Genomic DNA, 144,179 nt, shown 5'->3' on the forward strand with positions numbered 1-144,179 from the left:
CCAAGAAACTCAGAGTAAAATTTAGTGGTCAAAGACAGTAATTTATCATAATGCTGTCTTAACTTTCTAGTTCTGTTTCCTATAAACTTTTATTCTGTTTTCAATTTGAATTAATCTGTTCTTATATGTTCTTAAAACTTGAAAACTGCTTACGTCTATTTTAAGGAGGCATGTTAGTGAATCATAGACCCAAATACTCTCAGAGTGGGAAGAGATCTTAAAGATCATTTATAGCAACCCCCCATACAATCCTAGAAACAGCACCTACTTTCTCCCTATCACACAGTCATTCAGCCTCTATTTGAATACCCCTCATAACAGAGAACTATTTCTGATGCCCAAACATTCATTTTTACACTGCTCTGATTTCTAGAAAATTCTTCCTTATGTTGACCTTATGTCTCTAGCTTTTGTCATTTGATACAGATTCTATCTCCTGAGACCTCATAAAGCAAAGTGAAACTTTGCTCTCCATCGTATCCTTTCACATATATCAAGAGAATGACTGCACTTTGCTGGAGCAGCCGTGAAGAGATACCCCACGTCCAAGGTAAGAGAAACCCAAGTAAGACAGTAGGTGTTGCAAGAGTGCATCAGAGGGCAGACACACTGAAACCATACTCACAGAAAACTAGCCAATCTAATCACACTAAGACCACAGCCTTGTCTAACTCAGTGAAACTAAGCCATGCCCATGGGGCCACCCAAGACAGGTGGGTCATGGTGGAAAGGTCTGACAGAATGTGGTCCACTGGAGAAGGGAATGGCAAACCACTTCAGTATTCTTGCCTTGAGAACCCCATGAACAGTATGAAAAGGCAAAATGATAGGATACTGGAAGAGGAACTCCCCAGGTCAGTAGGTGCCCAATATGCTACTGGAGATCAGTGGAGAAATAACTTCAGAAAGAATGAAGGGACGGAGCCAAAGCAAAAACAATACCCAGTTGTGGATGTGACTGATGATAGAAGCAAGGTCTGATATTGTAAAGAGCAATATTGCATAGGAACCTGGAATGTCAGGTCCATGAATCAAGGCAAATTGGAAGTGGTCAAACAAGAGATGGCAAGAGTGAACATTGACATTCTAGGAATCAGCGAACTAAAATGGACTGGAATGGGTGGATTTAACTCAGATGACCATAATATCTACTACTGAGGGCAGGAATCCCTCAGAAGAAATGGAGTAGCCACCATGGTCAACAAAAGAGTCCGAAATGCAGTACTTGGATGCAATCTCAAAAACGACAGAATGATCTCTGTTCATTTCCAAGGCAAACCATTCAGTATCACAGTAATCCAAGTCTATGACCCAATAAGTAATGCTGAAGAAGCTGAAGTTGAATGGTTCTATGAAGACCTACAAGACCTTTTAGAACTAACACCCAAAAAAGATGTCCTTTTCATTACAGGGGAATGGAATGCAAAAGTAGGAAGTCAAGAAACACCTGGAGTAACAGGCAAATCTGGCCTTGGAATATGGAATGAAACAGGGCAAAGACTAATAGAGTTTTGCCAAGTATATGCACTGGTCATAGCAAACATCCTCTTCCAACAACACAAGAGAAGACTCTACACATGGACATCGCCAGATGGTCAACACCGAAATCAGATTGATTATATTCTTTGCAGCCAAAGATGGAGAAGCTCTATACAGTCAACAAAAACAAGACCAGGAGCTGACTGTGGCTCAGATCATGAACTCCTTATTGCCAAATTCAGACTTAAATTGAAGAAAGGAGGGAAAACCACTAGACCATTCAGGTATGACCTAAATCAAATCCCTTATGATTATACAGTGGAAGAGAGAAATAGATTTAAGGGCCTGGATCTGATAGATAGAGTGCCTGATGAACTATGGAATGAGGTTCGTGACATTGTACAGGAGACAGGGATCAAGACCATCCCCATGGAAAAGAAATGCAAAAAAGCAAAATGGCTGTCTGGGGAGGCCTTACAAATATCTGTGAAAAAGAAGAGAAGTGAAAAGCAAAGCAGAAAAGGAAAGATATAAGCATCTGAATGCAGAGTTCCAAAGAACAGCAAGAAGAGATAAGAAAGCCTTCCTCAGCGATCAATGCAAAGAAACAGAGGAAAACAACAGAATGGGAAAGACTAGAGATCTCCTCAAGAAAATTACAGATACCAAGGGAACATTTCATGCAAAGATGGGCTCGATAAAGGACAGAAATGGTATGGAACTAACAAGCAGAAGATATTAAGCAGAGGTGGCAAGAATACACAGAGAACTGTACAAAAAAGATCTTCACAACCAAGACAATCATGATGGTGTGATCACTGACCTAGAGCCAGACATCCTGGAATGCGAAGTCAAGTGGGCCTTAGAAAGCATCACTACGAACAAAGCTAGTGGAGGTGATGGAATTCCAGTTGAGCTATTTCAAATCCTGAAAGATGATGCTGTGAAAGTGCTGCACTCAATATGCCAGCAAATTTGGAAAACTCATCAGTGGCCACAGGACTGGAAAAGGTCAGTTTTCATTCCAATCCCAAAGAAAGGCAATGCCAAAGAATGCTCAAACTACTGCACAATTGCACTCATCTCACACGCTAGTAAAGTAATGCTCAAAATTCTCCAAGCCAAGCTTCAGCAATATGTGAACCGTGAACTTCCTGATGTTCAAGCTGGTTTTAGAAAAGGCAGAGGAACCAGAGATCAAATTGCCAAGATCTGCTGGATCATCAAAAAAGCAAGAGAGTTCCAGAAAAACATCTATTTCTGCTTTATTGACTATGCCAAAGCCTTTGACTGTGTGGATCACAATAAACTGTGGAAAATTCTGAAAGAGATGGGAACACCAGACCACCTGACCTGCCTCTTGAGAAGCCTGTATGCAAGTCAGGAAGCAACAGTTAGAACTGGACATGGAACAACAGACTGGTTCCAAATAGGAAAAGGAGTATGTCAAGGCTGTATATTGTCACCCTGCTTATTTAACTTCTATGCAGAGTACATCATGAGAAACACTGGGCTGGAAGAAGCCCAAGCTGGAATCAAGATTGCTGGGAGAAATATCAATAACCTCAGATATGCAGATCACACTGCCCTTATGGCAGAAAGTGAAGAGGAACTAAAAAGCCTCTTGAAGAAAGTGAAAGTGGAGAGTGAAAAAGTTGGCTTAAAGCTCAACATTCAGAAAACGAAGATCATGGCATCCGGTCCCATCACTTCATGGGAAATAGATGGGGAAACAGTGGAAACAGTGTCAGACTTTATTTTTCTGGGCTCCAAAATCACGGCAGATGGTGACTGCAGTCATGAAATTAAAAGACGCTTACTCCTTGGAAGGAAAGTTCTGACCAACCTAGATAGCATATTCAAAAGCAGAGACATTACTTTGCCAACACAGGTCCGTCTTGTCAAGGCTATGGTTTTTCCAGTGGTCATGTATGGATGTGAGAGTTGGACTGTGAAGAAGGCTGAGCACCAAAGAATTGATGCCTTTGAACTGTGGTGTTGGAGAAGACTCTTGAGAGTCCCTTGGACTGCAAGGAGATCCAACCAGTCCATTCTGAAGAAGATCAGCCCTGGGATTTCTTTGGAAGGAATGATGCTAAAGCTGAAACTCCAGTAATGTGGCCACCTCATGTGAAGAGTTGACTCATTGGAAAAGACTCTGATGCTGGGAGGGATTGGGGGCAGGAGGAGAAGGGGACGATAGAGGATGAGATGGCTGGATGGCATCACTGATTCGATGGACATGAGTCTGAGTGAACTCTGGGAGTTGGTGATGGACAGGGAGGCCTGGCGTGCTGTGATTCATGAGGTCTTAAAGAGTCGGACACGACTGAGTGACTGAACTGAACTGAGCTGATCATGACCCCCATTTATTCTTTAGTCTTCTTGGCTAAGTATTATAATTCCTAAAACTGGCCCTTCTCAGTGCCTTAAGAGAAAACTGTAGTAAACAATAATTAGATTATTTTCAATGCATGAATGGGAAACAGTTTCGCTATCAAAGGTCAGTGGCCATCAAGAAAAAAAATGTTAACCAACAATGGCATAATGAAAATGTGGCTTAATTTATCTCCTGGAAATTTTATGACGGGAATATGAAAACACTACTACTTTTTAAATGAAAAGCAAGGTATTTAACCTTAACTTAATAAACACAACAAATACAAAATACATCTTGCTTTTTTATAATGGTTAATTAAATTATACATATATATATATTTATATAGAGATACAGAGAGAGAAGTGTGGTAGGAGACAGAAAGATGGATGGGAATACCAGAAAAACATTAAATAAAAAAAGAAAAGAGATGAAAATGCATAGAGGGAAGATACACAGAGAGGCATAGAAACATTCATTTATTCATACAACCAATATTTATTGAGTGCCTTTTATATATGTCAAGCAGTGTGCAGAGTACAAAGATGAATTGAACATGGTTCCTGTCATCAAGAAGCTTGTAACATTTATTTTTTTCTCTTGAGATCCAAGTAAAGACAATAAGTATACAAATAGCTATAAAACAAGTTACTATTATATAGCCATTAAAGAAGTACAGGTAAAATTATTACAGGAATTGAGAAATAGGGACATATCACTATTGGGAACAGGCAAGGCTTTTTGGAGGAAGTGATATTTGACTAGACGTTGAAGGATTGGCCTCCTGTGGTGGTAGAAGGCCAGAGGAAATTTCAGGTAGAGGAAAAATTATGAATAAAGTCAAGGAATCAGAAAAGTTCAGGGGAAAGAGCAAGCAATAGGTTTGGGCTAGAGCATAAAATGGTAGAAGGAAGTTAAAGAAAATTATAAGATCTAAACTTTAATCCCAGAAAAGTACACTGAAATTTAGATGGAGATATACACAGAGAGGGAAAAAATTTACTTCTCTAGAGTAACATGACCATCATATGATACCCTTTTGGAATACTGTCACAACAAACCATCAGTTTTGCACTTTACGGACATAAATAAAGATATTTCATGTTAACGTTTGTCCTTTGGGGTCAGTGACCAAGTCAACTCAAATCTGATCAATGAGACAGATTCTGCAGACTCACAACCATCCCAATGAATTTAATCTGACCCTAGATTGCTCCTGGACCAAGGGATACCCAAAAGAACAAGCAGGTCTTGCTTCTTAATCATACCAAATATGTCCCAGTCAAGTTAATATACTGCCATTTATAAAGAACCTACCTCCATCAGCTAGTTCCCTAGAGGATTCTAAGCAATTGCTCAGGGCAATTGCTTTTCCTTTGATCTCTCGTTCCAGAAAAGCATGATCATGAGAAATTTACCTGGGACTACTGCCCATGATGGGGTCAATCTCCCTGAAGCAGCTGGAGCCAGTAAGTGCAGGGTCAAAGTCCCTCCCTGGCCAGTCTATTCTCACTGGGTACAGAATTGTACCCACAACGCAGATTTCACGACTCTGGAGGAGAAAGGTGGTGTCGACAGTAGTAATCAGAATTGAATCTTATCTTGCTTTGAAGTTTGCAGGCTTGGTTCTCCTCTGACTTCCCTCATTATATACTGGAGCTCTTAGTTGGATGATCGGCACAGTGAAAATGTCCCTAAGATGTCCTCTGAAGTCATGCCTCTTCTCAGGTATTTCTGAGACTTTAATTATATAAATAGAACTAAGACCATATGCTATCAACTACAAATAAATCCATGAGGCTGGACAGAATTGGAGGTTTGTCTTCTATCTACTCAGACCAAATCAACTTAGGAACATGTATGGCTCTGGATGAGATCCTATCTGTGTGATACAGGTGATTTAGTGACCAAGGAATCTGCTATTCTCTCTGTCTGAACTTTGATGTCAATACAGTCAACTAGCTCAAAAACACCCCAAACCAAAGTATTACTACCAAGCTTATGCTCATTTATACAGTTAAGGGTCTTACCCCAGGAATTCTAAGAGGTGTTCCTAAGGGTCAGGGGTTGTCCTTGATAACTCAGATCTCTTTTTGATTTTCTAAGAATAGCCCCTCTTTTCCTAACTAGATGGAGAATTTAGGAAGATGGCTTCTCCTCTCTGGACCCTAATACACTCTTCCACATTTCAACAGGGTTGATGGTCTCCAAGGCCCACCAGCTCTATAACTCTATGTGCACATTCATTTGTTTGGAATTAGGTCACCTTTGAAAAATCTTTAGTGGCATCTAATTTGCAGTGATCCAAAGTCAGAATATAGATTAATGGTCACCTCTGCTCTCAGTGCCTCTTTGAAAGAGATTCACTATTGCTTGGCCAGCTGCAAATCCAAACTGGAAAAGAGGTAAAATAGCAGGGTTTTTACAAACCACTCCAAAGAAACCCAAACAACTCACAAATAACAGATCTATGTTGTTAAAAGTTACCTTGTATCTATGTCTGTGATCTACCTATCAATCATCTTGACCTGAGAAGATGACATGGACCAGAGAAAGGGTAGGAGAGAATCATATTGCAGATTTCATTATTTTAATGGGCTAAAAATAACCAGCCAGGTGGGAAATGTGCTTGGTTAGGTCAGCCAGCTTTGGCTATAGAGGAGGCTAAAATAAAAGGACAAATCCATTGTGGCCTTTTGTATAATTAACGCTTACCGAGTTTTCAAGTTACATTCAATTGCTTGATGTCACATAGATGTGACCGCCCAGTGTACGAAGTATTACCATTTGGCTGTTTGCCACCTCCCACTCCTTGCAAGTAGATTCCACTTGGATTAAGGACAAGAATGTGATGAGATGAGTAGCCGGGTAATAAAATCATTTATACTAAGACAATGTAGGCAGAATGGGAGTCCTTGGGACAACACTTTTTGGTTGAGTAGCTTTGTGTAGTAAACCGAGTTACAGATAAGGTAGATAGCCATCTGCTATCTCCTCCTGCTTAGCTACACCATGTGAAATAAGAAACAAGTGGATCACTGAAAGCTGCCCACAATCTAAACAGATTCACTTCTACTGTCGAAAATAAGAGTAACACTGCTAGCAATAAAAGTAAAATGGACTAATTTGAGAATCAGACTGACTTCAGGTGTTCTTTGGATGGATGAATGTTATAATAACATGCAATAATCTATTAAGTGAGCCCACACAGGAATGATAAAATAGAATAAAGGATCTAAAGGGATTTTAAACAATTTTAATTTCCTTTGTGCCTTTCTGTGTTTTCTAAATTTTCTACAATGAACACATATTGCTGTTGAGATCAGTAAGGAAAAGAAAAAAACCTGAATGGATTTAAATAATCCCCATGGGATGACCATTTTGTTACGTTACATTTGTAGAGTACAGTAAAACCTCAAGTAAGCAGAGCCCAACTTGTAGTTCATCAGCATTTGGCTTTCTTTTTCAAATAATCCATCTTGAGAAGAAGCAAATCATAAGAAAGCAAGCAGATATAGGAGATGTGATAAAAAACTAATTTAAATATCTATTTTAAAACCTTGTCTAAATTGTTTTCCAAGTTGTTTTGTACAAATGAATATAGGTTACTTAGAAAAACATCATTTTGAAAAAAATCATTTTGGTCCCTCTTAACCACCAACTCAACCTTCTGTGTTATTAGCAACAGACGAATAGAGAAATAATTGGTTGTCTACAAGAATCAGGCTATACTCCACTAAATAAATCAAATGGTACCTGAAAGTAGAATGTTTTTCTTCTCCATGAATAATTAAAAACACTAAGGCAAATTGAAGAAAGCTTAGTTTTGGTCAATGCAGAAGGCTTTAATGAAAAAGAATCCAAGAAAGGAGGGAGTGATTTTAGATAGAGGTTCATGATAGAATCAAGCAAAGGAAGATGTGATCACGACCAAGACAGGACTAGCAGGCTAGACAAGGTAGGCTTGGCTGGTATGCTGGACTACAGAAATACCAAGGAGGGAACTAAAGGGTAGATAGGATTAGATCCAGAGCTAGCAACCACACTCTTAATCTTATGGCTCAGTAAACACCATGGCTGGTCAGTCCTCACTTTACATGTTCAGCCCAGGGACTAGACAGTTCCTAGGGTTAAAGCACTAGACTATGTCTAGGAGAATCCTGATCCATAGTGCCTACAGGTGCAGTCTCATTGCCCCTCCCTTGCCCCCCCAATCTTTCCATATTCATAGAAGAGGGCAGTTGCACCTCCTCTAGAAGTCAAGTCATGTTTTGAGTTGATACTTTTCTTTGAAACTTCCCTTAGGCTCTGCCTCTTTCTAGAAGCCTTAAAAGTTCAGTTTTGGACTGACGCTTTTCATAGGTAGAGGATGATATGTCATGTCTCCTCCTCCTCTGCCATGTCTAGAAAAGGGGATTAGAAACTCAGTTCAAGGAGACTGAAAGGCAACTTGAGCCTCTTCTGCATCCTCTTGAAGACCTTTAGCATAGTAAATAGACCACCCCGAGGCTGGGAGAAGTGAGCTTCTGTGAAGAGAGAAATAGTCCAAGGGTGCTTTGACTGAAGACTAAGGGAAATCTGCTGGGAAGAGCTTTTGACTCTAACCTCAGATTTAGGGTGAGTTGATAATGGAAAAATTAAATATTAGTGAGAAAGGTATCAAATTATACCTTAGGCATTTCTTTCTTTAAAAAGGCTTGTTCTAAAAGAATTAACTGCTTTACTAGCTGATATGTTTGGGTTCAGCTTTTTAATAAAGAGATTATTTTTTATAATAAAAGAGAGGAAAAGCTTGCTTAACTATTTTAAACATGCCTGTGACTTAAGCCTTATTGCTTCAATCCATGTGACTGTGGCAAGCCACTGCCAACAACCCCTTGAAAGTAGACTCTGGAAAACTAAAAGCAGAAAGTAAAAACAAATGTTCAGAGGGATTTATTTTAAGGGCAGGGTGGGCTTGAAAGGCAGGGTGGGCAGGAAAAGGGAAGGAAAGTACCACACTTTAAGGGAATTGCTTGAGTCAGTCTATGACTTCTATATCTTTTACCCTGACAGTATCTCTTGCATCTCTCTGCTCTGTCAATGTTCAGAATGTGACCATGAGACCCAGTGAGCTACTTATCTAGCAAGGACAATTCAATTATGTTACCTAAATTCTCCTTACTTAGACAAGAAAAGAGACCATGACAGTTTTGGAAAGATTTTGAGTAATAAAGGATCAGAAAACAAAGGAACTTCTTTTTAGCCTCAGTTATCCAAACAACACAATTAACCAGATCCTTCTCTCCCCTCCTCCTGCCTATGCATTCCAGCCAACTGAGGTCACAGTGCACTGGGATTCAGATGTATGTTTGCTGGAAGATTTTTTTTTCCTGGCACTAATCTCATAGTATCTGAGTTATAAATTATGCTCATTAAATACTTTCTAGAGATTCAAATGAAATGAAAAAGAAAACAAAGTGCCTCCTACTTTTTTCTGTGAAAATAGAGACCTTCTTATCTTAGTCCAAGTAGGGCCTGCTATTCTGGAATAACTAAACTTGGAGGTGGTTCTCTGCCCTTCTTTAAGGTTCACATTCACTGTAGTATACATTCAAATGGCCTTTTGGGAATAGATGTATAGTGAGCAAAGCTTATTAAGGTTATTTCCCAGGGGCCCCCTTTCAGTAGAATTAGGCTTGAATAACCCTAGAGATTGGTCATCCTCAGAGGTAACATTGCTCACTAATTTCTTGCCCAGGCAGATCAGTTTGTTGAACTGGAGCAAGCTTTTCCATTGCCTCACCAAGAGAAGATTCCAATCATGGAGCCCTTCACTCCTGGGTGGGACAGAGAGGAAAGAGTAAGTATACCTTCCCCATCCTAGGCCTTTCATAGGATTTCAATATGAATGTTTCCAACCCTGCAATACCATGCTACTCCACCAGCAGCTTGCAAATTGCTGAACTTGCCTGGATCGTTGAACAAATAAACATCATTACATTTGTCAGGACTGCATAATTACAGTTGCATAATGTTGCTATTAACAAGGTTGTTTTGTTTTGTTTTTACCAATTTTAACACAAAAGAGGAGGCATATTAATGTATAGGTAATTCTTAATTAACTAATGAGATGTGTCCTAAACATTTATAAGTCAATGATTTAGAGTTTGGAATGCCTTGCTGCATGGAAGCTGTTACATATGTGGTGGTCAGGTTTCTAGGCCAGTCCACAAAGGCTGATTTAACCCACATGAAGCAGAGTTGTATTAGCTCTCTGGCGGAGGTCCTAGGTCTTGAGAGCAGAAGGAAAAGCATGCTTTCTTTCCATTCTTTGGGTCCAAGGAAAACCCAAAGCATAAGTTTTGAAAGTAGGGGAATCTAAACAGACTTTCCCACCCTCATACTTGTTTTCACCCTTCTTCCATCTCCTAGGGATTCACTGCTTTTGTCTCGTCGCAAGACCTCAACTGTGATCCTTCATTCTTCAAAACTGCCAACTTCTTCATTTCTCCTAGTCCACATGAAAATGAAAGTTCCCAGTCCTCCTGAGCATGAGACTCAGTTCAACTTCACTATAATATTAGATGAATTGCCCCTTCCTCTCCAAAAGGCATGTCTATGGTTTATCTGGGCTTCCCTGGTGGCTCAGATGGTAAAGAATCTGCCAGCAATGCAGGAGACCTGGGTTTGATCCCTGGGTTGGGAAGATCCCCTGGAGGAGAGACTGGCTCCCCACCGTAGTATTTTTGCCTGGAGAATCCCAAGGACAGAGCAGCCTGGCAGGCTGCAGTCCGTGGGGTTGCAAAGAGTTGGACAAGAATGAGCAACACTTAACTAATGGTATATCTAAGAGGAGGCTTGTCAATCCCACATGAACCACAGTTGATGAAATTTAAGGGAAAGTAAACAGATAAAGTAATAACCTCAAGGAAGTTTTAGGAAATGGTAGATATTGGAGGACAAGAGGAAGGAGCTATAGTAGAGAGCAGGGCACAGACTGAAAGGCAAGTCCTGTAGTCAGTTCACCAAAGTTATACCCCCTTTCTCAGGATCTTTCCTCCCACAGTGTCTGACACCACAGTGCTCTCTAAAGGTTTTCAAGTTTCTCCTCAATGGCTCCCATGGTCTTGCAGGTCTTTAATAAGTTGGGTCTATCTCACTAAGGGTCAACCTGAAAAGTCATAAAAAGTTAGAAACATTCTGGAATAAGTGGTGTTACTGGGTGATAGCAACATAGAACATTTAATGAGAGGTAAGTGAAATGTCTGGGAACCCTGGGATTTAGGTCAAGCCTTCTAAAATTTATTGGGGCTGCTCTTTTTGAGGATTTTGTGATTTGCACAACCTGACAAGGCCATTGTGGTCAATTAACATGCTAATTAAAGCCCAAGTGCTAATGAGTGTGTGCCTGCTCAGTCACTAAGTCGTGTCCGACTCTTTGCAACCCTGTGGACTGTATCCCACCAGGCTCCTCTGTTCATGGGATTCTCCAGGCAAGAATACTGGAGTGGGTAGACATACCCTTCTCCAGGGGATCTTCCCAACCCAGGGATCAAACTCGTATCTCCTGTATTGCAGGCAGATTCTTTACCACCGAGCCACCAGGGAAGCCCATGCTAATGAGGCCAGTAGTCAAATTCACTTTTGAGCCAACTGGCTTCAATCTGTCCCATAGACTCACAGCCCACAGCATCTTCCCCTCTAGCAAGGGGACCCAGATGAGTGAGTGTAAATGACCTCAGTCACACCCAGCTGCAATGCTGGGAAAGCACTACCCAGCACACAGCCAATGATGGTAAGCCTGCTGCAGTGTTTTCTGCTGCCAACTCCAACACATTCTTAGGAAGGCATAGGTTCTTGTACAGTACCTCCAATGCCCATGCCACCCTACCAAAGGGAAAAAAAACCCTTCAAGAGCTTCCAAACCCTTTTCTGCTGTGAGAGAGAGTCAGAGAGACAAAGACCAGTTGCTTATCTGCTTGTACTGGTCATCAGAAAAGAACAGAGCCCAGGTCCAGGTAGCAGGGTGGCAGAGGGTGGTGCAGGCTACAGGGCAGCCATGTGCTCAGTATAGAAGATTTCTGAAGCATAAACGTTATAACTCAGAGAGGGTACCTGTGATCATCACAGAAATGAGGATACCTTGGCTTTCTTAGGAGAAAAGCAGTTATCAATGGCGGACAAAGTCAACAGAGGCCACTGGGAATAGAGGAAGTGTATGGCCTTTGGTCGTTGTATAGCAGCTAGAATTGTGATTATTCTGGAACACGTTTAAAAAGATAAGGAAACAGGAGTGTGTGGAGACACTGTAACATTTACTTCAGAATCTTGTGATTTCCAAGGCTATGTGGAGGGAGCGATGGTCTGAGGGTCAGTGTCTCCATGAAAGAGGGAATAAGAAAGCAAGATAAGAGAAGAGACACTGACAGGAGCCCAATAAGGCACTGGAGTCCTCCGAGAGAGATACATGAGGGAGAATCCTTGATAATTGGTCTGTTGTTTTTTGCTTGGGAATGATACCCTTCTTGTCAGGGAGAAGAGATGAAGGAAATTGTCCTGAATTCAAGCCAGGCAGTTAAGAAGTTGCCAGTCTTATTTTGGTTGGCAAGACCAACCTCAGAAGCAATCGGGCAGGGCGCCAGAGGAAAGGACATAAGCGTCTTGCTGTGTGGCTTAGATAGAAGAGTATCTCTAAAGGCCTGAGGTGGCTCACCACGTGGCCCAGGTGCTGGACAATGAGAGAGATGGGTGCACCTGCCTGAGAACTGGATAACAAGGCCAGCCTTGTTAACATTCAAACACTGTATCAGCGCAGGAGGCGAGGATATCTCTCAGGCTGGGGCAGCCAACCTCCCTCTGAGGCAGCTCGCTCTGCAACAGGCCTCCTCACAAGGTTTTTGCACAACTCAGGGGAGCTTGGAATTTCGCCAGCTCCATCACACTCTGCCCACAGAGTGTAAGCTGACACTGGCACCCATGCCAAAGGGAGCCCCAGCTTTGAAAGTCTGGCCAGCTTCTGGGCTCTGTTTCCCTGCTGGCCATTACCTTATGGCTTGTTTCTCACCAGCTGCTTTTCTGCTTTTCTTCTTTGGAAGGCTGCAATCTCTACTGATTGAAGGCCATGGCCCACTTGCCTATGGAGCAGGAGCAACACAAAAATAGTTAGCGAAGAGGATGTGGCAGAGAGGGGCATGGAAAGATGCTAATTAAGTGTGATCTCCACTTACCCATCTTTGCCCACTGGTGGGGGCACAGGAAGGGGCTTCGTGAAGCCCTTTTTCCCAACCAGCCAGAAGGTCTCTTCTGTGCCTTTGCCCTTATTAGAGAAAAGATGGAAAATCTTAAAGGTACTATAACCAATTTTTCTAAAGAAGTCTTTCTGGTCAATAGGAATGGAATGTCTACAAACATTCCATTTGGCTCAGAAACTGCCTCTGTTTTCCCCTTGTCCCCACTCCCTGGCATCTTCCTTCCAATACGGCTTCTTTGTCATATATACCCAAGGCTCAGACATGGAAATGGCAACCCAGTGTTCTTGCCTGGAGAATCCCATGGACGGGGGGGGGGGGGGTTGGAGAGCTGGTGGGCTGTGGTCTATGAGGTTGCAAAGAGTTGGACATGACTGAGCAACTAACACACACACACACACACAGACAAGCTCCATAAGCTGCCACCGCAGCTAGATGAAAAGCAAACAGCATTTCAAGTTGTCATCCAGATGTTTGCCTACCCGCCGCCACACAGCTCCATCTTTGGGAATATGTGGCTGTTTTGCTTCACAGCTACCAAAGAACTGTATGTTCAATCGAAGATTTTGTCTGTCATTTTTGCCCTGATCTTTTGGCATGAGTCAACCCGTTGTCTTTTGTATCCAGAGTACATACATTCAGAGTCCACCTCCCCCCAACCCTCCACCATCCAATGGCTCTCACAAAAACCAAAAAGGGAATAAAAATGGAAAGCACACCATGCAACTTGGTTCTTAAGCCCAGGGCATCCTGGCTGCTTTGAGAAGTCTGCATTCTGCAGTGTTTCTTTTCTTCCTGCCAAGGGAGTCTTACAGTTAGAGAGAGACCCCAGGGAGGCCTCCACCTACAGCCCCACTAGTCGATTGTCAAGAACCACAGGTCTGAGAAGAGAAAGCAAATGTAAACTCAAGTTCATTGCCCCAGAGCCTGAGTGATGACTTCAAAAGAGCCACATTTTCTGCCCCTGCCCTACCATCCCTTCTTCTTCAATCAGTCCTCCTCAACAACATGGTTCTCTCTCCTCCTTTCAATTCTGTTTTGTCTGTCCTCCCAATTCCCCCAATCCATAAGGGGAAAATGTGTTTACTAAGACTGAGAAAAGTATGGGATGTGTTTCCAACTCATTAATCTGAAATATGGTCTCACTCTCAGCAGATCTTATTTGGAATAGTTCTAAATTGCTTAACTTAGAAATTCCAATTAGGTTTGCCCCTTTAAATATCAAATCCATTATTCTCTATTTTGTATCACATGTATTCATCCCTTAACAATCATAACAACAACCATAATAATTATTAGCATATTTAATTGGAGAATCTCAAAACTTTTCACAAATATTTGGTTCAAGACTGAGCGAGCCCTCTATGAGGAAGAGAACACCACAACAGCCCAAACTCCCTGAACAGACAGCCAACCCACCCTAAGCTCACATAATTGAACTATTTGGGACCAGAAGAAGTGAGCAACTTGAAAATATGCTCATATCACTCATTCTTAAATTTATTTCACCCTCATAGTGCCTGGGCTGAAAATACAGAGATGGATCTGTCCTCAAGGAGCTCACAGTATAGTTAAATAAAAACAACTATCAGGCCACGTCTTGGGCCCTAAACAGAAGCCCAACTCTTCTGCCTTTTAAGCAGTTTCTTTTCCTCACAGAATCTAGCTCAGCATCTCATATAGAATAGGTGCTCAATAAACAGAGACTATTCCATTCGCTGGCACTCTAATCCCTTGGGTATTTGGAATACTCATGGTGTCATTGGACCTCGCTTTGGTAAAACATACTCTCAAAACTTGACCCCAAGCCCCAGCCGTAGTCTACTGTTTTTCTTGAGCTCTAGAAGCTATCAGGACAGCATGCCAATACCCAAGGGAACTTTTGCAGATGCCAGGACTGTGCAGATATTTGGGTGAGTCCTGGGACATGCTGGGATGCCAAAACTAATGGTTGCAAAATAGAATGGGAGTGTTATGGACTCAGGCAAGCTTCCAAATCAAAGAATATGCTGGGGAGTTCCAAGGGTGCTCTGAGGTTTTGGAGGCCATCCAGGAGAATTCTTAGAATCCTAGCTCTCTGTTTACCCACCCTACTCCAAAATCCTGCTGAAAGGAGAGAGAGAGACTGGGGAAACAAGTAAGCAACAACTAAAGCCTAAAGCGAACTCTTTGACTCAGCATCAATCCCTAGGCAGTCCCAGAGATCTCCCAAATAATAGCACCTTCCTTTGGCCCGACACTTTAAAGACATCTCCTGTCTTATTTAATCCTCATAAAAACTCGGAAAACAGGTTTATTATTAACTTCATTCTGCAAATGGGGCCCTTGTTTATGATTATAAAATGACTTGGCATAGGTGGGACTTTGATCCCAACTCTGCTAGACTATAAACTTTATTTATTTTTTACTATGATTTTCTATATTTTATTGAGGTGGAATTAACACATAACATAGTGAAGAACAGGGAAGCCAAGTTTGCTGCAGTCCATGGGGTCACAAAGAGCGACTGAGCGACTGAACAACAAACAATTATGTTAGTTTCAGGATCACAACATAAGTCTAGTTAACACGTAGACTCCAAAGTTTAAATGTTCTTCCCTCTCCACTGTATAGCTTTTCCCACACACTGGAGTCAAGGGGCAGGTCTAGCGACCAAAAAGCAACTGTTGGTAATTTTAAAGCTTGTGATTAATGAGCTTCCTGATAACCACAGGTCAGAAGAGGCCTCTATGTTGAGAAATGGAAGCACAGGGAAGATGAAGTTACTTGTTCAATGTCACACACTGAGTCATCGATGGGACAAGAATTACAGACCAGACCTTCTGACCATCATGACTCTGTCAGTGCAACTTCATTACTTCTTAGCTCAATTGCTGGTGTGTAAATGTCCACCTCTGGCAAAGACAACAGAAACCACCTGAGAACAACCATTTGGGAAAATCTTTTTAGAATGTAAATCTACCTGAGACACCCTGGCAAAAGCATGTGATAAGCCTAGACATATACAAAGTCTCAGCAAGGAGCTTCAAACTTGTCAGAAAAATGATAAGTGAAGCAGAACTCATTCATGTAAGAGAAGAGGTAATAAGATGATTTATCACCAGGCTACTTGGAGAAAAATACTGCAAAAAAACAGAAATAGCCAGTTAAGCACTGATGATTTTTGTGCCAGTGTGGTAGCTCAGCTGGTAAAGAATCTGCCTGCAATGCAGGAGACCCTGGTTTGATTCCTGGGTCAGAAATATCCCCTGGAGAAGTGATAGGCTACCCACTCCAGTATTCCTAGGCTTCCCTGGTGGCTCAGACAATTAAGAATCTGCCTGCAATGCGGGAGACCTGGGTTCGATCTCTGAGTTGGGAGGATCCCCTGGAGGAGGGCATGGCAACCCACTCCAGTATTCTTGCCTGGAGAATCCCCATGGACAGAGGATCCTGGTAGGCTACAGTTCATGGGGTCGCAAAGAGTTGGACACGACTGAGCAACTAAGCACAATACAAGAGGGGGTTGGAGTGGACAGTGGGACAACTTCCTAGACAGCATGAGCTTCTCATCTCTCAATGTGTCTTCTAAGCTTCCTTATTTTGGTGTCTCTCTTTGTACCCCTCACCCACCCAATTACTCAACTGCTCTGTGTTTTCTTCTCTCAGCCAATCCAACCCACATCTTTGATCCCACTAAGAGAAACAACGTAAAGCGTCATCACTCCAATGGAGAGGGGATGGGGTTGGCGGGGGAGAGTGTTGTTGATGATGGATCCAAGCCTTGAGCTTAAGAGAAGAGGCTCTGATGGAGGAATTTTAAGCATCAGCCAGCTGGAAGGAGAGGATGTTTTTGGCCATCAACTTTGAAATCATACCTGGCTCCCCATCAAATGTGGTCCTTCTGAGCCATGTACTAGAGCAATTCATGCTTTCCAGCAGCACAGAGTGGATGAGGGGTGGAAATGTTGAAACAGAGTTTCTGAAGTATGCTGAAATATATTGCATATCCTCAAGGGACAAGGAATCCTCTGTCCCCCAGTCCCTACTAGGTGATAGTCAATATCTTTCCCTGGTGGGGAGGTGGAGGCTCAGAGACAGAAAATATCTCCCCTCTTCTTCCTTCCTTCCTTTGGGTCTTACTTCCCATCCTTATCTTTCTTCTCACTGGCCCTTCCTTTCCCCTGGGGCACTCTCACTTCTTCTCTCTCAGTATCTCCCTCTCAATCTCTCTTCCTCAGGAAGCCCCTGATAACCCAATAACCAAGGCCTGATGTGGCTGGCCTTAGGGGGCAGCCTCTCGCTGCCTCTTCCTCCACATTCCCTGGGATAGGGGAAACTATGAAGTTGCAAAGGGCCCTTTTGAAGTAGTCCTGCTTTTGTCTATGAACCACCCAAAGTTGTGATTACTCCTAACCAGTATGGGGGGAGGCGATAAAAATTGGCGGGGGGGAGGCGGTGAAGGCATATTTTTCCTTTTCAGTTGCATAAAGTGGCACCTCTTCAGTCCTTAAGTTCTCTCTTAAATGAGGGAATTTGTGTCTAGTAACATAGGGAGGCAAGCACTTCAGGGAAACCAAGCCACCTTTGTCCTCCTCTGCCGAGAAATGACCAAATATATAGAGGGATCACAAAAGCCTTGGGTGACTTGATTAATTTCCCATGTAATATTGCCACCCCATCATATCTTTGTGTTCTCTGCAGAGGTGGGAAAGAAACCTCTGTCCCCTAATAAGTGATCCATTCCCCCTGCTAGAAGACATTAAGGAAGGGACAATCTAGGATTAGCCATAGAAGGAACTAACTGATCAACTATAATCAGGCCTTTCAATCTTTGACTTCTGAAATTCCTTTATATGTAAATTGCAACTATCTAGGGAAGGCATACCACTGACAGAAACAAATTACGCATCACTCAGTGCCCAGATTTTGCTTTGCCGGAGATTTGGGCTTCCTTGATGGCTCAGACAGTAAAGAATCTGCCTGCAATGAGGGAGACCTGGGTTCGATCCCTGGGTTGGGAAGATCCCCTGGGAGGAAGGAATGGCAACCCACTCCAGTATTCTTGCCTGGAGAATCCCCATGGACAGAGGAGCCTGGTAGGCTATAGTCCCTGGGGTCACAAAGAGTCAGACATGACTGAGCAACTAAACACAGAGAATAATCACTGAGAAAACAATTTTCATGCACAATGGTAACATAGAAAGACTACTAGGGCTTCCCTGGTAGCTCAGTGGAAAAGAATTTGCCTGCCAGTGCAGGAGACATGGGTTCGATCTCTGGTCTGGGAAGATCCCACAAGCAGAAGGGCAACTAAGGCCATGTACCACAACTATTGAGCCTGTGTTCTAGAGCTGGGGAGCCTCAACTACTGACCCCACATGCCCTAGACCCCATGCTACACAAGAGGAGCCACTGAAATGAAAAGCCCACATGCTGCAATGAAGAGTAGCCCCAACTCGCCACAACTAGAGAAAGTGACAAAGACCTAGCACAGACAAAAATAAATAAATAAACATTGTTATTAATGAAGGAGAAGTCAGGCTTCCTGGGTTATGGCTTGACTCTGCCTATCAATTGACTATGTAACCCTGATCAAATTATTTTACCATTTTGGGCCTTGGCTCTTCATCTGAAATTTGAAGGAGTTAAATGATCAAATCTCTAGAGTCTCTTACAGTTGGGACCACCTGGGGCCCTAGGGCCATCCAGAGGAAGATGAAAAGAATCCAGTGGAAATGGTGAAAAAGAAAAAGAGATATTAGTCTAATCCTGAATCCTAGATCAAGTGATAGTCCTCACAAAGAAAAGGTGCTGTTTGTCTTTCATCAGAACTGGCTTCATTCTTCTTGGTCCTTGGGGAAATAGATAAAGCTTCTCTGTACACAGGGGATCAATGTTGTGGATGAAAAATGCAAAAGGAGGGCCACCAAGCCAATGGACAGAAAATCCAAAATCTCCAGTAGTGTAGTTTATTGAACAACACCTGGCACTGCCAGATATTAAATGAGATGGAAGTTAGACAATGTAAATAATACTGCAAAATTCTGGGCAATTTTTTAAGAGAGAAAAATGCAACTCACAGTCTGAAAAATGCAGAGGGAATTTTAACGATACTTCTCACTGCAGCCATATTTTAAAGAGATGAAAACTGAGGCAAAGGGAATGATCTTTGCAGAACCACACATGGAATTGAGAATTCTGCCTGAATTACAGCTCTGACACCCAGATAAACTCTTTCAGCAGACCATGACCTCTCCAGAAGCAGGTGTGTCCAAGTGGTTTGACTCAGAAAACAAAAGGACATTATACCTTGAGCTCTGTTCTTCCTCGAAGCTCCACTTCATAGCCTTCACCCAGGGTTCGAAGAATTGTCACTGTGCTATGACTGACATGAATGCGATAAGCTGTAAAAGCAAGAGAGGCATGACTTTGGGTCCTTTCAGGTAAAATCAGTGAGAGGATATTAATGTCATAAATGCTCCCACTTCTAAATGGACGAGACCCTAAGCAAATTCCCTGAGAGAGAGAGTACGCTTTAGTTAGGGTTTCACAGGAGGAGGTAAGGGGAAGGAATGGTCTTCCTCACCAGGCCCAAATAAAGCATTAGCTATAGCACCTATCAGCCTCCTAGACACTATCTCAGATTAAAGACCATGCAATAGAAATGATTGAGATGAAGAAAACAGCAACCACTACTTGCCCTCAGCTGAAACGTTACCTCCTCTGAGGGGAGTTACAGTCTCACAGGCTGCTGCTGGGGCTGAACCCTCAAGGTTGGCATATCATACTTAAGAGACAAAAGGGTATCTTTTCCACACACATCCATCCAACTACCTTTCAACACTGCTGTACTTAAAATGAGACATCAATGAGAAATGTCCCAAGACCTCTGCCAGCATTGTGTGGTGACTACATCCATAGCTGTCTTTTTGGCAGATGCCTCTAGCTGTGTACACACATGAATGAATGATTTTCCAACTAATACCAACTTAGGATAAGAGACTGGGGAACTATGACTACAACGTCTGTTCAGAAATTAAGTGTAATTCTTTGGTGAAGAGCAATCATTTAACTGAGGTAGGATCCTTAACTGTCCTGAAAACTGTCTTCCCATGAAGTAAGATCTTGTTCAGGCTGAGTAGTCAATAAAAGTCCAAGACAGTTCAACACACACCTGAGACAAGTATTGAGGCTGGCCAAAAAGTTCGTTCAGGTCTTTGCATAAGATCTAGTGGAAAACTTATCGGCTAACTTAATAATTCTTTTTCTTTCATTTATTATTTTTTGTTGGAATATAATTGATTTACAATGTTCCCAATAATTCCTTTATAATCTGAGTACAATCCGAGTAGCATGGCATGAGTGAAAAGAACCGCGAGAAATTTCTGCTGTCTTCTTCAATGACTTTCCTTCTCTTGACAGCTCAGTATTGTCATTTGTGTCTTCATCACTACTTCATGGCCATCCCCAAACCTCCACTCCAAATGGTTCTTAAAAGTCACCTAGTGTGTCCCTAGCTAGCACTATGTGTGACATTCCACTAGCATCTAGTCATGAGGGAATATCTCAATAGAATAATCCTACTGATGGGGAACACACAGTTCAACACAGAAAGATAGCTGATTCCAACCACCATCCAGTCATGTGGCAAGGAAGATCACTCCAGGGCTGGGTCACTACTCACTTCCATTTCAGAATCAGTAGATTCAACTGAGCATAAAAGAGGTGTTGATGAAACTGATTTTTTTTTTAAATAGACCTATGATGCGTCCTAATCTCATATCCAACACGAACTTAGAAGCTACCTCTTTACAGGTCTTCAGTCAGGAGTAGCACTTAATGTCATGTTTCAGTCACAGTCATTAGCTTCCAGAAAAGCACTCTAACCAGTTTCTGTAGTACAGGGACTACATATGTATACTTCTCTATACCCCTCACAATGCCTTCCTTACAGAGTCAGTGCTTCATATACATCTGCTGTGCATGATTCATTCCATTTTCTACTTCCCATCTGATCACTGGACAAGGTGCTGACTGAATCTGAAAATCTACTTTCCACTCTCAATTCTGTATTTCCAACATGAAATGTGTGGAGCTTCCCTAGTGCAGACCAGAATATGACTTCACTGTTCTACAGGCTTACATCAGTCCAGCGTACTGTGCCAGTTTCACTTCCTCCTGGGTTGCACTTCCAGAGCAAAGTTACATGCATGCAGCAGTTCCTGGATGACTACTCCCATGGCCTCTGCCATGTCTGCGACATTTGAAGACTTTGCCAGATGTCAGAAAATTTATTCTGACAACAGCTTCTAAGTTCCGTGCTGCCTCCTTTATCATGGCTGCACGGGCTAGATTGACTAAGACTGGACCTATTGTACAAGTCTGTTTCGGCACATGAGTGATGAGACGTGGGGTCAGACAGGGCACCACCCACTGTGATATAGGCTACCGTATCATCAGGGACTAGGTTGCATACACTGCTGAAGTTTGAGAAGAGCTTGTCTTGCTTAGTAGCTGTCAGAGCCAGGGCTGCTAAGGGCTTAAGTGATTTTTTCTAATATGTAATCCATGAAAACTGTATATAAAATCTATTGTTGTCTCTGTTTTTTTATACTAGCTTGAATAAATCACTTTGTCTAACTATGATATAGGTAAAGCACATTGTGATTCTGACATTGCCTTAGGAGTGATAGGAAATAAACAAGAAAGTGTTGCCAGCCACAGACAAATAGCATAATGGTTTGTATAGTTTTCTTCTCAAAGCAATGGGGGAGAAATGGCATCTTTGATACCATACCTGGTTTGATAGAAGCTAAGAGTTTTATATACAGGCAAGTTGAAATTATTTCAGAATTCTAAGCTCCTCAGATTTAAGCATTATTGCTAGCTAAATTGAGGCTGCTTTGATGAAGCCAGAACTCCTGGGGTCCTAACTAGTTCAAAAGAGGACTAAAGCAGGAAACATCAGCTGGTTGGGAGGTAGTTGACTCTGGGTGTGTCTCTACAAACTAGTTGAAAAAACAATGTTGATGTATGGCAAAACCAATACAATATTGTAAAGTAATTAGCCTCCAATTAAAATAAATAAATTTAAATTAAAAAATAAAAAAAAACTCAACATTCAGAAAAAAAAAAAAAAAAAATGTCAATGCCTTTCCTGTTTCTTTTTTCAATATGATGCCCACAAACCCACCAGGCTGACCAATTTTTTCCTTTACCCAAAGGATTTTGTTGTTGTTGTTTTGATCAAATTTCTGGCTGTTTCAGTGTCACCTAGCTACAGCTTAATTTCTAAAACAAGAAAGGTACATGCTCAGTCCAACATCACCCCCTACTGGTTTGCCATTAGAGACAAAAACCTGTGTGTTACATCCCCTTAAGATTCTCAAATTACCTTTTAATAATTCTTTGAAACATTCAAACATCTCTCTGCTTTGTTTCCCCTCTCTTGAGGAAGAATCACTTTCCCAGTAGCAGGAGATTACCATCCCATTCATCCCTCTAGAGGTACTCACGTAACCCTGTTGATTCCATCCGAGAAGCTGTGTTCACAGTATCTCCAAACAAGCAGTATCTGGGCATAGTGAGGCCCACCACTCCAGCAACAACCGGCCCTATAGAGGAACACAGGTAATCAGGATTATAGTCAACAGGTATGACTCCAATGCTAATAGAGGGACACTGCCAAGGGAATGAATGTAGCTACATGAAAGAATAAAGTTGCCAGTAAATAGCTCTGGGACTCTGAAGGAAGTCTTTTGGTGAGTAATGCATTCTTTGCCCTACAAGAAAACAAATTTATGACAATGCAGAAATGATTACCCTTCTGATTGATGCCTTTGTTCCAAGTAACAGTTACACCCAAGATGCTTATATCTGTCAGTAGGGACAACCAAGCATTAAACCCAATCAGGAAAGCCTGGGCAGGGATTCAGGATCCAAGCATGTTTGTTTCAAGGGAAAAATGTGAGTCTTTATTGTGCCTTAGGGTTGGAAGGAGGTATCCAGGGGGCTATCTGTCTCCCAAATTGTGTCTATAAAGAGAATTATTGCTAAGACAGTTGGAAAATCTGAAAAGAAGTATAGTTGACATTCAATCATTTGTGTTAGGAGCATGGAAAGTGAAAAGTGAAGTCACTCAGTCGTGTCCGACTCTGTGACCCCGTGGACTGTAGCCTACCAAGCTCCTCCATCCATGGGATTCTTCAGGCAAGAATACTGGAGTGGGTTGCCATTTCCTTCTCCAGAAGGGTAGTATATACAGACAATCTGAGAATATTTTCTATTTGCCCTAAGAATGGTTTTTGCTTTTACATTTTAATACAACCATGCTAAGTGTTCAGAGAATGAACATTACTTGAAAGAAATTTCAGCAACCATACTGAAAATCTAGTTCAAAAAGATCTAGAAATGTCTCCAACTTCACCTTTCTGTTCTCTGTTCTAAGTGAAAATTGTTCAGCATTATCTTTTTGCTGTTTCCTGAGTTAGAGAAGGCTTCCCTGGTCGCTCAGATGGTAAAGAATCTGCCTGCAATTCGAGAGACCTGGGTTGGGAAGATCCCCTGGAGGAGGGCATGGCAACTCACTCCAGTATTCTTGCCTGGAGAATCCACATGGACAGAGGAGCCTGGCGGGCTAAGTCCATGGGGTCCCATAGAGTCGGACACAACTGAGCAACTAAGCATGCACACACAAAATAATTATTTTTGCTCTAAAAAATTCCTTCTGAACATTCATTTGTAAGAATAAAAGTTAAAAAGAAAACTACAAAAGTTATGTTTTGTATTATAATTCATGTCTCACCCATTAAGAAGCATTCACTGAGCACCGAACTAGGCACCAAGGGGAATAAAAAAGAAATGTATCATATAGCCTCAGTTCTGTAGGAATTTAGAGCTTAATTGAAGAGAGGAGACTACCAAACCAGAAGCAATTAAGCAACAATCCAAGACAATATATGGTTGAGGCAAGATAAATGGTACAGGCAGAAGTGCTCTAATAGTTTAGAAAATAGGAGAGGGGTTGCTTATTATGGCTTGGTTCAGTCCAAAAAGATCCAATGGAGAAGGTAGGATTTGATTTAGATCTTGATGAGTGAGTTGGATTTGAGTAGGAGAAAAGGGACAAAAATCAAAGGTTTGTGGTTGGGCTCGAGTTTGGAATTTTGGGAAGCTCTTATAGAAAGCAGTCTGCTTAGTTCAGGTGCCTGGGGAGAAACTAGAGACAAGATTGGCTATTGGGTTGTACAAGATGGTGGACCTTGAACCACTAGAGAATTTTGAGCAGGGAATTACATAATGAAATTTCTTTTTCTTTTTTTCTCGCATCAGTGTATAGAATGCACTGAAAGGGGAGAAAGTAAAACCAGGGAAAACAGTTAAGTGACTATTACAGTAACTCAAGCACAAAGTTGTAAGTACTGGAAAGGAGGTGATGATAGAGGGCAAAAAGGAGTAATAAAAGAGAGACATTAGGGAAGGAGAACCAACAGACATGTTGACTGGCTGATTGACAACCATGAGAAAATTAGCATGTGGGCCTGGGAACTTATGCTGGTTTGTGGGAAAAGATGACTTGAAGTTTTAGAAATGCAAGATTTGAAGTAATGGTAAATCATCCAAGAAGAGTTGTGCCAAGGGGAGTTGTTGATGTGAAACTGAAGCAGCAATGAGAGACGAAGGCTCCTGTTTAAAAGAAAAGTAATGAAAATCACCTATATGCTAAGCATTTGGGATATAAACATGAGTAAGATCTGGTGCCTGCCATCAAGGAGCTTATAGTATAATAAGCTAGCAAGCAAAGACAGATTGTGATGATAACTATGAAAAGGATGGACAGAAAGAAGCAAGAGTGGAAGCAAGAAGATACTATGGCAGTGATCCAGGCAAGAGATGCTGGTGGCCTAGACTTGAGTAGTGAGAGACAAGAAGAGACAAGACAGAATCAAGAAATATTGAAAAGGTAAAATGGAAATATTGAATGTAAATATTGAAAAGGTAAGACTTAGTAATTGGCTAAATGGTGAAGATCAGGGTGAGGGCAGAGTCAAGGAGGATGACTCTCAAGACGAACTGGAATAACTAGGTGAATGGTAGTGACACCAACTTAAATAGAAAATAAATACAGGAAGAAGAGATCATTTATATGGGTAGAAATCACTCTGTTTTGGATGTGTTGGTCTGATGTCTGTGTGGAACATTCAAATGGAAATGTCAGCAGTAAGTCTGATATACAGGGCTGAAGCTTAAGGAAGAAGACAGGTGTTGAAGTTGTAGAGTTGAAAGTCATCAGTACACAAGTGGTAGTTAAACCACAGATATGGATGAGATCACCCAGAAGAGCACAGTAGGGGAGAGAAACAGTGGATGAAGGACAGAACCCTGGAGCATATCAATATAGACAAAGACAGAAGGCTTCCCAGGTGGCACAGTGGTAAAGAATCTGCCTGCCAATGCAGAAGTACAAAGGATGCAGGTTGGATCCCTGGATGCAGAAGATCCTGGAGAAGGAAATGGCAACCCAGTCCAGTATTCTTGTCTGGAATATTCCATGGACAGAGGAGCCTGGCGGGCTACAGTCCCTGGGGTTGCAAAGAGTCGGACACAACTGAGCATGCACACAGACAAAGACAGATGAGATTATCAGACAATGGTAGAAAATGAAAGCCAGTTTGGAGTGAGTTGAGAAATGAATTTGAGGTTAGGACATACAGAGAGCAAGGAGATCACAGCTCGGAGCTTTGCAGAAAATGTGGGAGCAGTTAGAGAGCAGGGATTGCTAAGGGAGCCAGTAAATGAAATGGACAAGAAGCATTCAGAGAGTGAAGAGCAGGTCATAAAAGCCAATTGTGGGGGGGGGGGTGCTGAATTGTCAAGAATACCAAGTGCTGCAGAGATAGGGGCAGACTAGGACTGGGAAAAGTGATGAGGGCTGAAGCCAGATGGCAAAGGGGCTAAAGAGGGAGTGGACAGTGAAGAAATGGTGTGATAAACGTCAATCATCCTTCTACAAAATTTGGTAGGAAAGGGATGAAAATGATGGGAGAAGAAAAGGGGGCTAGAAGAGCAAAGATAAACAGGAGGTGAGTAGAAGCTAGTAGATGAGAGACCTGAGTAGATACCTGGGAATGTATAAAGACAGATGGAAAGGGTACAATGAGGGGCATCCTGAAGATGTTCAAGCAAGTGAGGAGGAAGGTGGGAGAATAAATACTCCAGGAGTTGAGACTTCAACGAATTAAAGGAACGATCCTTTAAATACTACATACGCAGGCTGGTCTTGTATCATAAACACAGAGATGTTGGCTCTAACAAGAAAGGTGGACTGGAAAGGTTTGGTACTTAGAACAAGAGCTGCTGCCCACTGGGGTAGGGCAGGTGCTGGAAGGAGAGGAAATGGGGAGACGAAAAGGAATGATGCAGCACTAGACACCTGGATAATCCAGCTGCCAATAATCAGGGAAGAGCTACCCTCTTCCTTCTGTTTCCAACCTTCCCTTGAAGTGCATAATGTTTTCTCCCACTTTAGCTGCTGGTTGTTACCTGAGTGCAGGCCTATTCGAATCCGGACCGGCACCTCTGGCATGTGCCGCATCTTGAAGGTACCCACAGAGCTGAGGATGTCTAGGGACATGTTTGCAATCTCAGCTGCATGCCTCATACCATTCCTCTTTGGGAGGCCTGAGGCCACCATGTAAGCATCTCCAATAGTCTCTACCTGGAAATCAGGGGAAATAGAATTAGCAAGTAAATAATGTGTGTGTCTGTGTGTGTGTGTGTGTGTGAGCATGCATATATGAGTGCACGTGTGACCTTTCATACAGTTAAAGGGTATGATGGACGCTAAGTGTTCTTCTTGTAAAGTGAGGAAGTCAGAAAGAGACTCTCAGTGTTTCACAGGCCTGGCTGCACAGTAGAATCACTTAAGAAACTTCATTTTAAAACATACTGATGTTTAAGTCTTACACCCATAGATTCTACAGTTACTTCTCAGGTTCCTGTCTGGCCCTAGTGAACTATCTGGCTCCAAATAATTCCTGGGGCAAGGGAAAGGGGAAATTTATGGGACTGTCCATGGATATTCACTGGGGAGCACCCTTGGAGAAGGTGCTTTCCCAGAAAGCATTTCTCTAGACCATTTGGGGTCAAAGAGCTAGGGTAGCTTTAAGGCAAATATAGGGAAAAGGAAAGGAAGGAAGTGAAACAGTCTGTTCCTTCTGCTTTACTTTGCTAATATGACAGTTTTGCAGCTTCCTTGGGTGTGAGAACTGTCTTCTCCCACCAGCTCCCTGTCCTAGCACTACCTCTCTAAGGAGCAGCAGTACTAGCCCTCCACTGCTTTGCAGGTGGCAGTTAGAGCTGGACACCCGTGAATAAAGGTGACTCTGTGATCCTCATCTTCCCCACAGAAGTGTATCCACTCTTTCTAGTGACTAGTGAGGTGAAGCTTTGCAAGTAAATCCAAAAGATAAGTAAGCTGAAGGGACGTCTATGAAATGTGCCAGTCAGACTCTGCTAGTATAAGTTTCCATTCAGTTAAAACTTTATATTCTCCTAGATTCCCTTAAAAACTAGGAATAAAACTACCATATGACCCAGCAATCCCACTACTAAGCATATACCCTGAGGAAAACAAAACTGAAAAAGACACATGTACCCCAGTGTTCACTGCAGCACTATTTACAATAGCTAGAACATGGAAGCAACCTAGATGCCCATCGACAGATGAGTGGATAAAGAAGCTGTGGTACACATATACAATGGACTATTACTCAGTCATAAAAAGGAACACATTTAAGTCAGTTCTAGTAAGGCAGATCAACCTAGAGCCTATTGCACAGAGTGAAGTAAGTCAGAAAGAAAAACAAATATCATATCTTGACATATATATCTATGGAATCTAGAAAGAAGGCACTGATGAGCCTACTTGCAGGGCAGCAATGGAGACGCAGGCATAGAGAACAGACTTGTGGACACACTGCGGGCAGGAGAGGGTGGGGCAAATGGAGAGAGCAACATGGAAACATACACACTAACATATGGCAAATAGATAGCCAATGGGAATTTGCTGTATGACTCAGGGAACTTAACCCAGGGTTCTTTAACAACCTAGAGGGGTGGGATGGGGTGGGAGGTGGGAGGGAGGTTCAAGAGGGAGGGGACATAAGTATACTTATGGCTGATTCATGTTGATGTGTGGCAGAAACCAACACAATGTTGTAAAGCAATTATCCTTTAATTAAAATGAATAATTTTTCTTAAATGGCCCCAAAAATCTATGTTCTCCTAAATAACTGCACTCACAGGGCGCCATGGTTAAGAGCATGAAATTCTGAAGTCACACAGCCTTGTTTAGAATCCCAGATGCACATTTTACAAACTGTGTGGCCGTAGTCACATAACTTTTCCACTCTGTGCTTTAGTATCCTTATCTGTAAAACAGGGATAATGAGAGCACCCACCTCATAGAGTGTTTTAAGGACAAAATAACTTAATAAATGTCAAAGCAATTAAAACCTGCCTGGGGGATGATAAGTGCCAGCCATTACCATCATCATCATCACCATCATCATCATCATAGCCAAACTGACATGTCTTGAAATAAACCATAGGACTGTGCCTATGACTCAGTTCCAGATAAAATTTAGTACTTGGCAATAGGCTCCACATTATGACTTTCTATAGTGATCTTTTGCACCTATGGGGCTTTGTACCTCAGGATACTTCCATTCAGGGCCTCTCTTACCTGATACAATTTGAGAAAAGGATTCCTGCACTCAGATAAATAAGCATGCCTGTTCACACAGAAGAAGGCAATGGTACAATGCAAATACTATATGTACGGGAGGGAGAAACTCACTGGCTGGCTATTATCATTGACTGGTGGTTGATCCTTCAGCTTTACCGAGTCAGTCACCCAGGAGACCCCACGGATATGGATGAGAAAATTAGAAGGACAGGGAACATGGGTGCTTCTTGGCCTTGGTGTGACACTGATGTGGGGAATATGGGTTGCATAAACCAGAATAAGGACACAGAAAGGGTAGATGAGGCATAGAAAAGGTCTGGTTAAGATGGGGTGGTAGTAGGAACTGAAACTGAGAACAAATCACCAACTTCATGATTTTGCAGCAGCCTTCTCATTCCACTTCAGATTATCAAGTGCCAGGGGAGGTGATTCCAATTTTATAGGTAAAGAAAATGAAAACACAAACGGATTTGGTGATTTGCCACTGGTTCAATTTTTATTTCCTCTGTACTGTGTTGTTTTTATTAAAAAGGACTGAATACTTAGATGTAATTTTTGGATTCATATAGCCCTACTCTGTCCTGAAAACAGCCTGCTACCTTCCTATTGCAGCCATGAAGTATCAAAATACCTAACAGCCTCATTCCCAAGACCCCCAACAATTGTCTGAACAATATCAGCTGGATTGATTAAACTCGTGGCTGTGTTACTGCCCACACTGAATCATCTTTGATTTTAATTTCAACTGAATTAGCTTTCAGTGATTTGTTTTTCTCTTCAGGCTGCTTGAATTCAACAAGACGGGTAGTCTGATTCCATGGATTTTTCCTGCACCATGGTTTCCATGTGTGCTTCTTGATTAGTTTGCAGCTTCTGCTGATTGACAGGCATGATGCCTGTTTCTGAGCCCTATTTAGGCAGCTTGGCCTAGCCCTGAGGCTCTCTACTTAACCTGAAAGAGCCCTGTCTAATCTGAGATAGACACACTGCCCTGTGTGTGATTTGAGAATTGGAACCTTTCAGGCTACTGTGAAGGATCCAATGAATGGAGCTACTCATTCTCCAGCTTCAGCTGGTTTCCTGGGACAGAGGAGCTGTCTAAAGTGTGGGATGCCTGGGGCATCTTTTTCCATCACTAAAACAAATTTCGATGTTGCAGACAACATGGACATGTTCCTACACTGCTATGAGATTTTTAGTCATTTTTCTGCCCAGAGACAGGGCAACACATACAATCAAGGGGAAAGAAGCATGGCACCGAAATGAGTGAATATAGTCATCTGTTCTCCACTCATCTTCTGCCACCTTTGATAGAAAGAGTGGAAAGTGACATGCTGGAGGGATCAGGGCAAGTGGGAGCAGCAGGTTGCTGCTGCTGATAAATCGCTTCAGTCGTGTCCAACTCTGTGTGACCCCAGAGACGGCAGCCCACCAGGCTCCACCGTCCCTGGGATTCTCCAGGCAAGAACACTGGAGTGGGTTGCCATTTCCTTCTCCAATGCATGAAAGTGAAAAGTGAAAGGGAAGTCTTTCAGTCTTGTCCGACTCTTAGCGACCTCATGGACTGTAGCCCACCAGGCTCCTCCTTCCATGGGATTTTCTAGGCAAGAGTACTGGAGTGGGGTGCCATTGCCTTCTCTGGGGAGCAGCAGGTTACAACCTCACAATTAGTCACTTCTTGAGACCTCAGACCACTAGGTGGGCTTTAGGTTACTCTGTAGCAATCCCAGAGAGCCTCAGGTCCAAAGTCGAGTTTCCTCCTGTATAAAAACAGTACCTAAAGGAGGGAACCAAATTTTAACACCATGTATTATATACACACAAATTTTCCCAAGATGAACTTAGTCATCAACTATGGGCCAAACACTATCACTTCTGTATGCCCTTCCGTGCCTGCCCTGTGGGTACTTGGAAACTGAAGAACAATAATACTTTTTGGTCTCAACCTCTTCTTAGTCCCAGTTCTAGAAAACAGCTCAAGAGAAATCTGACCAGCAATCTCTTGCCATGTTGAGCTTGTTATTTTGAAAAATGTGACATTATATGAATTTTATTTGGCCTTCGTTTTCAAAGGGAGACCAATGGAAGTGGTATACTATTTAAATTTTAATTCCTAAATAACAGCATTTGATACAATTGCATCCTTCCTTCAATTTTGGAGTACACACAGGTGGGCCTCATATCAAAATTGCTCTCTGGAACATATTGTCTTGCTAAGTGACGTACCTTGTAGACATCATGACTGCCAATGATGGCATCAAAGAGGGTGTACAGGTCATTGAGAAGATCCACCACCTCAATGGGCTCACTCATGGCTGAGATGGTAGTGAAGCCCACAATGTCGCTGAAGTACAAGGTGACCAAGTCAAAGCCCTCCGGTTCGACTGTGCAGCCCTTTTTGAGAGATTCAGCAACTGATCTGAAAAGCAGACACAGACATTCCTCAGAGGACACAGGCTTCCCTCCAGGCCACATCTGCTAGAACACAATTTCTCCAAAATTCACTGCCATGTAGGTAAGAAGGAAGAAAATGTCACTGGGATGCAAACACTCATTCTTTTGTTTATTTTACAAACAGATATTGAGTGCTTACAATGTGCCAGGCAATGTGCCAGGTGCTGGAATACATCATTGAGCAGAGTCCTGGTTTGTTCCTTTGTGGACTTTTTCCAACTCTCTATCCTTCTTTCTCTGCTTCCCCCGACCCACCCACTCCACCCTACCTGGGGGCACAAAATGTTCCCAGGAGGTTGCCTTTGCAGGAAACTAACTTCCCTGATTATCTCCTAGCAGATCATGATAAGGGGACTTGAAAAATTTGGAAACGGTAGCAACACATAAGGCTCTCACTCTAAGGAAGGAAAAGCCTAGAAAAACAACCCAGCTACTTCCCTCTAGGAGCTCAAAAAATTGTCTCCTTTTAATTGGTCAACTTCCAGGCAAAGTCATGAAGTGACAAATAGAAAAACCAAGGCATCAAAAATGTAAATGACTAGCATGATCCACAAGAAGTGGAAAATTAGGAAGTGTGCTCTGCTCCCTGGGTTTTCCAATTCTTTGATTTGAAGGTGTGACTCAAACCTACTGGGAGTAGAGAGGGTACAGGACACAGGGAGGGAGCAGTTAGCTGATGAGCACTTTTTTTTTCTATTTTTAATAGAACACAGTTACAAGCATTCACACTCCTCAGGTGTTCACACATACGGTGGGAGCATCTGTGTTAGGAGCTTTTCCGTTTTCTGTTTTTCAATTTCCAGCTCTTCAGTTCGCTCCTGGATCAAATCTTCCAAGTTGCTAGAATATTGCTCCAGCATCCGAAGCATAGAGTCAATAATATTAGTCTTCTTCCCTTTATTGAAAGTTTTAAACTGGAAGTAAAGCAGAAAGAGAGCCAGAGAATCCTTACTCCTTAAGCTTAGAGGTGGTGGAGCAAGACCCTTTATCACCCTTCCTCTAAAACGCCAGGGCAAGAGAGGTAAAGCCAGGTATAAATAGGAAAAGTCACTTCTCACTCTTTTGTCACCCTGGCCCATTCACAAGGCTCTTTTTCCCTGAGTAGTTCTTCCGCTACCCTTCTGGTTCTTTCAAGTCTAAGCAAAGGTGCTCTCTGGTCAGTATCCTTCAGTTCTGAGATGCTAACACTTTGAAGCAGTAGCCACTTCAAAGGCAAGAGGATTTGGTCTGGAGCTCAGGCTAGTCGTGAAGTGGGATAAGAGAAAAAGGAGGGCTCTTTTACTCTTCTAGATCATCAACCTACAAAACTATACTTGTCTTCTAATGCCACCATGTTACCAGTTCTTGGTCAGCTGGAGGTTCCTTGACCTCTTAAATGTGACCCAAGATATACATTTTTTTTTCTATATTTGTTAGTCGCCCAGTCATGTTTGACTCTTTGTGATCCCATGGATTGTAGCCCTGCAGGCTCCTCTGTCTATGGAATTCTCCAGGCAAGAAGGCTGGAGTGGGTTGCCATTTCCTTCTCGAGGGGATCTTCCCGACCCAGGGATCGATCCCAGGGCTCCTGCATTGCAGGCAGATTCCTTACCATCTGAGCCACCAGGAAAGCCTGGTAAGATCTACATGGTAAGATCTATCCTTATTTCTTACCATGGGGCCCAAGAATAACGGTGTCTCCTAACACTTGGCCTTCATGTCCGGGTCATGTAGAAATTCAACTGGTCTTGCCCCTGATCCTTTAGAGGTGGCTGCATGCCACAGATCTGCAATATGCCCTCCCTGGACCCTGTTCATCTACAGGGACAAGGAGCTTGTCATAACATTGGTTCAGTTCAGTCACTCAATCGTGTCTGACTCTTTGCAATCCCATGGACTGCAGCACATCAGGCTTCCCTGTCCATCACCAACTCCTGGAGCTTGCTCAAATTCACATCCATTGAGTGGGTGAAGCCATCCAACCATCTCATCCTCTGTCATCCCCTTCTCCTCCTGCCTTCAATCTTCATGAAGGGTAGCCCCTTCTTACTGCTATAAAAGCAGGCAAAAGGCTGGGTTGACACCAAGAGAAGACTGGTGGTAATTCTGCTCAACAAATACCTAGGAATCTGTCCCAATGAACCCTTTTATACACATAAGGGTTCACACGTGTTCTACGTAGCACTCAATGCCCCAAGGCTAACACTATGAGCTTCCTTCTGAGCCTGGTCTGCATCTACCTGTCCACCGAGGTCCTGTTGGTAATCACAGGAGCCAACTCAGATGCTTTGGTGCTCAGATGCTCAGTAGTGTCTGACTCCATGTGACCCCATGGACTGTAGTGCGCCAGGCTCCTCTGTCCATGGGATTCTCCAGGCAGGAAGACTGGAGTGGGTTGCTGTGCCCCCTACAGGGGATCTTTCCAATTCCCCTATTGCCTAACCCAGGGAGCCTCCTCCTCTTCCCATTTCAGTTGGTTTAGCTGCAGGGATTGGGGAGGCATTTCAGTGAGGGCAGCCCCAAGCCATCCTGTTTGAAAGTCATATGATGTGCACTCCTTCTATCTATCATCGGCCTTTCTGCTGCCTTCTGAAATAACATCTCTAGCATCAACACCAGGGTGAATGCTTTTCTTCCTGCCTCATGGTAAGTTTTCAGAAATTTGACCTCCATAGTTCTGTGCCTTTTCCCTACTACTATTGAACACCTGTTTGAGTGTCCTCAAGAGACTCAGTCAGGCTAATGGAGGCATTCTGAGACGGGGACATGGATGACTTAATATTCAGAGCCCCCCAGGCTTTCAATCCAAGTCTTTCTGTTTTCCACCTCAGATACCTGCCACTCACTGAGCATCTCAGTGCGGTACACCACCCAGGTTCAAAAGCCTCTCCGCCGCTGCTGACACAGCACTCCCTCAGTTTCGGTATCCTTTCATTTGAACAAAGCCCTCAAGTGCATGCTCTGACATAGGAACCGCACCCTAGCAGGGCTCCCTTAGCAGGGCTCTCTCTCCGCTCCTCATTTTCCCTGTTGAATCCTGAATGCTAGGGAGTCAAGCTCTTTAGAAACTCAGTATCTTAAGGAGGGAACTTATCACTTTTCATGTACTTTATTGCCTCAAGTAGGGCTTCCCAGGTGGCTAAATGGTAAAGAATTCGCCTGCCAATGCAGGAGACACAGGCTTGATCCCTGCATAGGTCCCCTGGAGAAGCAAATGGCAACCCACTCCAGTATTCTTGACTGGGAAGTTCCATGGACAGAGGAGCCTGGCAGGTGACAGTCCATGGGGTCGCAAAGAGTCAGACATGACTGAGCACACAGGGCTTATTGCCTCAAGTAGTTCCCTAGGAACCAAAGGAATCTCCTGCTTTTGTACTCCATATTTGCACTTCCTTCCATCTTGAAAACCCTTTCAAACTCCTCATATTTTTCCATACCCTCCAAAAACAATCTGGCTTCACTTAAACGAGATACACATCAGAGTTCTCTGGAGTTTCCAAAGCAAACAGGGCTCTATGAGGGTCCCCATTTATTCCAGGATCCACCTACTCCTTCTACTAATGGTCTCAATGACATTGCCTTGCAAATGCTTAGTGGTTCAAGTTCATCTTTGAAAGGTCAGTTAGGTCAGATTGTGGATGGTATGGAGCAGAGGTTCAGATATAGGAGAGACCAAAACGAATCCTAATTCTCTTGGGGGATGTACTGGAGATGATCCAGCACCAAAGGGCCTTCAAATAGCCAGTTCCGTGCTTCATCCCCATGACGAATGCCTTCTTCTCTTGCAAGAGGGTCCTTCCACAGTATAATGAGAACCCAAGAAGTTCGTTTTGGTAGGCTGGCTTCAGGATGGCTTCTGGGCAGTGCTAAGCTTCACAGAGTCCTTACCTGGTTAAATATTTCATCAAATGTTGGTCGTTGTTCTGCAGCCTCAGCCCAGCACTGCTTCATCAGCTGGAGACATTCTGGGGGTGCATGCTCAGGAGGAACCACTGGTCTGTACACTGGAGGAGGCTTCTTAATTCTTTCTATGATTTCTGTTAGGAAGCAAAAAAAAATGGTCTACAAATTGGGAAAGTACCGAGATTTGGTAAAGATAATTGAGTTTTAAACAAGAATGACGTTGGGCAAGAGAAACCACAAAAAGGCCATCTATTTCACTTTCTCCTTAGGTGGCCTGAATATAAATTATATCTGAGCAAAGGCTATATCAATCAGTTGAGAAAGGGAGTGAGAAACTATTAATAATTAACTGAGGTATTTGGTATCATTTAAGCAGGCTTCCCTGGTGGCTCAGTGATAAAGAATCTGCCTGCCAATGCAGGAGATGCAGGTTTGATCCCTGGGTCGGGAAGATCCCTTGGAGGAGGAAATGGCAACTCATTCCAGTATTTTTGCCTGGGATAGCCCATGGACATAGGGCCCTGGTGGCCTACATTCCATGGGGTCGCAAAGACATGACTTAATGACTAAACAACAACAAAAATCATTTAAGCACAGCTTTGTTCTGCTTCTGCTATATATTATTTATGTTTTTATTGAGATATACTTGATTTACAATGTTGTGTTAATTTCTGGTATATATCATAATTATATATGAAAGTGTTAGTCCCTCAGTTGTCTGACTCTTTGTGACCCCATGGACTGTAGCCCACCAGACTCCTCTGTCCATGGAATTCTTCAGGCAAGATATTGGAGTGAGTTGCCATTCCCTTCTCCAGGGTATCTTCCTGACACAGGGATCAAATCCACAGAGATCAAATCTCCTGCACTGGCAGGCAGATTCTTTACCACTGAGCCACCAGGGAAGCCTGTGCTATACAGTAGGACCTTGTTATTTATCCATTGCTTCAATGATCTGGCTCCTTTCACCCACCCCCAAATATCTAAGCCTTTCAATCCCCACAGTAGACCCAATGAGCCCCCACTGAAGGCCCAGGTTATGGGCCCTGCCTGGTCTCTAGGGGAAGGGAATTAAGATCACCATTAAATCATTCAGGGCCTCATTGGGATCCTCCTGGCTGCTAGCACTTGACTTCCACTCTGAGTGGAACATTTACTATGTATCAGACTTTGCATGGTCTCTCTGCTTCCAGCCTAGCCTTCTCCAAACCATTCTGAAAACATGAATTTGGCCATGTCGTTTTTTTGCTTGAAATCTCTTTATGGATTTTTATTACCCACAGAATAAAATCCAAGCCCTGACTATCTCTTCAGCTCATTTCTTATCCCTAGTCCCCTCTTCACACCCTTGACTCTCACATCCTCATCATGAACCAAACCTTGCTGGCACCACCAGCGTGTCTTTCCTACCTTTGCCTTGGCTAAAACCCTCCAGCAGTATGGCTTTATACTACATAAGAAGTATCACCTAGCCTTCATGAAAGAATTTCAGTTGTTGCCTCTGCTCCTTGTAACATGACACCTTCTGCTCTGCTAACTCAGGCTGGCCCATATGGTGATGGTTTCTCCTTCATATCTCTCACCCTGGCCCCAGTGCAATAAATTCCATGGAAATTGACCCTATGAAGTACAACTTCCCCACCCAACTCACTAGTACAGGGAGTCTCTTTCTCAGAATACCATCAAGTTCCCTTGTCCCTGTGTCAGAATACTGACAAGTGAACTAGGTCACCTCTGTCCTTAGGCCCAGCATGGTTCATGTCCTTGAGGAGCTCACAGTTCAATTGGAAAGATAAACAAGGACCAGTGATATAAGTGCTCTAGCAGGCATACGTACAGGAGAGCACAGAAGGGACATCCATCCCACACTTAAAAGGTCAGAGAAGGTTTCCCAATGAAGGTGACATGAGTTGAATGAGACAAGGTGGGGAGAAGGCACAGGCAACACATGTGGAGGCACCAAGGTGGGAGAGATGGTGGTGATTTCAAGGCACTGCCAGTCACATAGCTTAGCTGGAGTATGAAGAATGATAGAAGATAAGCCTAGAGACGCAGCTAGGGACCAGATTGTGCGTCTTATGTGAGGAGACTGGGCTTCATTTAACTTGTGATGAGGAACTGTTGGGGAGGGGGTTTAAGTAGAAATAAAGCTTTGAGTGGGGCAAAACACTACTAAGTATTTTAGGTTTGGTTTGATTTTGCATTTTTAAAATCTTGTATTTTGAAATACATTTAGACTTCCAGAAAATTTGTAAAAAACTAAAAGTACAATAATTGCCTATATCTCCTTTACTCAGCTTCCCCCTAATGTTAGCAACTTATAAAATCACAGTACAGAGGAAGTTAATATCAGTACAATGCTTATTACTAATCTAGAGTCTTTATTTGAATTTCATTATTTTCCCCCTAATATCCTTTTTTTGGTTTCACAACCCAATTCAACATCCATATCATATTTCATTGTTCTGTCTCAGTCTCCTCCAGTTTGTGATGGTTCCCCATTCTTTCCTTGTCTTTCATGACTTTGATACTTCTGATGAGTACTGGCCAGTCAGAATGCCTCTCAGTTGGGCTATGTCTGATGTTTTCTCATGGTAAGACTGAGGTTATGCATTTGGGGGCAAGAAGACCACAAGGGTGGTACTGTGCCCTTCTCAGTGCATTATGGCAGGGGAGACATGATGTTGATATTCCTTGATCACTTGGTTAAAGCAGTGTCAGCAGGGTCCTCCACTAATAAACTTACTATTTTTCCATTCCTAATTACTTAATATCTCGTCAGTTCATACTTTTAGAATATGTCAGCATCCTGTTTCCCCTCAAACTTTTGCCTGGTAGCCAAAGATTCTGATGGGAGATAAGGATGAAAGACTATTGCAGGTCACAAGGAAACGGGAGGATTCTGACATCCAGGAGCATCATGGAGGGGGCACTGAAATCTCTGGCAGGGGGTATCTGAAAGGAATGGTAGGGGGCTGCTAAAAAAAAAAAAAAAGCTAACATAGAAGTCCTGTGGGCTCTTGGCTTATGTCATAGTTCAGAAAAGGACCAGCTTCTCGGGTGGGGGGAATTCCTTCCAAATGCCTAAAGCGTTCTGGCTCCAAGTGCCACCTGCGCACAGCACAGGCTGCTTGCAGACCAGCAGGCAGTTAGCACAGACACAGGATTGTGTTCACTCTTTTGGCAAATCACAACAGCCTAGGTTGGCCTGACGACCTGGATCATGGTGGGGTCCTGGTACCTTTTTCACATCTCCTGCTTACCTTTGGCAGGCAGATCCATCATGCAGAATGGGGTGCCCCGGACCATCACTTCCTGCATGATGATGGCAAAGCTATAGACGTCTCCTGCAAAAGAACGTAACCTGCTGCCCCTCGGGGCTCTCAACAGTTCAGGGGCTGTCCACAGCAACTCTGAAAAGAAAGCACTGTGTAATGAATCCAGGGAGAATTAACTGACAGCATTTGCAATGCCCTCAAGGGCTCCAAGGATGCTGTTTTATTGACTGCTTTATATTTTTATTAAGACAGACTGGCATGCTAGTGCTGCCCTCCCGCCCCCAGGGTCTGAATCTATGAATCTAGGAATTACTCACAGCAAAAGCATACTACTTTCCCCACCCCAGGAGCATACAGGCAGACACAGCAGAGGTGTGGGGAAGGGCACAGAAGCTCGAAATAGAAAAACTATCTGGTGCTGGCTTTCTTGCTCTGTTGAGCCTGCAAGTAGCAGTTGGCCAGCTGCCAGGGAAAGGCGAATACACTGCCAGACTGGTTGCCATGGATTTGCTGTGTGCTGAGATCTACATGTGTCTGGTAATTTGAATGTGCTGGGGCTAGGGGATTCACAAGTTGATTTCTCCAGGTCTTAACTGAAGATTAGAAGATCCCCAAGCCTCCTCTGTTCCTTGCAGAGCAAAAGCATGCAGCAATTCGTTCAACTCAGTTCCACAATTATTTACTGAGGACTTACTATGTATGAGGCACTGTGCTAGGGATGGGGCAGTGGCAGAGATGAATTAGACCTTGCCTTTGCCCTTGCAGAGTTCACAGACCAGTTGGCAAGACACACATGTGTACCCCTAACTACAATACAACAGAGATGGTGATGTGGGCCACTGTATAGTGTATGCATAGTCACTCAGTCATATCTGACTCTTTGTGACCCCATGGGCTATAGCCCATCAGGCTCAGCTGTCCACAGGATTTCCCAGGCAAGAATACTGGAGTTGGTTGCCATTTCCTTTTCCAAGGGATCTTCCTAACCCAGGGATTGAACCCATGTCTCCTGTGGCTCCTGCATTGGCAGGCAGATTCTTTACCACTGAGCCACCTGGGAAGCTCTATAATGTAAGGAAGGAAATCTATTAAAAGCCAATATTAAGCACCCATTAAAAAAATATAATCTCTGCAGGTGATGCTAGTGGTAAAGAACCTGACTACCAATGCAGGAGTTATGAGATTCAGGTTTGATCCCTGGGTCAGAAAGATCCCTTGGAGGGCATGGCAATCCACCTCCTATATTCTTACCTGGAGAATGCCATGGACCGAGGAGCCTGGCAAACTACAGACCATAGGGCTGCACAGAGTCGGACATGACTGAAGAGACCTAGCACATGCACACATGCTGCATTCAAAGAGTTATGGCAATCAGAGACTCAGAAATTTGGGGGCAAGCTTCCTTAAGCAATATATAAAGAAATACTGATTAAAATGGGAATGTTTTACATTGAACAATGTGAAATTGCTACTTCTGTAGCTCAAAAAATGGTTCAATATTGGCAATTCCATGAGATTCGAGCTAATAAAAAAAAAAAAAAAACTGAGCGGATCAAATTATTCCAGGAAGGCTTCCTGGAAAAGTTAAATCTTAAAGGAGCTTGTTAAGAAGGTCAAGGATGCAGTTTCCTAGAGCTGAGAGGGTAAGGGCTTTGCAGGGAGAAAGAACAGTGCGTGCAAAAGAACAAGAGATAGAAAGGAGCAAATTGTGGATGGGAGTGATGATAAGCAGATTAGCTTGGCTGAAGAGAAGGGCTCTGTTAAGGAATAATGAGAAATGAGAAATGAGGTTGATGAAGTGGGGAGGGAGGGTGGCTGGAAGAATGAGGGCAGGAGGTGAGAGGCCCCGAGAGCCAAATGAAGGCATTTGGAGTGAATACAAAAGGCAGTAGGGGTGCTGGAGCTGGAGAGGGATTTGATGAAAGTTGTGTTCGCGAAGATTAATCTGGCAACCTGCACAAACTGGATTGAAGGAGGAGAGAGGCTGGAATCAGGGAAACCAGCTAGGAAATTATTACAGTAAGAGCCAGAGGTGAGGTGCAAGGGGTGACAGCAGCAGGATGAGGACCGAGCTATATACGAAGGTTAAAATGGACAAGGAAGGGACAGGGCGCTCCTCCGCGGGAGAGAGGTGGAATAAACAACAGGTTGACAACCAGACAGGGAGGCTGGAGAAGACTGTCTGTTGAGGGTGGGGGTGGCGGGGAAAAACACTGGCTAACTTTTCAGCTTGTCAAATTTGGGGTATTGGGAAGAGAGCCCAAAGGACAAGGCCCTAGGAAGCAGGGAGGAGGATAAAAGATCAGATTATTTTGGTTTGTTGCTGAAACCCAGGAAAGAGAAACTCACCCTGGAAATTCTTATTTGGAGCCCATTCTGATCTAAATGGTGGTCCAGGAAATTCTAGCCTTACCCCAAGCACATACTCATCTCATTTTGTCTTCCAGGTGTCCCCAGCCTTTGTCCCCCAATTCCCCTGCCCACTCCTGGAGTGTTTTGCCCATCAGTCACCTTGCCTAGGTGAACTGATGCTTGCAAATAAAACTGAAAAGACCGAATAATACTTTAGTCAAAGGAATACATTACTGACCATGGGATTTCAGGCATGTTTGTTGAGGGGGGGGGCAGGGAAAATGGTATGCAGCTGCTTGTTCCTGGCATCCTCTCCCTCTGCACACTTAACAGCACAAGAAGGGAAAAGAGGACACAACTCTCGGTTAAAAAGCTGGGTGATTAAATATAATCATTACCAAACTATTTTCAGAGAGCACTTACATGTATGTTGCTAATGGCTAAAATGCTTTTTCTGCACTATACTTGTGTAATTGAGAGTAGGCAGTAATGAATACACTTACAACATGCCCCCATCTCCCCCTTCCCATTCCAGAGCCCAGTAAGAGCCACTGCCTACCATTAGACTTGAACTCTCAGGAAAAAAAAAAATCATTTTGGCTTGTTTTGTGTTTACTGGAACCAGGGCTAACTCTTAGCCCTGCTATGATGATAAAATCAACCTTGGAGAGCCAGTGATGCGATACAAGAGAACACAGAGCAAAAGTCAAGAATCCTGGGTTCACAATTTCAACTGGGTCACTAATCAGCTCACCTTCCTAAACCTTGGCTTCCCCATATGTAAAATAGAAATTGAGCCAGACGATCTACAAGACCTTCCAATCGTAAGATTCGATTAGCCCTGTCATCTAAGGTAGAGCGAAGCAAGTTTCTTTATTTCTTTCATTCATTGATTCAACAAACATTTATTCCACCAGGTACGGTGAAAGGCACTGTGGGAGGCAAACTTATTTCTTGCCTTCGCAAGACATAGTTTAGGGAGGGAGAGAAGACAGCTAATTAAACATGTATTACCAACAAAGTGTGGTATTAAAACAAAGTTCAATGCCTTAAAGGATCATAAAGAGGATAATTTCACCAAGCCTAAGGAATCATAAGAAGCCTCTTGAATCAATTGAGCCTTCTGGAAGGAGTAGAATTTAGCCAGACTCAGATGAGTGGGTAACAGTAGGAAGGGAAGAGTGTTCCAAGCAATGAACAAGGTATATGTAAAGTTCTGGAAGTAAGAGAGAACCTAGTGCAAATAAACAACTGGAAGGCAGTCAGCACTGCTGGAATATAGGGACAGTGGTTAAGCATGAGAGGTCCTCATGCCAAACCACGAAGGACTTGTAGGCCATGTAAAGGAGTTTGAACTTTATCCTAAGAGCAATGGGAAGCCATTCAATGAGTTTTGGCACAACTGTAACATGATCAGATTTGCAGTTTAGGAAACTCCCTCTGGCTTCAGTGTGTGAAGAATGGATTGAGCATCCAGATTGCCCTTGCAATTTGGAGAATGAAATGAAAGTGTAAGAGGGAGAAACAGGGAAAGAGACAGACACAGTACACCAAAAAAACAAAAACAAACAAACAAAAAAAACCACTGCAGGTACCCTGTCCTTACTCTAAAACTAGAGTTTCTTAAGTTTGAAAGTTGTCAACCTGTGAGTTGAATGGAATTCTAGGAAGCTGGACATTGTGTTTCATTTTATAGGTGAGTAATTTTGACAGGAAGATAAGTACTTCCCACTCAGCAGCTGTCATCCAAACATCCTAGTCCTAACACCGGGCAACTACTCCAAGATTTCAAATTAGGATTAGCCAGATAATAACCATAGGATTCAGTTGTCAACAAGAACAGGTCCACAGAGAGAAAGAGAGGGAAGAAGAGACAGAGACAGAGAGAGACATAAAGAAAGACAATAGCACATGTTTCTATTGTGATTACTAAGAGCTTCAAGTCCTTTAAAGCACTGATGGTCAGAGAAAGAGGAAATTGTTATTCAATGTTTTCATTTAGCTGGGTATAGGAGCTAGTCTTCAGAAGATCTGAACTGATATTGCTAAGTAGGTGCACGATTTGAGCAAATCTTAAGACTCAGTTATCTCATTTGTAAAATGGGTGAGTTGGACCAGATGACTCCCTAAAGGTTCATATTCCACTGGCTTTATTAAGCACAAAAATGATGTCACTGATGACTGGACTGTGTCTCTATCTGTGCATGTGTCATTGTGTGTCCTTCAGTCTTCATTTCTCCTATAAAGTCAGCAATTTTAAAAGTTTTAACACCAAAGATTCTTTTAAGAATATGAGCATATGTTGTCATTTTGAATCTCTCTCTGTCTCTTTTGGGTTGTCTGCTTTTCCATTTTTGTGTCATTATTTCCCCTCTTCCCCCTTGCAATACTGCTTAAAACATTTAATGTGCTACTTTCCTATATTTATTTAACCCTATTCATTTTCTCTCCTTACGTCTTTCTCTTCCTTCCTTTTTCCTTTCCATCAGTTCATTCCCTCCTAGCTCTCACTCACTCACTCCCAAGCCCTGAAGTCTCAGATTTCTCCTGTTTCTTTGATCTGTTATGACCCCTACAGGCATTGTCTGGTGCTGCCAAGGGTGCACCAAATAGAAGACAAAAACACAATATGGGCATTACAGCCATGCCTACTGATTTCCTAGAAGGCCATAGTTCCGTCTGACGCCATCCCACACAACCCATGGAGCATTTACTTGCTGGGGGGCCCCCTCCTTGCTTCTTCTCTCTAAAGAGAGACAGCGAAGGTAGGCTTTAGTGACATCCCATTCCAGAACGGGCTTTGTGGGAGTCCAACTACCAAATTACCTTCCATTCAATCTGACAAGTATTTATTGAGCACCTACTGTGTGCCTAGCACTCAGCAAGTTCCTCCAGGGACACCTGGGGTCTCCAGACAATATAACCTAATCCTGCCCCAGCAGGAATTCAACATCATTGCACTGGCTTTGTTCAGAAGGTTGGGCTGTGTGGAGATTACGGCCTGCAGATTTCATTCAACTCCTTTGGCTTGGAAATGAGGCTGATTTTCAACAAAAGTGAGGAGTTGAATCAGCCTGAGGCTTTAATCCAAGGCTGGCTCTCATGTGAACTTCGGAGTACCTTGTGTGCGTCACAAGGGTACAATACATTGCTTACCTTCTGCAGAAGGTTCCTCTTGGGAGAGTCTTAGCGTTTCCAAGATGTCATTAAAGCCATAATCTGTCACTTTGAGTACAAAACGCCCATCCACCACACAGTTCCGAGACTTCAGCCTCCCATGAGCAAACTCTCTGTGGTGTAAGTACTTCATGCCCTGCAGATGATACAAACAAGATTTATTTAGCAGCTTATTTAACTGTTTTGTGCTTTTGGAGCCACTTTCTGAGATTGTTCACAGCTACTGTGTCCTGGAATTCAGCTTTTTTCTCTTATATGCAGGCAAAGCAAAACTTTTGACAGCAAGAATTGTTTCCAGGTCCCTTTTAGTGCTAAAATTTTACACTTTGATGAAGAATCATATTTTGTGGATGTAAAGAACTGTATGTTATGGCAAGATTTATTGACATTTCAAACACAGGATGGCTCTATACACATATAATTGCCAAGAAATGGAAGATTCTGATTGTCCCCCCAAAGGTCTAGCCCAACTCTCATCCACTACTGGTAGGAATGGAAACTGACACAGCCTTTTGAGTGGGTAATTTGGAAACAGCAATCAAAATTGAAAGTATATGCATACATACCCTGTGACCTGGAAATTTTACTTCGTCAAATGCTTGCACATGTACACAAGGAGACACACACAAGAATGTTCTTTGCATCTCTGCTTTATATTATATAATTGGATATACAATCAACAGCTATCAAGAAGGGATATCCAAACTGTGGTACATCCAAACTATGAAATATTTTGCAACAGCTAAAAAAATAATAAGACAAACCTGTATGTACTAATAGGGAACCATATCTAAGTCACAAAGTAAGTGAAAAAAGAGGAAGTTGCAGAACTATGTGACAGTATGTATTTTAAAGAGCAAACAAAATCTATAATGTATGTGAATACACACAAAATGAATTGCAAGCCTAATCACCAAACTGTGATCAGCAGTGATGAAGTTGGAGGGAGGATATGAAAGAGGGTTGTGTAATTGTCAATACTTTTCCCATATATATTTATATCATTTGACTTTCAAATTTAATTGAATACATTATTTTTATAAATAGAATTGTTTTATGTTCATAACATATAAAATATATAACTTTCATAAAAAATATAAGTATATAAAATATATGCAATTTATTTTATATGTCTTTATAATTTAAAATAGACAATAAAAAAGAAAGCCGAATACTACGCAGTTTGTTTGGCAATCTTATATGACATTCAAATGTGATGTACTGGGACTTTTTCAGATGACTTTAATCATTCAAATACAAATTCACCCATATTCTAGAGCAGTAATCTCAGGATTGTTTATGCTGAGTCCTTTTCAATATCTGTCTCTATTTTGCAACTTGACACTCCTTTGCATTTGTACACTTTACATCTTGCATCCTGGAAATTCTGTAGTCCCCAGTACTTCCAAGCAGAGTCTACAGTAGGTGAGATTTCTCCCAAGACACTTGGGTTTCATTCATCATGGGCCTCAGAGGACTCATTTAGAGGACTCTCCCTTAACTCATGGGACTTTGCTTACGGAGTGAGTGGACAAAGTATTAGAATAGGAATTAGGAGATTTAAATTATATTATCAGCTCTGTCACTTAATAGCTGGTTGATAAATATTTACTGAGCACCTACTATGTGTGGTAGACACTATATTAAAAAAAACCCTCATTTTGCTTCTCAGAGCCTCCATAAAAGGAGGCTAATCACAATTCTTTTATGCAAAATTGAAACAAGATAATGTCTATAAAGCTACCTTAAAAAGGGTTAGGCCACAATACAAGGGTCAAGACTCTGATTAACATACAGAAAGCTCAACCAGTCATTGATTATCCAGATCAGCTCACTACAGGTGCACATAGACACGATTTTCGTATCATTCCAGGGATTTCATGGATTCCACTGAATTGCACACATGGACCCATTTGTGAACCCCACAGGCTGTTAACAGTCCTGGCCTCTGAGAATGGAAGTGATGCCTGAGAGAATCAATAGTCTTTTTGGCTGTCTGGTCATGCTGAGTTCCACATCTATAACTATGTCACAGACCGATGTAAAGACCTATCACCTATTTCTAACCTGAACCACCTTTTAGAAGGTGAAAGCCAGGAAATGGGACTACGTAGAACTAAAGAGCCCAGGAATGAGCCTATCCCCACATCCAGAAAGCAGACAAATGGGATGGAAGAGGAGTGCTTAAGGCAGAAGAGTGCGCAATGGCTATAGGCGTGCATGCTCAGTCGCTTCAGTCATATCTGACTCTTTGCGACTCCATGGACTGTAACCCACCAGGCTCCTCTGTCCGGTTCTCCCAGTAAGAATACTGAAATGGAATGCCATGCCCTTCTCCGGGGATACTCTCCACCCATGGGTCAAACTCACATCTCTTGTGTCTCCTGTACTGGAGGCAGATTCTTTACCCACTGAGCCACCTGAGAAGCCCAATGGCTATAGGAAGTACAGATAAATCTGGCCCTCAAATTGGTAGTGGGGGGAACAAACAAATTTTTTCTTTATCAGGACCTTATAACAGATATATAAAACAAATAACAAAGGTGCTGTGAGAAGAGGTGGGGGCCAACACGGGGAAGGAAGGTGGAGGGTGATCCAAGGAAAATGACCGAAGGAAAATAAAACATCCCCAAATATTGAAGCTTTAATCTATGGGGAAAATCTTGGATTTTCAGTCTTTCCATTAACCTTGATGAGATCCAGCAGGAGTGATGATTTAAACATCCAATCTAGTTTCACATCCTGATTCATCAGTATGTCTTCCAGGCTCCTTCGGGAACAGAATTCTGTCACAATGGCAAATACCCCCGAATCATAGAAGAAGCCCACCAAAGGGTTAATATTCTCATGACGCAGGTCCTTCATCTGGAAACAGAGGGAGAGAAGAGAGTCACAGCTGTTCTGTCTCAGTTGGAGTTGGGGCCTTCTTCCTGTTTCTTTAGGGACTCTGACAGAGTGGAGCTCAGTGACCTAGGAATACTAAAAAGGTTAGTACAGTAAGAAGTGGAATAGATTGTCTTTCTGTGAATATTCATCTAGGCAGCATCTATTAAAATAAATAGCTTCTATAAACATCAGGCCAAAGCTCATAAAATTTGTTTCAGAAGAAATATTTAGAATTTGGACAACATTTTGCCTTCGCATCCGTTCATTTTTTTCACTAACATGAGAAACATTTAGGGTGTCCCAACAATGTCCAAGGCATTGGACTGCATGCTAGTGATGCAAAGATAAACAAACTGAAATCAGTGCCCTGACAGGGCTCACGTTCGAAGAGAGGTGATAGACACACAAACTGACTGACGCATTTCCATGTGAAACGAGGTCCTATCAAAGGGAGAGCAGGATGCTAGTGGAGCTCAGATGGGAAGTGTTTAATTCAGCCTTGGCGGTCAGAGAAGGCTTGCCTGAGGAGGTAACGTCTGAACCATCATGAAGCGGAAGTAAGAGCTGACCGCATGAAGGTAACATGGTGGCAGGGGGCAGGGCACCCAAGAGGAAGAGCGTGTTATGCTGAGGAAACTGCAACAGGTTTAGGGTAGCCAGAACACAGTGTAAGGGAAAGAATATGAGGCACAAGGCTGGAAAGATAGACAGGAGCCACATCCTGTGCAGCTTTGAGAACTCTACTATAGAATTTAAAATTAATATTATGGGCACTAAACAATTGTTATCTATTATTATTACTATTTAATGGGGGATGAGAGAGAAAAGCGTTACATGATTACTTCTAGATTTCTTCTTGGATTCCTGGATAGATGGCTGTGATATACCTCAATATAAGGAATTCAGGAGGTTTAGTAGTGAATATGTTGGTACCCCACCCATATTCCCTTTACCGTGCATCTCCCAGCTGCTGTAAATGTTAGCTGATCATTCACAGTTGCTCCATTCTCTTGAAAATTGTCCTAGAGCCCAACTCAAAGGGGAGCTATCTTACTTGAAATGTTAGAGCCCACTCACAGATCCCAGGTAATGACTGACTGACTGGGAGTTGTACAAAAGTTCAACTCCCTAGCCTCAAAGGGGAACTCATGGTATAACTTGTGTGGCAGTATTTCTCCCATAGGATCATAGTGAAGCTAGTCTCAAGCTGAGATCACATACTTGCCGAGCTTTGACTTCTGCCTTATCCTGCATGCCTCTCCCTTTAACTGCCTTATTCTGCATTCCACTCCCTTTCTCTTGAGAGCATTCTTTCAATGAGTAATTTGAACAAGAATTCCCATCTCAGGCTCAGCTTTTAGAGAATCTGACCTAAGAAAGTGGGAAAACAAATTTTGGGTTATGACAAGACTGATTAATTCAGTTTGAGACATGTTAAGAATGAAGGGCCTGTGGAACATCAAGTTGGAAATATTTCAAAGACGGCTGGAGATAATCAGAGTTTGAAGCTCAGAAGAAAAGTGTATTCTGGATAAATAGACCTGGGAATTGTAAACATGTAAATGGTAAATGAAATTAATGGGAGTGAATGAGATAACCCAAGGAAGTATATAGAATAAAAAGAAAAGGAGGGAATTTCAACATTTAAAGGATGGGGAAGGGAAGAACATCCCACATAAACACTTAGAAATGAGACTAAAGAGAAAGGCTTATTTAGAACATTATGAACACCACAAGAAGAGTTTCAGGAAGGTGAGATAAATGCTGGAAGGAATTCAGGAAAATGCGTTAAATACCAGAGAGGTCAAGTAAGATGAGAACAACTACACCTAGACACATCATCGGAGAAGGCAAAGGCACCCCACTCCAGTACTCTTGCCTGGAAAATCCCATGGATGGAGGAGCCTGGTGGGCTACAGTCCATGGGGTCGCTAAGAGATGGACACAACTGAGTGACTTCCCTTTCACTTTTTACTTTCATGCATTGGAGAAGAAAATGGCAACCCACTCCAGTGTTCTTGCCTGGAGAATCCCAGGGACGGGGGAGCCTGGTAGGCTGCCGTCTATGGGGTCGCACAGAGTCAGACACCACTGAGCGACTTTCCTTTCACTTTTCACTTTCATGCATTGGAGAAGGAAATGGCAACCCACTCCAGTGTTCTTGCCTGGAGAATCCCAAGGACGGGGGAGCCTGGTAGGCTGCCGTCTATGGGGTCGCACAGAGTCAGACACGACTGAGCGACTTCCCTTTCACTTTTCACTTTCACGCATTGGAGAAGGAAATGGCAACCCACTCCAGTGTTCTTGCCTGGAGAATCCCAGGGACGGCGGAGCCTGGTGGGCTGCCAACTATGGGGTCACACAAAGTCGGACACAACTGACTCGACTTAGCAGCAGCAGCAGCAGCAGCAGCAGCAGACACATCATAATCAAACTCCTAAAATCTAAACTTTTGCAGGCAGTCAGAGAAAATACAAAAACCTCATCATTAAAAAAAAAAAAAAAGAGTCAAAGGGACATGTGTGAAAAAACCTTCGGGTAATATCAAATCCAATAGTAAAACATTAAATTCTTTCCCTCCAGAGTCAAGAGTAAGACAAGGATGTCTTCCTTCACCATTTCTACTCAATATTGTATAATAGTATCAAAACATTGGTGAGAAAATTTAAAGAAAACTTAAACAAAGATCTGTACCACATTAATGGACTGGAAGACTCAATATTGTTAAGATATCCATTTTCCCTAAATTGATTTATAAATTCATATAACCCCCCATGAAAAATTCCAGAAGGGTTTATTAAAGTAATAGACTAGTAGATTTAAGAACTTATTGAAAATTAAAAGGAACTACCCTAACAAAAACAATCTTGCAAAAGAACAAATTGCAGAGCTTACACAACTTAACTACAGGACTTACTCTAGAGCTATGATAATCAAGACAGTGTGATATTGGCAGTAGGATACACTGATGAGTTAATGAAACAGAGTAGAAAGTCCAAAAACATACCCACACATATATAGTCAGTTAATTTTTCATCAAGTTGAAAAGTTAAGTGGAGACAGGAAAGCCTTTTGTAAACAATTGTTACTGGAACACTGGATATCTCTATGGAAAAAAATTAACTGTGACCACTACTCTCAGTCCATATATAAAAATGAATTCAAAATGGATCATAACTCTATATCTAAAATCTTGGAATAGGCAAAGATTTCTGAGCCACAAAATACAATAAAATAATAAATTGGATTTCCTCAAAATTAAAGTTTGCTCATCAAAAGATACCATTAAATAAACAGGTCACAGATTGATAAAAAATATTGTAAAACATATATCTGACCAAAAGCAGGATATATAAAAGAATATCTACATGTCAACAATTAAAAGACAAAACTCTCAATTTTTTAAAAATGGGCAAAAACATAAAAAGACAAATAAAAAAGAAGATATAGAAATGAATTATAAGCACTTAAAAAGGTGCTCAATAACTTTAGTTATCATGAAAATTAAAATCACAATAATAAAACATTTTCTACACACTGGAAAGTTTTGCAGTATCAGAAATCTGTATCAAAAAGACAAATGTTACTGAGAATTTAAAGCAACTGGAACATTTGTACATTTCTAACAGGAGAATAAAATTTTATAACCAATTTGGAGAACTGTTTGTATGTTTCATGTAAGTTATACTTACATCTACTCTATGACTCAAACTATTAAGTACTTACCCAAGAGAAGTGAAAATATATGTTCACAAAAATACTTGTGCAAAAATGTTTACAGTTGCTTATGAAAAGACAACCCAATACACTAATCATCAGAAAAATGCAAATCTCCCACCCACTAGGATGGCTACTATACAATTTTTAAAAAATAGATAATAAGTGTCAGCAAGGATGTGGAGAAATTAGAACTCATGTGCACTGTTGGTAGGATTGTAAAATGGTGCAACTGCTATGGAAAACAGTATGGAGGTTACTCAAAAAATTAAAATTAGAACTACCATATGATCCAGAAATTCCACTCCCCAGTATACACAAAGAATTGAAAGGAGGATTTCAGAGAGATATTTGCATATACATATTCATAGCAACCCAAATGCCCATCAAGAAATGAATGAATAACATAAAATGGAATATTATTCAGCCTTTAAAAGGAAAACTATTCACACGCTACCACATGGATGAATCTTGAAGACATTATGCTAAGTGAAATACACCAGTCACAAAAAGACAAATACCATATTATTCCACTTATATAAGGTGTCTAAAGTAGTCAAATCCATGGAAACAGAAAGTAGAATAATGGCTATCCAGAAATACAAGGAGGGGAAAAAGGTGAGTTGCTATATAATGGGAACAGAGTTTTATATTTGCAAGATGAAAAAGTTCTAGAGATGTGTTTCACAGCAATTCGAGTATATTTAACACTGCTGAACTGTACATTTAAAAATTGTTAAGATGGTAAAATTTACATAACATGCTTTTCATAATTAAACAAATATGTATGGTTGCCTTAATTATAATGCCAAAAAAACTAGAAACAAGCCCAATTTTCATCAACAAGAAAATTATAAACAAACTGTGATATATTCATAAAATGAAATACTACTCAGCATTTCTTAAAAATGAACTGATACCGATACATGTAAAAACATGCATTTATCTTAAAACGTGCTATATTGAGAGAAAAAAGGAGTGTACACTCTATCATTCCATTTACATGAAATTCAAAAACAGAAATAAAACACTAATTCATGGTGATAGATATCAGAACAATTGTTGCCTCCAGGGTAAAACAAAATTGACTGATAAGGGAAACAGGGGATTTTCTGGGGTGATAAACATATTCTGTATCTTGTTTTGAGGAATGGTTACATAGATAAATGCAATTATCAAAATTCATTGTACAGACCATCTAGTTATACCTAAATAAAAAATATGTTGGAAAAGACCCTGATGCTGGGAAAAATTGAAGGCAAAAGGAGAAGGGGGCGGCAGAGGATAAGACTGTTAGTATCACCAACCGACTCAATGGACATGAATTTGAGCAAACTCCAGGAGATAGTGGAGAACAGGAAAGCCTGGCATGCTGCAGGTCATGGAGTCACAAAGAGTCAGACACACTTTAGCAACTGAACAACACCAAAAAAATGTATTTTCAAAACACAATGAGACATTACAGGAAGTGAAATAAGCCAGTGACACAAAGACAAATGCTGTATGATTCTGCTTCTGTATAGTATCTAAAGTAGTCATATTCATAGAGACAGAACATGGACTGGTAGCTACCAGGTATTGAGGGTGAGTGGGGAAAAGAAAAGTTTTGTTTAGTGGGTATAGAGTTTCAGTTTTACAAGATGTAAAGCTGTGATGATCTGTTGTAAAATAATGTGAATATACTTAACACCTAGAGATGGTAATTTTTGTTGTTTCTATCTAATTAAAATAAAAATTTTGAAAAACACAATGGGATACCCATAGAAACCAATTATGCCTAAAACCAGAAAAACTGACAATATGAAACATTGGTGATGAGGTAGAGTAAAAGGGAGCTCTCATAACTTGTGTGCAGGAAATGAAAATAGTAAAGGTTTGGTAGTGCCTTATAAAGTTAAACATGTACTATATTATAACATCCTTAGAGGAGGGCACGGTAACCCACTCCATTATTCTTGCCTGGAGAATCCCATGGACAGAGGAGCCTGGCAGTTTACAGTCCATAGGGTCACACAGAATCGGACACGACTGAAGCAACTTAGCACACACACACATATTTTAACATAGAAATCCCACTCCTAGGTATTTACCCAAGAGAAATTAAAATATGTGTCCATAAAAAGACTTATCAAAAGCACGTTCATATCAGTTTTATTCACAATAGCCCAAATTGGAACCAGCCTAAATCCCCATCAGTAGGAAAAATACATACATTGTGTTATATCCATACAATTGACTACTACTCAGCAGTGATGAGAACAAGCTATTTATATATATCACATGAATGAATCAGTCAGTACACTGTATGATTCCACTTACATAAGGTTATAGGATAAGCAAAATGAATTCAAGATAGGCCCAAAACCCAGAACAGTGGTTTCCTTTGTGGTGTCGCAAGGATGGGAGGGAGCATGAAATACTTTATTGATGAACACAAGGGAACTTACTTGAGAAAAAGAAATGTTTTCTATCAGAGGTCAGTGATCTTCTTCTGTAAACGTAAATACAGTAAATATTTTAGGCTTTGCAGATTATATATGATTTCTGCTGCAATAATCTTTGTTTTCATTTTTTACAACCCTTAAAAATGTAAAACACATTCTTAGCTCCCAGGATGTAAAAAACAGGCCAGGGGCCCTATTCTATATCATAATAGATGTCTAGATTATATGGGCATATCCCTTCATCAAAATTATATATCTATGATATGAGCATTTCAATGTATGTAATTTTACCTCAAAGATACAGAACTAAAAAATAACAACAATAATAATAACCAAGTCAGAGATGTGGGAAGTGAGTGGAGGTATAGATGAAATAATAATTGTAGAGTGTTGATAATTGTTTAAGGTGTGTGATGGGCATATGGAATTTAGTTATATTAATCTGTTTACTTTGTATGTGTTTGTTATTTTCCATAATAAACATCTTTAAAGAGAAACACTTCTAGGATGTAGCTGAAGCAGTACTTAAACGGAAATTTCTAGCTTTAAGCGACTGTATTAGAAATTAAGAATCAATTATAAAAACTTCCAGCTCAAAAAAAGCTAGAAGAAAACAACAAATTAAAAACAAAGAAACTAAGGGAAATAAACAATCACAATACAAATCAATGAAATAGAAAGCAGACATACAAAAGAGAAAAATCAACAAAGCCAAGTTTATATCTGGGAAAGATTAATAAAATTGATAATCTTCTCGCAAAACTGATCAAGAAAGAGAAAATACAAATTATCAGTATCAGAAATGAAAATGGGAGTATCACTACAGATCCTAAAGCTATTTAAAAGATTGCATGAACATATTATATACAATTTTATGCCGGTAAATTTGACAAAATATATGAAATGGACAGTTTCCTTATAAGCTGTAACTTACTAAAACAGGTATGGGAAGAAATAGAAAGTTTGAATAGTCCAATATCTATTTAAGAAATTGAACCTTTAATTTAAAATCTCCACGCAAAAAGAAGAACAATAGGGATATTGTTCTTATATTTAAAGAGATTTAAACAGAGAACTGACAAAATCAGGTTCTATTTTGATTCAGACTGCAGTGTGGAGAAAAGATATCACCAGTGAGTGGTGAAAATGGATGTGCTTAGCATTAAAAAAAAAGAAAAATTGCCAGTGGTTGCCAGTGGTTAGGGGGAGAAAGATGTGAATAGACAGAACATAGAGGATTTTTAGGGCACTGAAACTATCCTATATGTTACTGTCAATATAATGGTAGATATGTCATGATGCATTTGTCAAAACTCATAGGGTATACTACCTTATATGAACCCTAATGTAAGCTGTGGACTTGGAGTGATAATGATGTGTCAATGCATGCTCATGGGTTATAATAAATGTACCATTCTGGTTCAGGATACTGAACAGTGTGGGAAACTGTGTGTGTGAGTGGGGGCAGGGGGTGATGGAAACTCTCTCTACTCTGCTCAGTTTTGTTGTGAACCTAAAACTGTTCCCCCAAAATTCTCTCTTTAAAAAGAAAGACAGTAGCAGTAGCTCTAGTGGGTGATGAAGGGGGCTTGGACCAGGATGATAACAGTAAAAATAAAGGAAGAGAAGAACATAGGAGGTTTAAGGAAAATGGAGAAGCTTTGAAATATGGGTTGTAGAAACCAATGAAGTACTGTAATGGACTTAAAGGACAATGTTAAGGTGCATTTTAAGATGAGAGACATGAATTTATAGTGGAAACAATATACTTTGCATGACTTTCTGCCATAATGCTTCGTTGTTCAAGTGCAGGCACAAAGAAAGTCAAGAGTTAGGGTCATCCAGAATATGAGTTTTACAAATTTATCTGACCAAAAACACAGAAATAATGTTTTCAAATGATCAATTATGTAATCTAAGGTGGACCTGGAAGAAGATGAAAGAAGGGCTTATGCGGTGGGTGACAGTAGAGGTCTGGAAGACCCAATGAAAGTATAGGTACAGTTCAAAGAAGAGAAGGCTATAGTCAGAGAGTGTGATGTCTGAATCTATGATTTTGGAAGTAAAGCATTTTCAGTAGCAATTATAGATAATGACAAAGCCCAAGGCATAATGATAGCAGTGGGTGGCTAAAGAGAAGTGGAAGAGAAGATGATCAGAGATTACATGGCAAGGAACTAAGTAGCCAAGGTATTGGATGATACAGGGCGTATGCTACTCAGTTCCACATGATGGGAAAGAACATGAGACTGAGAGACAGATAGAGCTTGATTTTCCTACATACACCTTTGCAGAAGTTGGGACCCTAAAAGATGTTGGAAGTCATCAGTCCTTTGGCTCCTGACTCCAGCTGTTTCTCTTTCAGGAACATTGATCTGACTGTACAGGACTCCCTTCTGTAGCTCGCTCACCAAGATGTGTTTTCCAGTCTGGCACCTGGTACCCAGACCTCAACCTTTCAAGGTCATGAAAGCATAGAAGTAGTCAAAGCAGTGTTGGACTCACAGTGATAGCATCGTCAGATCACCTTCCTGTTTCATAGAAGTACTGCTGCTGCTAAGACACTTCAGTCGTGTCCGACTCTGCGCAACCCCATAGATGGCAGCCCACCAGGCTCCTCCATCCCTGGGATTCCCCAGGCAAGAATACTGGAGTGGGTTGCCATTTCCTTCTCCACATAGAAGTACTAGAAAGGAATTAAGACTTTTTACAAGGTAAATTCTGAAAAACTGTTCTACACCCGCCGTTCAGTTCAGTCACTCAGTCATGTCCGACTCTTTGAGACCCCATGAATCACAGCATGCCAGGCCTCCCTGTCCATCAGCATCTCCCGGAGTTCACTCAAACTCACGTCCATCAAGTCAGTGATGCCATCCAGCCATCTCATCCTCTGTCGTCCTCTTCCTCCTGCCCCCAATCCCTCCCAGCATCAGAGTCTTTTCCAATGAGTCGACTCTTCACATGACGTGGCCCAAGTATTGGAGTTTCAGCTTTAGCATCATTCCTTCCAAAGAACACCCAGGGCTGATCTCCTTCAAAATGGACTGGTTGGATCTCCTTGCAGTCCAAGGGACTCTCAAGAGTCTTCTCCAACACCACAGTTCAAAAGCATCAATTCTTCAGCGCTCAGCTTTCTTCACAGTCCAACTCTCACATCCATACATGACCACAGGAAAAACCATAGCCTTGACTAGACGGACCTTTGTTGGCAAAGTAATGTCTCTGCTTTTGAATACGCTGTCTAGGTTGGTCATAACTTTTCTTCCAAGGAGTAAGTGTCTTTTAATTTCATGGATGGAGTCACCATCTGCAGTGATTTTGGAGCCCCCCAAAATAAAGTCTGACACTGTTTTCACTGTTTCCCCATCTATTTCCCATGAAGTGATGGGACCAGATGCCATGATCTTCGTTTTCTGAATGTTGAGCTTTAAGCCAACTTTTTCACTCTCCACTTTCACTTTCATCAAGAGGCTTTTTAGTTCCTCTTCAGTTTCTGCCATAAGGGTGGTGTCATCTGCATATCTGAGGTTATTGATATTTCTCCCGGCAATCTTGATTCCAGCTTGTGCTTCTTCCAGTCCAGCGTTTCTCATGATGTACTCTGCATAGAAGTTAAATACACCCTCGGACTGAGTTAATACCTGCACCTGACATGGCAACACAAGTTAGTAAGGGGGCACAAAAAGATGTCATAAGGATAATAGGAGCCAGTTTTCTAACTGTTGGAGAAAGGAGTTACAAATATGAAAAGGAAAAGAATAGAATGAACTCTGTGGCATTCATTTATAATGGGAGGTATTAGATATGATAGATACATAGACATATACATAGATAAATAGATCTATAGATAGATTGAATGAAACTAAAACCACTGATATAAACGTATGAATAAATGGTAAAGAAGGTAAGGCTCTTTCTTACTGTACAATCCCAACAAATAAACATAGAAAGAATGCTAGAGTTAGAGGGTCATTAATGGATGATAAAATTAGTAGTAAAAATTTGATGAAAAACAGGATATTTATACAGACCCAAAGTATTAATTACAATGGAGAAAAATAACAGTAGCCTTACAGTGGCAAAACCTGGTAGACACCACCTAAACCAAGTGATCAAAATTAATATCATGCACATCCAAATAAGAATGTCTTTGTTTTCAGGAAATAAACACTGACATATTTAGAGGTAAAAGGGTATGATGTCTACACCTCACAGTCAAATGGTTCAGAAAAAATGAGTATATAGTCATCCCTCGGTATCCACTGGGGATTGATTCCAGAACCTGTGAGGATACCAAAACCCATGGATGTTGAAGTCCCTATATAAAATAGTATAGTGGGACCTCCATATCCTTGGGTTTTACACCTGCATATTCAACCAATTCAAGGTTGGTTAAACTGGGGTTGTGGAACCTGTGGATTCTGAAGGCCAACGGTACATAAATTTATAAACAGACAATGAAAAGCACTAGGCAAAATGTAAACAACCCGGGTGGGGTATACATGAGTTCCTTAAATTATTTTTGTAGCTTCTCTGTAAGTTTGAAATTACATCAGAATTTTAAACTACCCAAAAAAAAGATATCATGGATGCACTCTACCTTGGGTCTTCTTATTTCCATATTTCTAGCTTAGTAGTTCCCCTAGGTCTGGCCGTTTTGGCTCCATACTTCGGATCTAGCTCTTTGTTTGGCATGCCAGATGATCAAACCGGTGTGGAACTACCTATTCTAGCTCTGATCTTGGTCTCCCTTCTGGATTCATCCTCATTATTTTTCCTTCAGCTCCAGGCATCAAAACCACATGCAGGGCTTCCCTGGTGGCTCAGTGGTAAAAAATACACCTGCCAATGCAGGAGACACAGTTTTGATCCCTGATCCCAGAAGATCCCACATGCTGAGGAGCAACTAAGCCCATACACCACAACTATTGAACCTGTGCTGTAGAGCCCACAAGCCACAACTACTGAAGCCCGCATACCCTAGAGTCCATGCTCCATGACAGGAGAAGCCACTGTAATGAGAAGCCTGAGCACTGCAACTAGAGAGTAGCCCCTACCTGTCCCAACTAGAGAAAAGCCCAAGCAGCAACAAAGACCCAGAACAGTGAAAAATGAATAAATAATTAAAAAAAAAAAAAAACAACTACATGTAAGGGAAATACCAAATCATAACATCTCATTGGGATCCATGGGTCACAGCTGGTCTCCCACAGGCCACACCTCTTCCATGTCCCCATTTCCTTTGCTTTCTCACTAGTTCTGAATATAGCATGTGCCTCGTTCAAACCTATTGGATTGATTTGAACTTGCCTGATTCAGAATGTGAAGGAATCCATCATTATCTTCTAGGAATCCCCTTTTCATGAGTCTGAAGGAACCAGACGGTCTCCACAAATCTTTTATGAACTCAAAGTTCAAGGATCTGATCTTAAATGGTTTGAGAGGGAGCATCATCATCTCTGCCTCATCTATAGGCTGCTTCCTTAACCCATCCAAGGACTTTCTGAATATAATTGGTGGGATTGGGAAGTCACCATTTGTCTTATATAAATAGAAATTACCAGATGACTTTTCTAGGTATAGCAGCTAGAGATTATGAAAGATTATGGGATATGTACTTAATAATAATCATAGTAGCTACCATTTTACAAAGAAGCTATATGTCAGGAAATGTGCAAGACGCTATATATGTATCATCTTAACCCTGGGAAGCAGACATTAATATACTCCTTTCACAACTGAGGAAAGTAAAGCTCAGAGTTTAGGTGATTTGCTCAAGTTAATATACCTCTTAAGTGGCGGAGCTGGGATTGAATCCTTCATGTCTTTTTGACTCCGGAGCCCATACTTTTGCCATTTCATCATATAGTCATAACAAGTCAGTCACCTCCCTGTAGTTTCCCTGTACTGATTTGTTAAAAGATCTTCCTAACAGTTGGTATTTGTTACTTTGGAGAAATGACTGGTTTCAGCGGGAATATGTTTAAGACAGAGTTTCTCATACCATTTCAAATATGTCACTTGCACTTGATTCGACGGATTTAATGTCTCCAAAATTTCCTGAGGGGAATTTTTTCAGCCATACCCAATCACCCTAGAAAGAAAAGATAAAGAGTGTTGAGGAGCCTTAGTTGCCAACAGCTTTAGAGCAACTCTTCCCTTCCACACTAAGAGTTTATAGTTAGACCATCAACACACACAAGCTCTGCTCCTCTTTCTCACCCTCTACCCCATGGATATTCCATATTCCAAGCTAAAAAGGATGTCATACAGAGAAGTTGCAGTTTAAAATTCCAATTAACTAAAGACAGGGAAGCAATTGCAGGAATGCAGACCCCAGAAAAGGAATGATACAACTACCTGAACTCACTGCAGGAAGTGCTGGGTCATTTCACTCATTCATAGCTAAGTGATGTAGCACCAGGTTTCCTGCGATTAATGGTTATGGTTAGTGGTTGCAATTCTGACTGCCTTGAGGCGTCTGTGGTGAGAGATGTAGGGCAGGAGATGCAGTGCAGCAAATGTTGCCTGCATTCACCTTGATCCATTTTTCTCTCATGGGACAGGCCATTTGGGGGCCTTTTATGCTTTAATCATAAACCAATTGGCTTCAACACCAATTAAACATTTTTCATTTGGATGTACAAGTGTACGACCACAGTAATATGAGTAATCTAGACTCTTTCAGAAGTCTATTTCTGACTTTTTAAGCACAAAACAGTGATTTTCAAAGGCTGCCTGTCAAGTCAAAAACAACAGTTATTTTATTGTCTTCACTTTAACACAGGTGCCTGCTAGATAATTTTCTCCTACATGCACAGCCTCAAGGATTCATCAGTCACCAAGCCCTATTTAGTTTCTGTCCAACCTAAATTTGAAAAAAAGCAATACATATATAGATACCTTTTTCTCTGTAATAATAATAATGCCTGACATTTGCACAGCGCTCTCTCCTCTTCCAAGTGCTTTCACATCTATTACCTATAGCCTGGAGCTTCCATTTCAGACTGCACCAATTTGTCATCAAGTAGAGATAATAAAGCAGAGAGCTCTATACAGTCAAATTCCAAGAATAAGAGAGTGTAGCCAGTCTCTTATTAAGGAATATATCCAGCTGTGGCATTACATCTGGAGACCAGCCGGAGGCGAAGGCTAATAACAGGAGCTGCGGGCATCTGAGTTACTTGCCTCTACTGTGTGTCAGAGGGCATCTTCTAGCCAAGGAACTCAAAACCCTTTAACTAGGAACTTGCTTTCAGGGGCCTTCAGCAGCTGAACAGAACTAGGCCAATCAGGCTCATGCTCACAAAGTTCAGAAAGGTAGTCTAGGAACAGTGCCTGTCTGCACTAGAATGGTCAAAGTACCAATTCCTGGTCTCTTGCCTAGCAACTCCCTGTATGTGGCCCCATACCAGCTACATCACAGTCACCAAGGAACTGGTTAGACAAAAGACATAGACTGGCTGGGCGGATGAAAACATATTCATGTATGCACTTACCATATCACTATACTTAACCCTCCGAATTGTATGCAATTATTTTATATTGTTAGGTTAATCATGTTTCATTATGGCTTACAATTATAATGATCTTTTATGTAAAAAAATAAAAGGTACTGGTTACAAAGGCCCATTCTAAGGCCCCACACTTACTCACTTAGTCATGGGAGTCATGAGGGCCTGACACCTCAAAGCTTTAGCCTTCAGAGGACTTTGTATTTTGTGCATTTGTGCTCAGTCGCTCAGTTCTGTTCAAAACTTTGCGGCCCCATGGGCTGTAGCCCTCCAGGCTCCTCTGTCCATGGGATCTTCCAGGAAAGAATACTGGTCTGGGGTGCCATTTCTTCCTCCAGGGGATCTTCCTGGCCCAGGGATCAAACCCATGTCTTCTGTGTCTCCTGCATTGGCAGAAGGATTCTTTACCACTGAGCTACCTGCTCCTTTTCAGAGGACTCTGCCCAGGATCAAAGGCTGAAGTTTAAACTGAAAGAATAAATTCTAACAGGAATTTACAAACTCAGCCCATGTGTGGGTTATACACTAATGGTCATTAATGCCTTCCAGCACCTTTGTGATTCTATTACTTGGATCATGATCACTGCTAGCATCTATGGCACCTTTGTGTTAACCAGAAAAGGGTGCTTTCCTCAAGTTAAAATAATAATTGTGTGAGACTATTTATTATTTTGCAGCCTATGGAAGCCCGGTGATGCTGGGTAGCAGCCCCAGCTGTATGTATCTATGCATATAGCACATTCTCATTGACTCATACATCCTCCAGATGCCAGAAAACACACTCCCCCAGCAGCTTCAATACTGTGGATACCAACAAACACTGCCTGCCAGGTAAGGCCTCTTTGCAGGTTTGGAGTCAGGCTGTAGAGGTGCTGGTGAGAAGCTGAAATCGGATCTATAAAAATATTAGGCAGGAGAAAGAAGTAATCTCAAGAAACTCCAGGGGTATTGTCAAGGTAGCACAAAGTCAGGTGCATATTTGTTTACCAGTGACTATGTATGTGCATAGTCAGGTATGCTGGTATATATGTAGATACGTATGCGAGTTGCCCCCACCACCTCATTCCAGAACTAGGCTGGGAGGCCAGAATCTCTCTGCTCACTCCTGCACCACTCTCACTTAAGTTAGTATATGTCTACAATGTGAACAGTACCCTCTTAGATGTGGCCCCCTTGTGCAGTGTACACCTGAGCATCAGTACTGGCAGCTCTGACTCTGCCTATAGCCAGTGCCTGCTACCTTCTTCCTGGAATCAGCCCTATTACAGACATGGCTTAGCTGTCTCTCTTGCTTATTAACTTTTAATAAGTAGTTAAGCAGAGCTTTTTTCCTGCCAAATCACCAAATTTGAGAGCTTCATAGTTAGAGAAATACAAGCCTGAAGAGATTAAATGACTGGCCCAAGGTCAGAAGGCTAGGTAGTAACAGAAGCAAGGTCTTCCATCTCCCACTTTGTTGCTCTTTCTTCCCATGGGCTTTCTTTAGTTTGGGGGCTTTGTGTGTTTGTTTTAAGATTTAAAGACTTCTCACGAACTTTATAAGCAAAATTTTATTGAGTCTGTGTGTGTCCTACTTTATTAATAATGAGGAAAAGGGAGGATATGGGCAGGTTTTATTTTTACCACACATGCACCATTTGTTTTGTTTTGTTCTTTTAAGAGAAAGAATGATAAAATATCAATACTTCACTCATCATGCATTTTTTAATTAAGAGGAAGAAACATCAAACTCTATTCACTAAAGTTTTTAAAGTCCATAAATTTTGCATTAAGGCCATGTTGTTTTAACTAAGAGCCAAGAGAACTAGGTTCTACACCTGGCTTTGTCTCAAATTCAAGGGTGGCCTTAGGGTAGCTGGGCTTCCCTGGTGGTGCTAGTGGTAAAGAACCTGCCTACCAAAGCAGGAGACATAAGAGGCACAGTTTCAATCCCTGGGTCAGGAAGGTTCCCCTGGAGGAGGGCATGGCAACCCGCTCCAGTACTCTTGCCTGGAGAATCCCATGGACAAAGGAGCCTGGCAGGCCACAGACCATGGGGTTGCAAAGAGTCGGACACAACTGACGTGACTTAGCATGCAGGCACGCATGCTTAGGGTAATCACCTCATTGGCCTGAGTCTCAGTTTCCACACCAATAGAGCTGGACCACTTAGATGATTTCTAAGCTCCTTTTCAGCTTTGATGATCTGATTCTGTGATGAGAGAGAGAAGATGGCTGTGGAAAGGAAAGGGGTGGAGAGAGAGCTACCTGGGATCTAGAAGGTGGGAAGATAGAAAAAAAGGCTCTGGGAAAGAGAGATGGATGTGGAGGATGTGTGAGGGAGAGACAGAAATGGGACAAAGAGAAAAACACAGGGAGAAGTGGAGAGGCAGAAGGAGTCAGAGAATGAAGAGGAAGAAACAGTTCAGTGGGTTCTCTCTGAGGGTGTCAGGGTGGCACTACTGCTCGCCTCACCCTTCCCTATACAGTGGCTATCAGAACAGATCCTGACATGTTCCCTTTGCATCTGCCATTCACAGCTCTTTCTCCCAAGCAGCCTGCTTAGCTAGCTTTTATTTTACATCTCTGAGTGTATCTCTGAGATAAGGGCTGAGTTTCCTGGACAGTTCCGGAGGATATGCACCCGTGTGTCCCATCAATCTGTGAATCTGTGTCAGTGTATTACAATGACTAGAAAGGCACCTCCTAGAGAAGCCTGTCCTTTGTTATTAGGTATCTGCTTCTCCAGGTACATCATCTGGAGCTTCCATATATTCCAATAAAAAACCTTATGAAAATTCTCTTTAAACAGAAACTAGATAATGAATCTTCTTTAAAACACGCCTAATAGAGGGCCCTTTCAGAAGGCATACTGGACCTCTTTGTTTGGTCTGTTGATTTGATTGACTTCTGCTCTTTCCCAAAGTCCTCCTCAACTCTAGCTAGACAGTTTTCTAGCTTCAGCTGTCTTCCTTTGCATGCTGACCTTGTGGTGTGGTATTATTCTCACTAATACCCTCCTTTTGTGCAGATAAACTTCCCCTATGGACTATGCAGTTCAGAAATACCCATGATCTGAATGACCAACAATGGTCATTATGGCAACTAACTCAACTGTCTGCCTCCTTCCAAAATGAGGAAATATCTGACAGATTCTTAAAGGCCAATTATATACAGATGTTTATTTTTTTCTCCTTCTTCATTCTACACTAAAACCTTCCAGCTCCACCAAATAAAACATACCACAATTCAACACATAAACTCTTCTGCAGAATCAGAGAATCATAGAACATTTGAGCCAGAAGAGGCCCCAGAGTTCTCTCAGTTCAGCAATTCCCAACCCTGGCTGCACATATAGGGGAACTTAAAAAAAAAATAACACTGCCTGGGCCCACCCCAAACCAACTGAACCAGAGTTACTAGGGGTGGAGCCTCATAGGTATTTTTTTGTTTCCCACAGGGCTTCCCAGGTGGTACTAGAGGTAAAGAACCTGCCTGCCAATGCAGGAGACATAAGACACACAGGTTCCATCCCTGCGTCCGAAAGACCCCCTGGAGAAAGGGATGGCTACCCACTCCAGTATTCCTGCCTGGAGAATCCCATGGACAGAGGAGCCTGGTGGGCTACAGTCCATGGGGTCGCAAAGAGTCAGACACGACTGAAGTGACTGAGCACATGTACACACAAGAGATTCTAACGAGCAGCCAAGATTAAGAATTTAGTTCAACCCCTCAATTTACAGATGAAAAACCAAGAGACTGCCTTAAAGATATACCATACTAACCTTGGTGTTTTAAGTAGCTATAAATTATTTATCAAATGGATGGAAGCATTCAACTTGGATAATCCAATGATGGAGAACCTAAAAATTCATTCTGACCTGTTTTGGACTTTCTTTGTAGTTACTATTAAAGTTGCGAGTGTTTGCTGCTTTGGGGAGTATCTTCAAACAAAACAAGGAAACTACACTGGAAAGGCCTCACTTTGGAGGGACAGAAAGGCAGTCTGGTTTCCCTTTTATCCACTGCTTAACTCTTTCCTGGGTTTCCCTGATAGCTCAGTTGGTAAAGAATCTGCCTGCAATGCAGGACCCTGGTTCGATTCCTGGGTCAGGAAGATCCCCTGGAGAAGGGATAGGCTACCCACTCTCGTATTCTGGCCTAGAGAATTCCATATGGACTGTATAGTCCATGGGGTTGCAAAGAGTTGGACACAACTGAGCGACTTTCACATTAACTCTTTACTGCTGAGAAAAAAACAGTTCATCTCTCCAACCAATGCGAGATTTGTTCTGGTCACCAAATGCCAGTATTTTAGATCAAGGGGTTGGATATGGTCTTTCAAAGCTTGAAAGACAGAAATGTAAGTGAAATAAAAAGGATTTCTATTTTAGACAGCAGAAGGTAACCTGTTACTCCAAGAGTCAGTACAGACTAAGAAAAGAAATGAATAATTTTTAAAAGATTTCCATAATATCAGAGGATAACAGGTATAGGAAGAAGAACCAGAATATGAAGAGACGAGCTTGTCCCAACCCTTACTCTATATAAAGCATATCTCTAGACATCACATCACAAACAGTTCATTCAGGAAATCATTTCTTCTATTATTATACCTATGTCTTCTGGAATGAGTGACATGGTTAAGTGTTAAGTCTGAGTCTCACAGACTTTTTTCCACATTCCTAGTAAATAAACAGTGTGGAAAGATCAGTGAAGCTGTAAATTAAGTAGATTAGTTGCCAAAGAAAATCTTGGTCAGCTGAATGAGTCTGTAAGGGGATAATGGACAAAAAACTTACCAAAAGGAAAGACTTACCAAAGCCTCAACATTTTTTCACAGAGACTAAGCAAGTTCTAAGTCACTCCCTCATTTTAAAACCCAAGAAAGCAGCAGATTAGATAGCTGTTGGATATCCTACCTCATAAATCGCTATGTTGGAGTTTTCACAGGTAGCTGGAGTTAGACTCCCTGAAGAAAAGGAGAGTCTTGGGGACCTTCCACTCTGGACCTCCGACGTGATCTGGAAACTTACACTGGCATGACTTCCTCTCTGTGAAAGGATTAGGAAAGAAAGTTTATGAACAAAATTAACACGATTAAGGACGGAGCACACAGCTATGATATAGGTACTATGTTTATCTGGTATTTTTTTCTTTTTTTATTCCGAAGAAAGTAACTCTTTGAGTTGAGCTCTATAAACATGACATTTATTAATTTTTCCTATTGCCATCATTTTTTTATGCTAGAATTGGTTCTTGCTTCACCTCCATATTCCATAAAAGAAAGGCAAAGCTTTGCAGATATTTTCATCTCCTAGAGAAGTTAGAGTGATTCAGGGGGATAAGAAAGAACACCAGTCATAATTCAGTGTGGCACCCTCATTTACAGACAAAAATGAGAAAAAGATGAAAATCTAATATTTTGAAAAAATCAGGTACAGAACTAGGACAGAATCCCACCTTCTGGCTGTTAGGCCTAGCTCTTTATGTTACACCATCTTGCATGCATGCTCAGTCACTCAGTCGTGTCCAGCTCTTTGTGACCTCATGGACTGTAGGCTGCCAGGTTCCTCTGTCCATGGAATTTTCCAGGCAAAAATACTGGAGTGGGTTGCCATTTCCTTCTCCAGGGGATCTTACCAACCCAGGGATCAAACCCACATCTCCTGCATTGGCAGGCAGATTCTTTACCACTGAACCACCTGGGAAGCCCATACCATCTTGAATGACATCCTTTTTCTATGCAGGCAAGCTTCATGACACAAGGCATCTCAGAAAGCAATAAGATGGTAGAGAGTAGATCATCTGCCCATGATTTATAAGTCTGATGCTTTGTAAGTCCAGGTGGTGCTAGTGGTAAAGAACCTGCTTGCTAATACAGGAGATGTAAGAGATGCAGGTTCAGTCCCTGGGTTGGGAAGATGCCCTGAAGGAGGGCTTGGCAACCCACTCCAGTATTCTTGCCTGGAGAATCCCACCAGAGAAGTCTGGTGGGCTACAGTCCATAGGGTCACAAAGAGTCAGACACAACTGATGCAACTTAGCACACACATAAGTCTGATAAAAGAGGGCTAGGAAGTGCAGTTAAATGACAAAAGGAAGGATTGTCTGAAATCTTTGTTAACTTTTAAAATTGAACATCTTCAACTGAACTTAATATTTTCACCTGAACCAGCAGACTTATTTTATATGAAGAAATATCTTAAAAAACAAATATCTTCTGACCCAGGGATTGAACCCTTGTCTCTTACATCTCCTGCATTGGTAGGCAGGTCCTTTACCACTAGTGCCACCTGGGAAGCCCAATAAATCAACAGGTTCCTCATATTCTTCTCCATGTCTCCAAATATGCCTTTTTAGAATTATAGCAATGCAGACTTAGTAGTCACATTGGGTATTGTCTAGGCTATTCCCCACCCCCAACTCCAACACTCTCATTTTATAGTGAAGAAACAGAGATCTAGGGACTGGAAGAAGAATGTGGATGTTATATTTCTGGTCCTGTGTGTTCTTTCTACCACATCATGCTTTGTTTCACTCTTGTTTGCCAATAAAAATTAATCTTAAGTACTGTCACATACTCTGCCCTTAATAGTCTTTGATAAACTAAAAATTACCAGTTGATTTAGCCCCAAGCTCAGTTCATCCTACCAAGACAAGACTATCACAAAGCTCCAAGGCAATGGTAAACTACACCCAGCCCTTAATGTGTTGATATCCCAACAGCTCAAGATTCAGACAAGATGGAAAACTTGACTCTTCACATAACCCTTGCATCAACCTGAACCCTCCTCAAGAGAGCAAGGCCAGAGAAGAATCTACTTCTCTTTCAGTCTTTGTTTGCCTATCTCAGCAGGAGCACTTAGATTAGTATATTGAGTTATAGACCTCTTCACAAAGGCCAAAGGAGAAAGCAAGAGAATCTGCCAAAATCCACATACATTTGGACTTCAGCTTCACTTTCTTCTAAAAATTTCCTTTCCTGACCTGACTTCTCCTGACCTGCCAATATTTCTAGACTGAATTGATTTTATATTCACCAAGAGTTTATACTTTCAGACATTCCATTTGGATGGAATTCTTGACTTGGCTTTGACCAATTAGACCCAGCCAGCTGCAAGTTTGTGACTACACAACATTTAAGGAAAATGTATGCTTCCCCATCTTTTCCCATCAGAACCCCTGATTCAAGCCAAGTGCCAAAAAGGATGTGGAGGTTAAGAGCTATGTTCTCCTATGGTAACACCATCCCTTTCTACCTGGACCAATATAGTCAAGAAGAAGAAGAACACTCCCTCTGAGACTATCTATTTCTGTTGCTATTCATTTTTATTAAGCCTATGGTGAAAAGTGATGATTATTGTTTTAATTCTCATTATGTCAAAATTTATGCACAAGTGAAAGAAAAGATCTATTATCATGAACAAGATTTTAAAACCGTAGGTACTTTGTTCATCTGGAGGTAGCACTATTCTGCTATTTATGGTGGTTTTCTGGGGACTAGTATGAAAGCCAAACATGTTTTGTGTCTTAGCAGGAAAGAGAGAATGGGCTTCCAGGGGACTCAATGGTAAAGAATCCACCTGCAATGCAGGAGACCCAGGAGATGAAAGTTTGATCCCTGGATCAGGAAGATCCCCTGGAAGAGGAAATGGCAACCCACTTCAGTACCCTTGCTTGGGAAATCCCATGGACAGAGGAGCCTGTCAGGCTATAGTCCATGGTGTTGCAAAAGGTTGGACATGACTGAGCATAAATGCATGCACAGGAAAGAAAGAAGGCATAGTTGAAGGAGGTTTTATATTTACTGGACCATCGCAAGGCCTATACAAAGGAAAGGATAATTCAGTTCAAAATTGTTTATTGTTTTGATACTTTAGGCCCAAAATGTCTAGGCAATTGACATGAATTGTCATTTTGACATTTCAAATGTCAAATGAACATGGAACAATAGACTGGTTCCAAGTTGGGAAAGGAGTATGTCAAGGCTGTATATTGTCACCCTGCTTACTTAACTTATATGTAGAGTTCATGTGAAAGGCCAGGCTGGATGAAGTACAAGCTGGAATCAAGATTGCCGGGAGAAATATCAACAACCTCAGATATGCAAATGACACACCCTTTTGGCAGAAAGCAAAGAGGAATTAAAGAGTCTCTTGATGAAAATGAAAGAGGAGAGTGGAAAAGCTGGCTTAAAACTCAACATTCTAAAAACAAAGATCATGGGATCCGGTCCCATCACTTCATGGTAAATAGATGGGGAAACAATGGAAACAGTGACAGACTTTATTTTGGGGGGCTCCAAAATCACTGCAGATAGTGACTGCAGCCATGAAATTAAAAGATGCTTGCTCCTTTGAAGAAAAGCTATGACAAACCTAGACAGCGTATTAAAAAGCAGAGCTATTACTTTACTGACAAAGGTCTATCTAATCTAAGCTGCAATTTTTCTAATAACCATGTACAGATGTTAGAGTTGGACCATAAGAAAGCTGAGAGCCAAAGAATTGATGCTTTTGAACTGTGGTGTTGGAGAAGACTCTTGAGAATTCCTTGGACTGCAAGGAGATCAAACCAGTCAATCCTAAGGGAAATCAGTCCTGAATATTCATTGGAAGGACTGATGCTGAAGCTGAAGCTCCAATACTTTGGCCACCTGATGTGAAGAACTGACTCATTGGAAAAGACTTTAATGCTGGGAAAAATTGAAGGCAGGAAGAGAAGGGGATGACAGAGAATGAGATGCTTGGATAACATCACTGACTCAATGGATGCAAGTTTGAGCAAGCTCATGGGAGTTGGTGTAGGGCAGGGAAGCCTGGAGTACTGCAGTCCATGGGGTCACAAAGAGTCTGACATGACTGAGCAACTGAACTGACTGACCAATAAACAAGTACGGATTTTTAAAATAAGTTTATTTCCTTTGACCAAAACTTTACTATATATTGCTTCATTTGGACAATGACTACTAGCCATCTGCTCTTATTATTGACCACCCGTTTCAGGATAAAATACTTTGTCACAGAATTGAATCCTTGTTCTCTTAGTACTAGGTTATCTAGTTGGCTTGGTTTAGAGCTTGTACTTCAGTATCTACCCTTTGTAATTGAGGTAGGAAATTTCCTACAAGCTATATTGAATATGACAAATCTAGACAAGTTACACCACATGTGTTCCAGGGTCCTTTAGTGGCTTCAAAATTAGAAACTAACATCAATATGCTTTGATGGCATAAGAATAGAATGTACCTTTCAGCCACTGTGATCACTTTAGCATTCAGCAATACATTTCCAGGAACATGATGTCAACCTTACAAAAGGATCCGGTGATTTACACACGTAATGGTTAGGATTGTAATTGAGACTTAAAGCAAACAGCTGAACATTTCATTTGATTCCAGATGCACAAGGTATTATCCTGTAAATCCATTCTCACCCAGACAACTAGTTAAAGCATGCTTTTTAGTGTCGCATTTAAGCAAATGATCAGTTCTGTCAGAGATAATTATTTCTCAGATCTTGTATGCTGGTGTAGCAAAAATAGCACATGGGGGCAATGTGAGGTGTGTGCATCCTCTCCGGACACCATGCCACCACCATACTAGAATTTGCAAAGACTACTGTCTTTATTTCAACCACACAGACTGGGCACAAAGAGGCACGTGCGTGCTTATGTGCTAAGTCACTTCAGTGACTGACTCTTTGTGACCCCATGGACTGTAGCCTGCCAGGATCCTCTGTCCATCAGATTCTCCAGGCAAGAATACTAGAGTGGGTTGTCATGCCCTCCTTCCCAATCCAGGGATCAAACTTGTGTCTCTTAGGTCTCCTGCTTTGGCAGGTGGGTTCTTTACCACTAGCACCACTTGGGAAGCCCTACAAAGAGGCACACTCTCCCACTACTAGCTAAATTCAACAAAACTCTTTCCTACACATTCTCTTTCACAAACTCTTTTTTATTGCTGTTTTCTCTGCCTAGGATGCCTATCGGAGCCAGGCAGGTAATATAAATTAATGAAATAAGCTGAGTGCATGCATGCTTAATGGCTCAGTCGTGTCTGACTCTTTGTGACCCTATGGACCGTAGTCTGTGAGGCTCCTCTGTTCATGGGATTCTCCAGGCAAGAATACTGGAGTGGGTTGCCATTTCCTCCTCCAGGGGGTCTTGCTGACCCAGGGATTGAACCCACACCTCCTGTGTCTCCTGCATCACAGATGGACTCTACCCGCTGAGCCATCGGGGAAGCCCCAATAAGCTGAGCAGAAGACAATGGAGAGCGATGCAAACTGTGCCAAACGGCAGACACTGTTTTTATAAATTTTTCCAAAATGGCAAACTACTGCAGAGTTCCAGCCAATTGCCACAATGATACCCAAAGTTGATAGATCTTCCAACTTGTAAGGAATACCCAAAAATCCAAGGTTTTATGTGTAACCTCATGATTCCAAAATTCTGGCTACAATTTTTATAACCATAAAGATCAAACAAAAGTGGTTACCAATTTGTGACCTGGGACCTAGACAAAGCCCATCCTTTCTTAAGACCCAGATTTGGTTCTGGGTCTCTGAGAAGTCTTCCTCCAGTAATCTATCTCCTCTGAAGTTCTACTGTATGTCTGGTGTCCTTTGTGCAACATGGCATCTACTGACTCTTCTGTATGGTATAACTTGTCTCTCTGACTGTAATCTCCATGAAGCCAGGGACTATGTGCCATCTCTTACAAAACCTAGCCCAAGGCCAGGACATAGTAGCAGGCATTAAATGCAAATAGCCAATACAACACAATCACAATCAGAACACCATCCTGTGACACTTAAATCTCTTTCACTAGTTGATTGATCCACCAAGCTTTTAAAAGCACCTATTACACTATCAGCACCACATCAGGTGCTATGGCTGACATTAAAAACAAAAGATGTACCTCCGCCCTTGGGGAATAAGCAATCACGTGTTGAGTCCAAATGTACTCAATATACAAATGTATATAAAGTCATTGCTACCCTATTGTTCAAAGTACTTCACTTTCTCAAAACTGTTCTAAGCCAGCACTATCCAACAGAAATGTAATATGAACCACATGTGTACTTTTAAGTTTTCTAGTAGTCACATTTAAAAAACCTAAAAAGAAACAGATGAGATTAACTTCAGTAATGTTGTTGTTGAGTTGGTTGCTCAGTCATATCTGACTCTTTGAGACCCCATGCAGCACTCCACGCTTCCCTGTCCTTCACTATCTCCCAGAGTTTGCTCAAACTCACGTCCATTGAGTTGGTGATGCCATCCAACCATCTCGTCCTCTGTCACCCCCTTCTCCTCCTTCTCTCAATCTTTCCCAGCATCAGGGTCTTTTCCAATGAGTTGGCTCTTTGCATCAGGTGGCCAAAGTATTGCAGCTTAAGCTTTAGCAATAGTCCTTCCAATGAGTATTCAGGGTTGATTTCCTCTAGATTAACTGTTTTGATCTCTTTACAGTCTAAGGGACTCTCAAGAGTCTTCTCCAGCACCACAATTTGAAAGCATCAGTTCTTTTGTACTCAGCCTTCTTTATGGTCCAACTCTCACATCTGTACATGACTGGAAAAACCATAGCCTTGACTATTTGGACCTTTGTCGGCAAAGTGATTCTCTGCTTTTTAACACTCTGTTCAGGTTTGTTATAGCTTTCCTTCCAAGTAATACAGTAATATGCTTTATTTAACCCAATATATCCAAAGTATTATCATTTTGACATGTCATTAATATTTTTAAATATTAGAATTAAATACTTTACATGTTTCTGTACTATCCTCTAAATCCAACATGTATTTTACTCTTACAGCACATTTCAATTCAGCTAGCCACATGCAAAGTGCCTGAAAGTCACCTGTGGCTTATGGATACCACCAGGGGCCACACAGTAAGAGAAAGGGATGTTCCTTACCTTACTGCCAAAGTGGGGATTGATAAATGTCACATCCTCCAAAGTCAGTAGAATTCTGTTGGGTCCTTTAATCAACTGGATTTTATTTATACGATGTCTGAAACAAGCATAAAGTCAGAAGGTCATGGGGGTTGGATATTTTGCAAACCATGGGGTAAATTTGCCCTATGATAGAAGTTAAAAAAATATACAAGATAATTGACAGAGTAAACACACAGGGATGTTTACCACATATCCACAGCAAAGAGAGAGAGCAAGTCTGGGCCTCATAACTTTCAATATTATGAAGACCGAAAGAGAAAAGTGAAAATGCTATTAAAGAAGTATCAGAAGGGAGGGTGCTGCATAGGGATGGGTATCTCAGACGATTAAAACAGTGATTCCGTGTCAAGGGCACATTCAAAACAACACCTCTGAATACTTTTAAAGAATACAACACCTTTTCTCATTTGCCATATATTCTATATTTCTCTATTTGCCATATATTCTAATGATACCAGGGCCAAGAATCATTAATCTCAATTTTACAAATACAAAAAAATATTAAAGAAACAAAACAAAATTAAGCAAATTGTGTGAGATACCATTGCCTGAGGCAGAGCTGGAGCCTGAATCCTGGGTGTCTGGCTGTGGGCCCAGATTCCTGCCCACAAGACCACTTGTCTTGCAAAGTTGCCAAAGCAACAGGTTGAAAAGTGGAAAAATTCAATCAGTTGGCTGCTTTGTCTACATGATTCCAAACAAATGGGCTGACTGGTTTTTTTTTCCTTTGACTGAATTGGTCTCTTGTCTGAGCATTACATAGACACAGTTTAAACCTGATTCTCTCCAAACATGCCCATTAATTTGTGGAGAATGCAATTATTTCTAACAAATCAATTAGTAGACACAGAAGTTTATGATGTCTACCCACAGTGTCAGGTAGGTCCTCAGCTGAGCTAACTGGGCAACCTGAGGATCTCGAGGGAATCTTGGGATTAGTTCGTGTGGTTGTTTTGTTCTGTTTCATCTTGGGGGCTCTGATAGCTAGTTTGGATTCACTTTTTCCATAATCCCTTAACGGTCACCCTGTGGAATGCATTAAAGCAGACAGCCAGAATGGGGGGAATCAAAATGCTTTGTCAGAAAAAAAGAATGCTTTGTCAGGTTTCTCTAAGAAGTCTGAGGTGTCACTGTAGCTTTAAGTACCAACAACCCAGACAGTTTTTCTCAGTGATTCCACTGATTTGTAAACAAACAATTAATGTGTTTCTAATTGTCTGCCAACAAATATGTCCCTTATCATTGTGGAAGCTGCTGCCCTGCAGAGAAAATTAAAAGAGCCCTGTAGTGAATTCTTGGGTAGAGCACATGAATCTTTTGGCAAAGTAAAGCATCACTCCCTAACTTATCTATTTCATATGTGCAATGAATTGTCTTAAGGCAGGCACACCTGTAAAAATAATCATGCTACAGAATACACTCTAGTAGAAAGACAACTGGACCCCCAATCCAGAGATCTGAGATGCAGTGCAGATTCTGTCATTAATTAACCAGATAACCTTGGATAAATAATTTAACCTCTTCATGCACCAGTGTCCTCATCTCTTCAGCAGGATAATAGTCCTTGCATTACTCGCTTTACAGAGTTGTTTTGAAAACCAAATGAGATAATATATGTGAAAGTGCTCTGAAAAGCATGAAGCACTATGAAAGTATAAGAGCTCATTATTACCATTATCATCATTAGTATTACAAAGCACGGGAGAGCTTTATAGAAAGGCGAGGCAATCTGGTTCGGAGTAAAGAGAAAGGAGGAGTTCAAAGAATCCTTTGTTTTGGGGTGGTTGGGTTCTTTGCACGTCTTTCTTTTTGAAAAGAAAAAAAAAAACTTAAACAATCAAAACACAGAGAAAAGGAAGGAACAGAGAGCCACTCTCCTGCAAGTAATCACCATCTATTACCGAAACTCATCAGCCGCTCAGCTCTTCTGATTGCAGCCGTGGTGAGCAGAGAGAGGGAGGAAGGCAGTGAAGAGAGGGCATCTTTTGTGCTTTGTTAGCTGAAGAACCAAGACCCAAGTGACTCTGGGAAATGATGTGCCTCTCTCCCGTCTCTGAGTTTTCTGTGACCACTTGAAGTACCAATTGTCTCAAACTCATTTTCCTCTCCAATCATTTTCCTCTCTAATCATCTCCCTCTCCAATCATCTCCCTCTCCAGTCTTCTTTGCCCTTCAGCCTACAAGCTCCAAACAAATCCCCCCCTCCATGACTTTTTTTTTTCTTTTTTTCTTCCCTCCCTAAGAATTACAGGTCAGGCTCCCTCTGAGCCCAAAGAACAGTCCATTTCATGGGAAAGACCAGTCAGATCAGTCATTTGCTGGGGGTGGGGGGCAGTTGTCAAATAACATAAGCAGCTGAGTGACTCCATTTTCCACCCTGCCATGCCATCTTTTGCCATTGGGGAGCTAGAGCCTACTCCTTTTCAAATCTCTCTAGAGGAGGAAGATTTTGATTGGAGGGTATTTATATTCACTAAAAGTAGCTCATGATGTTAATTAAATACTTTATTCCTTGGCAGCAGCTAAACAGTAAATTTCTGTTCTGAGTAGGGGTATGTCACCGTCACAGAAATCAAAAGAAAAACTTTAAACTATCATCTTTATCCAGTGTGCTTTAACAATTCATAAGCTACCTACAACTTTGTTTGGCTTTATCAAGTCTCTAATACTGCGGAGACTGGATAATAGTAGTTTTTCACAGTGATGCTAACATACTAAACACTAGGAATAACACCTGTCAGTTTCAATCCAGGATTTTACATACTTGTTAGAATATCAGCGCTGGAAGGGCTCTTAAAGATCATCTAATCCAATTCCTTCATTATACAAATGAGAAAATTCTGGCCAAGAGAAATAGTGTCTTGTCCAAATTTACACAGATACTTAAGACACTCTATAGACACTTTTTTCCTTGAAATTTATGCAAATAGCTCCACCCCATTCCCCACCAAGTTCTTGTCATATTGTTGTTAGGACCACCCTTACAAAGAGATAACAAAGGTGCGGCTTGCAGAGTAGAAAGGGTAACGTGGGAGAGTTGTGGTTGATTTAATTTTTCCAAAATCATCCTACTGTGGGGAGGAATCAACTGTTGAAGTGTGAAGATTATAAGAAAGGGGTGTCATATTATAAAGCCAGCTTAAGCCATTTATCCCTGATCCTGAATTAGTTCATCAGAGTAGTTGGTCATGAACTTAAGGATCTGAAGAAGAAAGATAAAGACCTGATGGTAATGATGATGGTGATGATTAGCTAGGACAGATTTTGTCCAAGCAAGAATGATAGTAAAAATCTGCAATAGGATACCCTGGGCAAAAGTGATGACTCTCAAAGCAAGGATTCTGGGTTCCTAACAATCAGCAGGAGAGTTCCATGTGCTTGAGAAGGAGTTGAGATTTACCATTTCTTGGGCACCTACTGTGAGGCAGGTATTGTTCTAGGTACTTTATTGGCTTTGGTTTATTTAATCCCCTTTACAGTCCTGTGAATTTATGCCATTATTCCTAAATCTTCGATTCTAGCCAAAGTTTGCCTAATTCTTTGAACTTGTTAAAATATCCCAGTCCATACCATTTGCGGAGGGAAGTGTTTCTAGGAGACTCTGCCAGTGGAAAAGGGAGCACAGATTGGGGTAAGCAGTCCCTAAAGTACTAGCTCTCTTATTTCACGATACCGTTGAGAGCCAGATCAACTCATAGGCAACAACACTGACAATCACAGCTGAGGAAGTTATTCTTGGCATCATGAAAACACTTCACTCTAAATGGAGCCGGTAGGGATGGTAAATCACTATGGAAAAAAGAAAATCAGTGGGTCATGTAATGAGGCAATTGTACTGAAACATGACTTCCCGGAAATCAATATTAACAAGGCTATTATGGGCTTGTAGTTTTATATACAAAAAGAAAAAAAAAAAGAGTACCTTATAAAGTAAGCAAATCCATTAATAGACAGCAGGGCTATAAGCAAAGCAAGGCAGACCATCAAAGCAAAAGTAGGGTTGATGCCTGCAGAGAGGAAAAGGAAGGGAAAGAATGGCATCAGAAAGAGGCTGTAAATAAAGGGCACCACGGAGCGACTCCTCATGCTTTCTGGTGACTCTAAAATCAAGCTACATCTACCTAACTTATTTCTATTCTTTCCCAATACAGTCTGTCTTGTTGACTTTATGAACACAGAAAGCAATTTCACTGTTCTGAAGCAAAACTACTCACCACTCTGACAATAACAAATCACATGAATGAAGGCTGACCCAGGTGTTTCTTTGGAGAAAAAAGTTCATGAATGGAAAACTTTGAGTACCTTAATTTAAGTTGAACAGCGATATAGTTCTTGAGAATAAATATGTTATTTCACCTGTGAAAGGTATTATGTTGCCTTCATAAAATAAAATATCTTTTTAATCCACCCAAGCCCACAGACCTTGTGAGTTATAGATGAAAAATGTAGCACTTGTCCTTCAAGGTTGAGCCTGGTTTTGATAATTATTGTTTTCACTAGGATGTAAATTGTCCTCTGCAAAAGCTAAGTGTTTGGATGGATTACTAAGATTTCAGAGGGAAATGATGCAAGTGAAGAGGTAGCGAGGTGCTAAAGCAAAAGAGAAGTTGAAGTCTAATTCAAATAGATGCATTTGGCTTTAGAAAGGTGTGGGGTATACCTGCATAGGAATAATATAGATCCTTCCAAATTTCTCCTCTGGCTCTTGGAGATTTGATGGAGTGTCCCCACTTCCACAAACCAGAGGGTTTCCATCAGTCAATCAAACTGCCAGTATTATGGGATGCCGACCGTGTTGGGTGGTTGAGGGTGGGGCATAAGAATTATTAGCTCTGGTCCCTGCCCTCCAGGAGCAGTCCATTTGGGAGGAAGAGACACAATCAATACACAAGAAACAATTGGAGAGCAATTTTGTACTAAGCTGTGAGGTACAGACTTTTAGTTAAATGGGTGTTCAGAGAGGAGAGGGTGGAGAAATTGTATTTCCGTGGTGGAACCTGATTGACAGGATTTGGATACATCAAGGGAAGGACAGGTAAATTTTCTACCAAGGGAAACAATTGCAGATCATAGCATACAAAAGACCAAGATAAAGCATCATGCCTTCCTCTTACTAGAAAAATCTCTTTGGGAGTGGAATCCTTTTAAAAATGACTGCGAGCAGCTTTTAAATTGTGGATGGTTATTCAAGGCTGCAAAGTACCTCTCATTGTCCTTATTATTTTAAATTAACTACATAGAGTTCCAAGCTGTTTACGTCACCTGACTGCAAATGATTGATTCTGTAGTGTCCCAACATTAAAACATGCCTTCCCCTAAACAGGTTCCCTGTAACCCAAGCTGAGCCAAATTGACTAACTGTGATTTTCCATTCCTTACCTCCTTGGCAGATCTTCCCATCTGCAAACCAGCATTGTGCATCTGCTCGAGGGGGCCTGCCACCAGGAAAGTGAATAGGGGTCTCTCCGAATCGTAGCAGCTCCGTTTCCATGTCCACAGTGTAGGTACTATGGAGTTCCCATTCTTTCCAGTTGGTGTCCAGGATTACATATTCTGAAATTCCATTTCCATTTGAATCTGTCCTTATCAACTGGTTGAATCCATAGAACTGCATGTTTCTGGAATGCTGAACCAGGCTGGCAGCACTAGCCCATCCATTTTCTTTCATAGCATTATTCATGGCTTGTGCGATAAAGTAAATTGAATTGTAGATGGTTCCAAACAACGGCGAAACCTATTTTTAAAAATTACAATTATCTTGAGCCCTAGTTGCCCTAGAGCAATCTCAGAGTATATTCCAAGCCTGTGTTCATTATTATGGGCTGCACGTCTGAGTGGAGGTGAGCTATGAAGACCCAAAGGGGGAAAAAAAAACAACAATTGTTTCTCAGGACTTGTTTGGTTTCTCCCCTGATTTTTTCTGTTTTTCTCCCCCAGGCCTTCACATCTTTAAATATATTAAATATGACAATTTTATGAACAAACCAAGTCATACACAATATATTTTTATGCTTCTAAACTAAGAAAGTGATTTAGAGTTATAAAGTGGCTAAAAAAAGTATGAAATAGACAAGAGGCACTCAAAAGAAATTTACCAGGTTAATTACTGGGGCATTATGCATGGTAAAATCATTTGGTTGGGACTACTAGAGTGGTTGGTATATGTGGTAAGACTGTAAATAATGTGTCTCCATAGTCCATGTCTCTGTCCCGACTTTATTCAAAATGGTTATTCTCTTAGATACATGCACTCCAGAGAAAGTTAACACTACAATACAGTTTTAAACATGTACCCCCACACCTACACATGCAGACATACATATTGACACATACACACCCACAAATACAGAGCCGAATGTTGTTGTGTTTGGCGAAGGTGGCTTTTAATCAAAAAACCCCATAATCTATTGCTGTGCAAAGTGGCAAAGCTTTGGTGAGAAGCCATTGTAAAGCAGTAAGGCTGCTACAGTGAACAACATGATTCTTCCTCCTACATAAATATGATTTTTTAAAAAAGCATTTGTTTATTGTGTCTGATACCTCACTCATTAACCTTGAAAGTTTATTTTTGGAACAAACCTTGTATCCATTTTCCAAAAAGGTGGATAAGAAAAGTGAATGATCCCCCCCACCCGCCTTGCCCCAACACTGGCTTCATGGTTTCTCATAACATTTCACTTCTAGGATGGAGTTCAAGAAAGCTATGGTCATGCCATTTTACTGAGCTTCAGGGAAAGCCAATATTTGCTGCTTCAGTTTCACAAAGTCTAGAAAGCTATCCTCCTGTAACAATCTTAGGTTTTTTTGTTAGAAATACAAATGAAGATGCAGAGAGGTGTAGCAGCTAGCAAAACACTGTCATGTCTTGAAAATGAAGAGCAGGGGGTTTTCAACCCTGGCTGCACATTAGCATTACCCAAGGAATGTCAAAAATACTGATGCCAAACCCAACCCAGCTAACAAAATGAAACACTTTAGGTTAGGAACCCAGTAATCAGAATTATGAAAAGCTCCCCAGAAATTTTAATATTCACACAGGATTCAAGACCAACAGTATAGAAGAAGACACACTGGCCTGTGGGTCTTTTCCTAATGCCATATGTTGCACAAGTCACTATTCCCCTCTCTGGGCTTCAATTTCTTCCTCTCTAAATTGAGGATACATAATCATGAATGGAGTCATCCAGTCTATCTTACTTCCTAGATATGAAAAGGAGTCCCAAAAATGTTAAGTGATTGGTCAAGGTCGACTAGCAAACATTTGGTTTGCTGTTCAAAACAGTCATATGGGCTTCCCAGGTGGCTCAGTGGTAAAGATTGAATCCAGGGTTCAATCCCTAGGTCAGGTAGATCCCCTGGAGAAAGAAATGGCAACCCACTCCAGTATTCTTGCCTGGGAAATCCCATAGACAGAGGAGCCTGGCTGGCTACAGTCCATGGGGTTGCCAAGAGTCAGACACGACTTAGTAACTAAAACAACAAACAAACAGCAAAACAGCCATAAGATTTTGGTCCACATCAAAAGCTCTTTGATATTTGCAGGACCATTTGTTCCTGTCCAAAATGTCCATGAGCATATTCTGTCCATGTCAAATGGTTCTGGAGAAGACCAAATATCAAGGACGTTTGGCATGGACCAAACATCTTATGGCTGTTTTGAACATGACTATATGGTCCTGCAAATACCAAGGACCATTTGGCAAGGACCAAATGTATTATGAACCAAATGTAGATAGGTGTTTTGGTCATGACCAAATATCAAGGACATTTTGGTGTGGACCAAATTTCTTACGGATATTTGGGACAGGATCAAATGTCCTGCAAGGGTCATGGTCACTCACCTAGGCGTAAAATCAGGACTAGAACCCAAGTCTGTTGATTCTGTTCATTTTAGCATTCTTGATTGAAATACATATTCTCTATGGTCTCTTCTAGTTCTGAACTCCTGTGAAACTTCCCAAATCATGATCTAGTTCAGGAGCAATTTGGCTTGCAGACTTTTTTGTTTGGCTTGTTTATAGGTTCTTCTTAATTCCTCTGACCTTCTATCATTGATGTGCCTACAGCTCAGTCCTTGGTCCTTGGTCTTCTCTATCTAAACTAACTCCCTTGGTGATCTCTTCTGCTCTCCTGGCTTTAAATACCACTCTATGCCATAAATCCCAGATGTACACTTCCAGTTAAGACCTGTTTCCTAAATTCTAGACTCATACAGTCAACTGCTTACTTGGTATCTCTCCCAAATCAAGCTCCTGATCTTTATCTCAAATCTTTGTGCTCCATTTACAACAAGGCTTTCCTATTTTTGTTAAAAGCCACTCCATTCTTCCAGTTGTTCAAGCCAAAGACCTTGCCCCAGCAACAGAGCTAACTAATAGCAGAGAAGAAACCAACATCTCAATTTTCTGAGCTTTATTCCAATGATCCCCCTTCACCACCCTACCTTAACACACACTATAGAAATAAGCATGGTGAATGGATGACATGTGCTGCCACTAAGGCATCCACACTTAGTTGCCTAGCACACACTGAGGTCCCTTTAGGGGGCTGCACTAACTCTCCCTCCTGACATTCTCAGATGCTCCAGTTAATTGTATTTAGGATTTCTGCAAGAGTCTGCCTGTTCCCTGGGGCTTGGTAGGTTATGACAATAAGTGAAGGCTGGAAGGTAGAGGATAAAATCAATACTAGTAAAACAAATGAGTAAAAACCCACAGGGCAGCAAGTCCCTGAAAGCAGGGAGAATGCTAGTATTCTGTTTCGAAAGGTACAAAGCCTTCTGGGAAAGGGACTGCATCTAACCTACCACCAAAAGCAAAGATTTGAACTCTTAAAAACAATATCCTCACCTCAAGCCTGACCCATCCCATGGGATTTTCAGCTGACCAGCCCTCGCTGCCCTCAGATCTCTCGGATTGACCCCTGTTAAAACTCACTGACAGTAACTTCCCAAGATGAATGAAACCTGAAGCTTATCCTGCAGGATTCTCTAGCTTCCACCACATATCACACACATATACACACACATGCACATACTCACACACAAAGAGCCACAAAAAGTATGGTAGGGGGACTTGAAGCTAAGGGAAAGAACACAGCTGTGGCAATAGCATTCATTTGCAAAAGAGGGGCTGTCACTATGACCCACTCTCGCTGTGAGGGCTTAGATTTGTGTTCTAGCTGGTTTTGCCATTTTACCTGCTGTGCCTTCAACAATGGTAACTGCCCCTTCCCATAAGCCAAAGGCATACTCTGTTAGCATTAGTAGCAAAAGCTCTATAGTTGCAGCTGTTGCACATAATGAGGAAAAGAAAAAGTAAAGGATGGGACAAGGGAAGTAAGAACATTCTTTACAACCCTCTGTGTTGGCTTCTGACTATAGTTCCAAAGAAGCAAGACAGGATTAGCAGGACCTACTTGTCAGGCAGATGACCTTGTTATATCACAGATCAGAATGGTGAAACCACTCAGCCTATTGGTTTTGACTACTGTATAGACCTGAATCAGAATGAATGAACTGTGAATAAATGAATGATAATTGAGATTTAATCTTTCATTGTTACTCAGATATTTTGGTCTTCCCTTGTGGCTCAGCTGGTAATCCGCCTGCAATGTGGAAGACCTGGGTTCGATCCCCGGGTTGGGAAGATCCCCTGGAGAAGGGAAAGGCTACTCACTCCAGTATTTTGGCCTAGAGAATTCCATGGACTGTATAGTCCATGGGGTCGCAAAGAGTTGGACACAACTGAGTGACTTTCAGTGATTTTAGCTACCCTAGGCCTTCTGGAGCTTGTGTCCAGGAAATCAAGGTCTGGGTCAGGAGCAGTGATATTTGAATTTGTTCAGTGTAATGATTTTTGCTGTCATTAAGTTGACTATTATCAGTTCAGATTTACTGTGCTTAAAAGACACAAAATGCTTCCAAAGAATTTTGACTTTGGAAGTACATTAAAATACACACACACACACACACACACACACACACACACATATATATATACACCTGGCTTGGAAAGCACCATTTGAAGGACAAAATGGCAACATTACCTTTGAACAAAAAGCCAGGTGCATACAGAGATCAAGAAACCAAAAGGTAACTGAATTCTTGTAATTAAAGGTGGTACCGCCAATAATGAATTTCCTGAACTTAGCCAAGAAATGGCTAATAGCCTAATCTGTTTGGCATGATACTCATGAACATCACACTCTTATTTTATATAGAATAAAGCACAAAGACAATTGTAGCCACTATGAGCGGCAGGCAACCTTTTCGGACAACCTGTCTGGTAGGCCCGCATCCTGGAAAGCTCTAGTCTTAACCACATCCCCATCAGCCTAGCAGCCCCCTGCTAACCACCCATATCTATAGTAATGGAAAACAATACGTGTAGGAGCTTCAGGTCCCCCAGGCTTGCTGAGAAATCCAGAGGACTTCTTTTGCTTAGCCAAATAAGGTCACATTTGGAAAAAATATTCAAAATATGTGTTCTAGAAACATGCATTTGTAGCCAATAGAATTTCACTGAAAACAAGGATTGGGAATACAATGAAAGTGAAGAAGGCAGGAACTAAAGCCTCATTTCAGAAGTCTTTTTGTGCCAGTATATAAAGGTACAAAGTGTAATCCTTGTCCAGTCATGCTGAGACCACATTAGAAAGTTTGTCACTGATATCCCACCCCCAATCTCTCCATTCAGATTTATTTTTCTACTTTTACATGTTTCCATAATGTCCTATCACCTCCTCTATTAGAGGAAAACAATCTAATGTGTGTGTGTCTGTGTGCGTGTGTGTGCTTAGTCGTGTCCAACTCCATCGACCCTATGGACTGCGACCCCACCAGGCTCCGCCGTCCATGGGATTTTCCCAGCAAGAATCAAGAGTGGATTGCCATTTTCTCCTCCAGGGGGGTCTTCCCAACCCATTGATCAAACCCATGTCTCCTGCGTCTCCTGCATTGCAGGCAGATTCTTTACCAGTGAGCCACCAGAGGAGCCCCAAACGATCCAATAAATCCATTCAAATCAAAGTATTAGTCTCTTAGTAATGTTACTTTGAGTAAAGTACTAGACATGGGAAATGATCTAATTTTTTAAAAGGCTATTGTGGGGTTGAATGGTCAGGTTCTGGTACTTCTGGTATTAGACTTGAGTTGGAATCCTAGCTCTGCCACTTGCCAGCTGTATGACGGTGGACAAGTTACCTTGAGCCTCAGTTTCATCACCCATATATGGATTTCAATCAGTTTACTCGCTTAGTCATGACAACTCGTTGCGACCCCATACACTTGATAATACCTCATTTATAGGCTTGGACTGAGGATTCAATGAGACCATTTATGTAAATTACCTGGTACAAAATAAGCATGGACTACATGATAGCTGCTATTGCTTGTATTTCAGAAGAGGAGCATAGGGCTCTGGTAATATCATCCTAGAAGTTAGTATTCAAGATCCTTGTTCCAGTCTTGATTTCATCACCAATAAATAACAGAGTCCCAGTTTTAGACCCAGTGTCCTTAGCATCCTGAAATGGTAAACCTGTTCACCTTATTGGGGGAAAGATCTTGTTTCTATTTTGCTTTCCATTACATTACCTGCAGAATGCCTAGGCCATCATCATAATAAAAATAACAACATTAATAATAACAATCAACATTTATTGAGGAGTCATTAGGTGCCAGCCAAGCTCTTTTATGTGTATTAACTCATTTAATCTTCACAATAATTGTATGAGGTAGGTACTGTTATTATTCCCAATTTAAAATTAGTGAAGATATGGTGAGCTTAAGTAAATTTGCAGTACTTTTCCCTCAGAGCCCATGCTCTTACTTACCATGTTATACCTGAGCTTAATAAATACATGCTAAATTAATTAATGGATGGTAAACTAACCAATAAAAGAGTATCATGTATATCTTTTGTAACTTCTATTTTCCTTTCATGGCTTCCTTATTAAAGACAGAAAAATCAAATTTTTTTCTTCACTCTCTTCCCCTTCTCAAACATCACTCCCAAACACCAAGGAGAACAAGAAGCAGAAACAGTAAACCTCCACATCTAATGGTATTGCTGCTGCTACTGCTTCTAAGTCGCTTCAGTCGTGTCCGACTCTGTGCGACCCCATAGATGGCAGCCCATGAGGCTCCCCCGTCCCTGGGATTCTCCAGGCAAGAACACTGGAGTGGGTTGCCATTTCCTTCTCCAGTGCATGAAACTGAAAAGTGAAAGTGAAGTCGCTGAGTCTTGTCTGACTCTTAGCGACCCCATGGACTGCAGCCCACCAGGCTCCTCTGTCTATGGGATTTTCCATGCAAGAGTGCTGGAGTAGGGTGCCATTGCCTTCTCCACTAATGGTATTAGGAGACATCTATAATCTTGAACCACAGAATATGAAGATAGAAACCTGCTTAGCAGACTGGAGGGAGATTAAATTTAAGTACCTGAAGAGGGGAATATTGGTAAGCAACAAGGAGATTTGCCCCTGTGAAACCTGGAAGGGCTTAGGAGTTAGAGGTGCTATGCACAGAAGTGGGGGTTAGGCAGAGCACTAAAAGAGGGGTAGCTTTGAATGTGTGTGTACAGAACAGTTAGATTTCTGCCATCTACCTCTACCAAGGAGAGCCGAATCTCTGCAGGAAACAGGTTAAACTGATTCAGAGCAGCTCCAGAGCTGGAACACTTGACCCAAAGGACAGTGAAAATGAGGTGAGCCATAGAAAAATGAATTATGAAGCTAAAGTGTTCATACTTAATGATGAAAATCCCAGTCTACTTCTCCCAACATGGCTCCTAGAACAGTGACAACCAGGATTACAACTCCCAGAAGGAGATCGAAGCATTCTTCTCTGAAGAAAGTGACTAGCCCAAGAGGCAAGATCTACAGATATTGACACGCACACAAAAAAACAGCTGGCAAGTCAATTCCCTGATACTTAAACCTACAGGTCAACATGCCCTCCATGGACATAAACCTTCAAATCCTTCTTTTAAAGCTTCATTGTTAAATATAACCAGACAGCCAGGATCATCACTTAAGGAAAGCTTCCAAGATTAAATAGAGAGACCAAAACAAAGAAGTATGAAAAATTAGGAACTGAGAGAGACACAAAGAGCAAAAGAAAACCTCAAAGAAACTATAATGAGTATCTTCAGAGAAATAAGAGAAAATTATATATTCTTGAAACAAAAGCAGGATGCTATAACAAAATAGAATCAAACAAGAATTAATTCTTGGAAATTAAAAACATGATGGCAAAAAAATTTAATCAGTAAAAGAGTCAGAACACAAAATTGAGGAACTCTTTCAGGAAAAACCACTAAAAACAAAGATACGAGTGATACAAGGGAACTAATAAGACAATTTAAAAATTCAACCCAGAAAAAAAAATCAACCCAGGCAATCTTATATCAACTAGTGGTATTTCCAGAAAGTACAAAGACAATGTTGTTGAGGAAATTATCAAAAAAAAAGAAAGAAAATTTTCTAGGCAGAAGGAACTTCTAGATTGAAAGGCCCTACCAAATGTACAGCACAATACATGTCAAAAATCCAGGCATAATCATGAAATTTCATTACATAAGGAATAAAGAGATAACCTTAAAAGTTTCCAGGGAAGATAAGGAGGAGTAAAAACACATTACATAAAAGGATCAGGAATAAGAATGACACTGGAGTTCTCAACACCAATGATGGAAATAAGACAAAGTGCCGTGTCTTCAAAGTGCTAATAGAAAATAATTTTTAATCTATATTTATGCCATGCTGTGCTAAGTCACTGGGAGAAGGCAATGGCACCCCACTCCAGTACTCTTGCCTGGAAAATCCCATGGACAGAGGAGCCTGGTGGGCTGCAGTCCATGGGGTCGCTAAGAGTCGGGCACGACTGAGTAACTTCACTTTCACTTTCCACTTTCATGCATTGGAGGAGGAAATGGCAACCCACTCCAGTGTTCTTGCCTGGAGAATCCCAGGGACGGCGGGGCCTGGTGGGCTGCCGTCTATGGGGTCGCACAGAGTCGGACATGACTGAAGTGCTAAGTCACTTAGCTGTGTCTGACTCTTTGCAACCCTATGGACTGTAGCCCACCCGGCCCCTCTGTTCATGGGGATTCTCCAGGCAAGAATAATGGAGTGGTTTACTTCCAGGGGATCTTCCCATCCCAGTGACTGAACCCGTGTCTCTTAAGTTTCCTGCATTGGCATGTAGATTCTTTACCACTAGCATCACCTGGGAAGCCAACCTATATTTATGACAAGCTTAGTCAAACTATCAATCAATAGTGAAGCTAGAATAAAAGTTCACAGTGTAAAATTTTGAAAGTTTAACTCCCGTTTATCTTTCTTGTAATCTGCTAAAGGATGTGCTCCACCAAAATGAGACCGTAAACAAGAAAATGGGAGTCATGAGAGTCATGAATAGTGAATCCAACACAGAAAAAAGAGAAAAAGGAATTTCCAAAGTGGCAAAAAGGAAGATCCTATCATAATAGTTGTACAGCAACCTTAGGGAGCAACAAGTTTAGATTGGAATAGGAGGACAGAGAGCCTTGGGAAAAACAAATGAAATTGATAAGGGATTTAACAGATTTTGCCATGTATAAAATTGTTTTGAAAGGATTCTATAGTTTTACCAGACAGTGCAGAAAGACTTGGAAATCTAAATTAAGGAAAAAAAAATAAAAATAAAACAATTATTAACTCCAGTAAAAATCAAAAGTTATAACTGAAATGAATTCTTACTATAGTATACCACATGGATTATATATGAGTGATATTTAGACAGGTAAAATATTAAAAACATAAAATATGAATTTAACTAAAAGGTGTGACATAATTGTATTGAGAGTCTGAAGGAGGGTAAGAAAGTATATAAGAGCTAACAATCTTTAACTATAATAGGAAATGAGCAAATAATATCCAAAGTAGAGTAATCAAGAAACCAGTAGCAGTGTGATATTTAGAAATATAAATACCACAAGAGAGAACTAAAAGACATGAAAGTAGTTGTTTCTGATGAAGAGTGAGAGGAAGGCCTAGGGACTGCCTTGTTGATACAAAACTTTTAGTATTTCTTGACTTTTAAAACTATGTGCATGCATTGCTTTGATAATTTTGTTTGTTTGTTTTTAATTTTTTGGAGATGCAATTGTATAAACTAAAAGGATGCAAACCATTGCTTTAAGCAATATAGCCTCTATATTTTGAATTTTCAACTCCACTGGAAGTTATTGGGCAAGGGAAAAATATAGCCACCTTTCTCATATATTTGTTTACTCATTTACAATTTCTCTTTCATTAGAATTTAAGCCCCATAAGATTGGAAACAATTAATGTGCTAGTAAATATTAGCAATAGCTCTAAGAGAAGGGGAAAAACCTCTTATTTGTAGCATTTACCTCTTACTTGTAGCATTTACCAATTTATGTGGCATAAATATTCTCAACGCCTGATTCAATCTACCAATATGATGCCAGTGAACACAGTGTTGGGAAAAGAGGCACACAATTGGCTTTTATGAACTGGCTCCAATTCTACTGACAAAAATCCTGTCTTGTTTACTCTTATCTGAAGTTCAGCATAGTGCATGGCACATGGTATGTGCGTAATAAATAGCTGTTGATCTGTTGATTGAACAAGAAAAAAAAAACAGGAGTCCAGGGGTAAGCAAAGGAACTATTGAGCAATTCTTTGCCAATAATCATAAAACTTCAAGAGAGTAGGAAGCTGAAGTCAGACTGTAACTTAGAGGCTAGGTCACCATCAACCAATAAGGTCATTAACCAAAAACAAAAAGTGAAAAGGAAGTAGCTGTAAGTCAAGCACTCTGCTAGTCACTTTACCCATATTGCTTTGTTTAATCTTCCCAACAATCCTAACAGCTGTAGATTACTAACCCACTTTACAGATGGTAAAATTGAGACTCAAAAATCTAAGTAATTTCCCCAAGGGTAGACAGCTAGCAAAAGGAAAAGCTGAGATTTAAACCAAGTTTGTCTAACTCTTTACCATATGCTCTTTCTGCTATACTAGCTGCCTTTAAAAACACCTTTTAGCAAGGTAATTTAGGGGAAAGGGGGTTTTTGTTTATCAGAGATGCGAAAATAATTATCTTACACTTCTATCACTCTTTGGTTATGAAGGCAAAGCCAAGGCACCTGCAAAGTGGGGGCAGAAATGCATCTAAACAAGCTTTCTTTATATATAAGCTTTAGAGTCTTTGTTTTCGCTCTATTTCCTTGTCTAAAGCACAGTACAGGCTGCCTAGCAACCAAACTAATGGTGTCTTTTTTTACCTTAATTACCTTATGTTTTCCACAGCTCAAAGAGATTGGATCAACTATTAAGAGCAAAAGGTCTGAAATTTTTGTATCAAAATATCTGCTCACATACACGTATTACACACACAGATACACACACCCATGTGCGCGTGCACACACACACACTTCTTTCTATGTCCCTCAATCCTGTGATTAAAGTAAAAAAAAATGATTTAGTCTTGTATCTATATGATACCATATCATTGGATAAAAAGTACAAAAATTCACCATCTGGTTGCTTGCCTGTGAATACACCAAACAACTGGCTTGAGCAACCATTCTTGGCAGTCTGCAGGATTCTTGCCACTCTTTACCAAATCAATGAATTGTTTTTAATAAATATATGTGTGTCTCCTAAAAGAAAGATTTATTATAAACTTATCAGTGGCAATAAAGTTCAAATCCAAAACTGTTAATATCTGTGCTAGTTACTTTTTTTATTAGAACAAGAATCAGCAAAATCTTTGCTATCAATACTCAGGACAGAAAGAGATAAGAAAACCTAGGGTTGACCTTTCTATCCATTCAGATAGAAAGGCAGTGCACAGAATAAAGGAATAAATAATATACACAAAGGAGACGATCATGGAGAATGTGTTAGGCACAATCAATTGCCTACACGACAGCCTTCTTCCTTGCTAATGGAATCTCAATTTTAATTGTGCATACTTTTTCAGCAACCATAGGGTCAGTCACAATGGTCTCATTCTTCTTTCTAAATTATTCAATTTAGCATGAGTATGGGACATGACTGATCAGGAAAGTATGGCGAGAAGTCTGCTTGAAGAGATTCTTGGCAAGATTTCCTCACTTTTAAAAAGAGACACAAGAAAGGGACATTTCTCACTTCCGTTTGTAGACAGTTCCACTTGGATGTGCTGTCTGGAACTGTAGCAGTCATCTTGGGACCAGGAGAGTAACCAGCATGAGAGCAAGCCAGCATACGATGGTTGTAAAGTGAAAAAGTGAAAATAACCTGGTTCACTGATAATGTCATTGAACAGCTGAATTAACTGACCCTAAAGTCCCCATATCTTCCAGTTTTGGAAAAAAAAATTACTTGGGTTATCTTGTGTTGAGCTTTCTGTTAGTTACAGCCAGAGCATTATAACTAATACACTATGCTAGCAAATGCTAGAACTTTTCAACTTATTTATGTGCCATTCTAAATACTTCTAAAAATGAGTGCCTTCTATGTCTGGCCTCTAAGCTACAAACAAAAACTCCCTCTATATTTTTTCTGATGTAACTATCTTTGGCCTCCCCATCTTTGTTTCATATTCCTTGTCTTCTTTTTATTTCTCCCTCTTTGTTTTTGTCTTTTGTCCATTTTTTGATCCATTTTGTTTTTGTCCATTCATTTCTCTGCTTTCTTCCTGTCTCCACTATTTTTTCTTCCACTAGTCCCTCTGGCTGTGATTTGAATCTGAAATATGTTTATATATATACTCAACTATACATATATATCTATATAGATTATTTCTTATATATTATTAGGAGGAATTCTTCCCCATTCCCAAAGATTCCTTTCATATACAGACAGCCCTACTAGCAAAACAAACACCGAACTTCTTCACCACCTTACTCATTCCTTCCCACAAAGGAGGAGTGACTTTGACTGATCCATTTGGAAACAGAATTAAACATGTGTATCCCAGGCCATCCTAACTTCTTTCTCTTAAGAGTGAGCTCCCTATAGGGAGTACATACTCCACTATGCTCTTTTAGGTTACACATTTAAATGAAAGGCATGCCCTCATGGGGCAGGAATATAGAGGTCTGGTAATGCTGGTGACTAGATGGAGAAGGCTGATCAATCTTCAGATTCAATAGTGGGAAACTCAAATACACATAGACAGAAGCTGTATTCCCCAATACCAGCTTTATCAATAATGAAGCCAGTATCTTCTTACATACCAGCTGTTATTGTTGAATTGATCAGAACTTGGGTCAGAAATAGGATTCATTTTTACTAGGCTCCTTTGAACGGCACTTATATGTATGTGTGTGTGTGTATATATATATATATATAAAATATGTATTTTAGCACTAGTATATATTAAAGTTTTGTGTCCCTATTCTTAAACACATTTTGTTTCTTTTTCATGGTTGTATGCTGTCATTATGGGTAGCTTGAAGATAAAAAATAAAAATAAAAACTCCAATAATGTGTCTTTGTTTTACAAAAGTTTTTTGCAAACAAAAGGTGTTTTTAACTTGTGTGCAGTTGCCTATTATTGACTGAGTTTCCTCAGGAATAGAGGCACTTGATAGGAAAAATATTTACCTTCCTGATTTTTGAGTTTTTCTGATCATGATTAATTTGTGAATCTGCACTTACTTGATCTGACTCCAGCTTCTCAGGAATTTCACCTCTAGCTGCTGCCTCCTCAAAGGCTTGATAGAAGGTCTTTTCTTGGGACTCTACTGTGATGGTCAACACAGCATCATAGGCTTCCCGGAGTTTGGGGTTGTTCCTTAAAACCTGGTAGGGGGTATGCTTATAAGGTAAACTGTAGAGCAGGGTGTCATAGGGAACAAAGACATAGGTGCCATCAGTCATTTGCAGATCGTGAGCCCATTCCAAGAGATGCGTCTGAGTCTCTCCCCCAATCAAAGTCGAATGCATACACATGATGATTACTGAAACCAACAAAGCAGGGAGGTTATGGCGGCAAAATGTTAGTAAGATACAGAACTAAACACTACAGATTGGGAGAAACAAATAAATGTACTATAACCAATTTGTAAATGATATCTATCTTATGTCTTCAAGATGAGCAAGATATTGAAACCTTGAGCTGAGGCTGAGGTATTTTCAGGGACTCTGATTAGGCAATAGGGAAAAATCAGACGTGTTTACAGGTTGCAGTGTCGAACACTAGACGGGAATAAGAACAAAGTTACCAAGTGGGAGGTAGCATAATGAAAGGCTTTGGAGTTAGAAGACCTAGGTTTATATCCTAATGTCACCACTTACTAGCTGTATGCCCACCCTTAGGTAAGTTACTTAACCTCTCTCTGCCTAAATATTTACTTCAGGGGATGGTAGTGATGACTGAAGGAGGAATCCATATAATGGGCTTAACACACAGTGCTTGATAAATGGTGTATGTGTGTGTTAATTTCTCAGTCATGTCCAACTCTTTGCGATCCCATGGGTTGTAGCCAACCAGGCTCCTCTGTCCACAGGAATTCTCCAGGCAAGAATACTGGAGTGGGTAGCCATTCCCTTCTCCAGGGGATCTTCCCAACCCAAGGATCGAAATGGAGTCTCCTGATTGCAAGCAGATTCTTTAGTGGCTGAGCCACAAGGGAAGCCCTCAATAAATGGTAACTATTATTATACCTAAGAATAAGACACCTAGAAGAAGATGGGAGATTTTCCCATAGCCACTGTTGCTTTTTATTGCCTACCTCCAACAAACATACATTCTAACAGATGTTGACCAAGTGTTCCCACACTTACCAAGGCCATTATAGAACATGAATGGCACTAACTCATACTCTGCTATAATATTACAGGTGATCTGTTCAATTTTTGAAAATCCCACTTCCTTATAATTGGAATTACTCTGCATTCACTCCAATTCTTCCTAGACTTATGAAACTATGTTGTTTGGCAAGGCTATGCTAGAATAGAGTGGATTGGCCACGGTTGAAGAATGGCAGCTAGATAATGAGACTGAAAGTCTTATATCCAATTTCGCCCTTGGCACGCTAAATGAGTTTAGTTTAAGTCCACTTGTGCTTCAGCGCCCACATCTTTAAAATGTAGATTCCAATGCATTTCACAGGTACATTGAGTAACGGTTTAATTAGATAATGCCTGGCAAGTACTCTGAGCTCCTTGAAGAAAGGCAAAGACCCTACTGCCATTGGTAAATATTAATTATACATGCTTACATGGAAACTTTAATCTCAGGAACTGAGTATGCTTAAACTACGTTCAATGACTGATGTTGGGCATTTACATATTGCTTCCTCTATTTTCAAAAATCTTTGCAGTTGTTAAATACCCCCAGAAAATTTCTTCTTTGAGGTAGAGCTAGTATCCTTCATTTTTTAAGGCATACCTAGTAAGTTATGAAGTTGATTTAAACACCAAACACACACACCCACCCACACATACACCATAACTTGAATTTTCAAATGACCTTTTAGCTCCTTCAGTATTATTATCCTGAGAGGTTCTACATATATTCTGATGCACAAACTTTCCATTGAAGACTCTAGGGATATCTTGGGAGCTAGTTCATGAACCACACAAGGAATTCAACCTCCCTGATTCATAATCACACATTGTATAATGGGGAAATTGAGTGGCAGGGAGGTCTGACAAGGCAATGATTGGATTTAGAAGAAAAAATAGGACCGAAGGTCCAGAGTTCCCTAAATTTGGCTATACCATTAAATACGAATCACTGTGGTCAAGTTGGTACAGTCACATGTCCATTGAGGGGGAAATTGAGTTTTGTCAGGTGCTTCAGGTAGCTGGCCAGTTCTTCCAACAGTACCTCTGGCAAGTAGGTTAGTATTGGCATCTTTCTTCTACAAAGACAGATTAATTGATGAGACCAAGGTTACCCAAGAGAGATAAAATTCATTTAATTAACTTGTGCATGCATGCTGAGCTAAGTCACTTCAGTCGTGTCTGACTCTTTGTGATACTATGGACAGTAGCCCGCCAGGCTCCTCTGTCCATGGGAATCTCCAGGCAAGAATACTGGAGTGGGTTGCCATTTCCTTCTCCAGGGGATCTTCCCAGTCCAGGGATTGAACTGAGGTCTGTTATGTCTACCTGCATTGGCAGGCGGGTCCTTTACTACTAGCGCCACCTGGGAAAGGAATATTAAAATTACTTCACTGAATGGAAAACATGTAAAACTAAGTGCTTTGTGTTGGTTGAAATACAACATGGTGGGCATTACAAAACCATGGGAATCAGCAAATGCTACAAATCAGGGCTTTTCCCTCCTCCCCAAATGTGAATCACACTGTGGAAAATATCTCCTGCCATATTAAACAAGAAATGCAAACCAGAGGGTTCCCAAAACTGCAATCCACCGGATGCTGCCCCCACCATGATTGCTGAGGAGCTGGGGATGCAAGAAGCAAGGTGAACAAGGACACAGGATTGCCCCACAGGCTGAGCTGCATGTGAAGGGAGTGAATCCAGCGAGCCCAGAGGCTTGCATCTGCCCTTACACAGAATGCTAAATTCATTTTTGATATGCAAAACTAATCAACTGCCTTTTAAAACAAAAATAAAATAGCCTGACTTCCCCTCCTGATCTTTGCAGTTTCTTTGATCAGACTGCCTGCTCTCCTTGTCACCAAATAAAATAAACTTGTGATATAGCCTGACTTGCATCCCTCCTGCAAACTCCTCTGAGCAGTTTTGTCACTGGCTGGGACCTTTCCTCTTGTGGCTGCATCCCCAATAGCTACTGAGATGCTGTCTCCCAGGCTCCTTGAAAGAGTCCTAAACATTCCCACCAAATAAAATAACTCTACACTGAACTGACATTCAGGTTACAAGATGTATCAGTATACTCTATTTTTTGCAAGGTAAGACTTTGCTATTGAACATGATTAAAACAGAAAGCATAAATACTGAATTCAAACAACACCAGCTTAATTTAATAGATTGTGTGCTTCGTGAATAAGGATTTATGGATGCACCTGTTCTACATGATTATTTTACTAAATAGCTTTATTATCTCAAAATGACATTCATTAAAATGGGATTTTACCTGTAAGTTGTCAGGAAAGGATTAGTAGACAGAAACCTTAAATCCTTGGCAAGGTCTAGGTCAACAGGTAATCATTGAATAATATTAATCTGTAAGTTTCCGTCCTGATTGTTAACTGTCAGGCCACTCTATGGCCTAAACAAGGACCAGGAAACACATCCTCCTGAGCTCCCATCTCACCAGGATATGATACTAGCACTTTCTCTGAGCCACCTGAGCCCCACTTGAGTTGTCTAACAGCTATGTCTTCATACTGTGGTACACACTATGGCAGGGTGCTCAGAACCCTTCAATGCTAGCAGCAGGAAATGTCATGAAACTCTAGAAGCTAATTCCCAAGTCACTCAACTCCTACTTCTCTTCCTATATTAAAATACTCTATCTAATACTTCCTTGAGATATAGAAACTGTGTTTCTCCAAAAGCAAAGTTTATTTCTCCCAGATTCCTGGCTATAGAGTGCTTAGTGGAGAAATCTGAGCCCAGTCTCACATCTTGTGAGATGAAAATGTTTTCACTAGCTAGTGCTGAAGAAGTTCTTTAGAAGTCCTATTCACACTGTGAATAACCTACAACACTGAGCCTACAACACTGCTCCCAATCCACAGAAACCCTCCATTCTACTGTCCTTGATTTTCATTTTAACCATTTGTGACATTTCCTACCACTGCTACTGCTAAGTCGCTTCAGTTGTGTCCGACTCTATGCGACCCCATAGACGGCAGCCCACCAGGCTCCCCCGTCCCTGGGATTCTCCAGGCAAGAACACTGGAGTGGGTTGCCATTTCCTTCTCCAATACATGAAAGTGAAAAGTGAAAGTGAAGTCACTCAGTACTGTCTGACTCTTAGCGACCCCATGGACTGCAGCCCACCAGGCTCCTCCATCCATGGGATTTTCCAGGCAAGAGTACTGGAGTGAGGTGCCATTGCCTTCTCCGTTCCTACCACTAGCATTCATCTTAACCTATTTCATGTTAACGGATATTGAGAGAGATGGGAGAGAATAAGCAGTCCAGAGTGGGAAGGGGGTATCCAGTGTGATTTATCCCAGGTCTCACATTCCCCCAGGATTCACACCCATGAGGCCACAGCCTGATAGAAGCAGATTCACACCATTCTCCTCTCAGCTCTCCCCCACCCACTCTATAAAAAGGATACATAACTAGAATCTGCATGTTTCCCAACCACCACCCCAAAGTGTGATTCAGTGCAGGATGCCCCCAAAAACCATACTTTTAGAACACCACAGTACATGATGTGTGGTTATTTCTATCAATTAAGGACATCACACACATTTTTAGCCTTAAGTCCTGAGACCACCACTTACGTACCTGCCACCAGTGTTGAACTGGTTCAAGTAGCTCAGCATGCTGTCAGACACATATTACACTCAATGGCCATTCTGTCTGTATTAGATCATGCTTTTTCATGCCCAGTAAAACTGATATTACAAGTACTTTTACTGCCTTCACATTACTGCCCAGCTTACATTTTTAATATTCCTTCATATCTTGCAACATATGTTTTGTTCAACTTTTCCTAAACCGCTATGCAGATCTGTGTGTGTGTGTGTATGTTCAAACACACACAAGAGTTGTGTCCGACTCTTTTTAACCCCATGGACTATAGGCCGCCAGGCTCCTCTGTCCATTGGATTTTCCAGGCAAGAATACTGGAGTGGGTTGCCATTTCCTTCTCCAGGGGATCTTCCTGACCCAGGCATCAAACCCGTGTCTCCTGCATTGGAAGGCAGATTCTTTATCACTGAGCCACCAAGGAAGCCCAGATGAGGGCTTTTAAATGCAGGAAGCCTAGATGTTTATAGATTTTCTCTTGGGCTGGGTCTTCAATAATTATATCATCACTGATAGTGGACCCATTCATGAGAGCAAGTTGTCCTTTCACCATTCACATTGATTTACATTAACTACACCAAATTCCCTATCAGCACTAAGGTTCTTGGTCATAGTATTATACTATCACTATTGTTACTACTGTAGGAAAAATGGGATAATGTTTATCACTTGGAGGCACTTAAAAGAATTTCATCAGTGGGCCCAGAGAGAAAAATGGAAGGGCTGCATTATACACCATGGAACACAGGATCTGAAGTGAGTATGCCTTAGGGGCATTCCTCAAGTACATAAGAGGCAGTAGAGTTTAAGTCTTTCATTAAACCAGTGATTCTCAAAGTATGATCCCGGAACCATCAGCATCAGCACTACCTTGAGCTGGTTAGAAATGCAAATTCTAGGGCTGTATTCCAGCACTTCCCCACCCCCACCCCCACCCCCCAACCCCCCCCACCCCGCCCAGTCAGAAACCCTGGAGGAGGGATGTAAGCCTTCCAGGGGATTCTGCCCACACTTAGGTTTATGAGGCACTACTTTAGATCAACCTGAATACGTAGCCTAGCCCTCCTACTCACTAGTTACGTGATATTGGGCAACCATTTAACCTCTCTTAGCCTCCAAATTGGAGAAGGCAATGGCACCCCACTCCAGTACTCTTGCCTGGAAAATTCCACGGATGGAGGAGCCTGGTAGGCTGTAGTCCATGGGATCGCTGAGGGTCAGACACAACTGAGCAACTTCACTTTCACTTTTCACTTTCATGCACTGGAGAAGGAAATGGCAACCCACTCCAGTATTCTTGCCTGGAGAATCCCAGGGACAGAGGAGCCTTGTGGGCTGCTGTCTATGGGATCGCACAGAGTCGGACACAACTGAAGCGACTTAGCAGCAGCAGCAGCCTCCAAATCTCATCCATGAAAGTGAAAGTGTTAGTCACTAAGTCCTGTCCAACTCTTTGCAACCCCATGAACTGTAGCCCATCAGGCTCCTCTGTCCATGGGATTCTCCAGGCAAGAATATTGGAGTGGGTAGCCATTCCCTTCTTCATGGGATCTTTCCGACCCAGGGTTCAAACCTGAGTCTCCTGCATTGCAGGCGGATTCTTTACCAGCCTTTGTCCACTCACTAGTTATGTGGTATTGGGCAAGTATTTAATCTCTCTTAGACTCCAAAGTCTCACCCATAAAGTGCATTTAATAGTAATTGGCCTTAGTTTACAGGGCTGTTGCAAAAATTGAATGAGATGGCCCATATAAAACCCTTGCAAAATGACTAACATATAATAAATACTCAATAAATATTAGCTTTTATCATGTTGTCATTATTACTGGTTTTTTTTTTTTTTGGTGTGTGTGTGGTACGGGGAGGGAGGTGGGAGGGGGGTTCGGGATGGGGAACACGTGTATACCTGTGGCGGATTCATGTTGATGTATGGCAAAACCAATACAATATTGTAAAGTAATTAACCTCCAATTAAAATTAAAAATTTATATAAAAAAAAAAAAAAAGAATCTTCAACAGATGGCAGAGGCTGGCCAGATCCCTGACAATGAGGTAGTAATAAGGTATCTGATTTTGAAGAACAAGAGAAAGACATTCTGACAGTGTCCTAGTTACTGAACATCATATTGTAACTAAGCATTCCCAATTTGGAAGGATTTAAAGGAGTCCCCAAATGGTTCAACAGCCTGGTAAACCCAAATTGAAAGGATTTCACAATCAGCCAAGCATTGATAGGCAAAAAGGTGAGGAGAAGGGAGGAGGGATTGAAATAGCCATTTGAAAAGTTCTCTAAAGAGCTTTTCAGTGGGGCCTCCTGCTAGTCTTTGTGAGAATTAGCAAAAGAACTTCTGGGTAATTGCAATTCCACAGGTGCTCAGCCTGTGAGAGATGCTTTTTCCTGCCACTGGATCAAAACCTCCAACAGAACTCATGGTTTAAGGAGTGGAGAGTGAACTAATTTTGGCCCTCATGTCCACTCAGCTAGGTTCCCTTGTGTAGGGCCAACTTCCATAACCACACACAGCAGCCCTGACCATAAGTTGAGGCCTTTGTCTTTGATCAATATCTCTCCTTTATGACTTTTTCAGAAACAAAGATAATTGCTAATTGCCTCTGAAGCTTAAAGGAAATGAGCTGACAATCTGGGAGAAACGGAATACCGACTTCTCTGGGACTTCATTTACCCCATTCTTTGATTTAGTGATGTCTGTATCTACCTACTTGTTATGTGAGAGCCACAAGTGTTGTAAAACTTAAAAGAGAATACCTTTCTCCTGGATAACCCAGAGGATTAAATGACATTATCTATATGCAAATACCTTGTAAACTGTAGAGTTTTCATTGTCTCAGTGGTAGCCTCTAATAACGCCCCCGCTGTTTCCCCTTCCGAAAGCCCACAACCATTATTATTATTGTTATGATCATCTTTACAATTAAATTTTATCATTGTCTTGCTGTCGTATAAGCACAATTTAGACCGGTTTCTAAGAAATATATTCCTTCTGACTCCAGTAAGGTGCCAGTGAGCACTCATGCTTATGCTCATATTCAGTCACTCAGTTGTGTCTGACTCTTTGCAACCCTATGGACTGCAGCCCACCAGGCTCCTCTGTCCATGGGATTCTCCAGGCAAGAATACTGGAGTGGGTTGCCATTTCCTTCTCCAGGGGCTCTTCCCAACCCAGGGATTGAACCCATGTCTCCTGCCTTAGCAGGCAGATTCTTTACAACTGAGCCACCCAGAAGCCCAGTGAGCACCAGAAACATAAATTTATGTGAAAGAGAAGTGGCATACCAGCCAGCAATAAGCTAACTTTCTCTACCCTCGCTCCCCACCACTACGTCTCATGCCACCACCACTGCCACTGTCACGTGGGGCTGTGGTCACTGTTATTGTGAGCAGGTCAGACAAAATCAGTCTTCCAACTATTTCCATTACTTCCAAACATTGCCAGTCCTCTCCAAAGGAAGGGATCCCTTTCTACTATATTTTGTACATCCCAAAAGGTCCTACCCTGAAGGTTTGTTTGCGGGTCCATAGTGTTAAGAAGTAGCTTCATATCCAGCAGAATAAGGAAGAGACCAGGTCCTGCCTTGCTCAGTCCTTCTCAGCTGAGGTCACTACAAAAACCTTAGTGCTTTTTCAGTTATGATAGTTAACAGCTAGGAATACTATTACCATATTATACTATACTGTTTAAATACTATATACAGTATTACCATATTTCTAGTCCCAGTCAAAAGGTGCTAGAAAATCAGCTAGAAATGTCAACCACAAATTGGCACTTGTCATGGGTGCTTGCCATCTACCTCTACAAGGATTGAATCATGTGCCGCTCCAGCTGCTGACCTTCAACACCCCTTGAAGGAGTTCAGGGTGGAAAGCAGAGATGAGGCACTCTGTGCTCCAGCAAACTGGCAGGACAGGTCCTCAGACAGTTAGATATTTTCAGGAGCTAACTTTATGACCCCAATTCTTGTATCTCCTTGTATCTAGAAAAGCACTAAAATCATTCATGGTGATGGCTGTTTCTTAAGACTAGCACAGGCTTCCCAAGACCAGCAGAAACTTTCTACAAAAAAATATGTGCTTGATTGCATGTACTCCTCCTTCACCAAAATCACATATATACTGTCCTTTCCCCTTGCCTCTTTGGAGCAGTTTCTCAGAGATATCTGAGGTGCTGTCTCCCGGGCTGCTGTCCTCATATTGCCCCAGATAAAACTTAACTCGCAACTCTCACATTGTGTGTGTGTGTGTGTGTGTGTGTGTGTGTTTGTAGTCAACAGAGATTTGATCTAGTATGTGCTGAATCTGGTGTACTGTAACTGTCCTCACTTGTTCTGTTGGCCCAATCCATACTCATTGGGGCTTCCTTCATAGCTCAGTCAGTAAAGAATCTGCCTGCAATGCAGGAGACCCGGGTTCAATTCCTGGGTCAGGAAGATCCCGTGGAGATGAAAATGGCAACCCACTCCAGTACTCTTGCCTAGAGAATCCCATGGACAGAGGAACCTGGCAGGCTACAGTCCATGGGGTTGCAAGAGTCAGACACGACTTAGTGACAAAATCACCACCATACTCCTTAGCTTCCAACTTAGTTTCTCACCAGATCTCCCATTCTCTGATGGGACCAGAGATGTGCCCTGAACCTCAGGCTTCGTGGCTAAAGTCCCGATACTCAATTTACATTCATACTCTGAATCCTGCTTCTCATGCTCCTATTGGCTGGTACACTACTGTCAATGATCAAGTGGACACTAAGTTTACCTTAAGACTCACTCCTCTTCTGCAAATCCTTCTACCATATCCCACGCACCACTTGGGGTGCCCTCAGATACCAACAACTAGCTGTGCCAAGTGTGAGTACCACACACTCTTGGATACTGCACACCGAACTGCCAGAGGTCATACTCAGACCACAGATCAACCAATGGCTCAGTTTCCCTGCATCCACCCCCAACCTACCCACATTCTGATTCATGTTGCTGAGGTCCCAGCATGCCTCATCTGAGTCTGCCTATGTTTTGTCAGAAACCCAGGGTAAAATCCTTGCAAGCACAGCTTTGTCTTCACTCACTTTGTCTTTCTGAGTCCTTATTGCACTTTCTGTTGCTTCTCTCCCTATTCAGGGTCTTCCTTTGTTCCATAACCACATACCGTCCTCTCTAGGTTTCCAGGATCCCACCCCCATTCTGCCCCCATCTACTCTCTCACCCCCATCTTAAAATTTTCATTCCCTTAGTAAGCTGATTCACACTGTTATACAGAAAACAATCTGATTAAACAAAGTCATATTAAGAAAAAATATCTGGTAACTTAAAGTAGGGAAAGTTTATTTGCATTTTCATGAACTTGAAGCAATGGTTCTTGACTCTAGCTTTATTTTGCAAGCACCTGGGAAGCTACTTAAAGTACCTTTGCTGGGCCCTCACCACCAGAACATCAGGATATCCGGAGGCGGCACTCTGGCTCCAATCATTTTGAATAGATGTCCAGGTATTTCCAGTGTGCAGCTGGAGTGAGAACCATTGACCTAAGGGAACGAATCTCTAATAGTAGGGCGATAATAAGTGTATTTGCTACCTCCCTGCCTCAAAAGAGTTGTGGGTGCTGAGCACTCAATCCTAACTTCTCTCAGTCTGAAAACCCAAAGAGCTTTGGGGCCTGGATTTATTTAACATTACATGGTAGGGAACAAAATGTCATTTTAAAGAGTATACTATTTAGAATGGGTGGGATGTGAAATGCTCATGGAATGTAAACTTGCAGGAGACACTGGGCTTCATGAAGATTTGTAACATATTATAAAGTTATGATATTAAATATGTTAGCTTGTTTCTGGCATGACTCTTCCCTGGAAATGGCTTTATATCTTTGAAAATAATTTTGTGCTCTGCTTTGAAAGTATCAGGCTCTATTATGAAGTAATCAGAGCCATACTGATTGCTTAACATTTATAGGATCTTGTAGACTGCAGCTAGAAGCAGACTATTGTAGTTCCTGGAATTAAATATTCTTGCCCTCATCCTCCCAAAATGATCATAATTAAGGTCCAATACTGGAGACACTCAAAACTTAAACTGAGCTTCTAGGTACAGGCCAGCCCCAAGCTGGACCATTCTCTAACAAGTGCATTGTTATGTTAAGGAAATGACTGGGACCAAGACTAATCCTAGAAGTAATCAGTTTGACAAGTAGTTTCTGAGCTATCTGTCTTAAAGTGATGGAATGACTGCAATAGCGGATGAGCAGTGTTCCCACAAATCACTGCTACTTTCCAGAAAAAGGTAAGGTGGAGATTAAACAATTAGAATAGAAAAAAAAATCAAGACCCAGTGTCACAAGGGCTTGCAGTAAGTATATGTAGAACACATCCATCTGATTTAAGAAGATCAGGAAGAGTCCTCCCCTTCCCCAAAATGCACCCAACTTGCCCTCGGTCAGTGGGTCAGTTGGCTGCTTCACAGTTGCTCCATGGTCTCTGCAAGAATCATCTTTGAACAGAAAACTTCTCTTGGAAGGGGAATGGTTACAATTTGGGTAGGTTTCTCATTTTAATATGCTTTCTTTTATCAGCTATGTCCCTCCATATCAGCCCATTGTATGCTGCAGAGAGAGAAAAACCCTGTTTTCAAGGACTGGAAAGCAAGAAGGGGTGGGTGTGCATTTTGGAGTCCAGAGAAGACACGTTCTAAGTGAGAGGTGATGAACCAGGGGCACCGGGCACCTATGAGGGAAAGTACCCAGAAGGGAATCAAAAGGAAATCTCACTTCAGTGACTAGACTGGACAAAAATAAAGCTCTAAGAACACCCCTTCTCGGCTGATCTGAAACTGCCGAGGTCCTAAGAGCATGGAGGGTGTGTGGCCACAGCTGCTCTTGATGCTAATCTTCCCCACTGAGGTGCTGAAAGCAGGCACTGGCACCCAAGGGCATTTGAACCACAGAGGTCTTTGTACTTGTACTCAGTTCATAAAATAGGCTCTGTTGAAGCAGGACAGTCTTGGGGCCTGAGTGTGATTGAAAGGGGGCAAATGCATGAAGAACTGGGGAGTAATGTGCTATCCTAGGCTGTGAGGGTTAGAAACCTTTCACTGAAGCCACATTGAAAGCTGAGCCCCGAGAAAGCACTCACTGCGAATTCTATCTGCCTGGCGAATCTGCTGGAGAGCTTTCTGGATGCTTTGGCTGTCTTGTCCTGTGGTCAGGACGACCCCTACTGGTAGGCCGCGGCTCCGAAGAGCACTTGCAACTCGATAGGCTGTGTGCACCCAAATGTCTTCATCCGAGGAAATGACTCCAGCGTGAGCCCACTGGAAATATTTCATGACAGTTAGCAGCACCCGGATGGGAGAAGGGAGGGTCCGAGAAAAAGTCGGGTGGCTATTTTTACTGTCTAATTCATAATTCACGCAAGCCCAGGAGAAAATCCCTTTGTCCCAGCTGTTTCCCAGGAGCGAGGCTGCCTCGCAGTAGCCAGGGTTGGCAGGTCCAATAAACCCTGAGGCCATCTGGTGGTGGGAAATGAAACTGGAGAGAGCCCTGGAAGCCTGGCAGTCTTCATTGAAAATCACATATTCAAGAGAGTGACCCAGGTCCAAGGCTGGGTCCTTGTTGATCCGCTCAGTGGCTAACTGAGCAGCAATCTCAGGCAGGGCCTTTGAGAACAATGGATCACAAGTCCAAGGGCCAACCACCCCTATCTTGTAGGGTGGCGCCCACACCTGTAGTGGGAGAGACATAAGGACCAAGAGCCACAAACACCACAGGAGCTTGAAAGATGCAAGGCCATGTTGTCCTCGCTGTCTTCCCAGAGTCACGAACCAGAGCATAAGGTGGGAGAAAGGCCAGGGTCCCAAGAACATAGCCCTCCTGCTTCCAGCAGGCTAATGAAGAAATACTGCAAGGTGATTCTGTTGTTCCGAGACTGACAGTGGGGTGTCCAAGTGCCTGTCAATCAGAAGAAAAGGTATATTACTCCCATTATTCCTGAAGCTTCTGGAAATAAAAATTATGAAAGGAATGTGTGTGTTAGTTGCTCAGTTGTGTCCAACCTTTTGTGACCCATGGACTGGAGCCCGCTAGGCTCCTCTGTCCACGGTATTTTTCAGGCAAGAATACTGGAGTGGGTTGCCATTTCCTCCTCCAGGGCATCTTCCCAACCCAGGAATTGATCCCGTGTCTCCTGTGTTGCTTGCATTGCAGGCTGATTCTTTACCCACTGAGCCATGAAAAGAATGGCAGTCCCTAAACTGTAAGTTTCTCTCCCCGACCCTGATCAAACTCTTCCTGTTCCTCTAGTTCTTGTAATCCTTATCTCAGGAGATGACACCTCCATCTATACTTGCTCTGGTCAGAAACCTAGCAATCAGCTGAGATTCTTTCTTCTGCCTCTCACTCAATCCATCCCCAATTACTGTTGATTCAACTTCAGCAATAGCTGCTCATCTCATAGGATTACATAAGGATTACATGGATTAAAACATACAGCAAATGCTTTTAACATTTAATATTTTAACATAATAACATAATTAATGTTATTTTAGTGATATTATTATTATTATAGTTTCAAATATGTCCATTTTTCTTGACCACACTGCCCTCTTGGGGCCAGATGCAGATGTTAATAGATAATGGCAAAGCAGAGTAAAACGTGCTATGATTGAAGTAGCCCAGACAGAGGAAGATAGAGAGGGTCATCCAAGCCCAAATTTCAGGGGAGTAGAAGAGGGACTGCCATTCCTTTCATGGCTCAGTGGGTAAAGAATCCTCCTGCAATGCAAGAGACACAGGAGACATGGGCTCAATCCCTGGGTTGGGAAGATCCCCTGGAAAAGGAAATGGTAACCCACTCCAGTATTCTTGCCTGAAGAATCCCATGGACAGAGGAGCCTGGTTGGCTCCAGTCCATGGGTTGCAAAGGGTTGGACATGACTGAGCAACTAACACACACAGAAGAGGGAAGAGGAGGGAGGTCTCTCTGAGTTCAGCTTCAAAGAAAAGTTAGCCAGGTGAATGGGGTTGCCAGGGGGTAGCCTTCCAAGCAAAAGGAACAATCTGAAGTAAGGACCAGAGGTGGAAAAAGGAAAAGGATATATTGATATTAGATTCTCAGAATTCCAAGACATTTATTCTGCTCAGGTCTGTGGTGTCAACCAAGGCAGGGGCCAGATCACCAAGAGTCTTATATATCATTTATAAGCTTTTAGATTTAATCATGTAGATAATAGATTTAAGCAGAGAAATGGTATTATAAGATTGCTATTTTTTTAAAGATTACTCAAAGAACAGGGCAGAGAATGGGTTGAAAGGTGGCAGGGAGACCAGTTTTGAGGCTATTGTAGTAATCCATATGAGAAATGGTGGATTTCCCTGGTGGTCCAGTGGTTAAGAATCTGCTTGCCAGTGCAGGGGATGCACATTTGATTCCTGGTTGGGGAACTAAGATCGCACATTCCTTAGGGCTATGGAGCCCACATGCCACAACTAGAGACTAGCTGGTATGCCACAATGAAGATCCCACATGCCTCAATTAAGACCCAGTGCAGCCAAATAAATAACTATTTTTTAAGCCTTAAAAAATATCACTCACCTAGAGCCAGACATTCTGGAATGCGAAGTCAAATGGGCCTTAGGAAGCATCACTACAAACAAAGCTAGTGGAGGTGAAGGAATTCCAGTTGAGCTAGTTCAAATCCTAAAAGATGATGCTGTGAAAGTGCTGCACTCAATATGCCAGCAAATTTGGAAAACTCAGCACTGGCCACAGGACTGGAAAAGGTCAGTTTTCATTCCAGTCCCAAAGAAAGGCAATGCCAAAGAATGTTCAAACTACCGTACTATTGCATTCATCTCACACGCTAGCAAAATAATGCTCAAAATTCTCCAAGCCAGACTTCAATAATACTTGAACCATGAACTTCCAGATGTTCAAGCTGGTTTTAGAAAAGGCAGAGGAACCAGAGATCAAATTGCCAACATCCGCTGGATCATTGAAAGAGCAAGAGAGTTCCAGAAAAATATCTATTTCTGCTTTATTGACTATGCCAAAGCCTTTGACTGTGTGGATCACAATAAACTGTGGAAAATTCTGAAAGAGATGGGAATACCAGACCACCTGACCTGCCTCTTGAGAAATCTGTATGCCAGTTAGGAAGCGACAGTTAGAACTGGACTGGAACAGCACACTGGTTCCAAATAGGAAAAGGAGTATGTCAAGGCTGTATATTGTCACCCTGCTTATTTAACTTCTATGCAGAGTACATCATGAGAAACGCTGGGCTGTATGAAGCCCAAGCTGGAATCAAGATTGCAGGGAGAAATATCAATAACCTCAGATATGCAGATGACACCACCCTTATGACAGAAAGTGAAGAAGAACTAAAGAGCCTCTTGATGAAAGTGAAAGAGGAGAGTCAAAAAAGTTGGCTTAAAGCTCAACATTCAGAAATCTAAGATCATGGCATCTGGTCCCATCACTTCATGGGAAATAGATGGGGAAACAATAGAAACAGTGAAAGACTTTATTTTGGGGGGCTCCAAAATCACTGCAGATGGTGATTGTAGCCATGAAATTAAAAGATGCTTACTCCTTGGAAGTAAAGTTATGACCAACCTAGACAGCATATTAAAAAGCAGAGACGTTACTTTGCCAACAAAGGTCCATCTAGTCAAGGCTATGGTTTTTCCAGTGGTCATGTATGGATGTGAGAGTTAGACTATAAAGAAAGCTAAGCACCAAAGAATTGATGCTTTTGAACTGTGGTGTTGGAGAAAACTCTTAAGAGTCCCTTGGGCTACAAGGAGATCAAATCAGTCCATCCTAAAGGAAATCAGTCCTGAATATTCATTGGAAGGACTGATGCTGAAGCTGAAACTCCAATACTTTGGCCACCTGATGCAAAGAACTGACTCATTAGAAAAGATCCTGATGCTGGGAAAGATTGAAGGCAGGAGGAGAAGGGGACGACAGAAGATGAGATGGTTGGATGGCATCACCAACTCAATGGGCATGAGTTTGAGTAAACTCTGGGAGTTGGTAATGGACAGGGAGGCCTGGTGTGCTGCAATTTATGGGGTTGCAAAAAGAGTCAGACATGACTGAGCGACTGACCTGAACTGAACTAAAAATTAAAAAAGGAAAGGCACACCAAGAGAGTAGTAAGGATTAAAAATATAAATGAGATTAAGAAGGTAAAACCAATAATACCTTAGTGACTGATAAGATGTAGAAGGTAATGGGAGAAAAAAGGAGGACTCCAAGATGATTTTGAGCTATGCAACTGGTTGGAAAATGATACAAATCTCCAAGATAGAGAACACTAAAGGAAGGGGTGGGAAGTATATCGTATTCAATTAGACATGTCGAACTGATATTGTCTGTAGACTAACCAAGTAGCAAGTTCCAAGTAGCAAGTCAACAATTTGATGTACTGGATCTCATAACAGAAAGCTGAGCTAGATATATAAATTTGAGTGCAATCAATTGATAGAGGGCAACTGAAGACATGGCATATTGTCACCCTGCTTATTTAACTTATATGCAGAGTACATCATGAGAAACGCTGGGCTGGAGGAAGCAGAAGCTGAAATCAAGATTGCCAGGAGAAATATCAATAACTTCAGATATGCAGATGACACCACCCTTATGGCAGAAAGTGAAGAGGAACTAAAAAACCTCTTGATGAAAGTGAAAGAGGAGAGTGAAAAAAGTTGGCTTAAAGCTCAACATTCAGAAAATGAAGATCATGGCATCTGGTTCCATCACTTCATGGCAAATAGGTGGGGAAACAGGGGAAACAGTGACAGACTTTATTCTTTTGGGCTCCAAAATCACTGCAGATGGTGACTGCAGCCATGAAATTAAAAGACGCTCCTTGAAAAAAAAAAAAAAGACGCTCCTTGGAAGGAAAGTCATGACCAACCTAGATAGCACATTCAAAAGCAGAGACATTACTTTGCCAACAAAGGTCTGTCTAGTCAAGGCCATGGTTTTCCCAGTGGTCATGTATGGATGTGAAAGTTGGACTGTGAAGAAAGCTGAGCACCGAAGAATTGATGCTTTTGAACTGTGGTGTTGGAGAAGACTCTTGAGCGTCCCTTGGACTGCAAGGAGATCCAACCAGTCCATTCTAAAGGAGATCAGCCCTGGCTGTTCTTTGGAGGGACTGATGCTAAAGCTGAAATTCCAGTACTTTGGCCACCTCATGTGAAGAGTTGACTCATTGGAAAAGACTCTGATGCTGGGAGGGGTTGGGGGCAGGAGGAGAAGGGGATGACAGAGGATGAGATGGCTGGATGGCATCACCGACTCGATGGACATGAGTTTGGGTGAACTCCAGGAGTTGGTGATGGACAGGGAGGCCTGGCGTGCTGCAATTCGTGGGGTCGCAAAGAGTAGGAGACATGACTGAGCAACTGAACTGAACTGAAGACATGGCAGTGTATAAGATCAACAAAAGAGAGTTGCAGAGTAAAGTAAGAAGTCAGAAGACAAAGCCCTGAGAACCCACAACACAAAGTTCAGACAGAGAAAAGGGAGGTCATAATCAAAACTTCCATGAACAGTATGGAAAAACAGCAAAGTCCAGGAGCTAGTGGTGTCTTACAATCCAAGGAAGATGACGCTTTAGGGTGAAAAGTGTTTATCACATCTCACATTCTGTTGAGAAGTCAGGTAAGCTAAAGATAGAAAGGTATCTGTCCATCAGATTTGGATTCAGAGAGTAAGGCTGCAAGTGGAAGGACCCACAATGAGTCAAAAATGAATGGGAATTTTTTATAATGTATTTTAAATTATTTATTTACTTTTATTTATTTGGCTGCTCCAGGCCTTAGCGTTGGCCCCAGGGATCTTTGATCTTCATTATGGCATGTGGAATCTTTTAGTTGCAGCACATAGGATCTTTTTAGTTGTGGCATGTGCAATCCAGTTTCTTGACCAGGGATCAAACCTGGGCACCCTGCATTGGGAGCTTTGGAGTCTTAGCCACTGGACCACCAGGGAAGTCCCACTGAATGGGAATTAATGAAGTGGAGTCAGTATATGTGGAGAACTCTTTCAACACAACGCATGCAAAGCCTTTCTGCATTTGACCCTTGTTTTTCTCTATACTCCATCTCCCTATTCTCATCTGATGCTATAGTAAAATTTTTACAGTTCTACAGACATGTATCACATAGTTTGTCAAGCATAGGATTTGGAAAATGCCATTCCTTCTGCCTGGAATGTCCTCCTCCTTCCTCCCATACTCCACTTTCAGATTCTCCTGATGAACCTTCTACCAGCAAAACCCAAATGAAGTGTTCACCACTCTGTTCAGCCTTAGTTAACACCCCCAGATTGAGTTCATTGTTTTTCCACCTGTGCCTCATACTTACACCCATTAGGTAAGGTGTTCCTTCGATTTATAAACAGTCCCTATTTCTGGTCTATGTTGTGACAAGAATACTGAAATGTTTGATATCTCTGTATTTACAAGACCTCACACTTTCAACTATAAGGGGTGGGCAATGAGGGCAACTTTCTATGGGGAGCAGAGCCCCCTGTAAAGGGATTTCCTAGCGATCTTCTTCATCTCCTTAATGCCTAGCCAACATGTAGTAGATACCAGATAAATGTTTGTGAAATCAATGAATAAAACATTAAATTTGGTCTAAGGTCAAGAATAGCTTCACTAGATATAAAAAGAATTACTTGATTGGGAGTGATGCTAATGAGGAAAATCCTTAGTGAATTGTTAATTCCAAAGATCAAAATAATGGTATGACACTGTTCATGGCTAATAATCAGCACTGGTATGAACTGGGCAAACACAACTGGTTGCTTATTGCCAGCAACAATTCTGCCTGTGCTAAGTCTGTTGGTTATTATCTTGACTTTCATCCCTCATTTTATGAGAAAATTTGACTCTTCAAGAAACCAGCCAGAGGAACATCTGCTGGATCTTACAGACCTATCACAATAGTATGCTCCATCATCTGTGAGCAGGTGAAAGCTCATGGAAAGGACGGTCAAGAATGACAGTTGAGGAGACAGCTCGAAAAACAGCATGAACTGGGGGTATGTAGGTTTGAAGGGGAAACTTCCAACTTTGCTTTGGAGGTGTTGAAAGGTAGTTCTGCACTGCTTACATGCATAAAGACATCAAATTTATTCCTAGACTTTCAAAAATGATCTAATGCAACCTTCCTCCCCTGAAATAGATGCATTCTGTGTGCTCTGGTGAAAGCATCTGGGTGAGATTTATAATGGACAAGGTGTTGAGATGGGGACTCAGCCTCCAAAGAGCTCTCAGTCTAGCACTACAAGGTGAGCTCTAGTCAGGAGCCACACACTTCTCTCTCCATCCTCTGGCCCTGATCCCTTATTTTGCATGATAAAACTTGGGAGCCAGGTCAGTCTAGGAGCAGACTCTTCTCTGGAGTAGCATGGGAGAGGTCCCTATTTTTGTACTGGGACAATGACACTGAGCTGTATGATCTGTCTTTTTAGGACCTCACTCTTTCAACCACCAGGATTCGGCAGAATGAAGGCCATTCTATATGGGGAGCAGAGCTCTGTTGACAGCAGCAGAGCCAGGAGGCCAATTAACTGCCTCTTCTTCCCCAAACATACCTAGTTTGATGGGTTATCTCCCAGAAGTTGTACATTTAAATCAGAAATTAGCACTAGGAGATAAAAGGCTAAGACTTACTGAGTTCTTGCTATGTATCAAACACTGGGTAAATTCTGCATGTATTACTTTATTTTTAAAACTCAATATCCATCAACAGATGAATGGATAAAGAAGATGTAGTGTGTGTGTGTGTGTGATATATATACACACACATATATGTGTGTATATATATATACACACACACACACACACACATATATATATATATATATATATATATATATATATATAATGGAATACTGCTGCTAAGTTGCTTCAGTCGTGTCCAACTCTGTGCGACCCCATAGACGGCAGCCCACCAGGCTCCTTTGTCCCTGGGATTCTCCAGGCAAGAATACTGGAGTGGGTTGCCATTTCCTTCTCCAATGCATGAAAGTGAAAAATGAAAGTGAGGTCGCTCAGTCGTGCCCGACTCTTAGCGACCCCATGGACTGTAGCCTACCAGGCTCCTCCGTCCATGGGATTTTCCAGGCAAGAGTACTGGAGTGGGGTGCCATTGCCTTCTCCAAATACTGCTCAGCCATAAAAAAGAATGAAATAATTTCATTTGCAGCAATATGGGTGCAACTGGCTGGAGGAGGAAATGGCAACACATTCCAGTATTCTTGCCTGGGAAATCCCATAGACAGAGGAGCCTGGTGGGTTATATATAGTTCATGGGGTCACAAAAGAGCCAGATACAATTGAGTGACTAAGCACTCATGCACGGGAACAACTAGAGATTTTCGTACTAAGAAAAGAAAGTCAGAAAGAAAGACAAACACCATATGGTATCACTTATATGTGGAATCTAAAGTATGGCAAAAATGAACCTATCTACAAAACAGAAACAGACTCACAGACATAGAGAACAGACTTGTAGTTGTCAAGAGGGTGGGTGGGGAGGAAAGGACTGGGAGTTTGGGGTTAGCAGACTTAAAACTATTTTATATAGGATGGACAGGCAAAAGGTCCTAACACATAGCACATGGAACTATATTTAATATTCTGTGATAAACCATAATGGAAAAGAATATAAAAAATAATGTATATATGTATACAACTGAGTCTATACATGTATACAAGTGACTCTATATGAGTCACTTTGCTGTACAACAGGCATTGGTACAGCATTGTAAATAAACTATTCTTCAATGAAAAATAAAATTATGATAGTGATAACTAAGTAAAAACAAACAAAAAATAAAATCAACTTATCACAACCTTTTGAGGTAGGTACTATTATTACCCTCATTTACAGATGATGAAACTAAGGCTCAGAAAGGGTAACTTTCCTAAGAGCACATAGTAGCAGGATGGGGATTTGTACCCCAATTGATCAAGCACTGCCTGCCAACAGCCCCTGATCTATGAAATCACTGAGACCATCCTTATTGTACCTTCTGTGCTACCCAGATGGAACCTGAATGATTCACTGGTGGTTTTTTTTAAAATCTCTTGTTCCCCTTGAAATAATAAAATAGGTAATTAGAGGGACGGATGGAGTAAACTGGGAGGGATGAACAGAAATTTATCATCCAACTGGAAGAAATTTGCCACCGGTGTTCCAGCCAAACCTGGGGACCCCTCACTCAGGGTGCAGTATTGCACAACTAGGGGAATGGGTCTCCAATCACATTGTACTCTATATGAAGCTAATCCTAGTCTTTGAGAGTGGAAGTCTTGGGAGTATGACCTTTGGCACATTAGTTTTCCTTCTTAACTGCCTCATCTACAAAATAAGAGGTAAATTTAATGCCTTTGAGGTAAGGGATTAAATAAGATAGAATGTTGAGCACGCAGCTGTCCTTCAGTAAATACTAGTTCTTCCTTGCTGTTTGGGAAGAGGACTGCATTAGGAATTGGAAGACGTGGATCTTAACCCAGGACTGCCACTGACTCACCATATGACATTGAAGATATCATTACCCCTTCTAGGTTTCTCTTTTACTCCCTCAGTTGAACTAAAGGATCTTCAAGTCGTTTTCTCCTCTGACCTACATTGATCCTGGGATTCTGTATTTCTTCCAAGCAGTACTTGTAAGAGGTTTTCTAAACCTCTGCACTATTAAACTGCTTTCTGAATTCATTAACATTCCCTAGGCTTTGCTGTTCTAATTAGATTTTGCTGAAGTGTTTAGCACTTGCTTCTATCTGGCAGATCCAGTTCCTGATCATTTAAAATTTTGGTCTAGAATCCTCTATCAAGTACTTACAATGTGAAGTTCCCCCCACCCTTGCTTGAGTTATGCCACACTGAAAATCTGGACTCCTTGAACTATTCACTATCATATCATCATTATGAGGAAGGATACATTGAGAACCTGGTTTGTCCTAGGCGTGTGTGAGTGCTCAGTGGCTCAGTAGTGTCTGACTCTTTGTGACTTAATGGACTGTAGCCTCCCAGGCTCCTTTGTCCATGGACTTTTCCAGGCAAGAATAGTGGAGAAGGTTTGCCATTTTCTCCTCCAGGGGATCTTCCCAACCCAGGATTGAATCCATGTCTCTTGAGTCTCCTGCATTAGCAGGAGGATTCTATATCACTGTGCCACCTGGTAAGCCAGGCCTGTAGCTCCAGGAAAAAAAAAAGTGGGGGCATATAAGGCTTGGCCAAGAAATTTTACCAGGAAAAGAAACTATACACACATCAGGAGGAAAGGGGCAATAATGTCCATCAACATGCTGCTGCTGCTGCTGCTAAGTCGCTTCAGTCGTGTCCGACCCTGTGCGACCCCATAGATGGCAGCCCACCAGGCTCCCCCATCCCTGGGATTCTCCAGGCAAGAACACTGGAGTGGGTTGCCATTTCCTTCTCCAGTGCATGAAAGTGAAAAGTGAAAGTGAAGTCGTTTAGTCGTGTCCAACTCTGTGCGACCCCATGGACTGCAGCCCACCAGGCTCCTCCATCCATGGGATTTTCCAGGCAAGAGTACTGGAGTGGGGTGCCATTGATAAAGTCAAATTTGTAAGGTCCCTGCTTGTTTTTGCTCACTATGCTATCTCCAGGGCCATGCCCAGCCTGAAACATTATAGGTATTCAGAAAATATTTGTTGAATAAAATAGTGAAGAGGAGACATGGAGTACAAATAAAATGTTTTATATTACCATGTTCTTGAAAAGGCTCTATTTTAGGCCTTGGTTAGAAACCACCTTTGGCAAATTATCCAGCAGGCAAAGTTTGTGTTCAAACTTCTAGTTGGGTTTTCTTTGCTCCCTCTATGAATGGACAGGAAAAGCAACTCTACAGAAAGAAACTCTTTAAGTGATTTCCACTGATATGTAAAATAATATTTGATACTTTCCCCTTCTCCTCCCCAACAAATGGTGTTTGTTTTTAAACATGGGGTGGGGAGAAGTTTATGATGAAGGAATTAATCTATAATATTATCATTTCAATTTCAAGCATCAGTAGCAGGTAGGCAAAGGGGGATGGGCCACTTTCTGAAGAGAAAAATAAAGGGAGTTTTGGCACTTCTCAGATCAAAGTGATCAGCTGTCTATTCCAGTTGTAAGGTTGGCATTTTTTTTTTTTTTGGTTGGCATTTTTAAGTTATAAATCAGGGCATTCCACCTAAGTAGAATGCTTACCCAGTCCAAGTTCTAAAAAGTTTGTTTTTCAAAAGCACTTTAAGGATTTATATATCATGATCAAATTGGATTTATCCCTGGGATGTAAGGATGGTTCAAAATCATAAATAAATAAATATGATACTGCATGAACAAAATGAAGAATTAAAATCACATTATCATTTCAATAAAAGCAGAAAAAGCATTAGGCAAAATTCAACACCCTTTCATGATAAAAACTCTCAACAAAATAGGTAGAGAAGGAATGTACCTCAAAACAATAAAGGCCATATATAATAAGCTCACAGTTCACATCATACTCAAGGGTAAAACACTAAAAGCTTTTCCTCTAGATCACAAACAGGACAGGGATGCCCTTTCTTACCACTCCTATTCAACTTAGTACTAGAAGTCCTAGCCAGAGGAATTAGGCAAAAAAAAAGAAATAAAAGACGTCAAAATTGGAAATGAAGAAGTAAAGTTATCCCCGTTCCTAGGTTACTTGACCTTATACACAGAAAACCCTAATGACTCAAAACAAAACAAAAACCCCACCTGCTGCTGCTGCTGCTAAGTTGCTTCAGTCGTGTCCAATTCTGTGCAACCCCATAGACGGCAGCCCACCAGGCTCCCCCGTCCCAAGGATTCTCCAGGCAAGAACACTGGAGTGGGTTGCCATTTCCTCCTCCAATGCATGAAAGTGAAAAGTGAAGTCGCTTAGTCGTGTCGGACTCTTAGCGACCCCATGGACTGCAGCCTACCAGGCTCCTCCATCCATGGGATTTTCCAGGCAAGAGTACTGGAGTGGGGTGCCATTGCCTTCTCCAAAAACCCCACCTATTAGAACTTAAAGGTGAACTTATTAAAGTTGCAGGAATAAAATCAACATACAAAAATTAGTCACATTTCTATATACTAACAATGAACTATACAAAAAAGTAAATTTAAAATGCAATCTTATTTACAATAGCATCAAAAAATAATAAACTACTTAGGAATAAATTTGGCAAAGGAGGTGAAAGACTTTCACACTGAGAACTATAGACAATGATGAAAGAAATTAAGGAATACTCTCAAATAAATGGAAAGATATCCCAGAAAATGGATTGGAAGAATTAGTATTCTAAAGATGTCCTTACTACACAAAACAATCTATAGATTCAGTATTATTCACATCAAAATTACAATATTTTTATAGAAACAGAAAAATAATCCTAAAATTCATATTGAACCACAAAAAAACCTGAATAGCCAAAGCAATCCTGATAAAGCTGGAAGTATCACACTCCTGTATCAAAATACATTACAAAGCTACAGTAATCAAAACAGTGTGGTGTTGACATAATGACAGACATATAAACCAATGGAGCAGAATAGAGAACATAGAAATAAACCCATGCATATAGAGTCAATTGAGCTTTAGTAAGGGAGCCAAGAATACACTGTCCTCACTGTCCTGTGAGGAAAGGACAGTTTTTTCAACATATGATAATGGGAAAACTGAAAAGGGATGAGTTGGACTCTTGCTTTATACTATATACAAAAATTAACTTGAATGGATCAAAAATCTAAATATGTAAGAGCTAGAACTATTAAACTCCTAGAAGAAAACAAGCGGAAATCTTCCTGGCATTAGTCTTGGCAATGACTTCTTGGATTTGATGCCAAAAGCACAGTAAAGGAAAGCAAAAACAAAAAAGTAGGCCTACATGAAATGAAAAGCTCTGCACAGCAAAGGAAATAATCAACAGGATGAAAAGGCAACCTACAGAGTGGGAGAAAATATTTTCAAATTCTAAATCTGATAAGTGGTTTATATTCAAAATATACAAGGAACTCCTACAACTCAACAGCAAATAATAATAATGTGATTTAAAAATGGGCAAGGGACATTAATAGATGTTTCTCTGAAGAAGACATACAAATGCTATGTCTATGAATATAGACAGATGGTAGATGAAGAGGTGCTCAGTATTACTAATCATCAGGGAAATGCAACTCAAAACCATAATGAGATACCCCTCACTTGTCAAGATGGTTATTTTTTTTAAAAAAGTGATATCAAATGTTGATAAGCAAGCAGAAAAACTGGAATTCTTGTATACTGTTGGTCGGAATGTAAAATGGTGTAGCAGCTGTGGAAGACAGTATGGACATTCCTCAAAATATTAAAAATAGATCTACCATATAACCTAGTAGTCCACCTTCTGGATATATATCTAATGAATTGAAACTAGGTTCTCAAAGAGATATCTGAACTCCCATGTTAATTTCAGCATTATTCAAAAGAGCCAAGATACAGAAACAACCTAAATGTACATTGGTGGATAAATAGAAAAGAAAATGTGGTATATACATAAAATGAAATATTATTAAGCCTTTAAAAACAAGGAAATCCTGCCGTATGCAATTACATGGATTAACCTGGAGGATATTATGCTAAGTGAAATAAGCCATGACAAATATTGCATAATTCTACTTATATGAGCTATCTAACATAGTCAAATGCATTAAAGCAGAGAATAGAATAGTCGTTGCTGAGGGCTACGGAGAGAGGGAAATGGTGAGTTGTTGTTCAATGAATATAAAGTTTCAGTTAATCAAGTTGAAAAAGATCTAGTGATTTACTGTACAACACAGTGCCTATAGTTAACAGTATATATTTTGCACTTAAAATTTTGTTAAGAGAGTAGATCTCATGTTAAGTGTTCTTATAATAAAAATTTAAACTAAAATTTTGCTCTTTTTGTGTAGCATTTTTCAATTTTACACATTTACAACATAGATCCTTCCTCAAGGCACATGTCAGAAAATACCTTTCTATTTGTATTTGTCTAGGTGTTGCCCTTTGTTAAACAACTTCCAAGCTGAAGATTTGTCCCTCCATTCTTCCTGGGCTCTATTTCATGCCTTGAGTGGTATTTCTAACTGTTCCAGGACTCCCTTGGAGATCAGAAAGTTCTGTGTTGCTCTAGAATTTAGTCTTAATCCCTGATCCCAAAATTTTTCAGAAGCAAACTTAGTCTGAGAAAACATGTGGGAAGACAGAAAAGAGAGGAAGACAAGGAAGAAAGGAGGGAAGGGAAAAAAAGGAAGAGGGAGGGAGGGGTGAGAGAGGATACCCTAAGCCTTCTTCATTGGGTTTAAAAACAAAAGTTCTCATGTGAAAAACACCACCTTCACAACAAGCCTGCTGAAGCCTTCCTTCAGGTTAAAAGGAAATATGGATATAACTGAAAGTTTGAAGGTATGAAATTTTAAAAGTTGAATACTACTGACCCACAGCTCTTCTGGGGCTATTGCCCAGATAACTCAGGTTTGAAGTCCTGCATGGAATCGGGCTTCCATGGAAAGTAACTAGAGCATAGGGATGCAACATTTTATTTCTGGTAGCTTTCATAATGTGACAGGAAGCCTGATTTCACAAGGGAAATGTGTGTTCTTTAAACCTGTACAAAGAAAGACTATGACAAATAGCTCTGAGGAAAATGGTTCTTCATCCTAGCTTGTCAAGCTGAAGACATCTATGGATGATTGATCTTTGCAGTTACAGCCTGAGTCAAGTTAACAGCTTGTGTCAGACAACATCAGGAAGAAATAAAAAAGAATCATGAGAGTAACTAAATGAAAACTTGGATGAGAGCCTTTGAGCCCAAATCTTGATTTAAAGTGTCCTGAAAGCGCCTTTTTCAACCCTTTTCTTTCATTCTTTCTCCTCTTTCATTCTGTATTTTGTTTCTTTTTTTCCCCCACTACATATTGCCGTAAAACTGATGTATCTCAGTCAGAAGTCTGAGCTGCCAAGTGGGCTGTTTTTTCCCCACTACAATCTTTCTAATAAACAAGAGCTGTCAACTACTCACCATGTAATTCACTGCTCAAATGTCTTCAATTTACCATCTGCACAGGCAAATCTCTGGCATGGCTACTCAGTGTGTCCATTTTGGTGCATCCTCTATGCATTCATAATCCTGCCAAGGACTCCAGTCTGTTGATAAATTCCATTAATGGGGTAAATAATTGAGAGGGATAGTAAACCGTTTTTAAAATTACTCTTCAGCATCCCTAGCCCAAGACTAGGATTAGGATTTAGAGACACTTCTAATCCTTTAAATTGATCCTACCTGTAGCAGAGTTGGTGCTGACCTAAATGCATTGACCCAGAGATTAACAAACAGTCCTCTGGATAAATTCGTCCTCAACAGATTACTTACTGCCTTCTTCTACCTTTCAAAGTTGGATTCATATACCCTCGGATTTTGCCTCTGAGTTCTTTGTTCTTCCTTTTTCCATTCTAATAACACATATCACCCTTTTTGCAGGATGGCTTTAAATGCCAGAACATTCATCAGTTGTGATTCCAGTCCATGATATGAAAGGTTGCAGGCTGACTCCCTGCAAAATTCAAAGTAGGTGAAGTTTGTCTCCTTCTTCTGTTCTCCTTGAATGCCTTCACTGCCTTTCCTTCCAAAAGAAACCCCCAACTCCCTCCCCTCAACTCTGCACATACTCTCACCCTTTAATTCTATCCATTTTCCCTTAGCAATCTTCCTTGTCATGAGTGTCATTCATTCAGGGAACTGTTCTGGAATCCTAAAGTAAGAGCTGAGGTGTTGGTGGCTAAAAATGACTTCTGTTAAATGATGACTACCACATGGCAGACATTAAAAAAACTAACAGGTTTATTGAGACACAATTCACATACCATAAAATTCACTCCTTAAAAGCATACAATCTGGTGGCTTTGATATATATAACCACACAGTTGTATAACCATCACCACTGTCCAATTCCAGAGCATTTTTACCACCCCCCACAAAGAAATCTTGTATCCATTTAGCAGTCATTCTCTATTCTTCCCCTCCTCCCAGCCATTGTCAACCACCAATCTACTTTCTGTGGATTTGCCTATTCTGGAAATTTCATATAAATGCACACATACAATATTCTGTCATTTGTGACTCGGCACAATGTTTTCAAAGGTCATACATATGGTAGCATGGATCAGTACTTCATTCGCTTTTATTAATATCACTGAATAATTTTCTACTTTATTGAATATATTACATTTTGTTCCCTCATTTATGAATGGACAGACATTTGGGTAATTTCCACTTTTTAGCTAGTATGAATAATGCTTCTACCAACATGTGTACAAGTTTTTGTGTGGACATATTTTTTCAATTCTTTTGTGTATATACCTAAACATAAAATTGCTGGGTCATGTGATGATAACTCTGTTTAGCTTTCTGAGAAACTGTCAAATTGTTTTCCAAAGAGGCTATACCTGAGATTTCCCTGGTGATCCAGTGGTTGGGACTCTACGCTTCCACTGTCGGGGGCCCAGGTTCCATCCCTAGTCAGGAAACTAAGATCCCACAAGTTGCACATGGAGGCCAAACAAATTTTTAAAAAGCTAAGAAAACAAAGAAGCTATACCATTTTACATTCCCACCATAAATACATAAGAGTTCTTGTTTCTCCACCTGTTCTTGCCAATACTCATTATTTGTCTGCCTTTTTTTTTAGTATAGTAAACATTTTTATATGTATATGATCTCATTTTATATTCACAATAACCATGAAAGTAGCTATTATTCCCCCCATTCTGTAAAGGAAGATACCAAGACTCAGATAAGTTAGACAATAATAATATTTATTGAGTACTTTGATATGGTCGGCATCCCTATCTTGGAATCCCTAGTTCCTTTAATCTGCACAGTGATCCCATAACGTAGATACTGTTTGAATTGCAGACATAAAGATAGGAGGTTAAAGTAACTTACCCAAAGTCACACAGCCACTAATCAGTGGAGCCAGAATTTAAACCCAGACAGTCTGATTCTGAATAAGTGATGTAGTTAAAATTCAAACCCAAGGCCATTTGGCTCGAACAAAGCCCATTCTTATCCTTGCTACATTCCACTAATGCATCTCTTGTGCTATGCCTCCAAGGCTGCTTGCATCTTAACAGGGGCTCCAGGAAAACCTGGTGACTACCCAAAGGAAACAATCCCTAATTGTGGAATGCTGGGTAACCTGATGGAAATATTCATGCAAGTGAGGGCCTTCTAGATCTCCCTACAGTGCTAGCAGATACTTCACAGGAGTGTTCTGATGAGGGCTAGGATGGATGCTCAAGGAGCCATATTCAAGAAAAGCTCGAAAATCCTGAATAGACATGAGATTCCAAATTTCTAGGTAGGAGTAGCTGAGAAATACATGAATAAAATTATATAAATAAAATTTACATAAAAATATATAAACTTCTAAAGAGATATTTTTACTGAGTTCCATAAACACTTGTCTCTCTTCTGTTAATAATGATAATTAACAGTTACTACAAATTGAAGAAAGTAGGGAAAACCAATAGACCATTCAGGTAGGACCTAAATCAAATCCCTTATGATTATACAGTGGAAGTGAGAAATAGATTTAAGGGAGTAGATCTGATATATAGAGTGCCTGATGAACTATGGAATGAGGTTCGTGACATTGTACAGGAGACAGGGATCAAGACCATCCCCATGGAAAAGAAATGCAAAAAAATAAAATGGCTGTCTGAGGAGGCCTTACAAATAGCTGTGAAAAGAAGAGAAGCGAAAAGCAAAGGAGAAAAGGAAAGATATAAGCATCTGAATGCAGAGTTCCAAAGAATAGCAAGAAGAGATAAGAAAGCCTTCCTCAGCAATCAACGCAAAAAATTGAGGAAAACAACAGAATGGGAAAGACTAGAGATCTCTTCAAGAAAATTAGAGATATCAGGGGAACATTTCATGCAAAGATGGGCTCAATAAAGGACAGAAGTGGTATGGACCTAACAGAAGCAGAAGATATTAAGAAGAGGTGGCAAGAATACACAGAAGAACTGTACAAAAATATCTTCATGACTCAGATAATCACGATGGTGTGATCACTGACCTAAAGCCAGACATCCTGGAATGTGAAGTCAAGTGGGCCTTAGAAAGCATCACTACAAACAAAGCTAGTGGAGGGGATGGAATTCCAGTTGAGCTATTTCAAATCCTGAAAGATGATGCTGTGAAAGTGCTGCACTCAATATGCCAGCAAATTTGGAAAACTCAGCACTGGCCACAGGACTGGAAAAGGTCAGTTTTCATTCCAATCCCAAAGAAAGGCAATGCCAAAGAATGCGTAAACTACCGCACAATTGCACTCATCTCACATGCTAGTAAAGTAATGCTCAAAATTCTCCAAGCCAGGCTTCAGCAATACGTGACCCGTGAACTTCCTGATGTTCAAGCTGGTTTTAGAAAAGGCAGAGGAACAAGAGAGCAAATTGCCAACATCAGATCATGGAAAAAGCAAGAGAGTTCCAAAAAAACATCTATTTCTGCTCTATTGACTATGCCAAAGCCTTTGACTGTGTGGATCACAATAAACTGTGGAAAATTCTGAAAGAGATGGGAATACCAGACCACCTGACCTGCCTCCTGAGAAATCTGTATGCAGGTCAGGAAGCAACAGTTAGAACTGGACATGGAACAACAGCCTGGTTCCAAATAGGAAAAGGAGTATGTCAAGGCTGTATATTGTCACCCTGCTTATTTAACTTCTATGCAGAGTACATCATGAGAAATGCTGGACTGGAAGAAACACAAGCTGGAATCAAGATTGCCAGGAGAAATATCAATCAGCTCAGATATGCAGATGACACCACCCTTATGGCAGAAAGTGAAGAGGAACTCAAAAGCCTCTTGATGAAGGTGAAAGAGGAGAGTGAAAAAGTTGGCTTAAAGCTCAACATTCAGAAAACGAAGATCATGGCATCCAGTCCCATCACTTCATGGGAAATAGATGGGGAAACAGTGGAAACAGTGTCAGACTTTATTTTTGGGGGCTCCAAAATCACTGCAGATGGTGACTGCAGCCATGAAATTAAAAGACGCTTACTCCTTGGAAGGAAAGTTATGACCAACCTAGACAGCATATTGAAAAGCAGAGACATTACTTTGCCAACAAAGGTCTGTCTAGTCAAGGCTATGGTTTTTCCTGTGGTCATGTATGGATGTGAGAGTTGGACTGTGAAGAAGGCTGAGCGCTGAAGAATTGATGCTTTTGAACTGTGGTGTTGGAGAAGACTCTTGAGAGTCCCTTGGACTGCAAGGAGATCCAACCAGTCCATTCTGAAGGAGATCAGTCCTGGGATTTCTTTGGAAGGAATGATGCTAAAGCTGAAACTCCAGTACTTTGGCCACCTCATGCGAAGAGTTGACTCATTGGAAAAGATTCTGATGCTGGGAGGATTGGGGGCAGGAGGAGAAGGGGATGACAGAGGATGAGATGGCTGGATGGCCATCACTGACTCGATGGACGTGAGTCTGAGTGAACTCGGGGAGTTGGTGATAGACAGGGAGGTCTGGCGTGCTGCGATTCATGGGGTTGCAAAGAGTCAGACACGACTGAGCGACTGAACTGAACAGGTTCACTATGTACTAGGCACTGTTCTATGGGCTTTACATGTACTAAATCACTGAATCATCACAATAGTCCTATAGGATTTGTAGTATTACTATCACCCACTTTTTATAGATGAGGAAACTGAAGCACAGAGAGGTCAAGTAACTTGCCCAAGGATGCACAACTACTATGTGGTGGAGCCAGATTGTGAAAACAAATGGTCTAGCTTTAGAGTCAAGGTGTCTTAAAAGGCATCATAGGGTGAGACCGCTGGATTTATCCATAAGCTCAAAAATATCCATTGGATCTCTAGACCTCCCTCAGTGACAGTATAATTAGTGATGATAAATGACAATGATTCAAAACCACTTGGGTTCCTTGTGAGTCTAAAAATTGCAAAAATTTTACATTCATTTATGAGTACAGTCTTAGGAATCATTCCTATGGACCTTTTAGAATCACTGTGTCAGAAACATCAGCTACATTGTCTGATTAAATGTTGTCCCTCAGGGGTCTTGTTGAAAAACGTTCATGGGATTCTACTGGATTTTATTGAAGCTTATATCAGTTCCCATTCTATGTTCCCTGTATTGAAGCCTAGTGATTTACAGAATTCAGGCATCTCTGGATGATTTTTATTTCCTAAGGAGCCATGGAACAAAAGGATCCAAAGGAATCCAACCCTCTCTCCCCACAAGACTGATTGTGAAGCCAGACACATATTTCTAGATTCCTTCTTAACTTTAGCTGCAAAAGCAGAAACACAATCCCTTAATATTTAATCATTCTTTTTTGTACTGCTAAACACTACAGGAAACTTCCAATTATATACATCATGGGAAAGTGGCCAAGGCTTTCCATGACATTACCCTGGGATCTATGCATTCTTTTCAAGACACAGTATGAATAGTTCTGCAGGGCTGGGCCCTCAATTATAAAAATAGGTCCAGAATGATGTGTTCCTAGTTAATCATCCAGAACAAGGCTTGGACAAGTAGCTCTTTGCAGTCAGGAAGTCATGTGAGAGCCTAAGAAGCAAGGGAGGTAGGGGAAGATGACTGAGAATGGGAGAGGAAAACTACAAGAAATGATATTAGACAATCATACACATTTTGCCACAAGGGCTGCCATGTCATATGTAACCCCACTGAGGATAAGGAGGACAACAAAATTTAACAGTTGCTGTGAGCTCTACATGTGCTACAAGCATGAAAGGCACTCTCACTTTTCAATTATCACAAAAACTCTATGATGCACATACTATTATTTTCTCCATCTTTGACAAATGAGGCATAGACAGATCAGGTAACTTGCTTGGGCTCAAGCCAGATGTTCCTTATTCCAGTACAGGCTCTGAACGGCAATTTTCAACTTCTCTTTAAATGTTTCATATAAACCTGATCCCACTGAAAGTTCTTTTGTGAATTTAGTATTAGTGACAAAGTTCTCTTTGCTTATAATGCTCAACAAGTTATATACTGATTCTTAAAGGAAGGTTAGTTTTGGGAAGCAGGCAATATAATAATTACCAATCATTAAGCACCCCCCAAATGACACTGTAAGTGTATTATTTCATTTCTTTCTCACAAAACCCTAAGACGGGACAATTCTTATCCTCACTTTAGAGATGGAGAAAAAGATAAAGTACAGAGGGGTTGTGTGAGTTGGCCAAGATCACAAAGCTAGGAAATGCTAGAGTCACATTCAGGCAACATGGATCCAGGGCTGGGAGCGTAATGACTTTGCTATATTGCTTCGGGATGCAGAGAAGCTATTAGAGAGTATTTTATTCACCTATTTATCTGTCTATTTATTTATCTATGAGTCAGTGGCAGCTCCGCTTCTTGTGATCTTCTCTTCAGGACCTAGCTGGTGGAGTAGCCTGTCTAGAATACACTCAATCAAGGCATTAGTGAACTTTTCCTGCTGTGGATTCCTGGCAATTTTGTGAAACTTACAGACCCTTCCCAGAACAATATTTTAAGTATAATAAAATCACATTAAACTCTACTTAATTGCCAAAAAAATGACATTAGAAATTTTCTTCTCCAATTTTGAGAGAAAAAGTGGAATCCTGACCAAGTTTTCTGCCACATTCAGCCCAGAAATCTTGACCAACATAAAGCTCAGTGCTGCCTTCAAGCAGTCAGCTCCCCAACTGAAATTAAAGCTAAGACTGCAATGACCCATATATCCACAGGATGTCACTGTTGCGCAAGTATGCTCCAACTCAATTTTTTTTAAGTGTTGCATGACTTGTAAAAATATTTTAGAAAATGCAGAACAGTAAAAATCAGAAAAATTTTGTTCTTAATGAATACTGTACTTTTTCTAAAGTCACAATCAAACCGCATATACAATTGTGTAAGCTCCTTTAAAAAAAATAACACTATAACATACATAAACTTAAAGGTTCAGGATGTGGAGTCAAGCCAACCTGCCTTCGAATTCCAGCTTCACCTTTCCTAGCCATGTGATCTTGAGATACTTGCATAATTCCTCTTATGAAAGAAATGATGATTAAACAGAGCTACAAACCAGTACTGTTGTGAGGATTAAAGATGATGCATATAAAGAGCTTGGCACACACTAGGTACTAAAAACATGGCATTTCTTAGGCAGAGCATTTTAAGACCATACTAAACCCCATGTACTCTTACTTTTGGAGGGCTACTCTATATATTTCAATTTATACTTTTAACATGTACTCACATCCTACATTAAATATATTTTTTGCTAAATTGAAGTAACTTTTAAAATTCTGCTTTTGAAATTTAGAACTTATGACTTCTTAGCAGAGATCATGTATACTCAGGAGTTCTTACAAACTGATATAATCTAACCATCAATTTTTTTCTGATATAATGTTTCTGAATACAAAAAGAAATAATTTATAAAATTAATGTGTTACATTTTTTTACATTTACTTAGACATTTATTGGCTTTAATTTTGCAGTTACCTACATAATTTGAAGCCAATAATTTTCATCAAGTGTAAAGCACATTTGCAGGTCCTTGAAAAGGTCAGTCAGTAAGTTCACTTTCTCAGTACTGTCTGACTCTTTGTGACGCCATGGACTGCAATACACCAGGCTTCCCTGTCCATCACCTTGCTCAAACTCATGTCCACTGAGTCAGTGATGCCATCCAACCATCTCATCCTCTGTCATCCCCTTCTCCTCCTGCCTGCAATCTTTCCCAGCATCAGGGTCTTTTCAAACGAGTCAGTTCTTCGAATTAGGTTACCAAAGTATTGCAGCTTCAGCTTCAGCATCAGTCCTTCCAATGAATATTCAGGACTGATTTCCTTTAGGATTGATTGGTTTGATCTCCTTGCCGTCCAAGGGGCTCTCAAGAGTCTTCTCCAGCACCACAGTTCAAAAACATCAATTTTTCAGCTCTCAGCTTTCTTTATGGTCCAACTCTCACATCCATACATGACCACTGGAAAAACCAATACAATATTGTAAACTAATTAGCCTCCAATTAAAATATATAAATTTAAATTAACAGAAAAAAACCATAGCCTTGACTAGACAGACCTTTGTTGGCAAAGTAGTGTCTCTGCTTTTGAATATGCTATCTAGGTTGGTCATAACTTTCCTTCCAAGGAGTAAGCATCTTTTAATTTCATGGCTGCAGTCACCATCTGCAGTGATTTTGGAGCCCCCCAAAATAAAGTCTATCACTGTTTCCATTGTTTCCCCATCTACTTGCCATGAGGTGATGGAACCAGATGCCATGATCTTTGTTTTTTGAATGTTGAGTTTTAAGCCAGCTTTTTCACTCTCCTCTTTCACTTTCATCAAGAGGCTCTTTAAATACTTCTTTAAAGAAGTCTTCGTTTGCTGTCATAAGGGTGGTGTCATCTGTATATCTGAGGTTATTGATATTTCTTCTGGCAATCTTGATTCCAGCTTGTGCTTCATCCAACCGAGCATTTTGCATGAGGTACTCTGCATATAAGTTAAATAAACAGGGTGACACTATACAACCTTGATGTACTTTCCCAATTTGGAACCAGTCCATTGTTCCATGTCCAGTTCTAACTGTTGCTTCTTGACCTGCATATAGATTTCTCAGGAAGCAGGTAAGATGGTCTGGTATTCCCATCTCTTAAGAATTTTTCACAGTTTGTTATGACCCACACAGTCAAAGGCTTTAGCATAGTCAATAAAGCAAAAGTAGATGTTCTTCTAGAACTCTCTTGCTTTTTTGATGATCCAACGGATGTTGGCAATTTGATCTCTGGTTCCTCTGCCTTTGTTCTCAGTTCACATACTGTTGAAGCCTAGCTTGGAGAATTTTGAGCATTACTTGGCTAGCATGTGAGATGAGTGCAAATGTGCGGTAGTTTGAACATTCTTTGGCATTGCCTTTCTTTGGGATTGGAATGAAAATTGACCTTTTCCAGTCCTGTGGCCAGTGCTGAGTTTTCCAAATTTGCTGGCATATTGAGTGCAGCACTTTAACAGCATCATCTTTTAGGTCATAGACCTAAAAGGTCATAGATCTTAGATACTATGCCTTTAGTATTTAATGGATTAAAATGAAAGTTTCTGGCTAACATCATTATCATTTCACTTATGCATTATTTTATGGCAGTGGAATATTTAATTTTGTGTATGATCCAAAATTCACTCAACCATTCCCCTATTATTATAAACTTAGATTGCTTCCATTTTTCTATTATAAGTGATGCTACAATGAATATCTTTTAATATAAACTTCTTTTCAGTATATCAGGATTATTACCTTTGAATAGATTCCCAGAAGTGAAATTACTGGGTTAGAGTATACAAACATCAATAATGATTTTAACACACATGGTCTATTTATTTTCCAAAATATTTGGGCCAATTTATGCTCTAACAGTGAATAAAATGAAAGTGTCCATTTTATTGCTCTGTCATCAGCTCTATCTTGTCTCAAATTTATATTTGTTAATTTCACAGGTCCTTCCCCCAAAATGGTATCTGATTTTAATATGCATTTTTGGATTACTGGTGAGTTATTCAAACATTCTTTTGCCTTAATTCTTTAAGTGATATGAATTTCCTGTTTTGTAAAGAGTCTCTCTGTCTCTTCTCCCACTTCTAAGGTCCAGTGGTATCAAGAGAATAGCCCCTAATTAATGTCTTGCCCAGCATTATGTAAAATTGGGTAGTTAGTTATATAATAATGTATAATAACTATAGAATGTAGCTAGCAGTATGGATTGGTTTACTCCATGTCCATTCCACCACAGAGTCCCACCCAGCTAGGGTTTTGCATGTAAATTAGATATCACCTACCTAGATTCACTTATGTAAAAGTCTGGCAGATAGAAATAGGCTGTTGTTGTTTTTTAGTCACTAAGTATTGTCTAACTCTTTTGCGACCCTATGGGCTGTGGCCTGCCAGGCTCCTCTGTCTGTGGGATTTCCCAAGCAAAAATACTGGAGCAGGTTGCCATTTCCTTCTCCAGGGGATCTTCCTGACCCAGGGATCAAGCCCATATCTCTTATGTCTCCTGCACTGGCAGGTGGAATCTTTACCACCAAACTACCAGGGAAGTCCCTGGAAGTGGGTTGACAAGCTAGAAATTGTAGCCCTGCTTATAGATATGAGGATTTTCTGCAGTGTTTCTTTTCCAGCTTCCTGGGTATCAAGAGGAACAGAGGAGTTACCCCCAGCAAAGGCAGCAAGAGCAGTTTCTCAATGTAATTTCTAATCACTGGTTCGCAGTTATTGATGCTCTTCATCCACCTCCCTGGGTACTCAGAGAGAGCTGTACCAGATACCGAGGTGACAATGGCAGGCCCTTGATTCTGGCAGGGCTCTAGAGGTGACATCAAAAGGAGGAGGTCCCTTGAGGTTTCAGTTCAGTATTTTTTAGAACTATTCTTTTAAATCTAGACTCCACTCTCCTCCTTTAGACCTTCTGGCAACTTTGTAAGTATTCATTTCTCTGTTTTAAATTCATTCCTGTAAATTGTTATAAACTTTCTAGAGTGCAGTCTAACTGTATCTATTACAGCTTTAAAATACGTATACCCTTTGACCCAGCAGTCTTACTTAGAAAATTCTACTGTACAGAAATAAGAGCATCAGGATTCACTGCCACAAAGACATTTATTGCAGTGTTATTTTCATTGGCAAGAAAAATAAAACCCTGGAGACTACCTGAATTTCCATAAATAGAAGGATGGCTAAATTCATTACAGTACATCTACACTATGAGATATTTTAGATCAAACTAAAAAAAAATGCTGTGTATATATGTCATGATATATGCTGTATTTAATAAAACAGGTTACATAATTCCATTTTTGTAATAAAGAGGTAAAGACATCCATTCCTGCTTAAAGTTCTTAGAGTGGCTTCTCTTTCCTACACTAAAATCTGACTGATACACACATTGTCACACTGGCACCATCATCATTAAACATTACGTATTTAAGGAATTGCAAACATCTGGTTTCCAATTCAGTTATGGGTACATAAATTAGAGAAATATACAAGAAAATTCCAGGCCCAATACTTATGAAAACATTGTACCATACAAGGGACTTCTGATTCAGGATGGAACAACTTGTAGCAGATCAATGTTGTTGCTGAGAGTAACTTTAAAAATCAGGTAAAATTCCAAAAACCAAAATCCTTTTTGAAAGTATCAGGGAACCAGGACTTGGGAAGGGAGATTCCAGAAAGGAGGGAAACTCATCAAAGTAAGCCCAACTTCCTACATGTTGTTTTTTCCCTTAGGATATGTTAATTCTTGGCCCAGACACTGAGAAGAGGATGACTCTGAAGAGGCAGAGAGGCCATCAGAGCTTTAGGTAATATCACAAGACTGGAGGGATAAAAACTGGAGTTTATGTTGTGCCAAAGTCTTAAGTGGCCACCATCTGGAGATAGGAGAAGCACAGAAAAGTGAGCATGACATTCAGCCCAGGTTTTTTTCCTTTCAGAAAATTGCCAATTAAGTTGCATGGGGCAACAAATTAGAGAAGTTAAGCAGAGTGGCTAAAAAGTAGAGTGGAGTTTGGGAAAGTTTCAGAGAGCTGAGAAAAAAAAAGTTGGAGTCTAGAACTTCTCAAGGAGGAAGGTCCTTATGAAACATTCCCCCTCTGGCTCTCATTTGGGACCCCAAGGCAATGGCACCCCACTCCAGTACTCTTGCCTGGAAAATCCCATGGACGGAGGAGCCTGGAAGGCTGCAGTCGATGGGGTCGCTGAGGGTCGGACACAACTGAGCGACTTCACTTTCACTTTTCGCTTTCATGCATTGGAGAAGGGAATGGCAACCCGCTCCAGTGTTCTTGCCTGGAGAATCCCAGGGATGGGGCAGCCTGGTGGGCTGCCGTCTATGGGGTTGCACAGAGTCGGACACAACTGAAGTGACTTAGCAGCAGCAGAGAGCTACATCATTGGAATGGGGCAAACTAGAGGCAGACTGAGTCTAGCAAACCCTGTAAAACAGCTTCAAGTCACTTCAGTGGTTGATTGGATTAAGGTAATCTGCCCTCCTGCTGCCTTGCAGAAAATAAGGTGAAACCTCTTTGGAGTGACATGTGATCATCTAAAGCATGTATGGCTTTCCAGGCACAAAGTCTGGAAGTTAGTAAAAAGTTAGTGAAAGTTACAGTGTTAATCACTGTCATGTCCAACTTTTTGCAACTCCATGGACTGTAGCCTACCAGGCTCCTCTGTCCATGGGATTCTCTAGGCAAGAATACTGGAATGGGTTGCCATGCCCTCCTCCAGGGGATCTTTCCAACCCAGGGATCAAACCCATGTCTGCACTGCAGGCAGGTTCTTTAAAAAATTAACTGACATACAAATAATTGAACCCAAGAAGGAAAAAAAAAACAATAGAAACAGACTCATGGTGATCCAGTTATTGCAGTTGTATGACAGGGACTATAAATACTCAAGAAAATAAATGACAACATAGTACATGTCACCTGAAAGCTAGAATATATTTTTTAAAAAATCATGTGAAAAATCTAAACTTGAAAAATAAAATAAATGAAATTAAGAATTCTACATGGACCACATAAAGCATACTGTTTACTGCTACTTTTCAGACATTCCAGTGCCAGCTTGGAATTCCCTTTGGATTACTCCCCTTCCCCACTGTATGTAACACTTGAAGTGAAGTAAAGTGAAGTGAAGTGAAGTCGCTCAGTCGTGTCAGACTCTTTGTGGCCCCATGGACTGTAGCCTACCAGGCTCCTCTGTCCATGGGATTTTCCAGGCAAGAACACTGGAGTGGGTTGCCATTGCCTTCTCCAGGGGATCTTCCCGACTCAGGGATCAAAGCTGGGTCTCCCGAATTGTAGGCAGGCTCTTTACCCTCTGAGCCACCATCCTCCACAGATTCTCTGGTCACCAAGTGGGCATGAGGTCCAAGCCAACTGGACTTGGCTCCCCCCAGGAATTTGAATTTTGAGCTGAGCAATGCAAAGACAGGAAAGAGTTGGAGCTGATTCATAGTGCCAAAGGTGCCTGGAAAAGTGGGTCCATTAGTTCCTTTTATCTAGATTCCAGACTATGCCTTGTTTATAAGACCTGGTTGTTTAGTTTTTCCTTCTGTGAGCTAAACCATTGCATTTCAAGTGTATTCCTTGATTAGCCGGTATATTCATTTAATAAACAAACTCCTAAATCTTTGTAGCTTTAAAGAATGTTTATTTTTCATTCATATCAATCTAAAGTCAGTCAGCAGGAAGACGACACTCCATGTTACTCAGGGACCTAGGCTCTTTCCATTCTTTGGTTCTGCTCTCCTCTAGGTCTTAAGAGTTGCTATGACTGAATAATTGTGTCTCCCCTCAGAATCATGTATTGAAGCCCTAATCCTCAATGTGATGGTATTTAGAGGTGGGGCCTTTGGGAGGTAATTAGTTCATGACAGTGGAGCCCTCAAGAATGGGATTAGCGCCCTTATAAAAACAGACATAAAAGAGATGATCTGGGGGCCTGCCCCGCCCCCGCTGGCCGGAGTGCTCTAGGTGCAGCGTGGAGACCCTCTGCACCCGTGCAAACATGGCGCTGCGAGGGGTGCAGAGCGTGCGGGCGGCGGTCGGCAGCCTGTGCGCCATCTTGGCACCCAGCGTGCCCTGCTCGCCACGGCCCTGGGGACCGCGGGCGGGTGCCGTCCGGGCACTGAGCACCGGCCCCGCTGTGCTGTCAGTGCGGAAATTCACAGGAAAACACGAATGGGTAACAACAGAAGATGGTGTTGAAAGAGTGGGAATCAGCAATTTTGCACAGAAAGCTTTGGGAGATGTTTACTGTAGTCTGCCTGAAGTTGAGACAAAGTTAAACAAACAAGAGGAGTTTGGTGCTTTGAAAAGTGTGAAAGCTGCTGCTAAGTCACTTCAGTCGTGTCCGATTCTGCGCGACCCCATAGACAGGAGCCCACCAGGCTCCCCCGTCCCTGGAATTCTCCGGGCAAGAACACTGGAGTGGGTTGCCATTTCCTTCTCCAATGCATGAAAGTGAAAAGTGAAAGTGAAGTCGCTCAGTCGTGTCCGACTCTTAGCGACCCCATGGACTACAGCCCACCAGGCTCCTCTGTCCATGGGATTTTCCAGGCAAGAGTACTGGAGTGGGGTGCCATTGCCTTCTCCAATCTAGCATAGTTGTCTTAAATTAGTGGTGGATAATTACTTAAAAAGCAACTTTTAGCAAAAGAAACTACTTGTAACATTTTTTCCTGAAGAAAATACCCCTTAACTTTCTAATGACTTCAGATAAACACTGTGCATGTTTTCCATAGCATCCTGTGATTTTTAGTCTAGGCTCCAGTTATAATATTCAGAATTCCTGAAACTATCTCTGGAAAACTAATTACAAAAATTATGTAATTCAAGGATAACATGGTTATCTTAAACTTTATATGACATTGTAACTTGCTTATAACTATCCTTGGATTTTGGTCAAAATGATCTTCCCACTAGAAATAACTGCCAGTGGAGAAAAGTTTGTTAGTTGTATAGTGTCCAGTGAAGAATATTACTATCTTAATTTTGCAATATACTGTTTTTGCTGGTGCTATTTTTATACAGTGAAGCAACAGCCTTGCAGGAGAATAAACAATTTAATAATAAAATATTCAACTTCTTTAAAAAAGAGAGATGATCTCGCTACCATGTGAGAATACAGCAAGATGGCCATCTGCAGACAGAGAAGAGGGACCTCATCAGGAACTGAATCAGTCAGCATCTTGATTTTGAACTTCCCAGCTCCAGAACTGTGAGAAGTAAATTTCTGTTGTTTATATCACTCGGTTTATGGTATTTTGTTATAGCAGCTTGAGTTGACTAAAACAGGCATCCTCCACATTCAGCTGGTAGGATCAAAGGTGGGAGGTTTTGATGGAAAATAGCACATGTCACTTCTGTTCATATTCCACTGGCCAAAACTCAATTACATGGCTACACTTTACTGAAAGGTGGGTTGGTAAATGTAATCTAGATGGGCATCCAGAAAGAAAAAGACATCTAAATGGGCATCCAGAAAGAAAAAGACATCTAAATGGGCATCCAAAAAGAAAATATTGATGGGTTTCTGCAGTCTGTACCACAGCCAAAGTTAGCTCTGTTGCTTGCAAAGTAACCTAATCAATACAGATACACAGGACTTCAACAGACAGAGCTTGAAGAGGAGGGCAATTAAGATAGAGGAACTAGGGTAAACAAAGAGAACAGAGCATCATCTGGTTTGGTTGGAGTGTTCAATGGATGATTGGTATTGGAGGACATGACCACCAGTTGACCTGCAATCTAGACTTGAGCAACTGGAGGCTCCTCCCTATCCTTGGAATGTGCATTCCACTTGTCTTCCCCAGGCCACAAGCTATCCCCAGAATACAGCCTTTAGACAGTAATGTGGTGGTGAGGCCATGTTACTAAACCCAGTTAAGGCCTCAATATAAACTTTGAAGATTCTGGAGGAATCTACGCATCTTGCAGACCTCCCCCCCATACACAAAGATAAGCCTAGTATATAAGCTCCCTTGCTCATTAAATCTGCCATCTACCAATCTAGAGTGCTTTGTCTGTTTTTTGATGTCGCTTTACCTCTGTGTACAGGGGCCAATCTGTGAACCAATAGTTGAGAGCAAGTGGAAGGCAAGGTTGTAAGAAGCAGGTAGGGTCCTGAATGCCAAATTAATTCTGTAGGCCAAGGGTTGACAAACTCTGGCCTGTAGCAACCCGCCCCCCACCCCCATCCTCGGTTGGTTTTGTAAGTACACTTTTATTGGAATGCATCCACACACATTGTATTATGTACTTTCTATGAATTCTTTTACTATACAACGGCAGGGATAAGTAGTGGCAATGGAGAACAAATAAGCTCACAAAGCCTAAGAATACTATGTGGCCTCTTACCAAAAAAAAAAAAAAAAATTAGCCTACTCCTGCTTGTAGGCAATTGGTAACCATTGAAGGATTTTGAGCAGGTGAGCAGTATGTAAGATAACAATGGAAACCCTGCATTGATGTAAATGGGAATATGTAAGCTGGTGGCTCAGATGGTAAAGCGCCTGCCTACAATGTGGGAGACCTGGGTTCAATCCCTGGGTCAGGAAGATCTCCTGGAGAAGGAAATGGCAACCCACTCCAGTATTCTTGCCTGGAAAATCCCATGAATGGAAGAGCCTAGTAGGCTACAGTCCATGGGGTCGCAAAGAGTCGGACATGACTGAGAGACTTCACTTTCACTTTCTTTCAAGCTGGTTGTGTGGTTTGGGGGGAAGGTACAGCTGGAGAGAGGAGTCAGGTAGGTGAGTTAGGAAGGTATTACAACAGTCTGCAAGATAATAATAGTAACTGCCATCTATCAAGTTATCACTGTGATATGATACAAGTATGTATCACTGTGATACATACTTTGCACGCATTATAAGATTTTATCTCCACAACATCCTTGTGCAGCACAATATTATTTCCATATTACAAATGAGAAAACTGAAACTCATGGAGTTGATACTACTTCTCAATCTCTTTTACAGCTTCTTCCTTCTCTCTCCTCTTGGCTAGGTGGCTTAGGAGGGGACAGTATTCTTCAAGGAAGTTAAGAACATGGGTTACAAAACAAGACTGTCTAAGTCCAAATCCCAGTTTTACCATTTGCCTCCTATATGACCTTAGGCAAGTTACTTAACCTCTCTGTGCCTCAGTTTAATCTTTAGTAAAATGATGGTAAGATAAAAATGATACCCTCTGGGGTTCTGGCCAGAGAAGGCGATGGAAGAGCCTGGTAGGCTGCAGTCCATGGGGTCACGAAGAGTCGGACACGACTGAGCGACTTCACTTTCACCTTTCACTTTCATACATTGGAGAGGAAAATGGCAACCCACCCTGGTGTTCTTGCCTGGAGAATCCCAGGGATGGGGGAGCCTGGTGGGCTGCCGTCTATGGGGTCGCACAGAGTTGGACACGACTGAAGCGACTTAGCAGCAGCAGCAACAGGAGTCTGGCAAGGATTGAATGAATTACTGCATGTAATGTACTTAGGACAATGCCTGGCATTTAGTGAGAACCACAAACACATTCTCCTTTTTTTCTTTAATATAAATTTATTTATTTTAACTGGAGGTTAATTACTTTACAATATTGTATTGATTTTGCCATACATCAACATGAATCCGTCACAGGTATACACGTGTCTTCTTTTTGCAAACCTATAAATCCTGGCATGCCCCAGAGCTTAGTCCACAACCCTTTTCTCTTTTTTCTAACCACACTTCCCTTACGACTCTAAGATTTTTCTTCCTATAATACTTATTTCCCATTACCCCATTTTTTTCAACAGAGTATGACCTGAAATTATCTTACTTGTTGTTTTGTTCTTGTACCTATAATCTGTCTCCCTCACTTCAGGAAAGCAAGACTTAGTCTTGTTCATTGCTGAATCCCTAGGGACTAGCACAGTTTGGTTCAGTTCAGTCACTCAGTCGTGTCCGACTCTTTGCAACCCCATGAATCGCAGCACACCAGGCCTCCCTGTCTATCACCAACTCCCGGAGTTCACTCAAACTCATGTCCATTGAGTTGGTGATGCCATCCAGCCATCTCATCTTCTGCCGTCCCCTTCTCCTCCTGCCCCCAATCCTTCCCAGCATCAAGGTCTTTTCCAATGAGTCAACTCTTCGCATGAGGTGGCCAAAGAATTGGAGTTTCAGCTTCAGCATCAGTCCTCCCAATGAACACCCAGGACTGATGTCCTTTAGGATGGACTGGTTGGATCTTCTTGCAGTCCAAGGACTCTCAAGAGTCTTCTCCAACACCATAGTTCAACAGCATCAATTATTTCATGCTCAGCTTTCTTCACAGTCCACCTCTCACATCCATACATGACCACTGGAAAAACCATAGCCTTGACTAGACGGACCTTTGTTGGCAAAGTAATGTCTCTGCTTTTTAATGTGCTGTCTAGGTTGGTTATAACTTTCCTTCCAAGGAGCAAGCGTCTTTTAATTTCATGGCTGCAATCACCATCTGCAGTGATTTTGGAGCCCCCAAAAATAAAGTCTGACACTGTTTCCACTGTTTCCCCATCTATTTCCCATGAAGTGATGGGACCAGATGCCATGATCTTCGTTTTCTGAATGTTGAGCTTTAAGCCAACTTTTTCATTCTCCTCTTTCACTTTTATCAAGAGGCTTTTTAGTTCCTCTTCACTTTCTGCCATAGGGGTGGTGTCATCTGCATGTCTGAGGTTATTGATATTTCTCCCGGCAATCTTGATTCCAGCTTGTGCTTCTTCCAGCCTAGCATTTCTCCTGATGTACTCTGCATATAAGTTAAATAAACAGGGTGACAATATACAGCCTTGACATACTCTTTTTCCTATTTGGAACCAGTCTGTTGTTCCATGTCCAGTTCTAACTGTTGTTTCCTGACCTGCATATAGGTTTCTCAAGAGGCAGGTCAGGTGATCTGGTATTCCCATCTCTTTCAGAATTTTCCACACTTTATTGTGATCCACACAGTCAAAGGCTTTGGCATAGTCAATAAGCAGAAATAGATGTTTTTCTGGAACTCTCTTGCTTTTTCCATGATCCAGCAGATGTTGGCAATTTGATCCCTGGTTCCTCTGCCTTTTCTAAAACCAGCTTGAACATCTGGAAGTTCATGGTTCACGTATTGCTGAAGCCTGGCTTGGAGAATTTTGAGCATTATTTTGCTAGCGTGTGAGAAAAGTGCAATTGTGCGGTAGCTTGAGCATTCTTTGGCATTGCCTTTCTTTGGGATTGGAATGAAAACTGACCTTTTCCAGTCCTGTGGCCACTGCTGACTTTTCCAAATTTGCTGGCATATTGAGTGCAGCACTTTCACAGCATCATCTTTCAGGATTTGAAATAGCTCCACTGGAATCCCATCACCTCCACTAGCTCTGTTCATAGTGATGCTTTCTAAGGCCCGCTTGACTTACATTCCAGGATGTCTGGCTCTAGGTCAGTGATCACCATCGTGATTATCTGGGTCATGAAGATCTTTTTTGTACAGTTCTTCTGTGTATTCTTGCCACATCTTCTTGGTATCTTCTGCTTCTGTTAGGTCTACAACATTTCTGTTCTTTATCGAGCCCATCTTTGCATGAGATGTTCCCTTGGCATCTCTAATTTTCTTGAAGAGATCTCTAGTCTTTCCCATTCTGTTGTTTTCCTCTATTTCTTTGCATTGATTGCTGAGGAAGGCTTTCTTATCTCTCCTTGCTCTTCTTTGGAACTCTGCATTCAGATACTTATGTCTTTCTGGATGAGAAATACGTGTACACCCATGGCTGTTTCATGTCAATGTATGGCAAAAACCACTATAATATTGTAAAGTAATTAGCCTCCAATTAAAATAAATAAATTAGTTTTTTAAAAACTGGGAATAAAACCACCATATGACCCAGCAATCCCACTCCTAGGCATATACCCTGAGAAAACCAAAATTGAAAAAGACACATGTATCCCACTGCAGCACTACTTACAATAGCTAGAACATGGAATCAACCTAGATGTCTATCGACAGATCAATGGGTAAAGAAGTTGTGGTATATATACACAATGTAATATTACTCAGCCAGAAAAAGGAACGCATTTGAGTCAGTTAAAATGAGGTGGATGAACCTAGAGCCTATTATACAGAGTGAAGTAAGTCAGAAAAAGAAAGATAAATATCGTATACTAACGCATATATATGGAATCTAGAAAAATGGTACTGAAGAATTTATTTGCAGGGCAGCAGTGGAGAAACAGACATAGAGGATAGACTTATGGACATGGGGAGAGGGGAGGAGAGGGTGAGATGTATGGAGAGAGTATAACATGGAAACTTACATTTCCATATGTAAACAGATAGCCAACAGGAATTTTCTGTATGTCTCAGGTAACTCAAACAGGGGCTCTGTATCAACCTATGGGGTGGGATGGGGAGGAGGTTCAAAAGGGAGGGGATATATGTACACTCATGGTTGATTCATGTTGATGTTTGACAGGAAACAACAAAATTCTGTAAAGCAATTATCCTTCAATTAAAAAATTAATAAATTTTAAAAATAAAATAAAATGTGCACAGTTGCATTTACTTCAAAACATAGAGAGGACTTCATTCAAGACTTACAGACATAAATTAGTACCAGTATTCAATGATACATAAGCATGGCATTTTGCTGGAAACAGAGATTCACTCCATCTAGTATTGTTTAGTGCTTTTTTAATAAGGTTATATCAGATTTTTACACTGAAACTTGAAACCAAATGAAACTTTCTTGATGCAGGGTTTGTTTCTAGAGGTTTGGGCTTTTCTATAAACTCCAAATCCATGTGTGGTTCATAGAAAATGTTGGCAAGACTCAATCAACTTTTAGAAAAACTGGATAAAATTTCAAGCAATTAGGAACAAGAGAATAAATGTGCTTTGTTTACTTTAGGCCAAATTTTGTGGCTTTTAAATTTTGAATTGAACAATTAGGCTGTAAGTTCCATCCATTCACAGGGAAATCACGACTTCCTACTGCAAAGACCTGGAGAAAACAACTTTTACTTTGGAAAAAAAATTGTTCTTGCGTGGGCTCTGGAACAAAACATTGTGGTTGAAAAGAGGTTGCCTGAAAGGAATTTAGAGAAATTGTGTAATACAGTATGTTACCACTGGTTGTCAGGCTCGCTACTGAAATGAATTCCCAGAAGCTATTAAGAGTTGTCAACACACATAATCTTGAGCAAAAAATGTTAACAGAAGACATATATTAATAGACAAAATTCAACAAGTTGCTTTTAAAATAAACAGCATGTTTTGAAAAACAAAAAAAAAAGTAATACAGGATAAAATAGGGTAATAAAAATATTTTAATAATAAAAAGGCAAGAAAGGAAAACTAAAAATAGATTGTCCAAGTAAAAAACAAGTAGCACAATGGTAGCTATAAGCCCAACCATATTCAATAATTATTTTAAGTGTAATGGATTAAACACTTCAATTAAAATAGATTATCAGATTGCTTTTTCTTTTATAGAAAACAATGCAAATACGTGCTGCTTAAGAGATTCAGATTAAATAATAGGTACAGAAAAGTTAAAAGTAAAAAAAAGTGGGAATATATACAATGCAAACACCAAAAGAGAAATCCAAAGTAGTTGTATTTAACGAGGCCAGCAGAACACTGATACCAAAGCCTAATAAGGAAAAAACAAGAAAGGAAGAATGCAAGTCAGTATCTGTCATGAAGATAGATTCAAAAATCCTAAACAAATTTTAAGAAAATAAATCTAGCAGTGTATGAAATGAATCATGACAAGTGAGGTTTATCTCAATAACAAATCTTGGTTAAATATTTAAAAGTCAACCAACTCAATTTATTATATTAGCTGAATAAAGGAGAAAGCTGCCAATACTTGCAGAACAGGCATTTGATAAAATTCAACCTGTATATAATTTTAAGGAATAAAAAACATACACACCAAATGAAGAATGGAAAGAAACTTCTCTAAATCAAGGACTTTTTTTTTAAGCCAGAATACAATTTTATAATGAAATATTGAACTCCTTCCCCCTCAAATCAGTTTTCTTCTCCACTCTCCCTTTTGTTATCTCCCTTTTGAAGCTGTTATAAAGAGTGAACTATTGCTAAAATGCAGGAACTTGGATACTCTCATACTAATGCTGAGTGAAAGAAGCCAGTGTTAAAGAGTACATGCTATATAAATCCATTTATATGAAAAAAGTGATCTATAATCATCAAAGTCATTATACTGGTTTCCTTTGGGGATCATTGACTGAGAGTGGACAAAATGGAGCTTTCTGGGCACTGAAAATATTATTTTGATGTAGTTAGTGATTAGCTATACGGCTGTATACTTTTGTAAAAATCCATGATGTAGTACACAAACTTTATGAATATTACTGTAGGAACATAATATATTATTTTTAAAAGACAGACTCAAGCCCAGAAAAATCAAGCTATATGAAATCTACAAAGGACACTCCTCAACATAGCAACTCAAAAGGTTGAAAAGAAAATGATGAGAAAATGTTTTGTCAGGAAAATAATAACAAAAATTTTTGTATCTATGTTAATATCAGGAAAACATATACTTAATGATAAAAAGAATAGAGAAAAATTGAGTGACTATGTTAATCCCCTAGCAGCATTTTTTTTCCTTTCCTTTTTTTGAGGGGTGGGGACAACTTTTTGTTTTGTTTATTTCTGTTGAATACACGGAAGCAGAAAAGAACTTGGAAATGGATGGAAGACAGAAGGTAAGAAAAAGTACAGATGTTTATTATGAAGACGACTTCTAAGATAGAGCCAAGTAAGATAAGAAAATTTGCAGATCTTAGTTTCTCATCCTGCTAATTAACAGTATGCCCCTGTCTGAACCTTACGTTATGATGTCTTGACAACGATAATTCACATTTTTCTAAGAAATTTTTAGACTGGTTGAGCCAGAATGTTAGTCAGATTTCCCAAAACCTGAGCACTCAGCCAAGACAAAAGCCATATTGTACATTTTGCTTCTGAAAGTAATTACTTGAAGGAAAAGAAGTTTGCAGCAGAGTTGAAAGAATTGTTCTCTCCTGAAGATAAGGCTTGTGAATACCTGATAGAGGAGGCAGTTGAGAAGTAATGAGGTGAAAATAGATTATTCTCTCATTTTTACCATGGTAGGAAGAAAAAGTTCCATTTATAAGAAATTAGGTCACATTCTCACTTCTTTCAGAATGGATTCAGAATGAGGCTAAAGGAGGATGAAATTTCATTTGGACATTCACTTTTAACTACCTACTATTCCATGTAAGGTTTTTACTCAATACCAGTGGTATGAGTGAGTGTTTAACGTATCAAAAACACATACGGTTAGCCACAGAAACTTCAAATCTAATAAAGCATATAAATACATAATAACAAAAGGCAGACTACAATAACGCCTTTCAAAAGATTACACAAGGGCTATACAGGCAGGGTTTCTGGAATGGCAGCGTGAGGACCTCTGTAAGTCCACCCTTCAATAAAAGCAATAAAAACACTAGCAAAATTGTCAAAATTAACTTTTTCAGAACTCTAGAAATTAAGCAAACACTTGCAAATTCTAAGCAGTACTTACTTATTCAAGAGGAACCGCTAAACACTGATAAACACATCAGGGTTTGTAGTGTTATAACTTGCCCTACTCATCTATTCCCATTCCCCTCTCTACAGTGCCACAGTAGTGAAAAGACAACCTGCAGAATGAGAAAAAATAACTTACCAATTGTATATATGATCAGGGACTTGTTTCTAGAATATATGAAGAATATTTACAACAATGATAAAAAGGCAGATAACCTAATTTTTAAAATAGACAAAGGATCTGAATGTACAGATTTGAAAGAAGATTGTTGTTGTTTTTCAGTTGCTAAGTCGTGTCTGACGTTTTGCGGCCCCATGGACTGCAGCACACCAGGCTCCTCTGTCCTCCACTAAAGAAGATCTACAAATGACCAATAAGCTCATGAAAAGATGCTCAACATCATTAGGTATCAGGGAGATGCAAATCAAAGCCTCGGTGAGATACTACTTTGAACTCACTAGGATGGCTATAATTAAAAAGATAGACAATACAAACACCTGAAAAAGAATAAAACTAGAACACTTTCTAACACCACACAGAAAAATAAACTCAAAATGGATTAAAAATCTAAGTGTAAGACCAGAAACTATAAAACTCTTAGAGGGAAACATAGAACACTCTCGGACATAAATCACAGCAAGATCCTCTATGACCCACCTCCCAGAGTAATGGAAATGAAAACAAAAATAAACAAATGGGACCTAATTAAAAGCTTTTGCACAACGAAGGAAACTATAACCAGGATGAAAAGGCAGCCTTCAGAATGGGAGAAAATAATAGCAAATAAGACAACTGACAAAGAATTCATCTCCAAAATATACAAGCAGCTCATGCAGCTCAATTCCAGAAAAATAAATGACCCAATCAAAAAATGGGCCAAAGAACTAAACAGACATTTCTCCAAAGAAGACATGCAGATGGCTAACAAACACATGAAAAGATGCTCAACATCACTCATTATCAGAGAAATGCAAATCAAAACCACAATGAGGTACCATCTCATGCCAGTCAGAATGGCTGCCATTCAAAAGTCTACAAACAATAATGCTGGAGAGGGTGCAGAGAAAAGGGAACCCTCTTACACTGTTGGTGGGAATGCAAACTAGTACAGTCACTATGGAGAACAGTGTGGAGATTCCTTTAAAAAATGGAAATAGAACTGCCATACAACCCAGCAATCCCACTGTTGGGCATACACATCAAGGAAACCAGAATTGAAAGAGGCATATGTACCCCAAAGTTCACTGCAACACTGTTTACAATAGCTAGGTCTTGGAAGCAACCTAGATGTCCAACAGCAGACAAATGGATAAGGATGTTGTGGTACATATACACAATGGAATATTACTCAGCTATAAAAAAGAATGTATTTGAGTCAGTTTTAATGAGGTGGATGAAACTGGAGCCTATTATACAGAGTGAAGTAAGTCAGAAAGAGAAACACCAATACAATATATTAATGCATATAATATGGAATTTAGAAAGACAGTAACAACAACCCTATATACAAGATAGCAAGAGACACAGATGTAAAGAACAGACTTTTGAACTCTGTGGGAGAAGACAAGGGTGGGATGATTTGAGAGAATAGCACTGAAACATGTATATTACCATATGTAAAACAGATAGCCAATGCAAATTCAATGCACGAAGCAGAGCACTCAAAGCTGGTGCTCTGGGACAACCCAGAGGGATAGGATGAAGATGGAGGTGGGAGGGGGGTTCAGGATGGGGGGACACATGTACACCCATGGCTGATTCATGTCAATGTACAGCAAAATCCACCACAATATTGTAATTAGCCTCCAATTAAAATAATTTAATAAACAAAATTTTTTTAAAGATAGACAATAACAAGCGTTGGTGAGGATGTGGAAAATTGGAACCCTCATGCATTGCTGGTGGGATTGTAAAATGATTCAGCCACTGTTGAAAGCAATCCAGCAGTTCCATAAAATGTTAAAGATATGTTTAAAAACAAAACAGGACCAAAATGGAATTGTTTATGCTAAGCCTCAATGTCACCAAACCAAGGCTTAATTACGGTTTGGGCCCTCCCCAAAATAAAACAGTAAACCAATCAAGAATCATTTGATCACTACTAGTTAGGCAATCTGCCCAATAGGCCCCTGGTGGTGGTTTAGTTGCTAAGTCACATCTGACTCTTGAGATCCCATGGACTGCAGCCTACCAGACTCTTCTGTCCATGGACTTCTCCAGGCAAGAATACTGGAGTTGGTTGCTGTGCCCTCCTCCAGGTGATCTTCCCAACCCTGGGACTGAACCCATATCTCCTACAGCTCCTGCATTGTAACTGGTTTCTTTACCACTGAACCACCTGGGAAGCCCATAAATTACAATATGACCCAGAAATTCCACTCCCAGGTATCTACTCAAGAGAATTGGTGTCCACACAAAAACTTGTACACAAACTTTTATGGAAGAATTATTCATAATATCCTAAAATGAAACCACCCAAATGCCCATCAATGGATTAATGAATAAACAAAATGTTATATTCATACAGTTGGAATATTATTCTACAATTAAAAGGAAAAGAGTACTGATACATGCTACAACATGGATGAACTTTGATAACATTCTGCTGAAACACAAAGAACCACATATTGTATGATTCCATTTATATGAAATGTCCAGAATGGCACATCTATGTAAGTAAAAAGTGCATTACTGGTGCCAGGAGCTGGGGTGAAAGAGGAATGGGAAATGACTGCTAACGGGAAAAGGATTTCTTTTCAGGACATTCAAAAAGTTGTAAAATTTCATGATGATGCTTTCACAACTCTGAATATACTAAAATCCACCGAATTCTACACCTTAAATGGGTGATATGAATTGTATCTCAAAAAAGTTGTTTCTCAAAAGCACTATTTAATGTGAACAGGTCAAATGTGCCTGGCTAACTTAGTGGGTAGAGCAGGAGACTTAGTGAATGCTGGTCACCAGTTAGAGACCTGAGAAGAGACTGACCGCTCAGATCACTTCTTTGACCTAGACTAGTCCTTCTTGAATCA

At 41.0% G+C, this 144,179-nt stretch overlaps 1 protein-coding gene across 1 annotated transcript; it reads right to left on the reverse strand.

The window, feature by feature from the left end:
- Window positions 1-12,884: 12,884 nt before the first annotated feature.
- Window positions 12,885-103,763, reverse strand: GUCY2F (guanylate cyclase 2F, retinal). The gene is made up of 18 exons (XM_005905768.3): window positions 103,034-103,763; window positions 91,125-91,426; window positions 77,844-78,198; window positions 76,387-76,471; window positions 72,423-72,519; window positions 65,422-65,553; window positions 59,011-59,100; window positions 46,648-46,824; window positions 43,939-44,095; window positions 38,416-38,565; window positions 35,138-35,286; window positions 32,021-32,184; window positions 31,043-31,235; window positions 26,611-26,785; window positions 22,584-22,682; window positions 19,378-19,472; window positions 13,066-13,154; window positions 12,885-12,972 (listed from the first exon to the last, which is right to left on the reverse strand). Exons 1-18 carry the CDS (start codon window positions 103,761-103,763, stop codon window positions 12,885-12,887), a joined length of 3,327 nt encoding a protein of 1,108 aa, XP_005905830.2.
- Window positions 103,764-144,179: the final 40,416 nt, after the last annotated feature.

This window comes from Bos mutus, chromosome X, assembly GCF_027580195.1.
Source record: "Bos mutus isolate GX-2022 chromosome X, NWIPB_WYAK_1.1, whole genome shotgun sequence".
In the NCBI taxonomy this organism is placed as follows: domain Eukaryota; kingdom Metazoa; phylum Chordata; class Mammalia; order Artiodactyla; family Bovidae; genus Bos; species Bos mutus.

Excerpts from the sequence above, each read along its gene's own strand:
- GUCY2F (XM_005905768.3), bottom strand. The coding sequence starts at position 103,763 with ATGTTCTTGGGACCCTGGCCTTTCTCCCACCTTATGCTCTGGTTCGTG. Across the intron at positions 78,199-91,124 it reads AGAAGCTGGAGTCAGATCAA|GTTTCGCCGTTGTTTGGAAC; the intron begins GTAAGTGCAGAT and ends TTTTAAAAATAG. Across the intron at positions 65,554-72,422 it reads ATCCCCACTTTGGCAGTAAG|AGAGGAAGTCATGCCAGTGT; the intron begins GTAAGGAACATC and ends ATCCTTTCACAG.